Raw genomic sequence first — 110,422 nt, 5'->3', positions numbered from 1 at the left:
AAATTACACAATTTGTGACTGTAGATTTTATTTTCAGGGATTTATCTTGAGAAAAAAGCTTACGGACTTCGAAGGTATTTCTCTGTTTATGGAGGAAGGCATCCAAACCACTGTATGCTAATAAACATGGTTATCGAGGCTTGAGATTCCATTTATTTCAAATAATTAATTGTATGATTTGTTAAACTTATTGATTTTGAAATTTTACGTATCAGAGGTGTGGCAAGATTTAGCCAATTAGTTTTGTTTATTTCTTTTTCAAGGTTTAACGTTGCAAGACTGCATTCATCAAAGTGAGATAACATCAAAACCGGGGAAAAGTATTGAAGTTTTATGAAACCGTGAAAAAAAAAATGAGTTTTACAATTAATTAGACAAAAATGAGATTTTTCAAATTGTAGTTTCTAGACAACATTAGATCTAATTGAAAGGATCAACATTCGATAAATTGTCATGTTAGAATTATATTTGAGGAGTTGTACCTAAAATTCAAGGCATATGAGAGCATGCAGCGTCTTATTTATAGAAAATGATTCTGAAATCACATCCCCTAAATACATAGAATAAATTTCTGTTTGATTGAAGCTTTAACGTTACTCCTTACTATAAGTTGAAAAACTTGTTTTGTATATTAAATCTTAGCCAGCCATGCTACTACTACTGCTATTAACAACTCATCGCAGAACCATGTCACTGTCTCATTTGACACATATGCTGGAATATATTCCCTGGACTCCAAAAAAAATTATTTTTTGTGACTTTATTAAAAAGAGTAGCATCATTGCTCCTTTCATTTTTGCGGATCGATGCTCCTGGAAACTCGTAAAATTATAAACTGGGGGACCTATTAATAACTAGTTGTTTTTCTGACATTACATTCCGGTACCATAATTTCCCATGAAATACATTCGACTTTCACTCTCAACAAAAATTGTAATATTTACAGCATTGGTGGTGCAACAGGGGGTGGCAAAATCTACATTGCCCCCCCCCCGCTCCAATCTGAGAAAAAGCCAAGAACTGGCTGTGAACACCAGATGAATTACTACTCAACCAATGATTAATATATGCAACTTCCTCAACTTTTACAAGTCGAAGGCGAAGCGATATATCGATTGAATCCCTCAATATAGACTCAAATACCAGATAATAACTTTTCAGTACATCCAACTTAGCCAGATTCGCACGATTTTCGAAAAGTAACAATGAAATTCGTTGCATATATTATTTTTCGACAGTAAAGTCTAGCCGATTGCACTAACTATTTCCTCAGGTACATTATCAATCTTTAATCCAGTCTGAACTTCATCCAGACCTCATCCCAATTTGCCTATCCTGTGTCATGTTTCAATATCATCATTGTTTTTCACTATAATCCTTCTCGACTCCTTACCTTAAGTCTCCTATGTTGTAACTCTGAAACGAACTGAAACTCCAAAGTGGTCAGACACATTATTAGTAATGACCCTATGAAAATAGAATGAAGCATTAGAAAAGATATTATCCAAGAGTTTAGCTCTTGGATATTTATTAAGGATGGGGTATTTATACAAAAGGATAGGATATTTATACAAAAATCCGGAAAGGATATTTATACAAAGATGCGACCCATTAGATTAACATCTAGTTATAGATTCAAGACAAGCAGAGCAATATCTACAAGGTCAATATTGAAGTCCTCCATAACAAAACATGCTATAATATTGATCGCAAATTTCATAAATTACGTCGCACGAACAACACCTTGGTTTTGTCCTGTTTTTTTTTTTTTTTTTTTTTTTGTCTTTTGATTTCAGCCTTTTTGCTAGAAAGTAGCGAGGGTTATGGAAAATGTGGATCTTAGGTCAGTTTAATGAATATGACATTGCTTTTTTGAAAGATAAGCATAATCTTGCCAGGGGATAAAAAGGATGGTTTTCGGTAGTAATTGAGGCTGGGTCTACAGTGTGTGAGCTAAAGCAAAGTTTTATAGCCTATGTCGAAAAGAACTATCTAAAACTATGCACCTAATTTTCTTTCCACTGAACCGTGTTTCTGTTTTAGACTAGAAAGGGCCGTTCTAACAGGCAAAGAGGCAAGCATCAGTTTCAAGTCAAAGATAGACTTCTCTTTTAATCTATTTTAATTTCTTTTTTTGGGTTTCATTTATTCTTTGATAGTAATTTTTCGTCGTTTTAACGCTCAAGTCTTAAAGTTACACAACAAATACTTCTAATTCGAATTCAACTAATTAAAATTCAACTTCTAATTGTGATTTAAAATCAATCTTAGAGAATTGTAACAAAAATTCGAACTTTAGCCTAAAAATCGAGGGTTAAAGAAGGGTTATCCAGCCCTTATGTACGAGATAATCTTTGTTTGTTTTCAGTTTTGATGTTGCTCCTCATTTTCAGTTGGAAAAAACTTTTTTTTAATCAATTTCCGATCGTCTCTCAAATTTTGCCTGGAAATACTCCTTTTCTACCCCCCCCCCATCGTGTAATAGGTCGCTCGGAAAATTCTAGCCAGGAACTTTTATCCTCACCGAAAATTCTCCCCATAGAGAATTACCTTCCAAAATATTTCGTATATTTGCCAATAACAAATACTTAATGTGAGCAAATGGCAAAAATAGTAACTTACAGCCATTTTCCCAGGGACGAGGGAGGATGTCACCCCCAAGGATATAGTTATCAGATCTTTCAACTATTCTGAATCAAAATGAATGTCAGAGTTATAATCGGATATCTTCGGGGGAAAAGGAGGCATGGAAGGGGGTCAGTAGCCTCTGACATTTTTGGTCACTTAAAAAAAATTCACCAAAACTTTTGATTTCCGCTCGAGAGCCCTCTCTGAATCTTCTAGGACCGTAGGTAAGATACGATTACCCCTGTGGAAAGCCATAAAAAAAAAAAAAAAAAAAAAAAAAAAAAAAAAAAAAAAAAAAAAAAAAAAAAAAAAAAAAAAAAAAAAAAAAAAAAACAATATACACGAATCCATGATTTTTCTCCTGGGAAAAAAAAAATACAAAATTCCGTATCTGTGTAGATGAGAGCTTGAAAGCTTTGCACTAGGGCTATCTGATATGTTGAACCTGATGGTTTGATTTTAATCAAAATAACTTGACTTTTGTTTTGTTTTTTACATTTTTCAAAAAAAAAGGTTTGACAGGTATCGTTAACTTACACTTAATTAACTTTAACTTTAACGTTAACTTTACATAATTGGAATCAGCATAAGAAGCCAATTCCTTTGATGCATCCATTGTTAGGAAAATTCCTTTTTTTAATCATTCATTATTTTAGGCTGAGTCACTACTTACAATTCGTTACGAAGTGTTTGATTGTTTGAGAACTTTTTTTTGCTCCATTAAGCTTTAAAACGTTTCTATAGGTTTATTTGAAAACTACTTTTTAGAAACTTTTCTTTCCAAAATTTTTGTTTTATAAACAAATGGGTCCTCCATTCCGGGTTTTTTGTAGCTTGTGAGAGATTTGACAATCTTTTTGTTTTTTATGACATTTAGAAGAAGTCCGAAACAGGCAGGTTATTTTCCTCATTACAGTCTCCCTTCAGACATGGACCCACAAACATTTGAAATTGGGCAGTATCCATTTTATAGTTTTTTTTTGCCGGTGTTCCCTGATTTCCTTATTGGTTTATTCTGCATGTTAAATTTAGGCTCAAATAATTGCTTTTGCATAAAGCATTACATATTTGAGTCGTTTTGAAACCAAATCAACTCGAAGCCAAATTATTGTTCAGTAGCCAAAACGATCTAAAGATTAGCACCTTAAGATACCAAATCTTGTTCATTTTTTTAAAGCTGATTCGACTAAATTCATGAAAAAATGCTATCAAGGGCAATTTGCATACAAGAAAAAAAAATTTCCCCACCAAATGATAGGTAATTCATAATATGAAGGAACGGTGCATTCTTCCGTCACTTTTGACAGCCATTCGTTTTATAGTATTAATCGATTTGGCTTCCAAATTGGTCGTGTACTCTCAATTTAAAAAAAAAACAAAACAACAGAGAAGCCCTTCAAAAGCACTTTTATTATTCATAAAAGGGAAGAGTCGACATAATCAAGTAAAACATAAACAACACTCTATACGCAGTTTACTAGTACATATTGCACTTTAAATCTAGGAAGTAAACAAAATCTGGCAAGCAAACTTCACTTAAACACAACTATAAGACGGCAGTTAATTTTTTTAAAGCCACTTGAAAAAGGTTGGAACCTAAGTTCTTATAGTATGAATACAATTACAGCCCATATAAGTTCGATTGAGTAACTTAAATCCAATTATAGATAAAAACATATAGGTTTTTATAACTGTCATTTGAAGAGTCTACGTATAGTAATTTTAAGGTATATACAAGGAGTTGATAAAATACAAATAGTTCCTATAGGAAAAGGACCACTAACTACTTGGATAGGAACAACTTAGTCAGTTTTATTATAACAGTGAGGATTGACAAAAATCAGTTCTTTTATTATACACTGATTATTATGTAAAATTCTTGGGAGTGCATAAGAGAGAGGCTTTGAAATGATAGGGATAGAGGAGGAGCGTACGTGACTGTGTTCGCCTCAGGCGGCTATTTGCTGCAGTGAGTTGTTAGGAGTGGTAGTAGTAGGTCCAAAAAGAGTTCAAAATAAAACCTAAAAAAGTGAATTTACCAAAAAAAAAAAAAAAAAAAAAAAAACAATAAAAAACTCTAAGAAAGGATAATTTAGACAAACATCAGGGGTGATGATTCTCCTCAGCGTCTAACCCTCTTACTGTGTTTGGTAAAATAATTTAGTCATTGTCATAGATGACATTTTTGCATCTTTCGTCCTACTTAAATAATAACTTACACTAATATGCAACCGACGTTTATATAGATACCATAGATTACTTGAATAAACTTCAGTTTAAAAAAAGAAAGATCGTTCTGTGATAAATAATGAAAGTTATTATTATTATGAAATTCAGAAGTCAATTGGTCCCATAGATTATGACGAAAAAATAATCAGTCAACAATATTCAAGGCTAAAGGCACCACAATGTATCGAGGTTCTTCTAGGCACAAATTGAAAGGTACACTTGAAGATCTTTCTATTTTTTATTTTGTAGATATCTCTTTATTTATTATTTAAATAAAAAAAAGAAGGCATGGATAATGAAATGGCAAAAGAGGAAATATATTAGAAAGACAACTAAAAATTCATAAAAATATTAGAAAGACAGCTAAGACTTGGATATCAATACTGAATGTCACCAGGATAAACATCGAACTAATATGCCATCAATAGAGAAAATACAGAAAATAGAAAATGAAAACATTAAAATTTAGCTTAGTAATTGGGCTGTCTTTTGCCAAAACCTGCAAACTACACAAAACCTTTTGAGGATATCACTCAGCCACAACAAGGCGAGTCCAATGGTAGAGTCAGAATTTTTCTTTCTGCTATGCTTTTTGAGATACGACCTAGTATCTATGAGACTAAAAACAGATTAGACCAATCGTCCAAAATCGAAACCAAACAGGGTTACATTTTAACAGAACACGTAGTGGCAAAAATGGAAAGAAGACGTGCTTCGTAAAAACTATTGAAGAAATCGTGCATCTTCATCAATTAGTCTCGTTCCGAAATATTTTCAAAATTTTGACTCTCAAAACTTGAAAAATCCATGTGCTAGCGTTTGGCAGAAGACAGCCGAATTATACTACCAAGAAAACAACCATGCATGTTTATTGATTTGCCAAAATAAACAAAATATGCCTATACTACATAACGTAACTTTGTACTTCTTATGAAAACATTGATTTTACAAAAATACTGCCTATTATTTAATGTGAAGTTACTAAAGAAAAGGAATGTCTTTTAAATCACATAGCAAGTCGATCTAGAAGAGCGAGCTCAACAACTGTTGAGAGAAATCGCCTCTAAGGTTAGATCTACAATTGCAGCTGAAGCAAATAGGGACAAAGACCACACTGCCTTTCCATATCAAACAAACACAACATAGAGACAATAGGGAAACACTGTCTTGAGAAAATTTCCCTATTGTTTCTATGTTGTGTTTCTTTGCAGCTGAGCCTACTTTTTAGGAACCCCTTGAAGAATTTTGACTAGTTTTTAGGATCCTTCTTGCAAAAGCAATATTTTTCTGAAAGGCATTTGATTATGTTAATTGCTAAGACCTCGAAGACTGCCATTTTATACTGATTAATCTGTGAACTACATTCCAACTGATTAATCTGTGAGCTATGTTCATAGTTTTCGAGAGCTTAAACAAGAAGCGTAGCAACAGACATTGGGACAACAGAGTTATTTTTTCAAGTGTTTAAATTCTCTTTGAGATACACAATGGATATAACAATTTCAAACAATGTAACGTATATTATGTGGGATATTTGGAAGTTTCTAAAATTTTGGTTTAAGCTGTCGACATATTGTTTAACTGCCAGTTAATAAATAGAATAAAAAAAAAAGTTAAGCACCACACATGGTTCTTAGCAATATCCGACAATACGACATTTCAGAAAAATGGGGGGGGGGGAAATAATCCATTGTAAATACCAACATTCCGCTTCTACATATGACAGCCAGTTAAACTTTGGCACAGGGTGATTTAACTTCACACTACGCCATTACTTAGAACTAACCTAAAGGAAACCAGGAAAAACTTGTCGCCATTTATTTCTTCTCAGTTATTTCAATTTCTAAACATATTAGAACCATCTTAGGCACATTTTGTTTGACTAATATTTGGCAGAATAAACTATTCATCCATCATTCCTCACTAAGTCGAGATTAAATTTGAACCGGAACAACAAACACGGGTTTTGGCACCATTCTTTATGAAACTATTGCCAGTTTTGGCACCATTCTTTATGTAACTAATAATAATAATAATAATAATAAAAAAAAAAAAAAACTAGCAGGACACACATGAATTACCGAACCGTAAGAACTTATAAATACACACCATTTTAAACGGTTGAGATTAGAAGCACAAACCAATTTTTTTTTTTAATCCAAAGCGCTATTCCAATACTTATATTCCTACAAATACCTAAAAAATAAAAAAAAAATACTTAAAAGAGGGCTCTCTAAGTAGAGTATAGATTTTTACCCAAGACTTTAGTTTACGCATAATGAGTTACACCAGCGGTGTTCTTTTATGGGAAAGCAGAAGCGGAAGTTACTGACCTCTAGGTTTCATTTTTGTTTTCTTTTTTTTAGGCACTTAAAAAAACACTTAGCTGGGTGTAATAACAAGGGAAAAATTATAAACGTTTCATGACTTACATCCTAAGCGTAATGGTTACGATAAGATTGTTACGAGTTTTCAATTGCAATTTCATACGAAAAATCTTCTTATTAGAAGCATGTATCCTTATAAGAAAAACATGTCACGTTAAATCGTTTGCTGAAATGAAAATAGGACAAAAATCGTTTCTCAGACCTTACTTTCTCCAATATTTTAATCAAATTTATATGACAAACCAAAGAAAAGGAATGGTAAGCTTAGCCCCAAGTACTATAACCTTTTGTATCCACAAAGTGACACAGTTTCCATCTCTAATAAAATACCACAGTTTTCATCTCCGTCAAAAACAGAACTAACCCATCTAATTTGACACTACTTGGCGAATAGCTTAACGCCCACCACAGATTAAAATTGCGACACTTCGCACAAATATCCGAAATGCGATTGCAAACAAGATAAGAATTATCTACCCCAAAAAAAGGAATATTAATTCTACTTTACTAACAACCCAGAGCTGCATATAAACGCTTAAGTCCAACACAGCTACTCACGCCTGTATCCCACCCTATTTTATTCAGAGCTGAATAAACTGAATAAATAAAAGACTATACACGTTCAAAGACTCCTTTTTCTAAATAGATATTCTACCAATTATGAAGTTCAGCAAGTCTTCCTAATCTAACGTTGCATCTTTTTTTTTCAATTAGACTTCGACATTCAAAAGTCAGATGATTTCTCATAAGGAAAACAATACTAAGGGAACAACTGTAAAATTTTCAGGCTAAAGGGGAGACGCGAAGAATGTATTAAGCCACAAAGTAGGAAGTTGTTGTTATATTCTTATAGCATCTAAAGCATAGAATTAATACACCCAGCTCTTGCAGAAAGAGTGATCACTTTGAAAGAATGTATTCAAAGTAATACCTTATACTTAATGATTAAAACGTAGAGGAGCGTACAATGTTTGCTTAAAAAAAAGCCTAGTTACTTGCTTAATATATTTCCTATGTTACGACAAATTATTACCTGCCTATCCTGATAATACCTGATAATCACTACAATATCAAAATATTTCAGTTTTAATGTGACTATCAAATAAAGCTCAGAAAGTTCTTTTACTAACATCAACTTTTAAATAGCCTATAAGTTTAAATAACAAAAATTTAAATTTTGTACATATGAGAGTAGTCACTGGAATGCACAAACCGAGATCAAACGGCATCACTTTAGGATAATGTGGCAGGAATGGACATACCCTGAGGAATTTGCACTGTTTCCAGGTCCACTGTTGATGGGCAGTAAGAGATGTTCAGTGGAAATAGATAATTTGAATCAGCGAGAATTTGAGCCTAAAATTAAGCATTCATCATTACAATCCTTATTTAGCACTAAAACATGGCTGCATGTGACAACAATTTCAGACTCACTAAAAAAGGGTATTCCATACCAATGGGTAGCTTTCAAAAGTGGAACGCACGATCATAGGCAACGCAATAACCAGAACATAATTTACACTTTGCTGAAAACAAACGACATTTTAAACCCTTTGTCTTTTTTTAACTTCTATAAATCCAAATTATTCAGACTTTGAGGAATGAATATCAGTATATATGTTACCGTGAATGTCTGAAATCTGGTTAATGTCGACATTCACCATTGAATCTCTGAAATTTCTTTTTCTCTGCTGGGATTCAATAAGCTTTTCGATCCAGCTTTTTAAGTCTTATGTAAGCTATGATAGTTAAAGTTAAGGTTAGGTTAGATTATGATAGTTTAAGTTATGATAGTTAAGTTAGATTAGGTTAAATTTCATTATAAATATCAAAAATAGGTTAAAAGCCCAATCTAACCTAACCCAACCTAATCTAACCTAGCTTGTCATCATCAAACCTTGCATTAAACTGGAAAAGCTGACTAAATCCAAGAAGAAAAAAATAGGTATTTCGGACATTCACCGGTAAGTGTCGACATTCAACAATTTCAGACATTCACGGTAACATATACATTAAACTGTCAATCCACAACCTTTTTTTGTAATATTGGTTGTAATGGTGATTGTTTTTTCTCCTTTCTTTAATATTATGAAAAATCGAAACACATAACTCAAAATTCGGATCATTTCAGTAAAGTGAAAACTATGTTCTGGTCTATAGAAAGCACGGGGGGGGGGGGTGAGCCTTTCTGGTTGTTTTGGGTTTGACTTGGTTATTTATTAAGACTTCTGTTCTTTTTGGATTTGACTTATTTATTGATGAAAATTTCTGGTAATTTTATACTGCAATTATTATTTGAATTTATTTCTGCTCATCTTTGGGTAAATATAGCACTTTGCTTTTTTTTAAAAACTCTTTTTGTGCAAAAAGTTTTGAAAATTAATTTTTCAAAAATAAACAATTACGAAACTTGAAAAAAAATGTCAATAAACACCAAATGATGTATGGCACTGTTATTTATATATATATATATATATATATTTTTACACTTAGTACCAGTTTTCACTCTTATAAGTTGCCCATGCTCTTTGATGCCAGCCTTTAAAAATGATTATTAGGCCTCGAAAAACCTTTCTATTTACTATTTTTGTAAAGTAAAAAAAAGTTCGACTGTTCGTTGTTCTTCAATCCTAATTTCATGTCTAGATATGTCCCTCTTAAAGAAATCTTATCAAATTAGCACATATCAGCATATGTTAAGGGTAGTTTTAAATAATCGAAACGTATTAGAATTTTTGCATCCCGATACTTGAGAATCGCAAATACTAAATAATTTAATAAATACAACAATGATGCTTATTATATAAATTCTATAACGAATGCTCTTGCAATGTCACAACGCAACGTTTTTAAGAAATTAAATAATAAAATTGATAAAAATCGTGGAATTATTGCAAACAATTTTAACGATCAAAGTCCATAAATCTGTCTTTATGGATAGCGATAAGTAAGCAATTAAGGATAAAAGAAATAATTTCCATCGAGAAGTAAATATAAACTACTAATGGACCTTCCACAATCTGTAATTAAAACCAACAATAACCCTTGAGAAGAAGGACTACTACTACTACTACTAACAACTCACCGCAGCACCAAGCTACCCTCTATCCCAATCTATTCGAAGCCACTCTTTAAATCAACCCAGGAAGATCCCATCTCACTTGAATCTTCCTTACGACATCCTCCCAGCCCTTCGGCTATATGTTTGGTACTGGTAGTGTAATTATTTCTAAATTTGAGATAAAAATACATAAAGTAAAGCTATGGGAAAAATATACATTAATGGAAAAGAATCCAACCAGATAAAACTTACGAAAAAAATGTATAGTCTACATAGGTTTAATTAAATCAATTACGTTGGCATTAAGATTTTATTATTTCCCTCTACAGTTGCGTCTGATCTGAAATTTTCGGTTCTAATATTGTTACTTTCATCTCGAAAACACCCACCAAAATGAGAATTTGTGAAATAAGCTACTGATGTAGAGTTTAACCACAAGTATTGAACTTGAAAAATAGGTATCTGGAATTATAAATTAATAATGGTGACTAAACGACTCCGCATATCCAGGTTTCCCCACAACATAGCCCCGGGAAAGCTAATATTGCATATATTTTCCTGTTTAAGCTAAAGGAAAAATGTCAAAATTATAATCACAGCAAATAATCCTGAGTATAAGAAGACTGCTTTCAAGCGAAACATATTGGTATCAAACATATTTTCTTCTTTGATACCCATCAAAATTGGTGCTTCAGGACAATTGAAGTCAGTGCTTAAAGATATAGGGATTAAATAAAAATATGATCGTCTTGAAACAATACACAGTAAATAGCCTAAATGTTTCATAAATATTTTCCAGTGATATCAACTTTGTTAAGAAATTTAATAATATTTGTGGAATGTTGGCTTATCATATTTTTTTTTCGATTTCTATATTGCTATGTTATTCTCAGATTTGCAGTCAACAAGCCCAGAAACTTTTCAATGAAAACCGTAGCGAAGATTGAAATTTATTTGTGAAGATACAAACCAAATACTGTGTTTTTTCTTACGAGGCTCAAATCGCCACTTCTGTCGGACATTTGAAATTAGTGATTTCGAGAACCCTTGGATATCAACATGGACGGACAAAGTCTCCTTAGGGGAACTGTGTGTTGTTTGTCAACAGTCATATAGAAAATATACTTAGAACGGGAGACAAAATATAAATACATCAATAAGCAAAATAAGAGTAAGGAGAGTAATTCAAGAAAACACAGATTCCCCAAAGCCAAAAAATAGCGAAAGTCCGGGTGGCTGCAACGGCACACACTTAATAGACTTTTGTCAACTAAACCGTACCCAAAGACAGAAGAGGAAACTTGATCTCAGAGTAGACTAGGATTTAGGTCCTCCCACTCTGGTTAGCGCTTAAGGGAAAACAATGCCTCTTCACGATGACCTCTCCAGTAACACAGACCCAAGATCTTCCATTAACGATTTGAACAGCGTAGCAACCCTATCCAGATACCGACCTGGCGTTGCCTCTTGTCATCCACACCTTCTAATATCAGGGGGACCCAAAACCACTCATCACGAGGCAGTCAATCTTCACCTATGCACAAAATGTGATTTGAGTAGCCGCATCGATTGCTTGCAATTTTATTGGCCATAAACGACTGTTTTGTTTGTTCACGGATGAAAGCTTCAGTAAACTTGTCAGTCACAAAAGAAGCGCCTAAGACAATTATTCCCAAACCCTTGGATTTTTATTTCGGTCGGGATTTAAAATAAGAGCTCTGAGACACGATATCCTTCTAAATATCAAATTTCGTTAAGATCCGATCACCCATTCGTAAGCTAAAAATACCTCGTTTTTTCTAATTTTTACGAATTAAACGTCCCCCCTCCCGGATGGTCGAATCGGAGAAACGACTATTTCTAATTTAACCTGGTCTGGTCCCTGATACGCCTGCCAAATTTCATCGTCCTAGCTTATCTGGAAGTGCCTAAACTAGCAAAACCGGGACCGACTTACAGATAGGCCGACAGAATTTTCGATCGCTATATGTCACTTGGTAAATACCAAGCGCCATAAAAAACTGGCCTAATATGATTTATTATCAAAATGCCAGTTGCACTCCGCCACCGTCCTGCCTGTTCCCAGAAAAGTGATTTTGAAGCAAAACAGGAACTCCGTGGTCACTTATAAACTCTCAGATGTCTCCCGAGAATGGCAGCTGAGAGTTCGGTATCGACGCTGTTTCATTACTTTTGGCTAATCAGTTGCATTCTATTCAGTGCTTCCTCTATCCCCAAATTTTCGCAGAATTTCTCGGAAATCTCGCAAAATGAAGCGACGAAAACGCTTGAGCCTATAAGCGTCAAAGCTTTAAATCTGGCCCTGAGTGTAAACCTAAAAAAATGGGCATTGGATCATGCCTGAGGACGAGGAATACATGAAAAAAGCTGAGGGGAGATATGTATCTTCACTTCTAAAAAAACAAGCAGTTTGAACTGCACAAAATCAGGATTTTTTGGCTTGGAGGCGTCATCTTTTCAAGTTTCAGACGTTCGTGCCGAAATGAAATTTTAGCCATCTAACTATTTGTTTTGTAAAATATAGGCTTATAATTTCTACCTACCCTGTTTTCCTCAAGAAGAAACACTTTTAATAGAGTAAATACCTCAAATAGCAAGACTTACATCAAATTCTGAAGCAGGCCGAATCCCTTTTAGTTTTCTCTCTACCGCCGGCAGAAATCCTGAAGGCACTTCTTCATAACCCTGAGGTGTAAACAAATGAAGAAGCTTCAATATCTGTGGAGCAGTTAATTCATCTACGGAAGAGACCAAATTGTCGACACCTTCAATTGTTTTCTTTGCTTGAAAGAGTTGCGATGCATTTATGACTGGCTGCAGAGTTTTCAGAATTAAGGCTGCTTTGTCACTTCCCTGAAAAAAAAAGTGGAAAATAGCAAGTCAATGGTGAGCAGCTATTGACTAATAAGGTAAATTACTTGCGCCAATCGCAAAAAATTAATGCAATAAAAACAATTGCAAAAAAAAAAAAACGATAGGAAAGTAAGGCTAATACTTAATAAAGCCCTTCGTTGGTCGATGAACCAAGAACAACGAGTTGAAAACGGCGGAATTAAAAACAAAAAAGAAAAGAAAGAAAATAGATAAATTTAATAAACAAGTTTTACCTTATTAGTGTAGCGTTTTTTCTCGTCTAAAGAAGGTATAGATAATAATGGTGAGAGAAACAATGAGAAAAATTAAGGTTCGAATTTTTTTTTACCCGAAATTCTAAATTTTGTTTTAAACAGACGTTGAAACATCCAAGTCATATTCGAACAGAAATGATTACATAAATTAGAGATATTTTTCTTATAAGACACAGCACTAGTGTTAAAAGCTACTTTTAGAATGTTTGTTCAACCCTACAAATTATCTGAGAATCTATGCCCTTCTAGAAACACCTTTTTAGTATATTACTTAAGTTCACACTGATAAGAGTCCTTGTAGCCCGCGCTATTACAAAGTCAGGTTTACAATCTTTGCATGACTTAAAAATAAAAATAAAAAATATAGATGCAAGCCTAATTTGGTGTAACTGCTACTACTACTACTGCTACTACTAACAGCTCACAGCAGCATCAAGCAGCCCAAGGCCAACACAGCTGCACACGCTCCTCCTCCCTCCCAATCTATTTAATGCTTCCCTCTTTAACCCCCCCCCCAAGAAGTTCAGATTTCCCTTAAATCATTCTTTACGACATTTTCCCACCCAATTCGGGGACGATCTACTTTTCGTTTAGCCATGGAAGGTTGGCCAAAAAGGACGATCTTTGGCAATCTGTCATCTTTCACTTCCAGAACCTGTCTTAGCCATCTCAACCTTTCTCTCATTATGGCCCTATAAAGCAGTATTGGATCACATTTTTCATGGATTTTACTGTTTGAAATACGGCTAGTCCGACGAGTAGCTAAAACAATCCGTAGACAATTCCTCTTGAAAACATCCAAAAAACCCTCTTACGGCTTCCGGAGCGTCTACACTTATCAGGACCATACTTGACCACTGCCATCATTATAGCTTCCAATATTCTAATCTTAGTCTACAGACTTGTCTTCCTATTCCTCCGAAAAAATCGATTGTGAACAAAAGCCTAGGCCTTCGCTATAACTTCGACATCTTCACTGCATTCACCATCTTCACTAAAAATACTACCTAAATAAGTCAATATTCTCGTTACCCAACATCATGTCTTCACCTTCACTTATTCCTAGTTTTACTTCACTAGTTTTACTAGTGAATGTTACCTAGTAAAATATCTAGTAATATTACCTAGTTTTACTTCACTAGTTTTACTTTCCCATTTGATTCCACGCTCTCCCATGGTCTTTGCCATGCTCTTTGGGATAAAGTAAATAATAATCCTCCGTAAAAATGGGGATAGAACCCAATCCTCCTTAAGTAGCTACCAACATCATTTCCTACCTTAACAGAAAAAATGTTATTCTCCTACATAACACTAATAAGTATAATACATGTATCTGGTACCATACAAAGATAGGACCTTTCCTAAAACTGTTTTATTGGCTGAATCAAGTAAAGGTAAAAGGTAAAGAATACGGCGATGGCTATTACAGTCCCTACCGGCGGTGCTGATCTCCGTTTCTTAGCCCTTCAGCCAGGAAGTGTAATGGGGGGTTTGGGGTCAACCATCCTGTGCTTTCACACACCCTTCCTGTTTACTTTCCCCAGATTTCTCCAGTTACCCAGAGCTGGGTCGACTCTGTCTGAGCTTACAGTCACGTCACTGACCCTCATCCCAAACCAAATGATTTGGTACAATAGGATTCAAACCTTCGCCCTCTCGTACAGAAGATCCACAATTCAGCGCACCAATCCACTCGGCACTTAAATCAAGTGTTTGCTCATTATCTACAAAGCTAAGGACTAAAGGGGTCTGATGAGTCAGGTACTTTCCAATTATTAATCTAAGAGTTAAAATTCGGTCGACGCACTCTCAGCAATTGGCCATAAGATCTTCAGCAATTGGCCATAAGTTTCATTCATGGCCTCCATTTCGCACGTCCTTAATTCATATTTTAAAGATTTATCTACTTTCCTTACATTCCTTTTATTTTCATATAATGTATCACTCAAATACTTCTTGTGCAAGCCCATCCCCTTCTCTGCTAAACTTAAAGCATTTTCAATAATATTCCTATCTACGTTTCCAACTTTCCTCACTAAGACACCTTCTGCTACTTCACAAACTATTTTCCTGATATTATTCGAACTATTTCCTACATCCTCCAATTTTACGCTCTTTAGTCTCATATTCAATTATTCTTGGAGTGTTTCTGTTAAATTCTCACCCTTGAGTCTACCGACACCTTAACTTCCTGGAAGGTAGTTAACATTCTTAAATTTCAGCTTCAAATTAACCCTAGACACCGCTTAATGGGGATTCTTACTCTTAAAATGAATAACAGCACTTCTATATACTACAATATCTTGCATCATTCCTGCCAGTATACTGTTTACAATACCATAATCAATAAGGTAATTTTACAATCAAGTGGGTACTAAGCTAACTCATGGGTCATTTTTGACTAAATACTATATTGGTTATAACTAGATTCTTATACCTACAAAATGGCTGCAGTCTAAAATCCGTTGCTATTTTGTTTTTCTGTCACGGATTTACCTATGCTAGGCTATGGGAGTAAAATATCCTCATAAAAATACAATGTTTCTACCTGGATCATGTCTATTTGTTCCTATAGCTGTATTTGAAATTTATTTTGTGTCATAAAATTCCCCACCAGTCGGTGCTACAGCAGCATATACTGATAGCTTACACTTTTCAATCGTAAAATGAGCAACTAGCATCCTATTATTAATACCTTCCCAACCCAAGCAAGACTTAGCAGCTTCCTTATTCATCATGAGCCCAACTCTCAGCCTATGTACACCATCCTGCCTGCCTCAGTAACTAAATTCTATATTACCTAACTGCATGTTAGGTAATATAGTTTTCCTGAAACTGCATATAAGTCTAGTTTAAAACGTCTGAACTCGTCAGTCAAAATATCAATAGAACAGTTGTTTTTTAACGTTGTGACACTCCAAGATACAACTTTCATATTATATAGATAATCGAAATGATTATGGCCCTGGGAAACAGAATGAGTCCCTAACCAGTGCAGGTTGGGGGCCAACAAATCTTCTGAAGTTTACACGAAGCATGTAAGTCGGCTTAGAACCGAACAGCAAGAAGTTCCTGGGATCGTATGAATATATATTTATCTTATGAATTCTCTCGTATGAATAGAGGGCTTTGTACAATCCTGTGCCCATCTTGGTCACAACATGAATTTTCCTCAACTGGTTATGCTCTTCTATCAACAATAGTCGACAAGCAATCCTGCACAAGCAAACTCAAGCCTATTACCTCTGATTCTTTATATATTCATGCATACATATTTTATACTACTATGGGGTGACAACCTTTTATTAATAACTTGGCTATAAAGCGATGTTTCATCCCAAAAAAGCCCACCAAAACAAACCCTGAAGAAATATACATCAATCAGAATCCAATGCAAACGCTGTGTCGTTTACTATAGTACAATTTTCTCGACGGATATAACTTCTACAAAATCACCTGCGCCACCATTAAGGTAGTAACAGCTTTGGTTGAGAAAACTCATGAAAGGTCCATCAGAATTCATTTATAAGACCAAGCAAGCAGGATTTCCTTTTCGGGGATAGGGCCGGAGGAAGGAGCTTATGACGGAACGGAGACATCAAACCATCTGAAAACACTGGAAAACCTCAATATTTTATACCCAGCCTATCTTGGTCGGGGCATTCGTCAGGGTTTTTAGTACAAGACAATTAAATATTACGAGAAATATCACCTCACCTGGGGCACGTTGTCTCTAATCCACTGTTCAAGGGCAGTGATATTGTATCTTATTATAACGCCTGTTGCCCAGTTGCACATGTCTTTACGCAGAAGAAGACTGTTCAAAACCTCTGACGATATGAAGTAGAACAACTAAAAATAATTTTTATATAAGGATGAAAAACCTAAAAGTACAACATGTTCTGAATATCAAAACGATTATGATATAAAGTGTCCCAAAGAGTTTTCCAAAAAACACAGAACTTAAAAACGTCAAGAAAAACGCAAAAATAAATCAATTCTCCATTTTTTTCTGCACTGTTGAGGATATCAAGCCCGAGCAGCATTGCGCATAATGCAACATAGACAAACCGTAATAAGGCCTTTTCTAGCAACCTTGTTGACCAACACTGTTGTTGGATAGTCTCTTCTGGCGAGACACCGTTAATCAACAATCACGTTCTAGCGACAAACAAAGGTTTTATTGGTCCATATTTTTGATGTAAACGACCAACAGTTGAAATCGTTGATTGTCACACTTGATGGTCAAATTAAACGAGAAATTTTAAGGCATGATGCCATGAGAAAAATTTGTCTTTGTTCTTACAATTTTAGAATAGAAAAAAGTTACTTTGCCATAAATGTTGCTATAATTATTGTTAGTTTGAATTCCTATTAAAATATGACATGAGAAGGCACTTCCTTTAAGTTATCTACCAATTTCTCCTCTAAAAGGCACTGTATAAAATTTCGCTGCGTAACACTAAAACTTCTAAAATCCGACCACGGTAAAAAGCCGTAAAAATAGTAAAAAAAAATACAAGATTAAACATGAGTCTAATATAAAATAGTTAAACAATGTTAAATTAATTTTAAGAACGTTGCCGTGTATTTGCAACCCTAAGAAAATTTGCGTTCTTGCGAAATTATTGTTGTTCATGATTGTTGATTAGCAAGTTTGTTCTCACGATTGTTGATGAGCAATGTGTTCACCAGAAAAGCCGATATTACTATCTTATTTGACTAAAGCTTTAGACTATGCATGACAGAAATCAGATAAACAATTAATTTATTAGTGCCTAAGTTTTCTTTTTAAACAATAAGAATACTTGAATCCAGATTCCTGCGGCCTAAGATCCATATAATTGCCCTCTATCTATTTTGACACCTTCCTTTAATAGATTTTCCAACAAGAATTTTGAAACTGACATAGTACAAACGGGAACGCGATTTAAAGAAGGCTTGAAAGACAGAGCAAAAATCTGTCTCGTTTCTACTGAGCCCACCCTTTTCTTAGGTTTTCTTACCACTCCTCTTATGTTAGAATTGACATTAAAATCAAAGGCAACCCGCTAAATCGTGTCTTTGAATCCAGGATTGTAATCACTTATCTAACCTTGCTGTCATTGGGTAAAAATTACTTCTATAGGAACAAGTTTTGTACAGCAGCAGATTCTGTCAAGAGATTTTTAAACCTTTTTGGTTAATTTTAGTAATAAAGTGTACAGTCAGCAGAATAATAATTCGAACAAGCCTTATAATTTTTTGTGAAGACATTTAAAAAGAAAGGATCAATATCGAAAAACAAAATCATTAATGATTTGCTTGAAAAATTGGTTCTTAAAATCAAAGTTGCGCCTCATAAGCGAAGTAAAGCAAATCTGGCTTAAATCAGAAATGGCATATATATTAAACAATAAAAATTCTCATTGCATTACCGAATTGACTAAGTTAAGAAATGTTGACATTATTGTAATATTATTTACAACCATGGAAATAATATTTGGGTTTGAAATTAATGCAGTGTACATTTATGTTTTCTACTTTTGTTACAATTTATAAATTCGAATTCTAAACTTGTGCACTCCTAATGTTTTTTTCTAGTATTTATCTCTGCGTTTGCTCAGTATTCCGTGATTTTTAACATTTGTATTTCCTTTAAACTTAGCTTGTGTTACCCTTTTCTTATTATATTAAATCAGAATAAAATAACTGTTTGAGAAGTACCGACCTTTAGGTTTCCTACCCTGGAGCTTCTAAATTTCCTCTGTATGTTGTGCTCAAGAGCTTGTATGACAACCAGACTCGTTTTTCTCAATCCTTCTGTGTATACATATAATCGAAGGCATATTCTATTACTTAATGTGAATCGAACCCTAATTTAGCCCCTACTTCCTTTTTGCAATTAACAATTTATTTCTCAAAAAAGGAAAAGGGAGAAAAGAATCGGTTCCCTATTTGCATCAAGATCATTATCAAAAATTTTAATGTAACAGTTTCTAGTTTAAAAAAACACAGTACTTGTGGTATTTCAAACTGTTCGTGGTAACGAACTGTAAGTAAGGAGCAACTCGGCCCAATAGCAACCGAAACTTTAAAAAACAGGATTTTGACCGCTTAAAGCACGGATGTCTTCAAGATGTTGCAAATAGGAAATATATTTGCAACTAACAAATATATTTGCTAATTTGCAAATATATTGACTCCCCCATTGTGAATGAGCCGGCTAGAACCTCGAACAGGTTGACTCTAGTTCGGCATTGTGGAGTGACATGCCTGAGAGGTGTAGCACAAGTGGGAGATGATAACAACGGCAATGAAGGGGGAAAAATTAATGCCATGTTTTTCTTCTCACTTAATTGAACTATCTGTCTTGGCTTTTTCTACAATTAGCCATGACTTGACTTACACACAACTATTCCATTTTAATTCAAAAATCAACAGAGTAGATACATCTGAAGAACTTATTTTTTGTGCTGATTCCAAACATACAAGATTCATTGAGTTTGATGCTACCCATCAAAAGCTCCGAACTCGAGAAAATTTTACTGATTTTCGAAAAAGGAGAAAAACCTCACCCAAAAGTCAGGGAATTTCGTTGAAAATTGCACCATCAAATTCAGTTTATCAGAGAACCTACTGTAGAGTTTTCAAGCTCCCATCGTTAGAAATGTGGAATTTTATATTTTTTGCCAGAAGTCACAGATGTGTGTTATTTATTTTATTTTTTTACAGGGATTATTGTATCAAACCAATTGTCCTTGAAGATTTGGCTCATTAGAACGGGAATTAAAACTTCTAGTGCTCTTTTTAAGTGAACAAAAAACTGGTGGACAACTAGCCCCCTCCCATGCCCTTTTCCCCATAAGGTAGTCTGATCAAAATTTCGAGATAGCCATTTGTTTCAGTATAGTTGAAAGGTCCAATAGCTACGTCTTTGGGGATGGCATGACCCCCCAGGGCCCCCGGATGAAGAGTCGCAAGTTACGAAACCTTATTAAGAAGTATACGGGCATTTTTCAGGGAGAATCTTTTGGAGGAAGATTTTCTACGAGAAAAATTTTTCATTGGAATGGAAGTTTCCTGGGTGAACTTGGAAACTTTTAGATTTTAAAAACGTAGAATATTTAACTTCTTATCAAGTTATCGGACAGGTGTATACAAAAGGATTGAAAAGATATTTTGGGAGGGTGCAAAAAAACTATTCTAAGCTCGGTTTTAAATTAATTCATTAAAAGAAAAAGTTCGAGGGACATTAGCAATATTACGTACCATTTTGTTGATCCTATACTAGTATTTGGAAGTATATGTTATCTGTTTTAAAGTACTGTGGAAAATTTGGAAGCGTATTATGAGCCAATTTAAGACACCAATTTGATTTTGCTGTGTTCATAAGTCTGATTATACCTATTTGGCTAGGTAGGAGCTGGCCTTATTTACAATAGCTCTGTAGAGATTATTGCTGCTTCTGCTTATTTATACAAATTTATTTCTGTTGATTCCGTTGAAATATGCCTCACAATAACTGAATGATAAAGCGCCCTTTTTCCGCTTTACCTGAAACCGTACGGTTTTTAGTTGACAACCTTATGAAGTAGTTCACCGCTTAGCACTATAATTTATTAGCTTTATATTCGTCTCAGACAATATTTAAGGATGTAAAAGATTTGCATATGTTGGATTCACCATTTACGACTGTTCTCCTGTTTTCATTTTTCTCATCTTCAACGGTTTTAACATATCAGCTAAAAACGGTAATTTTTCTATCGTTTCTTAGCCAAAATTCCGCTTTATCCACATTCTGAATTACATGTTTGAAATTTTTGTCCATCGTCTTAGGTTGAAAATACATTGGACATTATTAAAAAAGAGCTTTTTTCTTATTTTTTTAGTGCAGGTTTAGGCCCTTATTCGAGAAAAAGTTTAAGCAATACAATAGCTTAGGCTTTGAAATGGATTTACCTGAGACTATTGAATTCGAAAAAATGATTATCTCGTCTTTTCTATGCAGTTGATAGCTGCAGTGTTGTCACAAATGTGCTTGTTTCACGGGAACATATATTTAAAATACTGCACAAAGAACGACGAAAACTGCCTTACAGCGCTTGTCTTTGAAGTTTCAATCAAGGCATTTTCGGTCTTTATATATTGAGCAACTATAATTATAGAAGATTTGTTTTCCAACGCATAACTGAAGTCTTTGCTCAGTGACTCCTTAGAAATTCTCATTAGAACCTTTTATATGGAGTCAATCAAGGCACTCACGACGTGTACAGTTGCATAATTTACTACGTACTATATGCATAGATTCATGGTCAGGAATCATTAGAGTGAAATAGCCTTGGGGTTGACATGACTTTCAGAACTTGAAATTTAAATTCATTTTTTGTTTGTTTTTTAATTATTGTACTTTATCACACATAACTGTTTACAGATCGAAATGACATATATTGCTGGTTTTATACTACCACATTATTTTGATGCTGTTTAAATGGTACTGTTCATGGAGAAAATCATGTTCCCCCAAAAGCTTAAAAGTCGTTTTTTCTTAATAGCTCTTATAGGTTTATAGCATATTGTTTCAGATTTCACAATTTTTGATGAGTTTTTATTTTTCAACAAAAAAAAAAAAAAAAAAAAAAAAAAAAAAAAAAAAAAAAAAAAAAAAAAAAAAAAAAAAAAAAAAAAAAACGCTGACGTTCAGTAGAAAGTTCTAAAAATCGACGTTTATCAATACTTACAATTTTTAAAGGAATTTAAAAGCATATTATATATAATTATAATAATTATAATTATAATATATGATGAGACAAAAATTTCCTGAAAGAAAATAACGACTAAAAAGCAACTCAAGTTGTTGTGATTGGACGGAAATCCGACTTTAATGCAAGCCTAAAGTTTCACTTTACAAACCATTTAAATCGGTTCTGATTTGCAAAAACTTTCAACGGTTAAAATATGGGGTGTTTCCCCTATTTTCTAAAATAAGGCAAATTTTTTCAGGCTCATAACTTTTGATGGGTTAGACTAAACTTGACGAAACCTATATATTTAAAACCAGCATTAAAATGCAATTCTTTTGATGTAACTATTGGTATCAAAATTCCTTTTTTAGAGCTTTGGTTACTATTGAGCCGAGTCGCTTCTTACTACAGTTCGTTACCACGAACTGTTTGAAAAATCTCTCAAAGTTCAATCTTTCAAGGTTCTACGGTAGGCATATAAAAATGTGAAAAATGAAAGATACAAGATCTTAGAGCTCATATGGCACTTGTGACGAGGCAAGATGAGCTAAGAGCCAAGAGCTCATATGGTATGCGCTCTAACAAAATTCTAAGAATCAATAGATTCATTTAAAAGGAAAATCAGAGGCTTAATGCCGGTCAGGATTTAAAATAAGAGCTCTGGGTCACGATGTCCTTCTAAATATCAGAATTCATTAAGATCCGATCACCCACTCGCAAGTTATAAATACCTAATTTTTTCTAATTTTTCCTCTCCCTTTAGCCCCCCAGATGGTCGAATCTGGGAAAATGAATTTATCAAATCAATTTGTGCAGCTCCCTGACACGCCTACCAATTTTCATCGTCCTAGCACGTCCAGAAGCACCAAACTCGCCGAATCACTGAATTCCTCCCCCAACTCCCCCAAAGAGAGCGAATCCGGTACGGTTACGTCAATCACGTATCAAGGACATTTGCTTATTCTATCCATCAAGCTTCATCCCGATTCCTCCACTCCAAGTGTTTTCCAGGATTTCCCCCTCCAACTCCCCCAATGTCAAAAGATCTGGTCGGGATTTGAAATAAGAGCTCTGAGACATGAATTCCTTCTAAATATCAAATTTCACAGGATCTGTGAAATTTCCCAATGTCACAGGATCTGGTCGGAATTTCAAATTAGAGCTTTAAAGCACAAGATCCTTCTAAATATCTAAGATCTGGTCACCCTTTCGTAAGTTACAAATACCTCAATTTTCAAAATTACCCCCCTCCCCCAACTCCACCAAAGAGAGCAGATCTAGTCCAGTTATGACAGTTATGTATCTTAGACAGGTTTCTATTCTCCCATTTCTCCAGTTTCATCCTGATCTCTCCGCTTTAAGTATTTTCTAAGATTTCTGCCCCCCCCCCAATGACGCTGGATCCGGTTGAGTTTTAAAATAAGAGATCTGAGTTACAAGGTCCTTCTAAATATGAAGTTCCTTGAAGATCCGATCACTCCTTCGTAAGTTGAAAATTCGTCATTTTTTCTAATTTTTCAGAACTACCCCCCCCCCCCAATAGAGCGGATCCGTTCCAGTTATGTAAATCACGTATCAAAGATTTCTGCTTATTTTCCCCACCAAGTTTCATCCCGATCCCTCCAATCTAAGTGTTTTCCATGATTTTAGGTTCCCCCGCCCCAAACTCCCCCCAATGTGACCAGATCCGGTCGGGATTTAAAACAAAAGTTTTGAGACACGATATCCTTCTAAATATCAAATTTCATTGAGATCTGATCACCCGTTCGTAAGTTAAAAATACCTCATTTTTTCTAATTTTTCAGAATTGACCCCCCCCCCCCCACTTCCCCAAAGAGAGCGGATCCGTTCCGGTTATGTCAATCATGTATCTAGGACTTGTGTTTATTTTTCCCATCAAGTTTCATCCCGATCCCTCCACACTAAGTGTTTTCCAAGATTTTAGGTTTCCCCCTCCCAAATCCCCCCCCCCCCAATATCACCAGATCCGGTCGGGATTTAAAATAACAGCTCTGAGACACAATATCCTTTTAAACATCAAATTTCATGAAGATCTGATCAACCGTTCGTAAGTTGAAAATACTTCAATTTTCCTATTTTTTCCGAATTAACGGGCCCCCCACTCTCCCCACCCCCCAGATGGTAAAATTGGGAAAAAGACTATTTCTAATTTAATCTGGTCCGGTCCCTGATACGCCTGCCAAATTTCATCGTCCTAGCTTACCTAGAAGTGCCTAAAGTAGCAAAACCGGGCCCGACAGACAGACCGACAGACAGATAGACCGACAGAATTTGCGATTGCTATATGTCACTTGGTTGATACCAAGAGCCATAAAAAATAAGTAAACATACTTGTTTGTATAGTTGTGCTGTAATGTCTGGATCAACTCCGAAAACATTGCAGAGGGATTTCAATTGATTTAGCTTGTCCATCAAAGTGTCCCAAGCTGCTTTGGGATCTATGTATCTTCCAGTGCCTCTTCTATTTGGAGTAAAAGGAGTGCTACTCAAAGACACGGAATCATATAATATAATAGCAGGGTAGATGATTCCAGACAAGCTCTCCTTGACCGTTTTCCAAAATTTCTGAAAGTAACACGACAAATATTAGACCATGTTGTCTTGCTCAATGCTAAAAGGTATGTTTAATTCCTTATCTAAAAATGATATTTATACAGATTTTGAACTGTAAATAAAACGTTTCCAAAAAAAAAAAAAATAACAAGAGTATCCATTTTGCAGAAATAAAAACTAGACTAAAAAAAATCCGAAAAAAACAAACACAAGAAGTACAGTATAAGTATTATATGAACAGAAACAAAAAGTTTCTAAAGAAGTGATACAGATTATAGGACATGGAAAGAGAAAATCTCTTTGCGTCACAGCAATACTTTCATTTGCTAATTAGCATTTGATTAGATTATATTTGTCATTGCGCGTGCGCGAAGGCGGAGTCACGAAGAGAGGTGTCAGTTATTGTGTACTGATTTGAAGTGGATAATTAGAATTATTTTAAATTATTTCATAAGTAGTGCTGACTATATACTGTATATATATTTCTGTTTTGACGACTAAACGAATATTCGGCTTGCCCACTGCCCGTTTTTCAAATAAACTGAATTCAGATGTCTAGACTGATGTGTTAAAAATCTTTAATAGAGAGCATAGGACTTTTCGCTACTGTTCATATATCCTTATACGGTGAGTAAAAGAAACACTGAAAAAGAAATATTAAACAGGAAAAAAAAAATTATACACTCATTAGCTTTCAGACGCTGACTATGCCGATGACCTTGCTCTCGTCTCCGATTCACCGTCGAAGCTCACAGAAGCCCTACAGATCCTTGCTGATGAAGCCTTAAAGATAGGGCTGTCGATTAATTGGCAGAAGACAAAAGTGATGTTTGTTGAGCCCTGTAACTCACTGCATCCCCCGCCAGTCCTAATGGTCGGTGACAAACCAGCTGAGATTGTTGAGGAATTTACATACATTGGCTCTATCCTCTCAAATGACGGATCAATCCTCAAAGATCTAATGCAGCGAATTGCCAAAGCCTCAGCAGTAATGGGAAGACTAAGTGCCCTTTGGAGGAATCCTTCTATCAGTCGTAGGACCAAGATGCGCATATACAATGCTTCGGTGGGATCCGTGCTTCTTTACGGAGCCGAAACCTGGCCAGCCACTCAGTCTGTGCTTAGCACAGTAAATATAGCCCAAACATCAAATCTTCGTCGCATTGAAGGAGTACGTTGGCACGATTTTGTTAGTAACGAGAACCTCCTGGCGTTAACTGCTCAAACGCCCTTCTCAGTCAAACTCGCCCAACGAACACTAAGCTGGTACGGAAATCTCCTTCGCATGTCCCCCGACACTCCTGCACGAATGATTTTTGACTTTGATCCCGTACTACATGGCGGGAAACGCCCAAGAGGTCGTCCCCCAGCCAGATGGAAAGACACGGCAGGTGCCTTCTTAGCCATGGCAAATATTCAGGAGGACGTCCACGGAGGCGCCACGTAGCATCACTCTCGACGCCGGAAGCATTTCGGCAGGAGCATTAAGTCAAGTCAAGTCGTTTACTCTAAGGTCACAAATTCTGTGGATAACTACCTCCATCCTGCTTTTCCATTTATTATAACCGGGAGAAATCTGCTTATGTCTTATACTATGAAAGCCTTGATGTTCTCTGTTTTATTACCCTATCCAGAGCACCGCTTTCTTCAGAGAATTACAAAGTGTGCATATACCAGAAAGAATCCATCTACCTCTTGCTCCTTTTTCAATTTCCAATGACTATTGGCTAATAATATTGGGTTTTAGTTGATAGCTGCAAGTACCGGAATATGACGCTATCAATAATGGTTATTATTTCCGAACCAAGAAACAGAGAAGAGTTGATGAGGGATAGGGTAATATTCGGTTGACGACAAGTCAGTTTTCATTTGGTTTCTTGATTTTCTGGAATCCACTCAAAGAAGATAAGGCGGGTGTTTTCCCAGGCTACATCGCGCTTTCTGCAGCAGGGGGAATGGCAAATGTACCACTTGAAAACATTCACACTAAGTAAGATAGCTCCGTCTTCTAGATGATCACAAAGCATATTTAAATGGAGGGTTCACAAAACTATGACAAAATTTTTTTGCTACAGCTGATGCAACATCCAAAAATTTGAAGTCAAGACATTCCTTGGAAAATACATTTTCCTCACCTTATTTACCATATTATCAGCTTTCTCACTGCATTTGATTCTCTTGTGGCTATGGATATGTAAGAACTCAATGGAATTCCTAGTTGAGTATAAGCAACTTATTGGTTGTCAAGAATGGTTAAAAATCGTGGTTTAACAATTCTACTCGTGAATTTAGGTCAATGGAACGTCGATGATATTAGAAAAATAAGTTCAGATTGTCATATAGAAATTTTTTAAAACCAATGAAACTATAATAGAAGGACTGTGGACAAACTTTTTTATTCATTTTTGGTCCCTTTTCTTTTCTTTGTGCTTCAGCCCTTTTTTCTTTTCTTTATAATAGCAATCTAAACAGAGCCCAGATAAACTGTTTTAAATCTTGCATATTTTTTCTTTGTTTACCAACTTCAATAAAACACCAAGTTCTTGCGAATAATTTGGGCATTTCAGATACAATTTCAAAGTTAGACACAATATATAAGAAACTCTCATGTAGCGCTTGTGTGCGTTTATCCCTTCGCCATAACCTGATCCAATTTTTCCTTCTATTATTCATCTTTCTTTTCCGTTATTTTTTACATTTATTATTATGTCATTTATTTAGCTCCCCCTCCTCGCCCCTTTTACGCCTGCCTAACAGTAATGCTGCTGATAAAAAACAGACATGAGTACTTTTAAGATAAAGTCTAAGATGTTTATAGAGAGCCTGGGCCGCAGAGATGCAATACGGACCCTTAAATCCTTACAACAGAAGCCATTTAAAGGTAAATTGCACGCATATACACAATCCATTATTCCCAGAAAATATGCTCTGAAGTTTACAGCCTGGAAGCTTCTAGGTTAGGATTACGGCGAAACCAGACTCCATACTTCCAGAAATCTATTAGTTCAACATAGAAGGTAATTATCATAATGGCACAGTATACTTCACGTTGGAGGCATAAAGTTGTATCTCTTTCTATACTGGACCAGCAGTGGAAGCATTAAGTCAAGCAAGAGAGTCAGCTGCTGAAGAATAATTCACCAATTTTGGTTAAAAGGCTTCTATGTCGTCTATGTCCCCCAACTACAATGGAGTAGTGCTTCCGACACAAAACAGCAAACATAACTTACAAAGCATTTAGTAACTCGGAACATAAATATTTTGAGTTTTCGGAGCATTTTATTTTAATTAGTTCAGTAACATCACACAAAGAGAGAGAGAGAGAGAGAGAGAGAGAGAGAGAGAGAGAGAGAGAGAGAGAGAGGGGGAAGACCAACTTACTGAGTATATGAAATTCAAAAGATCTTCCAGTGGTTTATTGTAGGATGACATATCGTAATTTCTTAAAGACATTTTTGACTGGTTTTCTGTATTGCTTCTTGTGTAAGTGGAATCAGGATTACAGCCATATTGCCTTATGCAGTGAAGAAACCTACGAAAATTACATATTATCAGAATCATTTATTTCAAAACAGCTTTCGCAAAACTTGACGGCAAACGTCGCAAACTGAATAGCACCACTTTTTACAATCCAAGTCCTAGAGTATTTTATCAAAGGCACTAAAAAATGGAAAAAATGAATTACTAATTGGTTAGTTCGAAAGGTACTGGCACTAATTTGTTCTTCTTCCTGGTGTTAATTACTAAGTCGGTAGCAGGGAATAGAAGGATATCAGTGCTTGGGACTAGCACAGATAAATTGACCAAAACGAATTATCAACAAAAAGCGGTTATCTCTAATTGTTTCAATCTTTAAAGAGCAGACTCGTAATGAACAAATTTTTCTCCAAGGTTGAATTAAACTACTTTTCTGGACTCTTTCAATATCATCACTTAGACATTGAATTCTCTAAACCTGAGGTCCTCATATACGACATACATATTCTAATACGGAGCGTATATATATATTACAGGTACTGCTTTCAGCTGATTTGCCGGAAAGCCCAAGCAGTGTATAGAAATCGAATAATCAAGTGCTTAGTTGGCTTTCTGAACTAGCCCTTGATCATTAAAACTAAAGGAACAATCATAATATAATATAATCATAATCATAATATTTTATATAATGAATATAAAAGCGGCGCAAGATGATGGTCTATATTCTCTGGTGATTTTTCTAGATTTAACAAAAGCTTTTGATTGCGTTGATTTTGACATCCTTCTTGAAACATTAGAAGGATATGGGATAAAGTCGACAGTTCTTGAATGGATTTGGTCATATTTAACAAATAGACGTTGTAAAATACTTGCTAATGGTATCTTATCAGATTCATTCGATGTAACTTGTGGGGTGCCCCAGGGATCAGTTCTTGGACCATTACTTTTTTTAATTTATGTGAATGAAATTTCGGCTGATATCCCCTTTGCATATATAAAAAATTTTGCGGACGACACAGTACTATTTTTAACACATAAAAACCGTGAACAACTAATTAGAAACGCTGAAGTTTGCCTCCAGGCAGCAACTGAGTTCTTTGAAGAGCGGTTGCTTTCCCTTAATACAAAAAAGACCAAGTATATCATTTTTAAACATGGAAATGACCCAGTTTACGACAGTAAGATAAATACGGCAGACCACGAAGAAATTGAACGAGTTGACCACATTAAATATTTAGGTATAATAATTGATGAAAAGCTGGATTGGGCAATCCACGTTAAATTTCTTTGTATGAACCTGTCAAGAGCTGTTGGTATTCTCCATAGACTGAAATTTATTTTTCCCCATAAAATATTACTGATCCTATATTTTAGTCTATTCCACTCATATCTTTTATATGGAATAAGCATTTGGGCTTCAAATTATAAGTCAGAACGGAAGCAAGTTCAAATTCTTCAGAATGAAGCTATACGTGCTATTTGCAAGCTTGAGCCTCGTCAGAGTGTGAAGGCGTTTTTAATAAGACTTAAGATATTAAATGTGGCTCGACTTCGAGAAAAAAAGGTTGCAGAAACTTTATATAAAGTAAGCACAAATACCGCACCTGAGTCGTTTATGTCAGCTTTTCGAAGGAATGATGAAATTCACCAACATAATACTCGGCATGCATCGCAACTAGTTACAGAAACGAGACTTCTCACGTCATCTGGTTTTTCAATTAAATTTACCGAACCGAAAATATGGAATTATTTGCCAAATACTTTGAGAAATGCTAATAGCCTACCAGAGTTCATAAGTAAGATTAAAAGCTTCTTAATGGAAAATATTGAATTAGATCCTAATTTCTTTTACCGATAGTTCTCTATGTTTTGTTTTATTAATTTACGTCTGTTTTCTTTTCTTTTTCCTTCTTCTTCTTTTCTTTTCTTACATTACATTTCTATTCTTGATGATTGAATGAATACTGTCACCCGTTACGGGCAGTGCTCTCTTAGGGTGTAGTTAGTTTATAGTGTGTGATTTGCTTTTTGTTAATAAATGAATTGAATTGAATCAGTCCTGAAATTGAATTTTAGGAGAGCCGCTGATGGAACAAGTGAAACCACAGAAATGAGAAAACAAAATCTCACTTTGGCGGATTAAATCTTACTATTTTAGTCTTGCTTTCGCTGACCAGCTAACTATTTGAACCACTTTCATCTTTGAATTTTGCTAAATGACCCAAGCTGAATCAGGACATTGCTTGGGCTTTACTACTGAGAACTTGAGAAGCGCACATGGATCGTCAATGTATTTGAATTGGGCATCCGTGTTGTCCATAATACAATTAATTGTCACAAGGAAAAGTAGAATGGACAATTCCGTGCCTTGAGGGGACTCACAAGTTATTTCATCCCAGCCCAGAGATCGCAAGTTAAGAGGACATTAACATGCTGGTACGAAGGACGCAGGGAATCAAAATCAAGCATTAATATAGGATTACAGACACCAATTCTTTGAAGAGCCTTTGCAGTTACAAGATACGGTTAACTTTATTATAAAATTTACTTAGTGTCAAACATTATGTAAATCTCCATGAGGTTTAATTTTTATAAAATATAATTTCTTTAAAATCGCTATTTCACAAACAATACTAATTAGACCTTGTTCGGAGCTTTTAATTTATTAAATTTACTGTTTTGGTTGGAATGAACAAGCAACCAAAATGCTCTTGTTCTGAGCTTCACCTAAGCTGATATTCTGATTCCGGTCATAATCTCAAAAGTGCTATTATGCCAACATTAACCTTGAACGATCCTTCTTATACTGCTGTACCGATTTTAGAAGACTTATCGTATCAAACATAACTCTTAAAATCAAGTTGCTGTTGCTTTTAGATAGTAGCTAAGTTACAAAATATAACAGCAAACAAACTCCTAATTAGCTAGTAATTGTGTTGCGAGAGCAACACCATGGTTTTATCGTTTTTATGGCACTTGGTATTAACCAAGTGACATATAGCGATCGCAAATTTTGTCGGTCTGTCTGTCGGTCCCGGTTTTGCTACTTTAGGCACTTCCAGGTAAGCTAGGACGATGACATTTGGCAGGCGTATCAGGGACCGGATTAAATTAGAATTAGTCGTTTTCCCGATTTGACCATCTGGAGGGGGGAAGTGGGGAGCCCGTTAATTCGGAAAAAAATAGAAAAATTGAAGTATTTTCAACTTACGAACGGTTGATCAGATCTTAATGAAATTTGATGTTTGGAAGGATATCGTTTCTTGGAGCTGTTATTTTAAATCCCGACCGGATCTGGTGACATTGGGGGGGGGGAACCTAAAATCTTGGAAAACACTTAGAGTGGAGGGATAGGGATGAAACTTGGTGGGAAAAATAAGCACACGTCATAGATACATGATTGACATAACCGGAACGGATCCAATCTCTTTGGGGTAGTTGGAGGGGGGGGGGGGGAGGGGGGTAATTATCTGAAAAATGAGAAAAAATTAGGTATTTTTAACTTACGAACGGGTGATCGGATCTCAATGAAATTTGATATTTAGAAGGATATCGTGTCTCAAAGCTCTTATTTAAATCCCAAACCGGATCTGGTGACATTGGGGGGGAGTTTGGGGTGGGGGAACCTAAAATCAGGGAAAACACTTAGATTGGAGGGATCGGGGTGAAACTTGGTGGGAAAAATAAGCAGAAGTCTTAGATACGTGATGTACATAATTGTAACGGATCCGCTCTATTGGGGGGGGGTGTTAATTCTGAAAAATTAGAAAAAATGACGTATTTTTAACTTACGAAGGAGTGATCGGATCATCATGTAACTTCATATTAGAAGAACCTCGTAACTCAGATTTCTTATTTAAATCTCAATCAGATCCAGCGTCATTGGGGGGGGGGGAATCTTAGAAATACTTAAAGCGGAGAGATCAGGATGAAACTGAATGGGAAGAATAAAAACCTGTCTAAGATACGTGTCTGACATACCCGGACCGGATCCGCCCTCTTTGGTGAAGTTGGGGGGGGGGTAATTTAAAAAATTGAGGTATTTGTAGCTTACGAACGGGTGACCAGATCTTAATGAAATTTGATATTCAGAAGTATCTTGTGCTTTAAAGCTCTTATTTTAAATTCCGACCAGATCCTGTGACATTAGGGGAAGTTGGAGGGGAAACCGGAATTTTTAAAAAACAGGAAAATTAGGGTATTTTTATCTTATGAAAAGATGATCGGATCTTAATAAAAATTGATATATAGAAGGATCTTATGTCTCAGATTTGGAAGATTTGGAAGGATCTTATGTCTCAGGGTTGGAGGAGGGAAACAGAAATCTTGGAAAACACTTATAGTGGAGAGATCAAGATGAAACTTGATGGGAAGAATAAGCACAAATTCTAGATATGTGATTGACATAATTGGAACGGATCCGTTCTCTTTGGAGGAGCTAGGGGGTGTTAATTTGGAAGAATTAGAAAAATTGAGGCATTTTTAACTTAAGAACGGGTGACCGGATCTGAATGAAATTTGATATTTAGAAGGAATTCATGTCTCAGAGCTTTTATTTCAAATCCCGACCAGATCTGTTGACATTGGGGGGAGTTGGAGGGGGAAATCGGAAATCTTGGACACTAAGTGTGGACGGAAACACTTAGAGTGGAGGAATCGGGAAGAAGCTTGGTGGATAGAATAAGAAAATGTCGTAGATACGTGATTGCCATAACCGTACTGGATTCGCTCTCTTTGGGGGAGTTGGGGGAGGGGTTCAGTGCTTTGGCGAGTTTGGTGTTTCTGGACGTGCTAAGATGATGAAAATTGGTAGGCGTGTCAGGGAGTTGCACAAATTGACTTGATAACGTCGTTTTCCCAGATTCGACCATCTGGGGGGCTAAAGGGAGAGGAAAAATTGGAAAAAAATAGGTATTTATAACTTACGGGTGGGTGATCGGATCTTAATGAATTTTGATATTTAGAAGGACATCGTGACTCAGAGCTCTTATTTTAAATCCCGACCGGCATTAAGCCTCTGTTTAAATCAATCTATTGGTTCTTAGAATTTTGTTAGAGCTCATACCATATGAGCTCTTGGCTCTTAGCTCTTCTTGCCTCGTCACAAGTGCCATATGAGCTCTTAGCTCTTGTTTTCTATCATTTGAATTGAGTTTCAATCTAGGTATCTTTTTCTTTAAACAAACCGTACACCATAAAAATATACCGTACATTAAATTCTTTGCGATTCATGATTTATTAGGGTGCGTTTGACCTTGGGCTTTAGTTGACTATATTTAAACTACAGTCAACATGAAGTGTTTAATATAATGCCGTAATCTCAGTTACTCTAATCATTTTAACCTAGAACTCTGGTCAACTTTTCGTAACTCCTGTCATTGAGTTACAGCCCTATGATTCACCTATTGAGTCACCTATGGATGCTGAGATTTTCGCTCATTGATTTTAGAATTTTCGATAAAGAATGTCATAGGTTGTCTGAAGAGGATTTCATTTAAATTCTTCTCAAAAGGTTTGACTGAGGATCTGAGAATTTCCTGAGAACTGACTTGACTGTAGTCAAGTCAACAACAACCAACTGCCATAGCTCAGTGTCGAAGCACTTAACCTCTTCATTATTTATTTTAAAAATTTTCTTGATTTATCTCTTCAAGATTATGAGCAACACAAGAAAGAAATAGCATACTACAGAAAACTAATATACACAGGAAAGATAAAAAAAAAACAAAAAAAAAAAACAAGATTTGATGGCAGCCTGGTTACCACGTTCTTTACTAAGGAAAAGTACAAATTCAGTGAAACTCCTATTCTTATGAAGTATGGTTGTCTTTAAGAGAGTTCTTGTCAAAATCTGTAGCTTAAAGGTTTTTACAGGTTGTTTTCTAATTGTCACCTTCAAACTATCGAATTGTAATTGATAAAGGAACCAATCTTAAAATATAAAAAAGTAGGATACTAGTTATATATACCTAGCAGTATTTGCCAGCCATAGTACACACAAATCCTGATCCAATTGGTTCTCCTTTACTATTCTCTTAATGTGGTTTAAGGCAGAGTTGCTAATGTTTTTTACTCCGATTTCGTCGGAAGCCATGTCACAATAGCGCAGAGCCATGAAGATTAGATACGCAGCGGTCCCTTGAATGCACTTTCGGGCCACGCTTGGAGTGAACTCTAAGAAAGAAATGAACAGCGTAATTCAAAGCTAAGTTTTTAAAACTTCTGTAAATTTACAATTATAAGAAGTTAAACAGTGACAAGAGACAAAAAATAAAGAGAGAGAGAGAGAGAGAGAGAGAGAGAGAGAGAGAGAGAGAGAGAGAGAGAGAGAGAGAGAGAGAGAGAGAGAGAGAGAGAGAGAGAGAGAGAGAGAGAGAGAGAGAGAGAGAGAGAGAGAGAGAGAGAGAGAGAGAGTGAAAAGAGGAAAAATAGCCTTATCTTAGTTCGTGGTAACAAACAGTAGTAAGGAGTGACCCAGCACAATAGTAACTGAAACTCTAAAAAACAGAATTTTGATACCAATAGCTACGTCAAAAGAATTGCATTTTATGCTGATTTTAAATATATAATTTTATCAAATTTAGTCTTATCTGTCAAAAGTTAAGAGCCTGAGAAAATTTGCTTTTTCTTAGAAAATAGGGGGAAACACCCCCTAGAGTCATATAAAATGAAAGCCAAATCTTAACGAAAATCACACCACCAGGTTCGGCGTATCAGAGAACCCTACTTTAAAAGTTTCAAGCTCCTATCTACAAAAATGTGGAATTTTGTATTTTTTCCCAGAAGACAGTTCAAGGATGCGTGTTTATTTGTTTTTTTTTGTTTTGTTTTTTTTTTTTTCACCAGGGGTGATTGTATCGATCCAGTGGTAATAAAATATCCTAAGAGGGTTAATTTTAACAGAAATTAAAAGTTCTAATGCCCTTTTTAAGTGACCAAAAAATTGGAGGGCACCTAGGCCCCCTCCCACGCTCATTTTTTCACAAAGTCCCCAGATCAAAATTTTGAGATAGCCATTTTGTTCAGCATGGTCGAAAAACCTAATAATTATGTCTTTGGGGACGACTTAATCCCCCACAGTCCCCGGGGAAGGGGCTGCAAGTTACAAACTTTGACCGTTGTTTACATACAGTAATGGTTATTGGGAAGTGTGCAAACATTTTCAGGAGGACTTTTTCTCGTTGGGCGTGGAAGGGGGGTGGTGGTGGTGGTTGTGTCATAACTGGAAGTAAGGAGCAGCATTAAAACTTAAAACGAACAGAAATTATTACATATGCAAGGGCGTTCGTCTCCTCCTCAATACCTCGCTCTTTAAACTAAAGTATTTTTAGTAATTTCAACTATTTATTCTACGGCCTTTGTGATTCATGGGCCATTCTTAAAGAACAGGGACAAAATTAAAGCTTTAATATAAAGAGCGAGGTATTGACGAGGGAGCGAACCCCCTCATATACCTAATAAAAAATATACAAATATAGAAGTTCTTTACGTAACTTAATTCGTAAATTACGTATATTTATTACTAATAAAAACGTTCCTAAAAAAAAATTAAAAAGTTCTAGCTATATTTTTAAGTAGCCCAAAATTCGAGGGCAACTAGGCCTCCTCCCCCACCTTTTTTTTATCATAATCGTCTAATCAACACGATAAAAAAAGAAAGCCATTTAGCCAAAAAAAAAAAAAAAAAAAAAAAAAAAAAAAAAAAAAAAAAAAAAAAAAAAAAAAAATGCAAATTCTGTTTTATTTATTCATCTGCGGTGAGCCAAAATCAAAACATACATTAATTCAAAATGTTCAGAAACTAAATAAATAAACAAGTTTTTTTCAACTGAAAGTAAGGACCGACACCAAAACTTCAACGTCCACCTCAAAACTTTAACCTCAACGTCCCGCTCCTTACGCTAAAGTTTTTTATTGTTTTAAAAAGTGGAACTGTGACAAAGAGTCAAACTTTAGCTTTAAGAGCGGGACGTGGATAAGGGGACAATCCCTTTCATTTACGGAATAATTTCTGTTTGTTTTAAGTTTTAATGTTGCTTCTCACTTTCAGTTGAAAAACTTGTTTTTTGTTTTTTTTTTATTTAATGACAAAACAGAACGATAATATCCATAACACCATAACAGATGAACTTTTAAGAAGGCAAGTCAATTGATAAAACCCTTAGATTCAGACGCCAAATCGAACAAAATTAATAACAAGGAAAATTCCATGAGAATATACATGATTTTTACTCAGCTATTTAGTTTGTGGGAAAAATTCGTCTAAGATGTTTCTTTTTTCTTACATGTTTAAACACAGGGAATACTTTAGAAACTTCATTAAAGACTATCGTATGGAGTGTGTCAAATTGAATTCTACAACAGTCAACAAAAGACAATTGTGGGAGACATTAATCAATGGATTGATCCATAATACGTAAAATTACACAATTAAGACTGAAAACCAATTGTATTAGGATTCAATTTTTTAAACTGTAGAAAAGGAAATATAAAAAATACTGCTGAAACAAAACAACCGGCTTGGCAAGCTCTTATCCACCCTCCATAGTTCTAAAATCAGTCTGCACATACTTTCAGGTTTTAACTTGAATAATTTAGCTCATTTTTCGGTCACAGATTTCAGTGCACACACAAAACGACAAACACATAATTGACTATAAAGGGTGCCTCCAAAAGAAAGCCAATTTTGAATTAATATTAATCAACTATAAATCAACAAATACTAAAATAATAATATTAATATGCAACATTTAAAAGTCAAAATAATCCAAAAAAGCAAACAGAAGCAGCAATTAAAATTAGACAAAATCTGACGTTGCATTTCCCAAGCAAGCTAATTGGCTTCACCAGAATAGCAAATGGAATGATTGTTATCAATTTAGTCACTGATCTAGTAATGTACAATTAGCATTGTTTTTATTTTCTAATGATAGATATTGTTTGAGTGGCTCAATTTTGAAATTAGGATTTTTGACTATTCAATTTTTAATTCCGTAATTTTGGATTTTATCTGATTGTTACTTAGAACGGTTTTCCGCTTTACTTGTTTTTTAGGCTTTTTAATTCTCCCAATTTTGGCTTTTATTTGCTTTTTTCCTGGTTTCTTTCTGCATTGTTTGTTTTCATCCCGTTTGTTTCGTTCAGAAAATGTGAACGATTCTTTCCAACTTTCTCTTATAGTGCTGAAGAAGAAAGGATAGAGCTTGTGAATCTACGGAAGGTCTTAGACAATAAATTAATTTGAATGAAAAGCTTTTTCAAGTCGACTGTCTCTAATTCAAATCGAGGGGCTCATACCTAAATACTCTTGGGAATAGAGGGGCTCACAAGCCATAGCTTTAACATACCTCACACAAAAGTTAAAAGCTACTACTTACGGCAGACAATCCCTTCTGTTAGCTTCGCTGCGTCAAGACTATTATACTTCAATATACCCTGAGACTCAAACCCTTTCTTGACAATTGGAGAACCATGTAACAAGTTTGGTGACAACATTTCAGGTATTTCAGGCATTCTAGTCAAACAAAACTTTTTCTTCAACTTCTCGATATGCGCTAGGGCCTGAAATTAAATGGGTAAGAAATAAGAGATGTTTATAATGACAAGTGATGTCTATTCTTAATGAAAGATCAGAAGGCTATCTGAAAGGGTTAAAAGGTGTAGCACCGACCTGAGTGAAGCAAGGATTGGTAACAAGTGCCAAATGCCCCAGCGAGCGGAGCTTAGATAGTAAGTAGTAAAAGAGACTGCAACAACATTCGAATAATAAAACACTTAAATATTGTATACTGGTTTCGAATGTAACATGTTCCGAAGTGTCATATTTTGGGGCAGAATATATAAATACTAAAAAAAGAGGATGAGCCCACACTTCTTACCAAACACCAGACCACCCCCCCCCCCATACATACAATTTTCACCATGGAGGCTTTGATCTCAAACTGGATATGCCTAATACAGCTGAGCTAGTTATATTATGCAATGCAATGAAATTACGAAATTACGCGATGCTCTTTTTTAAATTTGTCAGTGTAAGGTAAACACCAGGAAAAGATACTTAAAGATGAAACAATTTTAGGCTATACATCTTGCCACGGTGTGCCCAATATATATTTTTTAAATTAACCTGTTTTTCACAAAAGCCTTGGACTACGAAGCAATATGTATAATTATTTTAAATAAAGCTGATATTTCAATTTGGATTCTGGTCAAGTGTAATTTATTTGTTCTTCTGGGTTTTTTTTTATGGGAATATAATCAATCCAGCGAATTGTTGTTCTTATCAGAGTGTTTTCGTAAAAGGGTTTGGTTATGGACTTTTATTTTCAACGTTCCTTTTTGAAACTACTAGTACTACTACTGCTAAAAACTCATTGCATCAACAAGCCGCCTGAGGCCAAACACAGCTATACACGCTCCTCCTCCGTCCCAATCTATCCAAAGCTTCCCTTTTTACACCCTTCCAAGACCTTTTTCAATATGCAAACAAAAACCATCATGATCAATTAATAAGGGCAAAAGGATGCTGAGATAATTTCCCCAGTTCTCTGCCAAAACCAAGTACCAACACGAAGTTTCGATTAAAGGGACAATGTCACCTCTTCAACCCACTTCAATTTCCATTTCAAATACTAACATGTCATTTGCCCTTTATTGATATTTTTTATTCTCAATATATTATAAAATTACAAATTAAATACACTTAATTAAAAATTAAATTAATTAAAAAAATTCAATCAAAAAAGTCTTTTTTCATCATCAGCATATTTGCAACGATCAATTTAGTTTTGTTAGACTAATGTGCATTAAATTCTCGTAAATAATTTCTTCATAGACGTATTCCTTTCAAATATATAAAAATTCTACAGGCTAATATAAATGTCTATTAGGCTCACGATTGGTTTTCAGTAAAGCAAAAATGGATCTTTAGGCTTTTGGGCGGTTTTAGAACACCGAACTTGTTTGTTCTACAAAACAAAAAAATTAGAAAATCTGATTTACTTTTACCTTGTTCTTACTTCTAAATTCATTACTTTCAAACATAAAAAACAAAACAATGGCTAATCAGAATTTTCAATGTGTTTATTTTCAGTTTCAGACTTATTTGTGTTCTTTTTAAATCCATTGTTTCCAAATATGTTGAAACAATGATTGGCTAAACAAAACTTTCAAATTAAGCCCTTTATTGAATTGTGTACCATTTCTAACAAGCCTTTATCGTTGTTACCGTGCTCTGACTTTTAAATTAATTACTTCCAAATAGGTAGAAAGAAGAAACTGGCTAAACAAAACTTTCAACTGAAGTGCTCTATTTAGTTTTCAAGCAAATGACACCCAGTCACCCAGTCTCTATGAGGGACAGCAACAACACCCTAGTTTTCTTTTAAAATTTAAAAATGTAATTCAATTTTATGTTGAATTATAAATGCAATAACTCTTTTTGTTCTTTTAAACATTGTTTTAGTTTTTTTGAGAAAAATAGCCCTCGTCTCGAATTCAAAAGAAAAACAAAATTGGAACAAGGCACTACCACCAAGATATACATTACTGACAACCTTAATATTCCTTTTGCTCCCCTCACATTTAACGTAAGTATAGAATGTACAAAGTAGAAAATACATAAAAAAGCCTTGAAACAGATAGCTACAAAATCAAAACCACATTTCTATTTCACTCAAAACGATTTATACCCAGTCTAAAACCCTTTCTGTGGAACTTTTATATTCAAACTTTCCCAATTCGCTGAAAATTCAAGGACCCCTTGGGTTACTACCCTTACTTTCAATTTAAAATGAGTATTCAATCTGAAGTTGACTTCATTATTTGTTATGCTTTCTGTTTATTTTAGATTTTAAGTTTAAAAAAGACAGGAGCCAGAATAAAAACTAACTAATTTCGGAAGATGTTAGTTTACTAGCCTCCATAGAAAGAAAAAAAATATAAAAGGAAATGACTGAAAATAACCTCCCAGGCAAAGGGCTGCCCTCATAAAAGAATTTCAGCAGAAATTACTTGGAATGAAGAAGTGAAATTTTATTTCTTCATTCATACTAATTTCTGGTCTTCTATGTGCAACATCTTGGTTTTAACTTAAGTTACCAAAGGCACAGTTTTCCAAAAAAAAACGAAATGAAAAGTGGGAATTGATTTTTAACTTGTAGAAAGCAATGCATACAAGAACATAGAGGACTTTAAACATCAATAATACAAATACTTAAAGGCAACTGTTTAATGAATGAGTTATTAGAAGAATTCAGTTCTTTCCATAACCGAATAAACTATGTAGACAAAAATCGACAACAGAAACTTAGGGCAAATGCCCGAAGCCAAAACTGTATTATGAATTTCGTAGGATATTAGCTTATAGACTCCATAGAAGAAAAAAAATACAAGAAGAAGTGCGTTTTTCATTACTCGAGAAAATAGACTTTCAGGCAAAAAAAAAATGCAAAATAACAAACCCGTGACCTCCAAAAAAAGAAAAAAACCCTCCTCAAAGAATTTCAGAAGGTTTTCACCCCCTTAACTTCAGCCGGTCCAAACCAGAACATGCATATTGATGCTAACAGAGAAGTATATCAAGGAACAGAAGTGACAACTTACGCTTTGAAGCTTATCTTTCAAACTAACCCTCTCTTGAAGCAGAAGCACATAATCTTCCTTAATTAGGAATGAATCTTGGTTGTTGGGCATGGACCCTTCGATTTCTCTTTGCTGTCTTGCAATTATATCCCTTAGCCTTTCTTCTTCGTCTTTCCAGTGCTGCTTTTCAACCTTGAAAATTTTAAATTTCACTTTACTGTTACCGTTTGGTAATTACCAGATTAGAGGGGTTCTAAATTGACAATTCAGATTTTCGAAATAATAAACAATTTTAGTTTCTGCGAGCATTCTGACAATCTGTTTTGCCAACTTGCTCAATGACAATACTGTCGGTTCGAGAATAAGCTTGTTGACATAACGGAATTACATAATATTTTTGGGGCAGCAATTCTTCTTCCGTTTAGCTAAATTAAGAGCAATCATTAGACTCATAGCCATTCGATCTTGCGTTGAAAAGAGGAAAACTGAGGGAGTGTGCTATTCTGGGGCCACAAGGAAAAATAGTGGGGCGATTTTAGAAAGGATTTCTAAACCATTATCTTATACGATGCATATTTAAATAGTATTTCAACAAACATTTCATACTCTTTTCCAAAGGGAAAAGGAGGAGGGTCGAGACAGAGCTGTAAACTTAAAAGGGTTCAAAAAGCTAAAAGCTAGAAGATTCAAAAAGCTAGAAGAGAGTGGGAACCACTGCTTTGAAGTGTTGCGAATAATTTCAAAAATCTAGTTGGGTTAATTTATAGTCTAGTCAAGAGTATATGACCAGAATGGGTTATAAGCATTAAGACCTCTTCAGCCTCCGATAGTACTATTGGTTATGAAAACCAGTTAGAAAAAAAGTCAAATAAAAGATTAACGACATTAAAACTTAAAAGGGACAGAAATGACTTCTTATATGAGACGGGCTGGCACCTCTTCAGCCCGCGATAGTGCTATTTTAAAATACGCAGTGCCCTATTCCGATTTATTGCAAGAAAGTGGAAAAGCTTTATCCTTTGGGTTCTTTTTTAGAAAATCGGGAGCTCCGGCTGGATTGGTGAATATGACATTACGTTTTGGAAAGCTGTGTACATTTTATTTTTCTGAACCTTACTGTCTTAAAGTCCTATGTCCTAGCTGTTTTTCCTTGTTTTTTTAAGTTTGTTCATTGTTAATCAGCATGACTTTAGGTTTCATCATTGTTGGATCTTTTAAAGATTAATTGTTGGACCTTTTAAGTTTAATGTCGTTAGATCAGTAAATAGCACAATCACGCTTTTCTTATAATAAATACTTCAACTTTTTTCTTGATTATTGTCGCTTATTTCTCTTGATTCTGTTCTTTCAAATATACGTGGTCTTTATTTTCTTTTTATTAGCTCTAGTTTCGTTTTAAACTTGTCTCTTTCGTTAGCAGTAAGGATGCCTTGCTGCTCTGCACTTTAGTAGTCTAGTTTTCAGTTGATTTTTTCTTACTTTCCAAGTTGTGTCAATACTTAGTTTTTCTTAAACAGAGACAGTAGCAAAACTGCAGAAAGCATAAAATTGCCATGATATAAGCCCTGATTCGTAATCAAGCAGTGATTAACGAGCATTCCATAGTAAAATTAGAAAATGGAAGTAAAACTCGATTTTCTTTTCATTTTTAAAAACAGAAATATGATGGTGAAGTCTTGATTCATAAAAATCCTAGAACTTTTTTTTTAATTCCCGATTCCAAATCCAATTGTTCATCGCACCGTTACTAAAATATTATGCAAAGGATCGGATCCTACGCTAAAATTGCAAAACGATCTCGGCTAATTGACAAAATGCATGCAAATTGACCGTTCAAAGACCAAATGAAAGTCCACCTTTTAAATTGTGAGAGATTTTAGAGCAAAAGCACGTGATTGACCCCTGAATTTGCCCCTTCATGAGGATATTCTTTAAAATATGAAACAAAAAACGAAAACGACCAACTTTTTTACCAGTTGATTGGCATATCAATATCTTAACTAGCTAAATTTACTATTTTCAAGTTCTCGCAATGTTCTTTTATGCACTTAATCAGTCAGGCTTCTGAACAAGCCAATATAGATTAAAACTCTTTTCTTTCTTACTTATTAGAAATTGTTGCGAGCAAATTTTCAAAAGTCAACTTCAAAACATGACTCATGCTAGGAATTCCATAAATAGTTTACCTTGTGATGTTCTTCCATTTGATGCAAAGAAGCTTTTTGTGCCATGTATACCTCTTTCCAGTCATCAGCATCAGACCTGCTTGTACCAGCTGTAGGTTTGGCCAAGTCTCCGTTGCTTAAATCAAGACGTAATTGTAAAACTTCATCACGACGCCTTTCAAGTTCCTCTTGCATAGCAGAAAACTGATTCATTAGGGACTTCAGGCCTTCTTCATTTGATACAGACATAGACTCACGGAGATGTTGAATGTCTTGTAATAGCTTTGAGTTTCTCATTTCAAGATCCTATTCAGACAAAGAGGCCAATTAAAATTGATAATATTATACATATAAAAATTGAATACTCTTTAGAAACTTCTTTTTTTACGACATCCTTTGTGACTCTAGGCCTTTTAAATTCAGATGATACTAGTCGAGGTAGCTCGTCAGAGGGAGAGTAGTTGATGCAAATATAGAAAACAGCCATCTAAACCCCCCAGGAATCTGTGACTTAAAGAGGTGATAATGGTATTCTATTGTTGCTATATCTTACCCTTGAAGCCAAATTTTGAACCCACTAATCATACACCGACAGAATTCCAGGCTCCACCGTTAAAAGAAAGCAATATTAATTGCAAATAAGCTTAATGTAATATCCGTCGAGATAATTCACACAAGGTTCTCTCGTGCGGGAACAAGCTGTTCAACAGAGGCAGATCAGAAGATTCTGATCCCCCATAATCAGTAACGTTACAAAGAAACCATTCCATATGGAAGACGTAATCACCTATAGAATTACGGTTGATTTTTGAGGATTTTTCCATCGACGTAGTCAAGAGAACCTGAGATTTAAACGCTTATCCTGCAATTCGGAGAATTAATTAAAGGCTCCAATGACAGAATTTTTCGGAAGGTTCACCACGATCTAGCTTCCTTGTCCTCACAATTTGCAACATTGAGACAAGGAAAACGGCTTTGAAATCGGCTTTGCTGGTGAATATCAACGCGTGCTCTACCTTCGGTGGTTCTGTCCCAGCTTTCCCAAAGGACTATGTGCCCCTACATGTTACGCCTATTCACAGCATTGGAACCACGTTTCTTTAGGAAGAGTCACGTTACCATCAATTGCTAAATTTCGCAGCACCAACCACATTCAGGATCTTTAGGCGAGGTCACCTGGTTACTAACGTAGCCAATTGAAGCCAACCACAGCGGTATCAAAATTTCCCTTATCCCTATATGAAATGAAACTGTCTAAACTAAAAGCAAAGCTGGACGCTAGGTCGTTTCTGGAGGATTGTCTTATCATTGTTTCGTGCGAATAACACTTGTCTTTGGAGTTGTCTAATTTCCCAACACAAATGAAAAGGAAGAAACAAGTTTATACCCAGGAAACACAGCCACGACTTCTACTCCACAAATATGACCTATATGTTCGCTACTACAAATAAGCTTGCATCCCAAGCCCATTTTTTCGTGTCTACCATTTATCTGTCTTCCAAGTCCATTAGAACAGAAAGGTGGGATAATTGATTTTCCCCGTCATTCTACAGGAGTCTGTCCACCGAGAGAACGGTATTTAATTAGGGTAATGCTTTCAAGAATCAGTCAAGGAACCGTTAAGAGGTTGGTTTTTCGCACCCCTCAATAAAAGATTAAAACATAACGTTTAGTCTAAAAAAAAACTTAAAATACAAGATAAATTCTACCATTGTTGCCGATCGGATATGTGGTGTTTGTAAGCCTGCTTACGCATTGCCATGCTCTTTCTATGTTATTTAGTCTGTATTCAGGTAATAAATCTATGGTTTAAAGAAAAAAAGATGTAGATTGTTTTTAAGATACTGTAACATATTCTGTAGAATTAAAAAGCCGAAAATTGCCTATGCAATAAGTATTACATTATTCTAAGCAACGCTTTTAGGTAAAGAGCAAAACTTAATTTCTGCACTACAAATAGAAGAAAGAAAATTCGCTTTCTTTAAGTTTCTATTGTTTATTGTAAACCACTTGCATTTGCCGAGCATAACACTCTTACTGACACTTTACCACCTGTGATACAACTCATGCAGTAGTTGAAGCTAATGTATAAGTAGAATTCTGTCCTTTTGGGTTAACTCTTAGCGTAGAATTTTTCTTTTTGGGATCGAAATTCAGCATACAAAAATTTATTTTCAGGCCAAAATTTGGACTGAGGGAACCTTCACACTAAAGGTAGGAGGGGGAGGGATCACAAGACAGAGAAGGAAATGCTACACAAAGTGAGAAGAAATACCTGCAACTTCATGCAAACGACATTCTGCTTTGGATCATTTTCAAAAAAACTGTCCAGTTGCTTTCTTAAAATGTCACTTTCCATCTCCAAAAACAGATTTCTTTTGCGAAGGGCCAGTGCAACTTTCGAAATGCTGTCTTTTGAAGCATCTTTCCCAGAACTGACAAAAACACCAGCAGTCGAGGAGGGGGATCCAACTTCTTCCTCTTCTTCTTCAGACCCTGAAATGTATTCAGGTTGATTTAAGTCTGATTAAACTAAGATTATGATCCAAGCTTACTGACTTACCAAATGGAGTCACCTTTTTTAAAACTTATCTGTTGCAACTGAAAAGATATTCCTCCCAGCATATTCGAAATAAATTTGCAGCAGAAAGTTGGGATCTCGATTCATTTGCATATTTTACTAAATCGCTGTATCACCTATTTCATGTAAAGTATGTTGAATATAAGGTGACATTGGGCCTGGTATAGCCTTTAAATTACCTTTTAAAGTCTTACATGGCAAAACGAGTAATAGCTATGTTGGCCAGAAATTCGTAAAATCTTTACACTGGTAATAGATCAGCAGAACTTAAATTATCGGTAAATTAATAAATAAAAATGTGTCAAGTTATAAATTAGGGTAATGCTTGAGTAAAACAACCCACCCCCTCTCTCTCTCTCTCTCTCTTCGTTTCTCTTCCTTCACTTGAGGAAAAGGAATCGCAAAGAGCTATTTAACATATATTATCCTATATCCTTTACAAATTAATATTTTAAAAACAAGTTTTTTTGACGCAAATAAAGAGCGATTTTGACACTTAAAATGAACAAAATATAATATAAAATATAAAATGAAAAATATATCATTTCAAATGAACTGAATCATAACGTCTCCCAATATTTTGAGAATTTAGAAAAACTAGCGCTACTTCTTTTGTAAACCAACAGGAAGTTGAATTCATAGGCACAAAATAAAATAGAGATACCAACTTTACAGTAATCTATGTATTTCGTATGCATTAACAAAAAATCAATGCGTAACATTAATGCTCAATGTCAATACATCAATGTTGAAATGAATACTTAAGTCAAGCTTAAAACTAGCAAAATTACTATAAAGAGTTTGTTATTAGTCCCCTCCCTCATCCCACCAGTATGCCTTCTAAAGGATATTGCGTCATTTGCATTTTGATGAAAACTATACTTATTTTGAACAGTTTGTATTACTTTTTTTTAAATATTGACAAAAAATAAAATAAATCACTATGATAATCAAGATTACTGGAAATAACTGATCAGAATCAGCTGAACGATCAGTGCATAGTGATAACCCAGAAATCTCAGTAATTCAAGATTTTGTTAAACAGTTTTTTCTTTTTCAGTGTTATAATCATGAAAAAAAACTTAAAGATATATTTGGCTTTCAGTAAAGCGCAAATGACACAATAGTCCTTAGAAGACCCATTGGATGGGGGAGGGAGCAGTAGCCAAATTCCTCTTTGTAATTGTTTCTATTCGTTCTAAGTATGACTGGAGTTCTCATCTTAATTTGGTGTCATTTTGACAACCTGGATGAAAATAATGACTTTTGAGTAAGTTGAACATCATCATCAAAACTACCTGAAAATGTAAACTTAATATCCTTACCATTCCTGAAATATTGCACATACGCCATTCTGACAACATTGACACACATGAGGTCTTTGGATTTATTTCATGATATCCCTCAAAATTCCCTTAAAGTTTCAACTTAATACCCCTAGTTTTCTCTTAATGCCATTAGCCGTTCGTGAGATATTGTACACACTATTTTGACAACCTGGATGCACATAGTGTATTTTGATTTAGTTTGTTATCCATTCAACATTCCATGGAAGTTTCAACTTAATACTCTTGGCCGATCTGAGAAATTGCAGATATAACCTTTTGACATCCGGGATGCACAAAGTGTCTTTTGATTTAGATCATCATTCCTCTCAAAATTCTAACTTAATACCCTTAGCCGTCCCAGAGGTATAGCAAAGGCCCTCCGCCCTTTTCCATTATGAGACATATGCTTAGACAATTGCCAATTTATATTGTTTAGGGCCCTTGCCCCAGGCCCTGTGGGGGTAACGTTTTCAAAGGCATATTTATTGGATCTGTTGACCAATTTTAACAAAACGTCAATCCCAAAACTTCATAGGACGCCTTAAGAGGGCAAGGGGATGGTTAGGATTAAGGGACAAAAGCGAGCGATGGTGCCCCTCCAATCCTTTTTCTTTGTAAAAAGGGCACTAGAACATTGAATTTTCAATCAAATGAGCCCTGTTCTAAGTTTCCCCAACCATTCCTTCCATACGAAGTACTATGGATGAACATAGTGTCTTTTATTTACTTCACTCCCACCCCCCCACCACTTAACTTTCCCTAAAAGCTTCAACTTAATATCCTTAGCCGTTTCTGAGATATTACACAAGACCCCTTTTTCATTATAAAATATATGGATCAAAACTATTGACAGGTTACATTGTTTACGGCCCTTGTCCTCGTATCTGTGGGGATAACGATATCCGCAAGGGTATACTTATTGGACCTTTCAACTATTTTTAATAAAATATCAGATTTTTCGTATGTCCTTGGAGTGTACGGGGGCAGGTTGCCCTCCAATTACTTTTGACTCTTAAAAAGGATACTAAAATTTTAATTTCGAATCAAATGAGCCTCCGCTGAAGTTACTAGGACCCCCATTTCCACTTCAAGCTGCTCTAAGGAAAAATAAACCAATGATACGTTGAAGGCTTATACCTCTACTACAAGCAACGCTACGCGTTGCTCTGATATGCACTTTTGGGCGATCTTATTTTTCACACCTAATTGCCATTTTCAATTAACACGATTCGATAAAGAAATAAATACTTTGTACCTTAAAACATTGTTCGATACGCTGTTTTCATCGATACACACTAAAGAAACTTTGCGCCCCCCACCCTCTACCAGAGATTTCAAAAATGCTTGTTTTTTGTATTTTTATTTTCAAAAAAAAGAAGAAATACGTTCTTCCCCCTCCTATACATTTGTGAATTGGTTCCCTTGATAGAAATAGAATTATTATTATTACAATACAAGCTATTCATTTAAATCTTGGCACATTCTAACGGTCAATAAATTTTAAAGCATTTTTCAGAGGATGAAACTGAACAAACACAAACTCATTTCGATCTAGCACTGACTGGAGAATTTTCGGCCAGTGTCGTATGGTGGAGCGTTAGTCTTATTGTAAAGCTAAAATCATTACGTTCAAAAGAAAAGAACAAATACAACTAAAATAGGTAGTAGAATTTAGCGTCTGAGCAATTTTCACACATTGTACCCACCAAGCTCATTTTCCAATCCAAATATGTTTTATGTGCTTACTGCCAGATATCAGCTGCGTAAATGGGGCATTGAGTTTCGAAGCAGGTTTCAAAATATTTCCAAGATTCAAGAACATAGCGACGAAGACCACATTGCCTTTCCATATCAAACAAACACAAAGAAGAAACAATAGGGACATTTTTTTTTCCTTTTCCAATAAAACACTATATCCGAATTACGGATATAGGAATTTTGGGAACACAATAAAGGTTTGAAAGCTGAGCAAAGCCATTTTCCAATATTGGAGGCGGAGGCCTTAATACATGCTACAATAGGTCTTAAGGGAATACCTTGTTTACGTATTTTTGGTAAACCGTAAAGTTTGGGACAGAAACTACCACGGAAAAAAAAATCTATTGTATAATCGTGGCGGGATTTCACCATTCTGTTTGAGCTGCTTTAATTCATTTATAATATCATTAACAAACTGATCAGTAGGATTATGATTGATTTTTTTATATGTAGTCGTGTCATTCAAATGTGAAAGAAATTTGTTGTCATAGTCTGTCGTATCCATGACAACAAGTGAATTGCTGTCTTGGAAAGACAGATATATATATATTTTTTTTTTCTTTCTCGTATTGTGCTGAAGACGGCCCTTGGACAATTAATTCTCACATTTTACTTAAGTTTATAATATATATATATATATATATATATATATATATATATATATATATATATATATATATATATATATATATATATATACTGTTTCTTTCTCGTGTTGTGCTGAAGACGGCCCTTGAACATAGGGCCGAAATATCCACAGAACTGTATTCCACTGTCTTGAAAAAAAAAAGAAAAAAAAACTTTCCTATTGTTTCTACTTTGTGTTTATTAGATTCAAGAACTATTCTTTCTCCACTAAGGTCCACTCAGAATTTGCCTAGTAATGGAGAAATGTAAATATGTTCCTATAATTACTTGAACTTACTTCAGAACGGAAATGTACAAGAGAAGTGTAATACCGTGATTCGTTTCCAAATTTGGTCATTAATTCAACTTTAAATGTTTTTTACTTTACTTTTTAACTTGACACACTATATTTTTTGGTCCTAATTTTATAATATACAAATGTTTTTTGTTTTTTTTTTCTTATTTTGACAAATCGAATTCTTTTTTAGTGACAAGATAAGCAATTTTGGTATTCTGCTTGTGAAAGCCGTTTCGGAAATAAAAATGCAAATTATCTAATTCTATAAAGATTACTGAAATCTATAGAATATACCTTCAGAACTATCAGAGCAAATGAAGCTATTGCGTTCATTCAAAATAGTTTATTTAGACTTTACAAAAGAAATATTAATGTTCGTTTACATTTTTAATTTATGATTTATATTTGTCTAATTTCAGAATCTTTTGGCCCTTATTTTATTTACTATTAAGGCTTTTCATAAACCCACTCGTATAGTTTTAGGCAAACGTCGTCCGAACATTAGATCTCCCTCTTTACCCCAAGGTAAAATTCTGAGTCTAATCCCCTTTCCAATACTGTTATCAGTAAGGCTCTGGCCGGACACATTAACTTAATATCTTTCGAAAGTTTTTTAAATCTAAAAATAAAGAAACAATCTTCAAAAACAATCAGTAAGTGAAGCTGTTTGTTAATACACAAATCTATTTTGATATTTACAAACAAATATTAAGAATTATGAATTGCACTATTCCTTTTTCGATTCATATAAATGTATGTGAAAACTCCAGCAAAATTAGCGTCACCCCTCTAGCTGTCCCCAGCACCACATTTTGAGTCTCATTCCCTTTCATCAGACTGCATTTCCAGGTAGAGCCTTAAGTACACTATGTAATTTAGTCTCTTAAAAAAAAACTGAAATCCCAAAAAAAAAACCTTCTGAGCTGCTAGAATAGACAAAGCCATTTTCCTCAGTCCTTCCATTGACAAAATGTTCTTCGAAGTCCTCTAATCTTTCTCTAAGCAGCTCATTTTCTTGTACTAATTGCTGATACTTGACAGTATCCATAACACGACATGTTTCAATGCACTCTCCTTCAGAGATCTGATTGGTCCTGGGATGCTCCTCATCTTCCTGATTAAAAAAAAACAAAAAAAAAACATTAATCAATGAGCCAGTCAATAGCCGAATTAAACCCCTCCTGGTATGTGCCCTTGTAACAAGAAGTAAAGAGCCTACTTTCCTACAGGGGTGGGATCATGCCTGGCCTAAAAAGCACAAGAGGAAGTAAGAATGGACATTGTCATGTTTTTCTTTTTCAAGAGAAGAAGAGAAAACAAGGCATTCGAAAACAGATCAGAAACAGGTAACAAAGGAACCGAATGTTTTGTTCTGTTTTTTTTTTTCTAAAAAAAAAACTGGTTTGTTGAAAAAAAAAGCTGTTTATAAAGCTGTCTTTTATTTTTCTCACAAATTTAGTGTTGACCAGATTTTTGCGTCTCAAGCAAAATGAGAGCCACTTTTTTAAGAATGTTAACTCCAGTATGAGAATCTATTATATACTTTTTAATGTGAAATTTTGAGGATCAAAGTCCACCTATTTCCAACTTTTTGATATAGTGTACAAGAACTGTGATACATTCTGATCCTTTGGCGGAACAGCAGTCAAAGCTAACATCGACTCTTGCCGTAGCTGGTTGTACTATTTTACCTTAGCCATCTTTTTCAGGCTAACAGAAATCACCTACTGTTAAACTGAGGACGCTTTCAAGCCTCCAGCTAACTTGACTCATGTCAGTCCTGCCATGCACAAATAGTGAAAGTGTATCTTAGAAAGCGGATACATAAATAAGCTTTCAAAGACGAGTTTCCTTCAATCTCTTTACAAGAGAAAAAGATCTTATGTGTGAGGTGCACTATTGCTTTTCCCTTGCGTAGAAGGTCACAGTTTTACTCTGGAATATACTAGGAGCTTGTACATGGAATGGATCACCAACTTAAATGAAAATGAACGATGATACAAATCCCCATACTGTTTTTATGGGGATTCTGGAGCAGTTACATCTCATAGTGGAATTAGCAAACCGTAATTAGCACCGTAAAAATAGCAAAGATTTTTGCCAGGTATAGGAGAAAGATGTTTAGTTTTTCCGTAACAAAACTTAAATTTAATTTATTCCTTTTTTAATGTTAAATAAATTCAAAACAGCAAAAAAAAAGATAAAAACAATAAAGGAATATATGTAGGACAAAGTCTGTTAAGCATCTTTCTATTCCTGGGATATTATCTCTTAAACATGTCGTTAAAGAACATTTGGTTGCCTGAAAGAATTCAGTTAACCCTCAGGCCTAAATGCTTCTGCTCACTATGTTCGGGAGCATAGTCCGCCAGAACATTAGTGCTTCTTACATCCAGACCCCCCCCCTCTCATCCAATTAAAGCGATAATGAAAATGTTTGTTTCCGGCTATATATGCTCTATAAGCAATACACCTTTACGTTCCAAAAGCAGATGCCCTGACTTTGCGGTTAGAGAATATTTATTCAAATCTTTTTGGTTTGATTGGGAAATCTTGTGCATCTAATATTATAATTGTTATTTTGTTTAGGGCGTGTTATAATCAGTTCAGTTCTCATAGCCTGTCATTTCTCCTGAATTGTAGATGTGGCCTGAAGGATGTTACTTTCAAACTGACGAGGAGATCAAAGCAACTTCACAAATCACTTAAAACCATAACGGCGACATTTTATAAAGACTTTATTGCAAACTTGCTTACAGATGTCATTAACGCTTCAATCGGCACGGTGATTTCTTAAAAAAGCAACACCCTTGATTTTTTTTTTTTTTTTCAAAATAATCTTTTTATATTTATCCGGTTGTCCTTTATGGCCAACCAGATATCGAGAAATAACATCCCTGATATATCATTGATAAAATACCAGCCTTAACATTTACACAAACCAGCAAACAAGAAATACTACAAAAGCATCCAGGACCCTTTGACAGTGCTTTTACAATCCCAAGTTTTCACTGATTTCCGTAAAAGAAAAATGATGTCGCGAAAATCAAAGTTAAAAAACTCAAAGATTTTAATGGAATTTCATCAAAACTTCTGGGACTAGTCACAAAAGTTACGCGAATTGGTCGCAATTTCAACAAACTTCGTAGTAAGCATTTGGTAAGAATGGCTTTTACCCATGTTCGTCTGGAGCTCATTTTCATATTTTCAGAATTAAATTGAAAAATCATTTACAAATCTGCACTTGGACCTAATATGAAAAGTCTCGATACATCTAATAGATCCTCTTTACCGAAATATAGAAGGAAATTGGAGTAGTCTATCCCTTGGTTCAATAATGTTTGGCTAATGGAAAAAACTTAGACAGACGCTTATTTCGCATGTGAAGAAATCAGCAAGGTAGTTGTTTTAAAGCCGAATTACGTTTCGTATACCGCTGATTGTGTAAGACACAGGTCCAGTTTTCTTTTTTGGATATGAGAAAAATAAATATTTGTTTTCTTTTTGTCAACAATTTTACAGATTTTCTATACATTTACTAATTACTGATTAATAAAATAAAATTAGTAATTACATTGCAATTTTGATGATTCTGGCTAAGAATATCTCTATATCTTCCTCTCCGACTTTCCACCTAAAATTCGATTTCTCCTTCCTTTGAATAGAGCTCTTTTATTTAAATTATCAAAATTCAAACCAAGAAAATCTTCTTTTGAGCGACCTCCATAACAAAAATATCAGATCCCCCCCTTTCCCCCCGATACCCCAATACCATCAGGTATTGTTTTGGTATTGACTTGCTTACCGATAGTGTTTTTTCTAGTTTGCCAATTTTTTCCACTAAGCTGTCGTTGGTATCAGCCAGATTTTTCTCCCTTTTTTGGGCTTCGCTGAGTGCATTGACGAGATCAACTTCATTCTCTTTTAGGCGTTTTATCTCCTCTTTGAGGCTTTCAATACTCGCTACTTTCTTCTCAAGTTCTTCAATAGTTGCTTCCTTGGTTTTAAGTGTTTTTGATAGTTCATCTGCAACAATGCACTGTGACTTCAGTTTCTAAAATTAAAGAATAAATATTCCTTAAACAATGTTCAATTCTATACGTCTATATGATTTTAATGATTCAACTGGTAGGATATACAATTTATAGAAATAAAATGATATTAAAGCATCAACGTTAGTATCATTATCATTGTACTTTTATTTTGACTGAAGAGTGTTACTGAGGGAGTTGAGTATTGAGTGTAAGTTAGTGCTAGACGGTTACATGATGAGTTATGCTTCGTTTGTGTTTCAAATCCCTTCTAAAAGTTAATATAAATTACTTCTTTCTTTCAGTGAATTTGTTTGATTATCCCTCATCCATATCATGGAGTGGCATATGGAGGGGATTTGGTTGTGTTAAGTTTTATTGTTAACAATTGATCAAAATTAAATTAACAAAAATAAAATACACGGTTGATTTTTATGTATATAGATTTGGTTTTTAGCCTAAAATAACATTACTGTCATTTTTTTTACCCTTTGGTATCTAACAATTACAAAATAATTGCTAACATGACCATTTCAGGGAAGTGAAGAAGTGAATTAAGATGGACAGATAATCACCTGCTTCTCTACCCTCCAAACCCAGCGGCTGATTCATGAGTACACCCCTTTGTCTTAGATGGGGTTAAATTTTTTGAAAATATTTGCATTCATTTAGAGAAACAAACCCAGCAGGAAAAATTATTATCAGAATCTTAGTCAAGGGACACAAATATTATCAGAACCGCAATTCTGTCAAGGGACACAAAGAAATGTAATACTAGGCGTCTACATAACACAAAAAAGCCCACTCGCGAACATGACACGAACAATTGTTAAGCTCAAGATTTGAAATGAAAGTTCAAGCAACCAAAAACGAAGTGCCTGACCGGCGAGCACTTTACTGTTTCGAACATGTTTTACAATTGCCTGCCGACACTCTGGCTCGGATTCTTTATGACTTTGAACAAACCAATAGTGGCTGAAAAAGTCCTAGTGGAATGTCCAAGTCCCGGTGATATGACAGTCCCGGGAAATTCCTGGACCAGGCTGGAATTTTGCTCTGTGAGACAAAGTCCCTGCTGCTGATCGCCCCATGTAGAGAAGGCTAACGACACTCTCAACGCCACACCAGCACGAGGATTAAGTAAGTAAACCTTTGAAATAAGCAATAATTAATTCTAATGGTCAGGTCATAGCATTCTGTATGCGACAAAAGTAGTGTCTGTAAGCACCATCTATATTTCTAAAAGGCAATTCGTTGACTAGCAGTACAATTGTCAGTTCATCTGCATGTCAAATACATGGTCACTTATCATTCACAGTATTAAGAAACAACGCACTAGTATTAATAATCGATACTGCAATAAGTTTTCGCAAATCAGTCAGAATCCCCTGTCATTTATCTGCTACTCAAGCTTTCAATTAGCTTTGCCTGTACTTCAAATTCTAGAAAGAGAGCATTACTTTGTTCACCTTGTTATTCTTTGGTGCTTTCGTACGTATTATTTGAGTTTCGTCAAATCAGTAACAGAAGAACGTTGAAGAATCTAAATTTACAACAGTTCTGGATGAAACTCCACCTCAAACAAATTTCTAGCCAGATTCTCCAAATTACCAAATTGTCATTAGTGCGGGAACGGAATCATCAAATTTTCTAGAAGTAGAGCAGTTGTCACTGCTGAGATTACAATGAATTCTCAACGTAATGTTTACCACCACCCCCCACTCTATGTGCCGTTATAGATATGTCTATAATATAAAGTAGAAAGAATTAGCCATTTCCACAAAGATGGAAAAGAAATAAAACTCACCTTAGTCTCCTCTTCTAACATCCTTAAAGAAGTTACTACTTCCATATTTCTCTTGTCAAGGTCCATCTGAAGTTGCATAACTTTAATTTCCAAGCCTTTGTTTAAATTTTTGACACATTCAATAGAACGAGCCTCTGCTTTAAGTCTTCTAAGCTCACGTTTGGCAAACCAACGCCTGACACAACTTTGAACAGTTATTATGCTCTTTTTGGTGTTTCTGTACTTCTTAACAGCAAGCCACATCCTTACATTTTTCTGAATCACTATTACTTTTTCAGTCTGTTTTCTTTTCAAGACCGCCTGTCTGACTAAAAAGCCACGACCATGGGCTTGCAAACCTATAATCTTAGAGCGGATTCGACTGTACTTTCGGCGAGAGAGCCAGCCACGAACATGGCATTGGATTTTTATTGCAGCATTATTGCGTCGAAGAGCTAGTGCTTTGGCACGGGCAAAATTTCCACGGACCCGAGCTTGAATGAAAATGGTTGTCCTTTTAAGTTGACTATAAAGTTTTCTTTGACTATAACCTCGCCAAGTTTTTTGAATAATAACACTACTTTTCCACAAGAGATCCTTTCGCAATTTCTCTAATTGCGCAATCTTTCCTGCACGAAAAAATACTTTCGTCTGTCCAAACTTACACATATCAGAACCGTCACTGAGATTAAGTAAAACAGTTTCGCATATCTTACGTGGCTCACCCTTGCGGAGACCTATAGCCAGCTGGTAATAGCGATTGACAAACTGATCGTATGACATTCGTGACGGGAATCCAGCTGCGGAAATACGTACTGTCTCAAGAATACCACATGCTCGTAGCTGCTGCACAACTCGATGAGGATCAAACTCAAATGCAACCTTACTATCGTTCGGTTTAATGCATCTAATATAGTGTGGACATGTGCTATTCAAGCTCTGCATCAACTGAGTTAAGGAATCTTTAAATTGTGAACCAACAGTTCGCTTTGTCCTTCGCAGGGTTGATTTGGCTGCAGGTTGTATCTCTTTCAAAATCAAGGGTCCAAGTTTACGCGGAACAGTACCAGCGATTTTTCGAGGTTCGGCACTGGTAAAAACACATTCCTCTTCGAATAGACTAACAAGTAGTGGATTGGACGAGAGCTGCAGAATAGCTACCTGTAAAGACAAATTATTTTTCTTCATAAAAAGTATTTTCCTAGCTCATTAGATAGGACAAAGCAGACCATCGAAAAAAACAACATAAATTATATTCAATGTTTGAATAGTGAATGTAAAAATGAGTATCGTCACAATATGTTTTAGACAGTTCTTAATAGTAAAAAACCCATTAAACGAATAAAATCCTTTTTTTTTATTGATCTACGCACAAATGCTTGGCTTAAAAGGTTTAATTTAATGAGAAGGATTAAAAGATCTTCTTTTTTTGTTATTCTCAATCCATAAACATAAAAAGGTTAACTAGTCTTTGAAACTAAGACAAAATTATTACAAATGAGCAAATCAAAATTGTATTTTTATAGGTTGATCAACAATTCTTGATGAACTGATAAAAGTTTATTATATCACTTTTATTAAACGAAAAAAATTCCTTCATGAGATACACCATGTTGAAAATTCCTATAGGTTGTCACCTTCAAAGCACGTTTTTTATTTTGCAGTTTTTGTTTATTCTAATGGCTAAACAATCCATAATGCTTAGATTTTCACTGATTTTTCTCTAGCCTGTTATGCATCGAGTATGGATACCTCAAAAAGCTTTTCCTTGCAAAAAAACATTTTGGTTCTTAGTTGTTGTTTTTTTAGGTTCCAAATAATATAAATAAAAAATAAAATAAGTAATAAATAATAATAATAAATAAATAAATAAATATATATATATATATATAAATAAACAAATAATAATAAATAAAATAAACATAAGGAAAGAAAACAATCAAAAATGGGGTTTTTATAGGCCAAATGAAAATACTGACGAAAACACAGAAAGCGAATATTTCGAGAGAACAACCGCCTCTCTTCTTAAGTGCGAACAAAATAATAAGATGAAGAAAAAAACAAAAAACCCAAAAACAAGTGCGAAAAGTACGACAAAACCAATGAAAAAAAACCGCCTAAAAAACTAAATAAAATTAAATAACGACAAAAAATTAAAAGAATTAAAATCAAATACCTAACAAACAATAAAGTGAGTTCGAAATATTCTATTTCTGTGTTTTCTGCAGTATTTTCATTTGGCCTTTAAGACCCCATTTTTGATCGTTTTCTTTTGTTTATGTTATGGAAAGCCATTGTGGTTTAAGAAATTAAATAAAATAAATAAAGGAAATTTGGCGTCCGCAGGTCTGAAAAAAAAAGTAAAATTAAATTTAACTAAGACATAAACCAGTATTGGTGGCGGGGGACACTGGGATACCCGACATAGGGATACCAGAAGTTTCTTCAAGCTAGGGAGTGTCTTTTAAATGTGTATTAGGATGGAGATCATCCATCTCTCTTACCCCTTCTCTATGTGCAACTATACCCAGACATAACCTGCTTTTTTTTAGCGCTGTTTACAATGGATATTATGAAAACCTAAGGCCAATTTTTATTCGAAACAAATGCTTCATACTAATCAAATGCAAAACTCCACTGGATGCCAAATATTTGAATATGAATAATTTAATATGAATAATTGCTCTACTATTGTTTGTGCTACTATAAGCGAAATTTACAGGCTACAGTCTGCGATTCTGTTATTGCCACTGCCTATTGCTAAGAAGTTGCGTTGCCAAGTTTGATGAATTTCAATTGCACTCAAGATTTTTTCGTCATTTCTTGTGGGATGCAAGCAAAAGTAAGAAGTAAAACGTAAGAGATAAAACTATAAAACTTTTATCCGACATAAGGGTTACGTAACAGAAAAGAAAAGCTCGTCTGAAGTAGTTCTACAAAAAAATTATTTTAAAACAATCAAGTAAATATTATACAATAGAACTTGTTCTAGGTCCAAAAGTAAACTTATGTCAGAGGTAGGACAATTTTGTTCTGCTTCTTGTTGGTACGAAATTATTTTTCCCCTTTTTTGTGAACTACTGGAAAGCTTCAAGTGCTAAAAAACAAATTAACGGTCCAGAATTAGGGATCGTACACTATGAAAAAGTGTAGAAAACAGAATTATCTCTTCGATTACCCAATATGAAATCTTATGGGATTTTTTCCCAATAATCCAATTTTTTCGCTATTTAGTAAACAAGATAACCATAAAATTATCAGATAGTTTAGTGTATAAAAATAGATTCGGCCCAGGAAGGTCCATTATATCTCACCTGCTCTGGATCAATGGTGTCTCGATTCTTTTCAATGAATCCATTGACTTGATATTCGACATTTCCCGCAAAATGTTGGATGGTGAACGTAGAACACGAACGTTTAGACTTTCCGAAATATTTATTTCCCGAACAATTCTTTTCTAGATTACGTAGCCATGATTCATCGCTGCCTGAAATAGTTCGTTAGTTTATGTTTTCAATAGCCAGCCATAAAGGAACTATTAGGCTTAGTTCATAAAAATACAGCATTGTTTCTGATGCAGTTATGGGTAAGGTCATTTTTCAAAATGAATACATTCCATTTCAGCACTACCGTCAAGGTTTGGGCAAACCTGCTCGAACATGTTTGAAAACGCTATCAAATTCAAAGAAAAAAACAAAACAATAACACATACACAAAAGACTTCATTCATAACATAAGTAACAAAATAAAAACTGTATGCTACAAGAGAATTTAAAAGAGAAAAAAAATACAATATTTACTAAGATAATGGTTGTTTGTAGTCCGATGGAAGGTCAGCCTATCTGTCTTTTGGACAAGGTCTTAAAGATACAACTTCCAAACTGAGGAGGGATCAAGGTTAACATAAAACAAAATTAATATCTTCTCAATATGCTTCTAACAATCTTAATGTTAGCCCCCCTCCCCCTAATACCGATGTAATTTCCCACCTTTTCCTTTCCATTATAAACGGTTGTATAGATTCGAATTTTAATTCAGGTGACAAAATTAAGTTTTATAAGCACAACTTTAAAATTGACCTTTCGTTAACAAAAATGCACTCGTAATTTTGAATAAAGAATACAATTTTACTCAGAAAAATTTGCGATCACTGATGATGGTGAAAATACCGGGGAACTAATCCAAACAAATCAATAAGTGGTGGTAATCTCGATTACGGCTAACTTCTTCTAGAGGGAGGATGATTCTCAGAGGAGTCTGGGGGATTCCTCCTCCCCTATTTCGTTTTGTGCATTGATGCTTCATAAATTATGAATACATTTCAGTTAATCTAAGTCAATTCAAAAGCAGGGAATTTTTGAAATGGAATGGTCGATGATTCATACAAGGCAACTATCCAATTGTTATCCCAAATAACCATGAATACGATTTCCCTAAGAACAAAAAATAAAAGTGAAATCATCAAACAATTATAAAAATCCCTACAGTGAAGAAAAATCCGGGGAAAAAATACCGGGGGAAAAATCCCTACAGTGAAGATGTGCCGAAGTCCCCTCTTCAGTGCTAATAATAACAACAACAAACTAAACTCTTAAAAGAAACCAACCAATTATCGTTTGTCAAGGTTTTTAATACTCCACTCACTCGTCGATAATTGTACATATTTATTATCCTTTTTATTCGTTGTTGATTTTAAAGGTTTGTTTCTTTTATTTGAACTTGAAGCTATTTTATTTTAAACTTTTTCCAGATAGTTGGATATTCAAATGTCTTAGGTTTTAGTTTGACTCTATTTGTGATATTTCGAGTTAACGTAGAAATTTTTATGACGATGGCTATGGCTGTGATTTTATATGTTTAGTGCCTTATCTTTATCATGGCAAGAAATGCCATCGATTGACATGACCCTGTAAGGCGTTTGATAATCAAAGCGTTTGAGCTGAGTTTGAATTAAGACAGTAAAAATAAAAAAAATAAAAAAACAAGATAAAAAAAATTTGAAATCAATATAACTCTTTATTGAAATTGGAAGGGTAGATCCCCCTTTCACTTTCGGTTAAAAAGGCGGCTCATTTTTCCTCTTTTGGTATTATTTCGTCTATGGCTATAAACCCAGATATGTCATATAGGGCAGAATTTAAAGGAAAGTTCATCCTGGCAGCAACGAGAGAAAGCCTCAGTAGATCATTAGGAATTACCACAGGAAAAAATATCATAGGCTTAACAAAATTTGTTGATTAGTATATTACTAAAAGTATAATTGCTAAATAATGTCTAATATATTACTAAATACATTTCTAAAAGTTGTGGGGTTTATTACTAAACTCCAAATGCCAAACCTGAAAATAAATTGACTGATTGCCTAAAATTTATCCTTTGGTGCACTAAAAAGCAAATAAGATTAATTTTACAAATAAAAAATAATGATTCAACAGAGTAAGCGAATAAGAAAGCAAGAAAACAATAAGCACATACCAGCCGAGAATTTGCATTCGTCATCGAGAATATCTAGAATGCCCAATTTTCCCTCGATGAGATCAATACATGGTTGATTGTCTTCGTAATCAATGAATTTCCACTGAAGACCCTCCTGGGCATATTCTTCTTGTTCCAATTTAAAAACGTGGTTGCTAAATTGTTGTTGTAGTTTCTCATTCGAGAAATTGATGCAAAGCTGTTCGAAGCTATTTGAATCGAAGGTTTCAAACCCATAGATGTCTAGAATTCCAATGCACCTATGGATTTCAGTTGAGCTAGCTAAAGACCCATTCAGCTTAGCAACAATCCATCCAAAAAGACGGGCATAAATATGCTTGGCTAAAGCATCACGACGAAATGCAGCCTGAAAAAGGGATTTTAAGTGTGGTATTGACGGGGAGATGTAGAAGTCACATTAGAAAAGCCTAATTGGGTCATAATGATAATTATTAGTATTTTAGCTACTAAGCCCTTGTTTAACCCTTAATTTAGTCACAAGGTTTTTTTCTAAAAAGCAACAAAAATGGCAAAAAAAAATTGTTTGCTGTCAAACACTGAATTTGTTTTTTCTTTCGTTAGAAAAAGAGAGAATTTAATTAGGTCCATACTAACTACTCCTAAGAACATTTCCTACAAAGGCATGTTAGAAAACACTCAAAACACTCTGATCATTTTTTTTTATCAGATGACTGATGCATGACGATCAAAATCTACTTTCTTTCTGTCTTTTCGTTTTATTTTTTAGGGCTTGGACAAATTGACCTCCGAATAGTTTAACAAATAATTCTGTTGAAGCATGTTTTTTTTTTTCTTTTCAGCTACTGTCTTTAGCAGTCTCTCGAAATTCCTAATTCTATTGCACCTGTTAACAATTCCCTGTTCTACAAAAAAAAAGACGGATGATTTCAATGACAAACATTTTGGCTCGCTTTTAGTTGTTTTTTTTTTTTTTTTTTTAGATTTTGTTGCTTGGTTAACTTATCAGCAATTATGTTTTCTTAAGAAAATTTCTTTTTCTCAAAATTTCTTAAAAAGAGGGAAACAACCTTTATATTTCAAATATGTATTTTGGTGATGCCCTACAAAATTCAGCCCATTCAGAATTTAATTCAGTAGAAACTCAAAACTCAGTTAAATTCAACTAAAGAGCTTAATCCAGACAAGCTGCATCATAGCAATATTCAACCCACCAGACTGAATGAACCAAATGAACTAATGAAAAACAAAATTTAAGCCTTTAGAACTTAGTGAAACCTAAGCATAATATAACACTAACTTATTCAGTAGTTCCATTAGGTTTAGTTTAGCATTGACAGAATGGTGATGTTCGTCTCAAATTTGCGTAGACGTTAAATTAAAAAATATGGCACAAAATACCATAATGAAGGGCAAATGTTTGCATACATTGTAGAAAGCATACGAGGAAGTGGCTAAACATTAACAACACTGGAGCTTCTACAGAAAAAACCAGGCATTCGCCAAAGTCAAATGACCAACAGCTGTGTAGTTCCAAACTTGTTTAGCTGACGTTACACCTTTGTGTCTATAAAGAAATAAATCTAGCTCTGATCCTCATCTGCGTCAGAGCAGTATTTTTGTTTTCGTGGGAAAAGCATAAATTTAGTACTAATGAAACTAATCGTCATGAAAGCCTGTATCAGACTGGGAAAAGTGCCACTGAAACTTATTTTTATCAAAAAGAGCGTATAGCAATGAATTCCACTCTCTGCTATGCAAGTTTTTCTAAACTGGAAATATATGGACCTGAGCAAATCAGTAAACTATTAAACAAGTCTCTTAAAGTCTTAATGTTACTTCTCAATTTCATCTAAAGAAACTTTTTATTTTGTGTAATTTCTGATCGTTTTTTTTCCAGATCATGCCCAGATTCAACAAAGATGAAGGGAGATGAGAAATTAATTCCTATTCCCACCCCTCTTTCTATAGTCATCCGAGGGTTCATGGAGTTTGACAATTCGAGCATTGACATACCCTCTTCTAGGCTTATAGCATCCTCGATCGATACGATCATCACTGAAAAAAACAAAACAAAAAAACACGCAATCTCCGATCTTCCTCATAAGGAAAAAATTTAAAATTTCACATTTTTGTAGATAAGAGCTTGAAACCACTTCAATGAGGGTCACTGAGATGCTGAATCTAATGATACGATTTTCGTTAAGATAATTTGTCTTTTTGGAGATGTCTCCTCCTTCTTCAAAAATTGGGTAAATTTTCTAAGGCTCGTAGCTTTTGACGTGTAACTTTAAACTTAATGATATACATACATACATACATACATACATACATATATATATATATATATATATATATATATATATATATATATATATATATATATATATATATATATATATATACATATATATATATATATATATATATATATATATATATATATATATATATATATATATATATATATATATATATATATGTATATATATGTATATATATATATGTATATATATATATGTATATATATATATATATATATATATATATATATATATATATATATATATATATATATATATATATATATATGTATATATATATAAAACATAAAATAATTTCTGTTAATTTTGTTTTAATGTTACTTCTCAATTTAATCTAAAGAAACTTTTTATTTTATTTAATTTCTGATCGTTTTTTTTTTTCAGATCATGCCCAGCCCACATTCAACCAAGATGAAGGGAGATGAAAAATTAATTCCTATCCCCACCCCTCTTTCATATAGTCATCCTATAGTCATATATATATATATATATATATATATATATATATATATATATACGGCTTATAGCATCCTCGATCGATACGATCATCACTGAAAAAAACAAAACAAAAAAACACGCAATCTCCGATCTTCCTCATAAGGAAAAAATTCAAAATTTCACATTTTTGTAGATAAGAGCTTGAAACCACTTCAATGAGGGTCACTGAGATGCTGAATCTAATGATACGATTTTCGTTAAAATAATTTGTCTTTTTGGAGATGTCTCCTCCTTCTTCAAAAATTGGGTAAATTTTCTAAGGCTCGTAGCTTTTGACGTGTAACTTTAAACTTAATGATATACATACATACATACATACATATATATATATATATATATATATATATATATATATATATATATATACATATATATATATATGTATATATATATATATATGTATATATATATTTATATATATATATATATATATATATATATATATATGTATATATATATATATATGTATATATATATATATATATATATATATATATATATATATATATATATATATATATATATATATATATATATATATATATATATATAAAACATAAAATAATTTCTGTTAATTTTATGTTTTAATGTTACTTCTCAATTTAATTTAAAGAAACTTTTTATTTTATTTAATTTCTGATCTTTTTTTTTTCAGATCATGCCCAGCCCAGATTCAACCAAGATGAAGGGAGATGAAAAATTAATTCCTATCCCCACCCCTCTTTCATATAGTCATCCTATAGTCATATATATATATATATATATATATATATATATATATATATATATATATATATATATTAAATGTTAAATCAATGTTAAATGTATTGATGGTTTTATGGACCATCCTTCTTTTACTTGTCCTACTAAACGTAAAAAACGATCGAGAGGACATAGGAAAAATAATAGACAAAATGAATTAGATGTACATATGCTTTCTATAGATCTATGCAAGCTACTTGAATCTAGGGGTATGATTTCTGTAATAAAGTGTCTAAATAATTTATCCAAGAGGAATTTAATCAAACTTTTCTGGATTGTTAAGAATAATACAGCTCTTGATTATAATTTTAATGTAATATGTGATACAATTTGCATTCTAACTAAAACGAAATTTATTTCAAAAAAGAAAAAGTTCGATAAGATTAGTAATAAGGATAACAGATTATATTTACCTATTAATTTTACTTGTAAGCAGATTGAAGATATTAATTTACCAGAAATTTTAAATCAGCGGCATGTGAAACAGGCCCTTCCTAGTAATTTAAATTATAATGATAGTCCACTTTTAACTTATAAATTTCCAAAAACTATTGGGCAAATTATTTTTAATTATAATTTAATACTAAAAAACTAGATAGTGATATAAATTGGAAACCGGTTTGTAATTGTAAGCAACTTGGCCCATTTGTAAATCCTACTTATAAACATGTTATAACAGGGGACTTGTCAATAATAAAGCAAGATGATCTTCAAATTATAATGAATAAAGGGGCTAATTTCCGTCTTTCTCATCATCTGAAACCATCGAGTGTTCTTGATGGCTTGGAAGATGATTTTGATTTATTTATTGATAAGTGGTGTAAGAAAGAGAATAAAAATAAAGAGAGTTTTCAAAGTTGGAAGAATTTAATTATTAGTAGAGTAAGAAATAAAATATATTCTAACTTAAAAAATAGTAACACTAAATCATTATTTTATAATGCGAAGATTAAACAAGCAATTGCTAATCTAAAGAATGAATTTGTAATTGTTCCAGTGGATAAAGCTAATAATAATTTTGCCATAATTTGTCAGAAGCTGTATTGTGATATCTTAAAAAGGGAGTTATGCACAACTAATGTGTACGAAAAGGTAAATATAGAGGATGAGAATTTAATTGAAAAGACTGAAGAAATACTTTTTAAAAATTTTAATATGAAAATAAATGACAATGATAAAAAGTTCCCTTTCCTATATTGGACTGTAAAATTTCATAAGAATCCCCCTAAACCACGGTTTATTGCTGGAGCAGCTAAATGTCCAACCCGCATTGCTGCTACTGACCTCTCTTTAATTTTAAATGAAATTGTAAATAAACTTAAAACCTATTGTTCTGGTATTAAAAATTTTTCAAATTTTAATCCATATTGGAGTGTTAATAATTCACTGTAGGTGATAGATTCTTTAACAATGGTTTCAGCTAAAAGAATTGAGTCTTTCGATTTTGCGACAATGTATACTAATTTATCACTTAATTTAGTGTTTGAAAACTGTTATAAAGAAATCTTTCCTCTTATCTAGTAAAAGGTTCTTAAAATAGACATTTATAATAAAAAAGCTATATGGACAAACTGCTTTAATACTACAGTTAACTTGAGATGTTACAGCTTGGATATGATTTTTGAGTTATTGGAATTTGTTTTATACAATACTTATATAAGATTTGGGGCTGATTTGTACAAGCAAATTCTGGGAATTCCCATGGGGGGGAATGCCAGCCCATTTATAGCTGACTTGTTTTTAAGTCAACTAGAATATAAACATATGATGGATAAGAATAATCCAATTAATTTAAAACATGCTTTGTCAAATAATAAAAGATATTTAGATGATATTTTGGTCTTAAATTGTAAGGATTTCATTGATATTTCTAAAAATATATATCCATCAGAGCTTATTCTTGAGCCTAGTCATGGCGCTGGTCATGAAGATCATTTCTTAGATTTAAATATTAATATTTGTGATAATGATAAATTAAGTTTTTAAATGTATAATAAAACGGATGATTTTGATTTTGAAGTGATTAGTTTCCCATTCCCTGAAAGTAATATACACTCAAATATCACATATTCAGCGTTTTTCTCACAGTTACTTCGTTATGCAAGGATTTGTAGTAATTATATTGATTATAAAAATAGATGTAAAATCTTAAGCCAAAAATTGATATCAAGAGGTTTTTCTGCAAATAAATTGACTTGGCAATTTAAAAAATTTAGTTTTCATTATAACGAACTTTTAAATAAATATCAAAAGAATTATCTAGAAATACTTAAAGAAATTTTTAACTAATTTCGGAGGTTCGAGAAATGTTGTCACAGCGCCATTTATTTTGAATTGTGTTTCTAATTGAGCGGATTTTCTAAAAAAATTAGCCACATGGTAAAGATGAATTCTATAATTGTTTAGTTCATTCAGGTTTTTTGCAATGTGTTAATATTTGTGATTTGGCAAAATTTATAATATTTAGTTTACCTATTGCTGCTAAATGGAGGGATACATTAACAGGATAAGCTTGTTTTGGTTTTACTTGGTTGTTTTACATTTACTGTTTTTTTTTTCATAGGCATGTATTTTGGGGGTGATACCTGACGCGGGGATGCCATGGATATTCTGTGGTAGCCACAACACTGTGCTGGGTAGAGAATTTAGAGTGGCGAAACCCTATATAGGCCAGTGTATTCTCCTGATGAGCCCTTATGTTGGGTGTTGCCTCTGAATTATTTGTCTATATTATTTTTTCTGTTGTTTGGTAAATGACGACTTATACTGATTGACGACATGACTGCCTGTCCATGGATTATTCTTTATGGTTGATTGTGTGTGGCTATGCTGTTTGACCTATGTGATTGTATGGATGAGTAGGGTTAAGGCCTCATTCAAGTGCTGGTCTATATTAATCACTAATTTAGGAAAACAGTCTTCCTTTTCTCCTTCTGTCTCTTTTTTTTTTTTTTTTTTTTTGTGCTGTAGCATTGGTGATTTCTCTTTTCATGATATGTATATATATATATATATATATATATATATATATATATATATATATATATATATATATATATATATATATATATATATATATATATATCCCAATCCGGCTGCATAATTATTCATTTCCTTGTTTTAACAGAACTGATCATTGAAATATATAAGACCACATTTCCTATCTAACGTGATAGTTTACTATTAGGGTACAGTTTTGCTCTTAAAACGAAATTATGTGCTTTTCCTTTTTGAGCATTATAACAAGATCAAGAAAAATGAAAACAAAATCGCTACCAATACAGGTTAGAGTTAACCCCCACTCTTATGCTTACGTCTCTTTTTTAATTTAATTTATAAAACAAATAAGAAAAACAATAGGGGATTTCTAAGACAGTGTGATTCGCTCAAACCTCAACTGAATATTTTAGTCAAGGGCCGTCCTCAGAAAAGACATATAGACAAAATAAGAATTAGAGTAACTAATTACTTCAGCTCAGGTCTACCAGGACCTGACTGAACTTATGTTGAACTTTAGGTTCTGGTAGAACTTCGTTGAAGAAATGATTCTTGGAGTGTTTTAATTTTATTTTTAGTTTCAAAGGTTCCATTTCACTTTATGTCTTCTTTTAGTTATAAATATTTTTCTGAAGACGGTCCTTGGATACAAAATAAGGCCAAAATGTTCATTTGAGGTTTGATCAAGTTTCACTGTCTTCAAAATTCTTTATTGCTTACATGTTGTTTGTTTTTTGTGGAATGGTAGTGCGTTTCTTCCTCGTTATTTAGTTTATTTTAGTTTCTTTAGACAACTAACTGCAATCACTTTCTGTTTCTGCAGAAAATATGCCTCTAATTGAGATAGAATAGCTCATTTCCAAAACTTCAGTTAGTACTCATATATACACTTCAGGCAGAAAACTTGAATTCGGCTACTTATGAAAAACATCATAAGGAAAGATTCAAGCTTACCTCATTGTTTTGAAGTGGTTTGGTGAAAATTTCTTTACCACTTATTATTTGTCTTGAGGTAAGAGATCTCCGAAATCGAGGAGCATGTTCTCGGCTCACTTCAAACTGTTCGAGAGACACATCCAAATGTTTGTCTTTCGCCTGAAAGTTACTCAAGATAATCACATATAAGCAGAAAGTACATCCCGCAAGCACAAAGTAAGGGAAAGAACTAAGAAAACTCGATTCAATCATCATTGCACAAAAATTACTTTATTGATCGAAACTAGTCTATCAGAATTGTAAAACAGGAGCCAAGAGCTCATGTGACACTTGTGACAAGGTCGGAAGAGCCAAGAGCTTCTTTCCACCGAGTTTCATTACGATCTCTCCACTCTAAGCGTTTTCCAAGATTTCCGATTTTCCCCTGAAACTCCCCCAAATGTCACCGGATTCGGTCGGGATTTAAAAAAAGAGCTCTGAGACACAAGTTCAATCTAAATATCAAACTTCATTAAGATCCTATAGCCCGTTCGTAAGTTAAAAATACCTCATTTTTTCTAATTTTTCCGAATTAACCGTCCTTCCACTCCCCCCCCCTCCCCAGATGGTCAAATCCGGGAGGCTAATATTTCTAATTTATTCTCGTCGGGTACCTGATACGCCTGCCAACTTTCAGCGATCACTGTATAGATCACGTATCTAGTTTCGGAACTTCTTCATGTAAAAATTAGGTGGTCCGTGATTCAAACCTGAGAACCCTCGCACCCTAAGCGAGAATCACACCCTTAGACCACAAACCATACTTAAGAAGAACAATCATTTGCTTTATAGACAAATAAAATTCTTCTAAACTATGTTGTTCGCTCGCTCCTCCCCCTCCCTCAGATGGACAAATTAGGGAAGAGACTATTTCTAATTTAATCTAGTCTGGTCCCTGATACCCCTGCCAACTTTCGCCGTCCTAGCTTATCTGGAAGGGCCCAAACTAACAAATACCCCTAACTCCCCCAAAGAGAGCGGATCCGGTCCAGTTATGTCAATAACGTATCAAAGACATGCGTTCTTCTTCCAACCAAGTTTCATCCCAATCTCTACACTCTTTCCCCCTCCAACTCCCCCCCCCCCCCAATGTCACCGGATCCGGTCAGGATTCAAAACAAGAGCTCTGAGACACGAGGTCCTTCTAAACATCAAATTTCATTAAGATCTGATCACCCGTTCGTAAGTTGAAAATATGTCTTTTTTCTAATTTTTCCGAACAACCTCCCCCCCCCAGCTCACCCACAGAGAGCCAATCCGATGTAGTTATGTCAATGACGTATCTAGGACTTGTGTTTATTCTTCCCCCCACGTAGCATCACGATCTCTCCACTCTAACCATTTTTCCAAGATTTCTGGTTTCCTCCTCCAACTCCCCCTAACGTCCTCGGATCCGATCAGAATCTAAATAAGAGCTCTGAGGTACGATGTCTGTCTAAACATCAAATTTAATTAGGATCATATCACCCGTTCGTAAGTTAAAAATACGTCATTTTTCTAATTTTTCCGAATTACCGAATTAAATTCCCCCCAACTCCCCCAAAGAGAGCGGATCCGGTCCGGTTATGTCAATAATGTATCTGGGAATTGTGTCTATTTTACCCACCAAGTTTCATCCCGATCTCTCCACTCTAAGCGTTTTCTAAGATTTCCAGTTCCCCCCCTAACTTCCCCAACGACATTGGATCCGATGGAGATTTAAAATAAGAGGTCTCAGTTAAGAGGTCCTTTTAATTATCAAATTTCATTTAGATCAGATCACTCGTTCGTATGTTAAAAATACCCCACTTTTCCGAATTACCCCCCCCCCCAACTCTCTCAAAGAGAGCGGATTCGTTCCGGTTATGTCAATCATTTATCTAGGACTTGTGCTTATTTTTCCCATCAAGTTGCATCCCGATCCCTCCACTCTAAGCGTTTTCCAGGATTTCAGGTTTCCCTCTCCAACTCCCCCCAATGTCACCGGATCTGGTCGGGATTTATAATAAGAGCTCTGAGACACGATATCCTTCTAAATATCAAATTTCATTAAGATTTGACCATCCGTTCGTAAGTTAAAAATGCCTCATTTTTTCTAATTTTTCCGAATTAACCGCAACCCCTACTCCCCCCCCCGCCCTGATGGTCGAATCGGGGAAACTACCATTTCTAATTTAATCTATTCCCCGATACGCCTGCCAAATTTCATCGTCCTAGCTTATCTAGAAGTTCCCAAACTAGAATAACCGGGACCGACATAAGCTTCACTTATGTTGTGCTATTGATTAAGAAATGTTTTTTTTTTCTAATAAAATTGTTCTACTACTACTACTAGACAGAAACTGCGATCGCTATATGTCACTTGATAAATACCACGTGCCATAATGAGTAGATTAATAACATTATTCCTACATTCAGATCAAAATATCGTATGAAGATTTTTTCACGATTGAGAGAACAGTGACAATGAAAAAGTAAAAATTACCGCATTTAATTGCAAATTTGACTATATCATTAGTTGGATATGATACAAAAAGAAATTTAAAATGAAATTGCCAGTTGTGCATGTTTTGCAGATATACCGCACTCTTAGACAACAACTGTTTGACAGCAAAAATTAGTGATCCTCTAGGTATCAAATTAAGAACTGTCTTAAATGATCAGATGACCCCCCTGTGATAAATCAAGGTATGTACGTAATTCTCACATGGCGGACATAATGGTTTTTGGTGTGTATCTGGTTTTTTTCATTTTTTATACATAAACACCGTATAAAACAAGGTAAGTCTTAAGGGCTTCTGAAATCACCATAGTTGGTATTTTGAACCTTAAACTTCTAGCACTTTCTCTAGGCGCCAATTTAGGCAATAAACAAGACTGAGATACCGGAAAGAGCCAATTTCTTCCGTTTGATAAAAAAAAAAAAAAATGACAGCAACAGAAAGTGAAAATGGTCAAATAAAGCAAAGAGAATAGCAGCAAGTGTAAGAAAACATGCGCCATGCTGTTGTCAAGACTTACAGATATGGCGCACCCTTCATTTTCCGCTTCGAGTAACGCAATGTTTCCGAGATGTAGAATACCAGATAGAGTCTTGAAAATGCAGTTCTGCTCCTCACTTTTCAAGTTTAACGTTGACAGAGCGTTTCTTGTTTGATTGAACTCTTCCAAGTCATTAACACCATCGATCACAGCCTGTTCACCCTGGTTTGTATAATGAAACAATTCCGCAGGTCCTAGAAGAAGAAAACCACATTCGGAGTTACTAGTTGCATTTCTCGACGTAAATTGCAAAAAAAAACATCGAAAACCGGTGCACACAACGGATTTCCAAGGAAAAACCCTCTGATGAAAGAAAAGGAAGAAGCAAGAGAATAGCCGTTGAAAGAATAAGAAAGTCAGAATATGTACATAACAACCATGAAAAAGATGAGACAAAAGATGAGAATAGCAAAGAGCTTATAATTTACTTTTTCGTAAAATAAAATATGAAAGACATAAATACGTGTTATTCTAGAAATAAAGAAGTAGTTTTCCATGGAACATGTTCACTCATTTCTGAAAGACCTTATAAATGGGATTGATTATATAGACATTAGCAATAATCTAACTTTATGCATTTTCAAAAGCAAGGAAGCATTTTCTTACATTCCCAAAGTTGATTTCTAGCTTCTCTAAATACAGAAAATCTACGTCAGCACTAAAAATGCAAAATCAAATGTATATCAGAACTTGTTGGGGGGGGGGGGGGCTTTTTTTGTGAATTCTCATTTTTCAGCTTCAGATACTGGTATTGTCGATTGAACCCTTACCTATATTTAAAATTAATATAGTAAATGCAACCAAGTGAGCGGTTTTTCCTTTTCTTCACATAATACAATAAAGCTCACCACTGAATGCTGAATATCGAAACAGTGAATGTAAAAAGGACTTAGTACAAATAAATTACGAAAGCTAATTATGTATAACTTCAGAAAGACACCCTAAAAAAGACATATAGTCACGATTCCAAAGATTGTTGATCTATAGAAAACATTAAAGAAGAGGAAAAACTGATCTAAAGTCATATCTTTAGTTCTCCCTTAATTTTCAATATTATAAGATGAATACAGAGGTACTTACCTAACTTAAGACCAGACATTTCTGAAAGATTAGCAGCTGCACATAACTGGTAAAAGATGTGGTAGTTTCTTTCTGTGCGAGCCTGATATACAACTCGACTCTTCTCTAGTAGATACGTTTTTATATGTGCTCCCATAATAGTATATGCTGGATCAAATTCAATTTGAATGAATTTTCCGAAGCGCGACGAATTGTCATTTCGAGCAGTCTTTGCATTACCAAACGCCTATAAAGAATTGAAATACGTCAATTGAAAATTAAACACCCAGCCCCATATATTACTAGTGATAGACTTTGAATATGATACGCATTTTTGCTTTGCATTCAGACTAGTCATGTATGCAGGAATTCGCTTCTGAGGACAAAACTTTTAGTTTTTAGGACAAAACTAAAACAACAAAACAATGTTAGATATATCATATGGAAAACACAAGAAACAATAGAGGAAACAACAACTACCCTTTGATTAAGGAGAAAGAATAGAAGAGGTGATACCAAAATTGACGTAAAAAACACGTAAAGTATATTTTTTACAAATTGTGGACGTTTCACACGTAGTTGATTTCAGACTTCAGCAAGAATTTTCATGATATATTAGTGATTTCAAGATGCATGTAAGGAAATTTCAAGATGCATGTAGGGATTGTAAGGATAGATGCATGTACCTTCCAAATGCCTTAATTCCTTCCAAATTGAAATACACCATTCCTTCCAAGTTCACTTTCTAATATAAACATAAAAAAAATCAATTGTCTTGACAAAACCTTCATTTTAAGCAATCTATTAGTTCTCAGTAAAGAAAAAATGACCCTCTAGCCATGGGTTGTGGGGAGAAGGGACTAAAGGGTGACAACAAAGTTATTTGCGGTAATTTCTGTCACTTCTAAGTTTGTCTTCATTTTATTGCAATTTCTGTTAATTTTTTGGATTATTCTCTTTCTTCAGATCAATTTACATGTGCCCTAGGTTATCATATAAGCTACTTCATGCTCATTTTCAGTTTCAAGTCTGCTCTTTACTTTCGAATAAAAGCTGTTTTCAAATTTAATTCTAAAATAAACCTCTCTTTTGTTTACTACATATGTTCCCATTTCTTTGTTATTTCAACTAGCAAAAGACAAATTCGAAATGAACAGTCCCGTGTTCTTTTGGCACCGTTATTCTGGGCTATCCTATGCTAAAAATTAGACGAAAAATCAAAACAACAACCAAATTGAGTAAACAAAGGGTCTAAGTTTTAAAGATGAACAAGTACGAGTTACCCACTAAACTGTTCATGGTAAGCAACAGTAAGCGCCCCTATCGCTAGAAACAAAAATTTAAAAAAGACTATGGTGTACGCCAGAAGTATATATAGTATACATACCAAAACAATTGGGTTTACATGCACATTGTCGATATGGAAAATTCATTAATTTTAGATTTATTAATTAAAATTTATTAGCACAACAGAGCAGTGCATAATCTTAGAAAAAAGAAGGAAATAAAACCCGAGGAGGAATGCAATCTTGTTGAAAAATTACATTATGAAACTTAAAAATAATTGAGAATATCCAAACGGAAGTTATTTGTTTGTTTAAAAAATGCAATATCTCCTATGTTCGCCGAGAAGCAGGGTCAAAGATGTGTGTTTAGTTGTTGTTGTTGCTGTTTTTGTTCTTTTTTTTTTCCTTTTTCAGGGATGATTGTATCACACCAATAGTCATAGAACATTACAAGGAGGCGCAGTCAAACGGAAGCTTAATATTTTTATGCCTCTTCCCAGCAATAATAAAAGATATTCTGCCATAGCAACGCAAACGTCTCTGCCATTTTGAACCGTAAAACAGTTTTGTACATCCGAACAGGCTGAGATGCTTTCGAGCAAAAATTATGAGATCCAAAATCATCTTAATACTATCAAAAAGCTAACTATATAGCCGTCCAGTTTCAGCCATACTACCGTAGTGTCCCAATGGCCCTATGTCGAAACATAAGAAATAAAAAAAAAAAACATAAGAAACGGTGATTACAAACTCAACAATAGTGTGGTAATCTAGTCCCCTGGTGATTAAGTAAAATTCCCTTAATTCCCTTATTTACTATTGGTTCATTTTTCAAAAAGGGAATTAAGATTTTACATAATCACCAGGGGACTAGATTACCTACTGGACATAAAAGAGCTGCTTCAATGTTAGCTAACAAGAGGATTATTTCGCAACAGAACAGTTAACTTAATTTTAATTTTTTTCCCTTTTCCTAATTTTAAATTAGGATGGAGGAGGAGCCTGCGTAGCTGTGTTGGCCTCAGGTGGCTTGGTGCCGCGGTGAGTTGCTATCAATAGCATAAGTAGCAATAAAGCATCAAATAGTTGCACAATAGCTGTTTTGTAAGAGATAGGTGAGCTTTTTGTAGAAAACCAGGGAAGGGGGCTGAAGCATCAAAATAAATTTTTAGGTCGAAATTTTCAAATTGTCTATGACATGCCCTTTAAATATAATAGGAGGGGAGATTTAAGCCATGACCATGATAAACTAAATTTTAACATAGAAACCTTACAACTGAAATAAACAATTTTGACAAAACTCTAATCTTAAATGTCTACTGAATTTTGTAATATGGGTAATGTTAGGGGTGTAAAAACACCTGCTATATTGAAAAACAATAGTTTTAACGTAAAACTTTAGTTTTTAAATATTAGAGCATTATCATAAGCGTGAAGAATGGGAGTTCGATGGGGTAGACAGCCTCCCTCATTTACAGAAAATCTTATTTCAATGAGTCAATTAATGCACCCCATTGAGTTGGTTTTCTCAAATCATTGTTACACAAAAAAAAAATTAAATTAAGCATAAAGAGTGGAGGTGAGGGTTAGGGGTCCCAGCCTTCTCATAATTACTAATACTGCTACTAACAACCCATTGTGACATCAAGCCACCTGAGGCCAACACAGCTACAGATGCTCCTTCGCCACCATCTATTCAAAGCTTTACCCCTTTCATGATGTTCCAGTTTCCTCTAAATCCCTCTTTATGGAACCTCTTTAACCCTTCCGGAAATCCTGTCATATTTAGGACAGCTGTTAATATTACGTTAATAACTACGCAAATTAAACGATAAACAATTTTTTTTCAACATAACGAGCATAAGTGATGTGAGTGGAGCCACTGTTCCCCTCAACCCACACTTTAAGCAACAACGTTTGGAGCTAAAATTGTTTTAAAGGGCAAATTGGTCAATAGGCACTCAAAATTACCAACTGGAGCTCAATAGGAACTCAAAATTACCAAAAAATGACTTCAAACTTCAAGAATTCCTTCAAATTCAAGCATCAAAGTCAAACAACGAAATGCACGAAAGTACCCCTCATATATAGGATCACTTTGTTAATTTAAAACTCTAAAATTGCTCTTTACTTTCATTAGAAACAACATGTTTATTTTATTAAATTTTTATTCGTTTAAGTTTTGTACTGAGGGTTATCCCCAAAGTGAGGGATCTTCCCCCTCCCCTCTTCTCCTCTTTGTGTCGACTTTTGCTGCACATCCAAATACCGGGTTCGTAATTGAACTGGACATTACCACAAGAATTGATTAAGTATCGGTAGAGTACAGCGAAATCAATAAACGGGAAAAAATAAAAAGTAGAGGCCAGGGTTTCCACTTGTAGCACGAAAGTGTTATTTTTGCACTAATTCACAATGTGTAACACTGTAGCACGTGCTCAGGATTTCCATCTGTAGCACGAAAGTGTTATTTTATTACCATTTTGCCATGTTTACAGTCAATTTTCTGACTATAGCACCAAAAATCGCTGTGTAGCACGCAAATTAGGGCAATTATAGATGGCAACACTGGTAGAGAAGGAATTCTTACCAAATATTTATTCTACATAAAATCATTAAATAGGTTTGCATATGCAACATGAAAAAAGAAATAGGTTTGCGTCACATAAGGACGTTATGTGAAACTTTCCTAAACCTTACATTCACAATTCAAATAAATTCAAATGAAAAAGATTTTCACATGTTTCTGGTATCCTGAGAACTAATGTTTTGCAACTTCAAATCTTTTGAGTTACAGATGGTACAGTGGTTCTATGGATTACGAACAGGGTCTTGATCCTACGAATAGAGAAGGATACTCGAAGTGTTCTTAGTACTGGACTATTACTAAAATGTCAAAGTTATTAGTACTCTGTATAGAAATAGCAACATTAAGGATTAATATTGAGCTTAAATCTAGTCTCTCGAGGAATCTGGATTGAAACAGGGTCAGACAAGCATTTAGGGCTGTGAGGCAGTAAAATATTCCTGTACCTTTTCATTGTTTCGATTTTTTTTTAGCAAAGGACACTAAAACTAAAGTTCGTCATAAGTTTTTAAATACGTTAAGACCCAACAAGAGATGGTGGGAAGTTGCATATCTAACACTTGGGCTTGAAAATGACCATACACGTGTTCCAACTATTTTGTGTCTTAGAATTTAACTTTAAACTTCTAGAAACTATATAATACGCTATTTCCTACTGAAAAGCCAGGACGAAAGGCAAGCAACGATTTTACAATACTTTCTTGTTTTCACGAATAAGTTTTTAAATCATAAAACTAACCACTACTCGAAAGTGGTTTGTCACTTCCGAAAAAAATTGGCAGCAAAAAAATCGTTCTCTCGTTCTATGTTTTTAACCGCTTTAAGGATTAAAAGCATTCCTATCTCAAGGGTTCCAATGGGGTCAAACCAAGATTCTTCACAATCCAAATCATTAATTACAACATGGCTTTAAATTAGAATTACATTGACGTATGTACACTAAAAAAAAACTTTTATGGTATAGAATATAATAAGAACGCAAAATAGATTTATATAAAATTTTAGATGTGAATTCAAGGTAAGAATAACCTTCCTCTATGCTGAAAAGGCCCAAAACCGATTTACAGATGATAATATTTAAAGCGTTAAACAATTAAAGGGTAGATGTCTAGGTCATCGCGTGCATAACTCACAAGGAAAATCAACTTTTGCAGAAGTTACAGAGAGGTTTAGCTACCTGAAATCAAAAGATATTAATCCAGAGTCTCTTTACAGTTTCCAGATGCGGTTTATTTTAATTTCCTTTCTTTAGATAATTTAGTTCCCTGGATAGAATTTCTTTATTAGATTAAAAACTGCTCACACTTTTTTCTTTAATTAAACAGTAGCCTAAACCATTTTAGATCTTTGAATATTTTAAACACTTCTTTCCCAATATTTATTTTTCTTTTTTTTTAATAGCTGAGTTTCAAACTTGTAAGGCCATGCTGTTCTTGCTTAATTGGTCAAGCACGTCGAGTAAAACAATATTTTAAAATTTCAACCTGATTTCTTTTCAAAGCCAATTGAGCACATCCCTAAAACATACTTGAGTACATCCCTAAAGTATTTAGAAATTTATTGGTAATTGAAAGGCCTCAATTATGTAGTTAGATTGCTCAAATTTAAAAAAAAAACAGATACTTCATAAAGGTTACACTTAATTGACTCACGCAATTTGATTAAATACTAAATTATTGTAATACTTTAATTACAAGTATTTGAAACACCACAAGACGGTTACGTCACTTTCATTTTCAATCGCCAACATTTTTTTTTCACACTAGCATTTATCTAGGCATATTAAAGCAACTTTCCACAAATACTTCATCATATGAAGTTAATTTACATAAATTCAACTGATAAAGCGACGTTTAGAGGACCTGGAGAAGCATAGAACAAAAGATTTACCTCCATAACAGGACTTGAAATAAGTACTTTCTTTTCTATTTGTGTTTCAGCTGAAGAGCCTCCAGCAGTGGCAAAATATCTCATTGTATATTTGGCAGATACAGTTTTTCCTGCACCAGATTCACCAGACACTATGATGCTCTGGTCCTGAGAGTCTCTGGAAAGAGATTGCCCTTTTTCAGTAACCAATTTTATGTCTTAAATTCATCAAACGATGTTACATTCGCAATTCAAAAATATAACAACAAAGATTAGGAATGATCCAGTTACTTTTTAAAGAAGTTAATAGATTAACCCAATTATCAGCTGATTCATCAGACAAATGCCGCTAGAACAATGGTATGAGCACTTTACTTCCGTATTTTTGTTTATTCCACCATCAAGTGAATTGAGTTATCATGAAATGTTACATAAACATTTTTTTTAGTTGAACCCATATAAAAGCCTAGTTTGTTTACATCTTGCGTTTCGATTCAAAATAGATTGCCAAAATATGAGAAATCACCACGTCCAGATGGTTTCTTATCAGAGAACCTTTCCTTTTGTACGGTGCTTCTAAACTACCAGAGCATTTTGCGCTGTTATGTCAAATAATAGTAACCTAGCATTATGTCCCTTCTTTGATGGGAGAAGATAAAGTAATATGTATACGTAAGAATGGCAAAGATCCTGCACAATGTTAAAAATATAGATCTATAACACTTTGTTCTGTTTACTCCCATATTTGTCAACAAAATGTAATGTGGGGGCCATCAGTTGGGTTTCTGAAGTGGTGTAGGGGGTTCAAAATGCACATTGGTCCCGTTATATCCTCAACGCAATTAGAACAACCACACAGTACCTACCCACATATGTGATAGACGGCATCGACATTAGCCACTTGTCGTATACTGATGATATTTTGTTGTTTTTGGACAATTTAGTATCGATTCAGAACGCAAAAAATATATTACAGTCACATCTACGGGAGGTAGGAAATTGGAGACTTAACCCAAAAAAACAGAGTTTATAATGGTAAATAATAATAATGATCTCCAGTGTCATTCAATTAGCGGGATCAGGGAAAATTTTAATAAAGAATCCATTAAATACCTTGGGTTGCCTTTCGGCCCGAAATTTAAAGCGACGCGCGAGTTGTTATTATCGTCTGTATTGGAAAAACTTATGACCTGATGGTCAGGGTAAACGGTCGTTTTGATAAGCCAACACTTGCTACAATTTACATTTCAATGTTTGCGGCTCATGTATTTTTCATCATACAATTTTCGAAAATTGTAATGAAAAGTTATAGAAAGCGTATCCGCGTGTAATTTTTTCAGTTTTGTAAATGTTGTCTTGGAATGCCGCTAGGGTTCAGAAACAGGTACATTATCTGAAAATATGGGATGCTAGATATAACCACACAAATAGATCACCACTATGATAGATTTCTTAACCGATCTAGAGAAAATAGAATTGACTTTCCCTTCAACTGTTTGATGGATAAAGAGGTTTGTCGCCATAGCCTTAATAAAACTGAACTATTTATTATGAGTGCTAAGGAGCTATTTATTATCGACCTATTAGATAAATAATAAACAAGCTCTTCTAACTGAAAGTAAGGAGCGACATTAAGACTTAAAACGAACAGAAATTATTCTGTATATGAAAGGGACTGTCCCCGCCTCACCACCCCTCTCTTTATGCGTCAGTTTTTATTGTTTTAAAAAGTAGAGTTATGACAAAGAGTCGAATTCTAGCGTTAAGAGCGGGTTGTTAGGGAGGGGACAGCATCTTTCATATACAGAATAATTTCTGTTCGTTTTAAATTTTATTGTCACTCCTTACTTTCAGTAAAAAAAAAAAAAAAAAAAAAAAACTTGTTTTTATTATTTAATTTCTGAACGATTATTGAATTAATGCAGGTTTTGAATTTGGCTCACCGTACATGAATAATTAATACGAAATTTGCATATTAATTTTACTTTTTTAACTAATAAAATACTTATAATAAACTAAGTTTGATTTTTGTTCCAGCTATTTAAGAATGACTATTATTTAAGAACATCGTATTAAGTTTTAATGTTACTATATTATTCTGTATATGAAAGGGACTGTCCCCGCCTCACCACCCCTCTCTTTATGCGTCAGTTTTTATTGTTTTAAAAAGTAGAGTTATGACAAAGAGTCGAATTCTAGCGTTAAGAGCGGGTTGTTAGGGAGGGGACAGCATCTTTCATATACAGAATAATTTCTGTTCGTTTTAAATTTTATTGTCACTCCTTACTTTCAGTAAAAAAAAAAAAAAAAAAAAAAAACTTGTTTTTATTATTTAATTTCTGAACGATTATTGAATTAATGCAGGTTTTGAATTTGGCTCACCGTACATGAATAATTAATACGAAATTTGCATATTAATTTTACTTTTTTAACTAATAAAATACTTATAATAAACTAAGTTTGATTTTTGTTCCAGCTATTTAAGAATGACTATTATTTAAGAACATCGTATTAAGTTTTAATGTTACTCTTTACTTTAAATTGAAAAAAATATTTTTTTATTTAATTGCTGATCGTTTTTTAAATGATATTGGGAAATCCAGTTCCCCTCGGTGGAAAATTCCCTTCCCGAACGAGAAATTTCGGCATGGAAAGGTTCTCCCACGTAACTTAAATTAGCGATGTTTGCAGAACAAACTTTGTAAGGCATAGTAACAGAACAACCAAAGAGGTCGAAACTATTTTCATAAAATGAGAGTCACAAGTTGACCAATTCTCAAAAGACTGAAATGAATGAAAGAAAATATCTTCAAAAGATATACGCATTAATTTATGTTCGTTTTAAGTTTTAATGTTATTCCTTACTTTCAGTTGGGAAAAACTTGTTTTTATTTAATAACAACCACAAGCCGAACACATAAAATATCTTTGGATGATTATGACATAAAATCATAGTTATGAAGCTGCTTAAGGTAAAATTAAATGCTAAGATTGGTCGGAAAATAACACAAACAAATTATTGCTTATATCGGCCATTATTTAACAAAATTGGAGCTTTAGCGTAAAGAGTGAGGTATTGACGAGGGGACGACCTTCCTCATATATGTAATATGAGGGGGTTCGCCCCTTTATCAATACCTAACTCTTTACACTAAATTTCGAATTCCGTTCCAATTCTTTAAGAATGAACCCTGAATCACAAAGGCCGTTTAATTAGAATAAATAGCTCTTTTGAAATTACTAAAAATACTTTAGCGTAAACAGCGAGGTATTGACGAGGGGACGAACACCCTCATATATGTAATAATTTCTGTTTGTCTGTAAGTTTTAATGTTATTCCTTACTTTCAGTTGAAAAAAACCTTTCTTTCATTTAATTTCTGATCCTTTTTTAAATAATGCTGGGATATCCATCACCCCCTTCATAGAAATTATCTTCCCCCATGGCAAATTCCTCCCACGTCACCCAATCCCCCCGTCCCCCACCAGAAAAAATCCCCCCTGAAAACGTCTGTATACTTACCAATACCAAAGATGTATACTTACCAATACCAAAGACAATACGTAAACGATTGGCAAAGTTTACAAATTGCAGCCCTTCCCCGGGAACTGTGGGGGATTAAGTCGTCCTCAAAGACATAGTTATTAGGTATTTCGACTATACTATACAAAATGGCTATCTAAAAATTTTGATCCGGTGACTTTGGGTAAAAATTAGTGTCGGAGGGGGCCTAGTTGCCCTCCAATTTTTTCGTTACTTAAAAAGGTCACTAGAACTTTTAATTTTAGTTTTAATGATTCCTCTCGCGAAATTCTAGGACCACTGGATCAATACAATCACCCCTGGAAAAAAAAAAACAACAAAAAAACAAACAAACACGCATCCATGATCTTTCTTCTGGCAAAAAGATACAAAACTTCCCGTTTGTTCAGATAGGAGCTTGAAACCTCTACAGTAAGGTTCTCGAATACACTAAATCTGAAGATGTGACTTTCATTAAGATTCTATGACTTTTAGGGGGTGTTTCCCCCTTAAATCAAAAATAAGGCAATTTTTCTCAGGCTCGTGACTTTTGATGGGTTGGATTAAACTTGATGAAACTTATATATTTAAAATCAGCATAAAAATCCGATTCTTTTGATGTATCTATTGGTATCAAAATTCCGTTTTTTTTTAGTTTCGGTTACTATTGAGCCGGGTTGCTCCTTGCTTAAAGTTCGTTACCACGAACTGTTTGATTTAATATTTATTCATGAGTTATTATGAGTATTATAAGCTATTTATTATCGTCCTTTTCCTGAGAGGAAAAGTGTTACTTTGTAGTTTTCAGTTTTCTTTTTGTTTATTTCCTATACTCCTCTGTATATATTCATGTATGTAAGAGGCATAAAGAAATTATTATAATTAATTATTAAACTGAACGTCAATTTTAAGAAATACAACTTTTTTCAAAACGTGAGCCTTTTAAATGGATAGCTCTTGAAAAAATACTGATAATAAAAAAAAGACTTTGCTCACAATATCTTGTTATAAATTCTAATATTTGACTTATTATATATTGGCATTTGACGTCAGTCAACCTATTTTTATGTGTCCAGGATTAAGAGAAATGAAGTACTATACTACATTTCATTTTATAGTTTTAATAAAAAAAAAAAGGAAAGAGTTTAGTTTAAATCAACAGTTATGGTCTTTTTGGAAGTAATAGAAAAATAGCGAAATCCAGCAGTTTAGGCTATTGGTACATAAACATTAAAATAGAGGGTTCTCTCTCTCTCTCTCTCTCTCTCTCTCTCTCTCTCTCTCTCTCTCTCTCTCTCTCTCTCTCTCTCTCTCTCTCTCTCTCTCTCTCTCTCTCCTTTCTCCACATACCTTTCGAGTTGCGTGTAGGCTTCTTTGGCCACAGAATATACATGGGGGTCAAGATTTCTGTCCTGATTTTCATCATGGTGGTAGGCCTGAATCGTGTAGTCGTCGTAAATGCCCAAATCTCTATAGGGATTTACTGCGACCAAAATTATACCTAAAAACACATTCCACTAGAAAAGCGTCAGAATCAATAGTTTACTCAAGAAATTAATAAACAAACTAAACTGGAACGAGACTCAGTTATTATGGAGGGAAAAAAATTGATTAAACTAGAAATGTTCCAAGTTAAAAGTCTGAAACTTTACATAGCCCCATTTTTATCCAAAAAAGTTCCATTGTCTTTCCATTGCAACTTTTTACACCGAGTTCGAAAATAGAATCTTCACTTTTCCATTGCCAAAATTTTTGCGCCATAATTTGAAAGTTTTATTTCTGTACAATTGTGGTGTTTTGGCTTGTTCAAAACCAAAATAGGTATAAGCCTAGATAACTCACTGGACATTAGGAAACATATTAAGAAAATTAAGTAAAAAAAAACAAGTTTTTTAAATGAAAGTAAGGAGAGACATTAAAACTTAAAACGAACAGAAATTACTCCGTATATGAAAGGGGCTTTTCCTTCTCAACGCCCCGCTCTTTACGCTAAAGTTTAACTTTTTCTCTTAACTCTACATTTTAAAACAGTAAAAAACTGTAAAAGGAGGAGGTGAGGCCCTCATATGGGTAATAATTTCTGTTCGTATTAAGTTTTAATGCTGCTGCTTACTTCCAGCTGAAAAAAAACTTTTTCATATTTATTTTTTCATTTTTTTTTTAAGTAATGCTAGTAAATCCTGCGCCCCCTTCATGGAAATTTTCTTCCCCCAAGACAAATTCCTCGATGGAAAGTTCCCCCAGCATATCCCACTCTTCTCAACCCCTGCCTCCAACCAAAAAATCCTCCTGAAAACGCCTGTACACTTCCCAATAATAATTACTATATGTAAGCACTGGTCGAAGTTTTGAACTTGTAACCCCTCCCACGGAGACTGTGGGGGAGTAAGTCGTCCCCAAAGACATAGTTATAAGGTTTTTCGACTACGCTGAATAAAATGGCTATCTCAGAATTTTGATCCGTTGACTTTGTTAAAATAATTAGCGTGGGAGGGGGCCTAGGTGCCCTCCAATTTTTTTGGTCACTTAAAACGGGCACTAGAACTTTTCATTTCCGTTTTTGATGTAGCTATTGGTACCAAAATTCCATTTTTTAGAGTTTTGGTTACTATGAAGCCGGGTCGCTCCTTACTACAGTTCGTTACCACGAACTGTTTGACAATTCTTACTTCATAATATGCAGAATAATCATAGTTAACATATTTTTCATTGGGATAACCTATATCTTCACTGATTTCATTGTTTTACACTTTTTCTACTAAATTTCAAAAAAAAGCATGGATTCGATAAGAATTTTCAAAACTAAACATAGACTAAGAGAATAGACACAAAAAATTGAGAATTTTGGTTTTTAAAAAATCCCCCTGCAAAATTCGTTAACTATGATAATTCCTTATATTATGAAGTAAGACTTATTTTCTTAACATGTTTTCTTATTTCTAGTGAGCTATTTAGCCCTTTACCTAAGAATATTTTGAAGGGTAATCTCCGAGTGGAAATTTTATGCTGACATCAAAAATGTCGTCTCCATAATTTTTAATAATGAAATTTTGAAGTTCATTGGAGTTCAAGGCATTCCAGCGTAAAACTTTAAGCATTCCATTAAAATACTTTTAAAAATTATGGGGGGGGGGAAACATCATAAAAAGTTAAACTAGGATCGCATGGTTTTATGTGCAGGACAGAAAAAAAAGTTTCAAATTGCTGCACAGAGTTAAACAAAAGGCGCACGACCAAGTTAGTACCTATCTTCCACTTGTATTGAAATTATATAAAACAAGTTTTTCCAGTAGAAAAAAAAAGCGAAGTTAAGGCTGAAAACTAATAGAAACTGTCTTGTAAATAAGGAAAGGAATCACTTCCATGAACATCCCTTCCAGTCACTTTTCCACTTTAAGATACATTCTAACAAGTAATTCGTAGAAAGCTTATTAAAATAGGAAAAAGGAAAGTAATCATGAAAAAAGTCAAACTTTGGCATAAAAAGTTCGAAATTGAAAGGGCAGTAACCCCCTCATGTGCAGGATAATTTATGTTCGTTGAACAAGTTTTTGACACAACTCTTTAATCACAGATTATCTATTGGGTTTCAATAATTGAATTTTATGCATCAATAATTTGTTATAATTTTATTGGAAAAGAACCTGATTTTATTTATGCATTTATTTATGTTTGTGCTTACTACAATATATATGGTACCCTAGAAATAATGGAGAATGTCGTTACATCAAGTTTGAAGTTTTATTAGAGTGCATGGCCTTCACAAAACTTGCTTTCTATGCAACAAAAATAAGATATAGGGAAGGCTAAATTTGATCATCATTTTGTTCTGAAGGACTTCCAACGGAAAATTCGGACACTAAACTTCACCATTTGTTGCTTCTATACCCCCTCGCTCCAACAGGATCCGATGACTTGTCCATTAATATTTAAAATACAACTGTGCAATACCCTCTCACTGTTCTTAACACATGAACGGCCCATACCCCCCCCCCTGCAGCTACCAAACAACAGCGAATATGATCACAAAAAAAAACACCTATATTAAGTCCCATTGTAAGAGATGGACAGTATTTCCAACTCCATTCTGAAAACAAAATTATCTGTTAGTTTTTGATAAGAGTCTTCTTGTGATTCATATCACGGCTAATTATCAGCATGATGAAAAGACTTGACGATAACTCATCATTACAAAGGCTACTCAAAAAAGTGGCTAAACTTGGATCAAGAAACAATATAAAGTATTTGCAATAACCTCCCGGTTCGCTGACAACAATAAGACTGACAGCATAAAGTATGAAAATGTTCTTCATTTTTGGCAAGTTTTCATCGAAATCAATTATAGACGTGCATTGGGGCCAAACAAAAAGCAGGTGACCCTCAAAAGGGGTGAGAGGGGGTCACAAGGAAGGACTTAAAGGGATACTGGAAATTCTTGAGAGGCTGTAAGGAAGGAGGCTTTGAATAGATTGAGATGTAGGAGGATCGTGCGTAGCTGTGCTGGCCTTAGGCTCCATGATCCTGCAGTTAGTTGTTAATAGTTATAGTAGTAGTACACTCTAATTTTACATATTACGTTAAAAGCATAACACAGTAGAGAAGAAAAGAATAGGCTACACAAGATGAGAGATTAAGACAGGCTTCTAAGTAATTCCTACGAACTATGGTTCCTATATGTTCTTAGTAGCGTCTTATTTCACTAATTAATCAAGCATTTACAATATAATAAAACCTCAACGAATTAAATTATTTGCAGGAATTTATATTACAGAAATATTATATTCAGAGAAATGACAATAATAGCTAATATAGTAGCTTATTATAATAGCACTAATAGTTAAACATATAGACATTGAGCTATCTTATTATTCTGAATTTTTTCAATATTCTCGTTAAATATAGAAAAATATCTTGGTTTTTAGAAAATAAAAAACATCACAAAAATTCAAAGGTTAAGAGCCGTTTCAAAACTATCAATAAGCTAGGTAGGTCACGAGTCAGGGCCATGTCATATGCCAAAATTATCTATAACCTAAGCAGGTCATATGGTTAGGTCACAGCCATGCGTCTGGAGAGCTAGCGGTTAAACAAATTCCTAAAAGAACAACTGGATTCCAGATGCCAGGCGGGCTGAAAGACGCCCGATCCTGCTTCAAGTACAAGTAAATAGGTATGGCTAAGCTAGTCAGTAGCGTTGGCTACAAGCAAGTGAGTCACAGATTAAATAATCAAGTAAGGAAAACATGTTCCGGGAAAAAAGCTGAAGGAAATAAGGAATTTAGGTTGACAAAAGGAGTTGAAATTTTGAATTATAAAGACAACGGGTATATTGCTATATATACCCGTATATAATACGGGTATATATATATATATAGCTATATATATATATATATATATATATATATATATATATAGCTATATATATATAGCTATATATATAGCTATAGCTATATATATATATATATATAGCTATATATATATAGCTATATATATATATAGCTATATATATATAGCTATATATATATATATAGCTATATATATATATATAGCTATAGCTATATATATAGCTATATATATATATATATATATATATATATATATATATATATATATATATATATATATATATATATATATATATAGACAACGGGTATATATATATATATAGCTATATATAATTGCTATATTATACTTTCACTTAAAGACACAACAATAGTTCTATAATAAATGAGATATAGGTCCAAAATGGTACCTTATAAAGAATCAAGCTTCATACTCAGTAAGTAGCGTTCATACCTAACTGTAGCTGTACCAATTGTTTACCCTTTTGTATCCCAGGTATATCGGCTTACACATTTTTTCAAGGTATCAGTTTTAAGCTTGGATAAAAGTTTAAGCTTGGATACCTATTTCCAGTTTTTTTTTCTCAATAAAAAATAGGAAGAAAACACTTTACTGTCCATGGAATTGAAAGAAAAAAAAAGATCCAAAAAATAAAGACTACTTTTGCATAGTTATATCGTTATTTAAAAGAATAAATGAATTTAATTTCATAAATACGCTTAAGATACTTACCACACCTAGTATAAATGATATTATCATTTATGAATCGCTGTTTTAGGGAGTTAAGAATCGCTGGCTCGTGGAGGTAGGAGAGTCCAGTAAGATCGTTTGTACCAACAAGAAAGTCAGGGTTACAAAGAAACGGCAGCTCTTTAACATCTTTCACATGTATTTCTTGTACCTAAAAGATTTGGGCTACTAATACGAAACCTTATAGAAAAAATCAGTCACATTATTTGACGGTCTTTACCGAGTTACTTTCAATTGAGAAATCTTGTTTTTTTATTATTTAATTCCTATTCGTTCTTTACAGTATACCCGTTTCATCATATAATAATAAAAAAGAATTACACAAAACAAGTTTTTAAAAGAAAAGTAAAGAGCTCCATTAAGCCAAAAATGAGTGGACATAGTCAAATAGTCTCCCAAGCGTATAACTGCCTAAAATCACTATCAATAAATAAATGAAATTCAAAACGAACAGAAATTACGATAAATAGCCGAGTCAAACTCAAAAATAGCAAAAATTAACATTAGTACGGCTGAGAACCCCCATGCCTTCTCAAGACCAAAACAAAATTTTCGTTTTACTGAAAACAAAATACGTTTGAAATGTTTTCAATTTTCTTACTTTCATGAATAAAAAATAATCAGAACTGTAAGGATTAAATATCAGTATATGTCAATTAAACTGGGAATCCGCGGTCATTGTTTTTTAGTTTGTGTTGTTGTTTTTTTTTCAGTAGAGTGCAGATCCTGTTCTGGTCCTGAGAAGGTAAGGGGGTTATCAGACCTACTCATGTTAATTATTGCTCGTTTTGAGTTTGAGTCGGCTATTTATTGTAATCTCCGTTCCTTTTGAGTTCCGTTTATTTATTGATAGCGATTTGTGGTAGCTTTACGCTTGGAAGATTATTTGACTTTATTTTTGCTCATTCTTGGCTTAATGGAGCTCTTTATTTTTCTTTGAAATATTAACCAAGTGACATATAGCAATCGCCAATTCTGTCGGTCTGTCTGTCTGTCGGTCCCGGTTTTACTACTTTAGGCACTTCCAGGTGAGCTAGGACGATGAAATTTGGCAAGCGTATCAGGGACCGGACCAGATTAAATTAGAAAAAGTCTTTTCCCGATTTGACCATCTGGGGGAGGAGTGGTGGGCCGGTTAATTCGGAAAAATAGAAAAAATGAAGTATTTTTAACTTACGAACGGTTGATCAGATCTTAATGAAATTCGATGTTTGGAAGGATATCGTGTCTCAGAGCTCTTATTTTAAATCCCGACTGGATCTGGTAACATGGGGGGTGGGTGGGAGAGGGGAACCTAAAATCTTGGAAAACACTTAGAGTGGAGGGATCGGTATGAAACTTGGTGGGAAAAATAAGCACAAGTCCTAGATACATGATTGACATAACCGGCACGGATCCGCTCTCTTTGGGGTAGATGGGGGGGGGTTCATTCTGATAAAATATAAAAAATGAAGTATTTTTAACTTACGAACGGGTGATCAGACCGTAATGAAATTTGATATTTAGAAGGATCTTGTGCTTTAAGGCTCTTATTTTAAATTCCAACCAGATCCTGTGACATTGGGGGGAGTTCGAGGGGGAAACCGGAATTCTTGGAAAAATGTGAAAATTTGGGTATTTTTATCTTACGAACAGGTAATCAGATCTTAATAAAACTTGATATATAGAAGGATCTTATGTCTCAGATGCTCCAGTTTCGACTCGAATTGGATCCGGGGACACAGGGGGCTGGAGGGGGGAAACAGAAATCTGAAAAAACGCTTAGAGTGGAGAGATCGGGATGAAACTTGATGGGAAGAATAAGCACAAGTTCTAGATACGTCATTGAAATAATTGGAACGGATCCGTTCTCTTTGGAAGAGCTGGGAGGGGGGTGTTAATTTGGAAAAATTAGAAAAATTGAGGTAATTTTGAACTTAAGAACGGGTGACCGGATCTTAATGAAATTTGATATGTAGAAGGAATCCATGTCTTAGAGCTCTAATTTCAAATCCCGACCAGATCTGTTGACATTGGGGGGAGTTGGAGGGGGAGATCGGAAATCTCTAAAACGCTTAGAGTGGAGGCATCCGGATGAAGCTTGGTGGATAAAATAAGCAAATTTCGTAGATATGTGATTGACGTAACCTTACTGAATTTGCCCTCTTTGGGGGAGTTGGGGGAGGGGTTCAGTCTTTGGTAGAAATTTGTAGGCGTGTCAGGGAGCTGCACAAATCGACTTGATAAAGTCGTTTTCTCAGTTTCGACCATCTGGGGAGCTAAAGGGAAAGGAAAAATTAGAAAAAATGAGGTATTATAACTTACGAGTGGGTGATCGGATCTTAATGAATTTTGATATTTAGAAGGACATCGTGACTCAGAGCTTTTATTTTAAATCCCGACCGGCATTGAGCTTCTGATTTTCCTTTTAAATTTATCTATTGATTCTTATAATTTTGTTAGAGCTCATACCATATGAGCTCTTGGCTCTTAACTCTTCTTGGCTCACCCGTTCGTAAGTTACAAATACCTCATATTTTCTAATTTTTCCGAATTATTCCCCCCTCCCCAAATCCACAAAAGAAAGCGGATCCGGTCCGGTTATGTCAGTCACGTATCTTGGACTTGTTTTTATTCTTCCCACCCAGTTTCATCTTGATCTCCCCACTCTAAGTATTTTCCAAGATTTCCAGATCCCTCCCCAGCTGCCCCCCAATGACTGGATCCGGTAGGGATTCAAAATAAGAGATCTGAGTTACGAGGTCCTTCTAAATATGAAGTTTCATAAAGATTCGGTCACTCCTTTTTAAATTAAAAATACGTCATTTTTTAAATTTTTCAGAATTAGCCCTCTCCCCCCCCCCCAACTCCCCCAAATAGAGCGGATTCGTTCTGATTATTTCAATCATGTATCTAGGACTTGTGCTTATTTTCCCCACCAAGTTTCACCAAGATCCCTCCAATCTAAGCGTTTTCCAATATTTTAGGTCCCCCCCCCAAATACCCCCAAAGTCACGAGATCCGCTCGCGATTTAAAATAAGAACTCTGAGATATGATATCCTTCCAAACTTCAAATTCCATTAAGATCCTATCACTCCTTCGTAACTTAAAAATACCTCATTTTTTCTAATTTTCAGAATTAACCCTCCCACCCCCCTACTCCCCCAAACTGAGCAGATCCATTCCGGTTTTGTCAATCACGTATCTAGGACTTCTGCTTATTTTTCCCCACCAAGTTTCATCTCGATCCCTCAACTCTAAGCGTTTTCAATGATTTTAGGTTCCCCCCTCCTCAAACTCTCCCCAATGTCACCAGATCCGGTCAGGATTTATAATAAGAGCTTTGAGCCACGATATCCTTCTAAATATCAAATTTCATTGAGATCCGACCACCCGTTCGTAAGTTAAAAATACCTCATTTTTTTTTAATTTTTCAGTAATCCCCCCCCCCAACTACACCAAAGAGAGCAGATCCGTTCCATTTATGTCAATCATCTATCTAGGACTTGTATTTATTTTTCCCACCATGTTTCATCCCGATCCCTCCACTCTAAGTGTTTTCCGAGTTTTAGGTTTCCCCCTCCCAGCTCCCCGCCCCCGTCACCAGATCCGGTCGGGATTTAAAATAAGAGCTCTAAGACACGATATCCTTCTAAACATCAAATTTCATTGAGATCCGATCACCCGTTCGTAAGTTGAAAATACCTCATTTTTTCTAATTTTTAAGAATTACCCCCCCCCCCCCAACTACCCCAAAGAGAGCGAATCAGTTCCGATTATGTCAATCATGTATCTGGGACTTGCGCTTATTTTTCCCATCAAGTTTCATCCCGATCCCTCCACTCTAAGTGTTTTCCAAGATTTTAGGTTTCTCCCCTCCAACTCCCTCCAATCTCATCAGATCCGGTCGGGATTTAAAATAAGAGCTCTGAGACACAATATCGTTCCAAACATCAAATTTCATCAAGATCCAATCACCCGCTCAGAAGTTAAAAATACTTCATTATTTCTATTTTTTTGCGAATTAACCACCCCCCCCCACTCCCCCCCCCCCAGATGGTCAAATCGGGAAAACGGCTATTTCTAATTTAATCTGGTCCGGTCCCTGATACGCTTGCCAAATTTCATCGTCCTAGCTTACCTGGAAGTGCCTAAAGTAGCAAAACCGGGACCGACAGACAGACAGACCGACAGAATTGGCGATTGCTATATGTCACTTGGTTAATACCAAGTGCCATAAAAACTAAGCAAAATTCCGTACCTATCATAAATCTTACGGCAATAATACCGTAGACCCTGATTTTGGAACACAGAACTTCCAAGTATTTTTTACTTTTCTTTTCAAATTTTATACATAAATACTTTCAGGAAAAATGAAAAGAAACTCGAGTACACTTATTCAAGTAAATATTTGAACAAGAAATAACTATCTCGATACCGTGAAAGTTAACAATAAATGGGGGACCTCTTTTTCTTACTGAGTGGTGATATAAAACATTTTTTAATTAGAAAAAAAAATTATAGATATCAGTGATCATCAGGACGTGAAACACACACCCCGTGCTAAACACACGAAACACATTTAGATATGAAGATGTACAGTTTTGAGAATATTTTAAATCAAGAATTTTTGAATCTTTTAATTGTCTCTACGGACTTCAACTAGTCAATCGAATTATTTAAACTTTTCAAAGTCTTAACATTGAGCAGAATTGAAAATAACATGTTATTGTACAAAAAAAAATATAAATAGCGTTACAAATTTACTTCTTATTAAACTTACCTTGCCAGATTCACTTTTTACTAGCAATTCTTTCCCATTGGACTCTTCAATAATGGTCGCTTTTTGCCATACATTGGTTGGGCAGCTAAGCCAAACCAGCGTACCCTAAAAGTTAAATATAAGAGTTATCTGAGAGAATAGTTATTTATTGCAAAATACGCCTTATTAAGAAAAATATGGCGATTAGTCCAACTAAATCGAGCCTTATTGTCTTTCTAAGAGAAAAGAACAATTCTATTAATAGTAAAATACTAAATAAACTAAAATAATTAAACTAAACTAAAATAATATTAATTAAACTAAAATAGTAAATATTAAAATAGTTAAGTATTAATTGTAAAGGATATAGTAAACGCTGTGACTGTATATGATAAAAGCACCTCATAGGTGAGGCATGTTGTCAGCAGCCCGAAATTTCTCATGAAGCCTTGTCTCATGGTATTTTTGCTAGCTCAGTCAAAAGCCAGATTTTACTGTTATTAAATAGCAAAAACAGTTCGTTTCAAAAAACTTGAAACGAACAGAAATAATTCTGTGTGTAAAGTGGGCTGACCGTTTTTTCTACCCCTTGCTCTAAACACAATCAAATGGGTATTGTGTTTTAGGAGATGTTCTTTAAGAATTCGGACAAAAAGTCAAACTACAGCGGACAAAGCAAGGTATTGAGGAGGGGGCAGCCCCACTCATGTACAGGATAATTTCTTTTCTTTTTCACTTTTAATGTTGTTCCTTACTTCTAGTTGATAAACATTTGTTGTTGTTTTTTTATTTAATTTCTGATGGTTATCAATCATCCAGGAATCCTCCCTCCGTGAACTTTTTTTCCGGAAATACCCCAAGCGGAAATTTTCTAAGAAAAAAAATCCCGAAGGGGAATTTTTACCGCAAAAAAACCCATCCCCCGCGCGTAAATCCCTCAGGCAATTTCAACCCCACTGAAAATTTCCCCTTATGGGAAGTTATAGCCTTGGTAGACACCAAGATGAATTTGAGAGAAACTTTCCATGAACACTTTAATACTAAACTGGAGAGTCTAAAATTTGACAATGTAGAAGATGGATAGAATAGTTTTAAGAAAACAGTATATGAAGTCTCTGATAATGTATTAAGGAAGAAAGTCAGAAACGCAGCTAGGAATGTTAATAAAAAGATTTATGTTTAATAGAAACGAGAAGGGGATTGTATAACGACTATTGGAGTGAAAGATCATATGAAAATAAGAGGAATAAAAAGAAAGTGGATAAACCATTAAAATATGAATCAAGGAAGTTTGAAGTGTAATATCTGGAAGATGCAGTTAAATGGCATAATGGTAAAATATTTTACTGGCACATTAATAAACTGAGAGGGACTAGTCAATCTGGATTCGGCCGAAGTTAAATATAGGTGAAGTTAGTAGTGAGAGTGGCGGGAAAATGCTCAACTCCAGTGCAATCTTTATTGGGACTAAAGCAGGGTTGTGTGCTGTCACCGAAATTGTTTAGCCTTTATTTAAATGATGCCAATGAATTTTTCGTTAAGAACAATGCACCAATGATATCGATAGATTTGCGTAAACTGTGCTTACTACTATTTGCTGACGACATCGTATTACTGGCTGAAACAAAGGAGAAACTGCAACAATTATTAGAGATTACGGAGGTTTATTTGGAAGAGAAGAAGTTAATCCTGAACACATCGAAGTCAGTGGTGATGGTATTTGGTCGTAAAGCCATGGAAAGTGAAGATGTGATTTTTTTTTTCTTTAAAGGTGAAACTATACCAGTGAATAATGAATTTGTTTATCTTGGGGTAAAGTTTACTAGTAATGGGAAATTCAGTGGGCATCTGGATCTAGCGAATGCAAGGGGGAGGAAAATTAGCAGTGAAATAGCGAGGAATAGTCTTAGACGGGTGAGAGACATTAGAGTAAATGAGAGGATTTGGACAAGTAAGATAGTACCGGCGATGCATTATGGAGCAGAGATCTGGCTATCGGAAAGGTCCAAAACTTGAGGTGGTTATGATGAGATATTATAAGAGGATGTTAGGACTATGGGATTCGTTTAGTAATTTGATAATCCAGGGGGATTTAGGGCTAGTATCGCTGCGATCTATGAGGCTAGTAACCATGGTGAGATATTGGGTTAGGATACTGGGTATGCAGAGATTTACGGTAGCAAAGGCAGCATACTCAGAGGCGTTGAGACAGAATAGTAAAACAGGGTGGCCGGCGGAGATTAAGGATATCTTAGATAAGTGTGGATTAGGGGATTGGTGGAATGAAGGAAAGGGGATTATGGGTATGGAGGAATAGTAATAAGGGAGGTACAAGAGAGGTTGAAGAACCAAGAAATACAGATATGGTGGGCAAGTCTGGATCGTTCAGGGTCGTTAAAATTGTATAAACAGATAAAGGGTAGTTGGGGGGAGGAGGTATTTTGGAAGGCTGGGTTAAATAGAGAGGATTTGAAGGCTTATTTGGATTGGAGGGGAAATGGATTTTTGATTGGGGAGAAAAGGAAGTATCAAGGGAGAAGAGGGGAGAAGGTAGAATCTTTTGCTTGTCTTATGTGTGGATCTCAGGATGAAAGTTTAATACATTTTTTGTGTGAATGTGTGGAATTGAATGATTGGAGGCGAGAGATAAATTTAGTTAATTTGTTGTTTGTTTTTTTTATGTAAATTTCCTATGGCCCACGGGCTTTTTCTGGAATAAATTATTATTATTATTATAATGGGGTTTCAATTAGTGATAAGGAAAGAGTTAAAAAGAGATGGGCAGAACATTGTGAAGATGTGCTAAACCATAATAGGGTTACAGGAAAAGATTAAAAAAGTTTGTGACAATTTGCAGGTGAAGGAAGATTTATTTTGAGAGGATGAATTAGTGACAGCGTTAAAAAGATTCAAGAATAATAATCATCAATGCGCTGAAAGTGTGGTAAATGAGTTTCTTAAATATAGTTGCTCTGAGGTTAGAATGAGCAACTGATGATTATGAATAAGATTTTTGGAAATGGGGAAAGTACCTAGCCATTTTAGGAAAACTAATTAAACCCATCTATAGGAAAGATGATAGGAGTGAGTTCCCTCTAACCGAAATATTCAATAAAAGATCAGATTCACACGTATCTGCGTAACTCTGGTAACACAAAAATTAATTTCCATGTTCATATTTTTAAACTTAGAAAATGTACAGATGTAGATGTAGAGAATTTTTTTTATTAAGTCTAGTCTTGCCCACGAAATTTACGAGCCTGAGAAAACTCTCTTGATTTTCAAAAAAGGGGGATAACCTCCCTAAAATTCGCAAAACCTTAATGAAAATTGCACCATCGGATCCAGCATATCATAGAACTCTATTGTATAGGTTTCAAGCTTTTATCTGCAAAAATGTGGAATTTTCGACTTTTTGCTAGAAGAAAGATCGCATCACGGATGCGTGTTTTTTTTTCAGGGATAATCGTATGGACCTAGTGGGCCTAGAACGACAGGAAAGGTCTCATTTTAGCGGAAATTAAATGTTCTAGAGTCCTTTTTAAGCTACCAAAAAACTTGAAGGGCAATAAGGCCCCCTGCCACGCCATTTTTTCCCAAAATCATCCGATTAGAATTCTGAGATTGGTAATTGGTTCAGCATAGTTGAAAGGCCAAATAACTATATCTTTGGAGAAAAAACTACCCTCGGCAGCCCCTGGGGAAAGGTTTTTAAGTTATAAAATTTGCCCATTGTTTACGGATAATATTTGTTATTGGGTCGCATGTATGTACTTTTTGGGTGGGGGGGACGATTTTCTGCAGGGGGGACTTTGCAGGTGGAAAATTTTCCATGGAGAGGGAATTTTCCAGGGGGTGAACTTTTCAGGGGAAATTATGTAATGGCAAAATTTGCCAGAATTTCTATTCGATCTTTCTTTATATGTTTTACTTTCTCTTTACGAACTCAATTTTACGCGAGGAGGTGTTAAGGGTAATTGTCCGAGATAAATTTTCACTAGGGTTGAATTGTCCAGAAGATATTTCCTTGGGGAGGAAGATTTTTCCGTGTAGGTGAAGGCAGATTTCCGTGCTTTATTTGAATTGAATAAAAAAAAAACAAGTTCTTTCGACTGAAAGTAAGGAGCGACATCAAAGTTCTTAAAACGAACAGAAATTACTTCGTATATGAAAGGGGCTGCTTCCTCAACAACGCCCCGCTCTTTACGCTAAAGTTTGACTCTTTCTCTCAACTGCTTTTCAAAACATCGAAAACTTTAGCGTAAAGAGCGGGGCGTTGATGAGGAAGCAGCCCCTTTCATATACGAAGTAATTTCTGTTCGTTTTAAGTTTTAATGTCGCTCCTTACTTTCAGTTGAAAAAACTTGTTTTTTTTTTATTTAATTTCTGAACGTTTTTGAATCAATGTATGTTTTGATTTTGGCTCTCCGCAGAGGAATAATTAAAACGAAATTTGCATATTTATTCATTATTTTTTTGGCTAAATGGCTTTCTCATAATTTTGATCGAATGATTTTGAGAAAAAAAGAGCGGGGGAGGAAGCCTAGTTGCCCGCCAATTTTTTGGTTAATTAAAAAGGCAACTACAGCTTTTAATTTTTTACGAATCTTTTTATTAGTAAAAGATATACGTAACTTATAAATTAGCTTACGTAAATAATTTTTTATTCTCATGTTTTTATTACACATATGAGAGGGTTCGCCCCCTCGTCAGTACCTCTCTCTTTACACTAAATCTTAAATTTTGTCCCAATTCATTAAGAATGACCCCATAATCACAAAAGCCGTAGAATAAATAGTTGACATTACTAAAAATACTTTAGCGTAAAGAGCGAGGTATTAGGAGGAGGTGAGCCCCTCATATGGGTAATAATTTTTGTTCGTTTTAAGTTTTAATTCTGCTCCTTACTTCCAGCTGGAAAAAAAACTTTTTCATATTTATTTTTTCATTGTTTTTTTTTTTAAATATGCTAGTAAATCCTGTGCTCCCTTCATGGAAATTTTCTTCCCCCATGATGAATTCTTCGATGGAAAGTTCCCCCAGTATATCCCCCTCTTCTCAACCCCTCCCCCCAACCAAAAAATCCTCCTAAAAACGCCTGTACACTTCCCAATAACCCTTACTATATGTAAGCACTGGTCAAAGTTTGTAACTTGTAGCCCCTCCCACGGGGACTTTGGAGGAGTAAGTCGTCTCCAAAGGCATAGTTATAAGGTTTTTCGACTACGCTGAATAAAATGGCTATCTCAAAATTTTGATCAGTTGACTTTGGGAAAATAATTAGCGTGGGAGGGGGGCTAGGTGCCTTCCAGTTTTTTTGGTCACTTAAAAAGGGCATTAGAAATTTTCATTTCCGTTAGAATGAGCCCTCTCGCAACATTCTAGGACAACTGGGTCGATATGATCACCCCTGGAAAAACAAAAAACAAACAAATAAACACGCATCCGTGATCTGCCTTCTGGCAAAAAACACAAAATTCCACATTTTTGTAGATAGGAGCTTGAAACTTCTACAGTAGTGTTCTCTGATACGCTGAATCTGATGGTGTAATTTTCGTTAAGATTCTATGACTTGTAGGGGGGTGTTTCCCCCTATTTTCTAAAATAACGCAAATTTTCTCTCCATTTTTTAGAGTTTTGGTTTCTATTGAGCCGGGTCGCTCCTTACTACAGTTCGTTACCACGAACTGTTTGAAAACGATCAAAAATCAAATAAGAAAAACAAGTTTTTTTCAATTGAAAGTAAGGAGCAATATGAAAACTTAAAACGAACAGAAATTATTACGAATATGAGGGGTGTTTCCCCCTCCTCAACACCTCTCTCTTTACGCTAAAGTTTAAATTTCGTCCCATTTTGTTAAAACGACTCCTGAAACATAAGGGTCGTTTAATTAGAACAATAAGTAACTTTTTTGAAAACACCGAAAAACTTTAGCGTAAAGAGCGAGGTGTTGAGGAGAAGGAAACCCCCTTCATATACGTGATAATTTCTGTTCGTTTTAAGTTTTAATATTGTTTCTTACTTTCAGCTGAAAAAAGCTTGTTTTTTTTATTTAATTTTTTAAGACAAGAATTGGGGAGAGGACGAATTGACGAATCAACCAAATTTTTAAAAACATCACCATCATTTTATTTATAACCCATATATGTAACCCATACAAAAATCTGGGTAGAAAGCCCAGAAAAAACAAGAGCTAAGAGCTCATATGGCACTTGTGACGAGGTTGGAAGAGCCAAGAGCCAACAGCTCATATGGTATGAGCTCTTGCAAAATTCTAAGAATCAATAGATTGCTTTGAAGGAAAATCAGAGGTTTAATGCTGGTCGGGATTTAAAATAAGAGCTCTGAGTCAAGAGGTCCTTCTAAATATTGAAATTCATTAAGATCCGATCACCCACTCGTAAGTTAAAAATACCTCAATTTTTCTAATTTTTCCTCTCCCTTCAGCCCCCCAGATGGTTGAATCGGGGAAAACGGCTTTATCAAGTTAATTTGCGCAGCTCCCTAACACGCCTACCAATTTTCATCGTCCTAGCACGTCCAGAAGCACCAAACTCACCAAAGCACTGAACCCCACCAAGGAGAGCGGATCCAGTCCGGTTACGTCCATCACGTATCTACGACATTTATAAGCGTTCTCCAAGATTTCGGGTTTCCCCCTCCAACTACCCCCAATGTCAAAAGACCTGGTCGGGATTTGAAATAAGAGCTTTGAGACATAACTTCCTTCTAAATATCAAATTTCTTTAAGATATGATCACACGTTCGAAAGGTACAAATACCTCATTTTTTCAAATTTTTCCGAATTACCCTCCCCCCCCCCGACTCCATCAAAGAGAGCGGATCCGGTTCGGTTATGTCAGTCACCTATCTTGGACTTGTGATTATTCTTTCCACCAAGTTTCATCCTGATCTATCTGCTTTAAGCGTTTTCCAAAATTGCCGCCCTCCCCCACCCCTGATGACACTAGATCCGGTCGGGATTTAAAATAAGAGATCTGACTTTCGAGGTCCTTCTACATATGAAATTTCATTAAGGTACGACCACTCTTTCGTAAGTCGAAAATACATGATTTTTTCTAATTTTTTAGAATCAACGCTCCCCTCAACTCCCCCAAAGTGAGCAGATCCGTTCCGGTTATGTCAATCCCTTAGCTAGGACTTACGAAGTCCTTCTAAATATGAAGTTTCATGGAGATCCGATCACTCCTTCGTAAGCTAAAAATACGTCAGTTTTTCTAATTTCAGAATCAACCCCTTCTCTTCCTCCCTGAACTATCCCAAATAGAGCGGATCCGTTCCCAATTATGTCAATCACTTATCTAAGACTTCTGAAAATAGCGACGAAGACCACACTGCCTTTCCATAACAAACAAATACAACGTAGAGACAATAGGGAAAATTTCAAGACAGTGGAAATTATTTCTGTAGATATTTCGGCCCTATGTCCAAGGGCCGTCTTCAGCACAATACAAGAATAAGAGAGAAACTATATATATATATAAAAGAACTTACATCAAATTGTGAGGATTAAAAACTAAATAATTAAAAACACTTTTTAAAACTTTTTTTTATATAAAAAATATAGCCCTAGCATCCTTACTTCAACGAAGTTCAACCAGGACTGGCGAAAAGAATGAAATGAAAATATAAGCTCATTCAAACTGAAGAGAATAAAATGATTAGATGCAATTTCTTAAAGCTAATCTTGCTTGTTTAGCAGCCTGTCTCAAAGGCCTTTTCGTTGTTGGTTCAGTACCATTGTAAATCGGTTTAGTAAAATATTTTGTTAGATCATTTTTAATTAAATTTGAGTATAAAGAATTTAGTGAGTATTCCCCCAAGTCCCTGTTCAAAGAAATATTTTTATTTATTTTGAGATTAATTTCGATTGATTCTCGAACCACCTGTTTTATTCCCAAATCATTACTAATGAGTGAAGAGTTTTCAAAATGTATAATGTGGGATGGATTATTAAATATATGCCAACCTAAAGCAGAATCAAAGGAGTTGTTGGAACTACTTGATATTAAGGCCTTGTCTATGTCATTTTTATGCTGTTGTAACCGTTTATCTAGATTCTGATGGGTCCTGCCGACATAGTATTTTCCGCAATCACATGGTATTTGATAGACCCCTCTTTGGCGAGTAACTGGGGTCTTATCTTTACCCGAATTTAAGAAATTGATGATTTTAAAATTATTAGTAAAAACTACGTACAGATTATTTTTTGTGCAAATATTTTTTAATTTTGTTGTGATCTTTGGGATATACGGAAGATAGACAATATTTGAGGGCTTATCAGTAGCCTCACATTGTGAAGTATCTTCTTCGATTTTACAAGAATGTCTTTTTATTCTACGGTTAATTATTTTGTTGACAAAAGGAATTTTCCCTATTGTCTCTACGTTGTATTTGTTTGCTAAGACTTCTGCTTATTGTTCCTACCAAGTTTCATCACGATCCATCCACTCTAAGTGTTTTCCATGATTTTAGGTCCCCCCAATGTCACCAGATCCGGTCGGGATTTAAAATAAAAGCTGAGACACAATATCCTTCTGAATATCAAATTTCATTGAGATCCGATCACCCGTTCGTAAGTTAAAAATGCCTTTTTTCAAATTTTTCAGAATTAACCCTCTCTCCCCCCCCCCCCCGAACTACCCCAAAGAGAGCGGATCCGTTCCAATTATGTCAATCACATATCTAAGACTTCTGCTTGTTTTTCCCACCAAGTTTCGGTCCCTCCACTCTAAGTGTTTTCCAAGATTTTAGGTTTCCCCCTCCCAACTCTCCCCAATGTCGCCAGAACCGGTCGGGATTCAAAATAAGAGCTCTGAGACACGATATCCTTCCAAACATCAAATTTCATTAAGATCTGATCAACCGTTCGTAAGTTAAAAATACTTTTTTCTATTTGTTCCGAATTAACGGGCCCCCCACTTCCCCCCCCCCCAGATGGTCAAATCGGGAAAACGACTATTTCTAATTTAATCTGGTCCGATCCCTGATATGCCTGCCAAATTTCATCATCCTAGCTTACCTGGAGGTGCCTAAAGTAGCAAAACCGGGACCAACAGACACACCGACAGAATTTGCGATTGCTATATGTCACTTGATTAATAGCAAGTGCCATAACAAATAAACAGACATCCGTGATCGGTCTTCTGGCAAATCCTTCCAAACATCAAATTTCATTAAAATCTGGTTGGAATTTAAAATAAGAGCTTTAAAGCACAAGATACTTCTAAATATCAAATTTCATTGAGATCTGGTCACCCGTTCGTAAGCTACAAATACCTCAATTTTTTAAATTACCCCCCCCCCCAACTCCACCAAAGAGGGCGGATCCGGTCCGGGTATGTCAGTCACGTATCTTAGACAGGTTTTTATTCTTCCCATTCAGTTTCATCCTGATCTCTCCGCTTTAAGTATTTTCTAAGATTCCCCCCCCCCCCAATGACGCTGGATCTGATTGAGATTTAAAATAAGAGCTTTGAGACACGATATCCTTCTAAACATCAAATTTCATTGAGATTCGATCACCCGTTCGTAAGTTAAAAATACTTCAATTTTTCTATTTTTTTCGAATTAACAGGCCCCCCACTCTCCCTCCCCAGATAGTCAAATCGGAAAAACGACTATTTCTAATTTAATCTGGCCCGGTCCCTAATACGCCTGCCAAATTTCATCATCCTAGCTTACCTGGAAGTGCCTAAAGTAGCAAAACCAGGACCGACAGACCAACAGAATTTGTGATTGCTATACATTATTTGGTTAATAGCAAGTGCCATAAAAATATTCTGCCTTAACATCAGATGTTCAATTTTCAAGAATAAGCTATACAACTGACTAACCAGAGACTGTTTTTTCTTCTTTTTTTTTGCTATGCTTCTATAGTAAAAGTGTAAGACTAAAATCGAGGGAAATGCATTACTCATGAGCCTTGGCTATTTTATATACATATGTGACTACAGTGTGGCCTGGCCTAACCCGTGTGATTTTTATGGCACTTGGTTATTAACCAAGTGACATATAGCAATTGCAAATTCTGTCAGTCTGTCGGTCCCGGTTTTGCTACTTTAGGCACTTCCAGGTAAGCTAGGACGATGAAATTTGGCAGGCGTATCAGGGACCAGACCAGATTAAATTAGAAATAGTCATTTTCCCGATTTGACCATCTGGGGGGAAGTGGGGGGCCCATTAATTCGGAAAAAATAGAACAATTGCAGTATTTTTAACTTACGAACGGGTGATCGAATCCAAATGAAATTTGATATTTAGTAGGATATCGTGTCTCAAAGCTCTTATTTTAAGTCCCGACCGGATCTGGTGACTTTGGGGGGAGTTTGGGGTGGAGGAACCTAAAATCATGGAAAACGCTTAGATTGGAGGGATCAGGATGAAACTTGGTGGGAAAAATAAGCATAAGTCTTAGATACGTGATTTACAAAATTGGAACGGATCCGCTCTATTGGGGGGGGAGTTAATTCTGAAAAATTTGAAAAAATGACGTATTTTTAACTTAGAAATGAGTGATCGGATCTTCATGAAACTTCATATTTAGAAGGACCTCGTAACTAAGATCTCTTATTTTAAATCTCAACCGCATCCAGCGTAATTGGGGGGGGGGCAGTTGGGGGGAACCGGAAATCTTAGAAAATACTTAAAGCGGTGAGATCAGGATGAAGCTGGATGGAAAGAATAAAAACATGTCAAAGACACGTGACTGACATAATCGGAACGGATCTGCTCTCTTTGGTGAAGTTGGAGGGGGGGGTAATTTTGAAAATTGAGGTATTTGTAACTTACAAAAGGGTGGTCAGATCTTGATGAAATTTGATATTTAGATGGGTCTTGTGCTTTAAACTCTAATTTTAAATTCCGACCAGATCCTGTGACATTGGGGGGAGTTTGAGGTGGAAACCATAATTCTTGGAAAACGTGAAAATTGGGGTATTTTTAATTTATGAATAGGTGATCGGATCTTAGTGAAATTTGATATTTAGAAGGAATTCATGTCTCAGAGCTCTTATTTCAAATCCCTACCAGATCTTTTGACATTGGGGCGAGTTGGAGGGGGAAATCTTGGAAAACACTTGGAGTGGAGTAATTGGGATGAAGCTTGTTGGATAGAATAAGCAAATGTCCTTGATACATGATTGACTGAACCGTACTAGATTTGCTCTCTTTGGGGGAGTTGGGGGGAGGGGTTCAGTGATTTGGCGAGTTTGGTGCTTCTGGACGTGCTAGGACGATGAAAATTGGTAGGCGTGTCAGGGAGCTGCACAAATTGACTTGATAAAGTCGTTTTCCGTGATTCGACCATCTGGAGGGGGCTAAAGGAAGAGAAAAAATTGGAAAAAATTAGGTATTTATAACATACGAGTGGGTGATTGGATCTTATGAATTTTGATATTTAGAAGGACATTGTGACTCAGAGCTCTTATTTTAAATCCTGACCTGCATTAAGCCTCTTGATTTCCTTCTTATTGCCTTATTACCTTATTACTTATTATCTTATAAATCTTATTACCCTTTATACTAATGACTCAAAACTAGTTGGAAAAGCAGCTACTCCCTCTGACTAGCAATCAATTCAAACAAATCTTGACAGTCTTGGAAGATTGGCTAACATGTGGCTTCTTGCTTTTAATGTTGACAAATGCCATGTCAATTATTTTGGCAAACACAACAAGCATCATAAGTATTTCCTTCAAGAAAACTTCTTTTCTGCTGTTTCTGATGAAAGAGATCTTGGGATTATTGCTGATCACAAGTTAAAGTTTAGCAGCCATGCTAAATCTGTTTTATCTTCTGCAAATAAATCTCTCAGTATCATAAAAGGAACCATTCCTAGCCAACACCCAATAGTTTTTATGAAGTTATATAAGGCACTTGTACAACCACATCTGGAGGCCAGAGTGTCATTGGCCATCCCTTAAAAAAAAAAATAAGAAGTTGCTTGAGGATGTCCAGTGTCATGGCACTAAAAATGGTTAGAAGGATAAACAAATTCCCATATGAAGAAAGATTACATTGTTTGGACCTGCCAACACTGATATACCAGAGAAAAAGGAGTGATATGATTTTAACAAAAAAAAATCCTTTCTAAAAACACCCTTCCTAGTCTCTGCACAGCCCTTGCATTCTGGTACTAGAGGACATTCAATGAAGCTTCCCATGAAGCATTCCATAAGTAGACATAGAAATCATTTCTTTAGCCAGAGTCATCAATCTGTGGAAACAATTTCTACAACTTAAACCAACACATTCAAGTCCCATCTTGATAAGGAATGGCTCTGCCAGGAGTTCCTTTACAATTGGGAAGCTTGATCTAGACTCTGCATGAGTCTAGATCAACAACTATATCCCATACCAAACAAATTTTTTTCATCACAAGGATGGAAAATCCTTATATTGCTCTAAGCTGTGATTTAAGATAATTATATATAGAAAGAGCATAATGGAAAGATCAAATGGTTTGGTTCACTTTGGTTTTACTTTTTAGCTTACCTTATAAGCCTACTTGAGTTGGGAGGAGGATGATGTAGTTAATTTTTCTCTGGGCACCACCAGTTCTAAGAACAGCTCTGGGCCTACACTATGTTTCACCAGTAGGCTAAAATTCTAGTTTAGCTACTCTTGGCTAATCTTGGTTAAAAACTCTTGGCTAAAAAGCAACTTCTTGCTATCTTGGAAAGGGGTTAGGTTGTGAAAATGAAACTTTCAGAGATGGGTCTAAAGGCTAAAGTATGTCCCAGGAAGATATTTTGAAGTACCTACCTCCACTCCTTCTCCCTCTAGAGGGCCCTGAAATTTGCCTACATGACAATTTGAGTTGTCATGAGGAACAGCTCTGGGCCTAGGCTATGTTGCCTACAAATTTTACCCTATCTTGAAAAGGGATTTGGTTAGGAAAAAGAAACTTTCAGTAATGAATAGGGTCAAAAACATACTCTGGGAAGGTATTGCTAAGCTTCTAGGCTATGTTAACTCTCTTCTAATTTCTAAGTCCTAGAAATTTGCTTAGGCCTACTTGACAGGTAGGCTACCTAGCCTATTGAAATTCTGACTAAACAAAAATTTTACCTTGACTCTAGCCAGGCTATCAATTTCTTTTTCTCTGGTTTTAGTTCTGAAAATACCATTCCTGATATTTGGGTAAAATTTCAAAATTTAGAAAACGTATTTGCAGATCTTTGAAACGTCTCTAGGATATTAATCCAAACCTCAAAAATTTACCCTATTGAATCTTGACCAAACTAGGTCAGTGTCCTAGGCCAGTTTTCAACTTCATTCCTGATCTAGACAGTAGGTTATCTTACTCTTACCTTGGTATATAGCTGCCACGAAGTCATTTACTTTTGAGCTTCACAATTCGAAAGCTTGATCCAAACTAAGAAACTGATCAGGCATAAATGATAGCATTCAATGAAATGAAAGAATTGAGCAGAATTAATGAAATTCTTGGTAGCACTGCCAAATGAACGGCACAAAATAATACACCTGTAAGAGCCAATATTTCGGTATTTTCTATTTTCGGTATTTTCTTTTTTCGAGTGAAGTTTAGCTCCTGACGACAAAAACGATACAAAATTTAGGGTTTTGTAAGCCCAGGAATACATATATATATATATATATATATATATATATATATATATATATATATATATATATATATATATATATATATATATATATATATATATATATATATATATATATATATATATATATATATATATATATATATATATATATATATATATATATATGTATATGAAAGCTATCTCAAAATTTTTATCGGATTCATTTTGGAACAATGTGGTTTGGGGGAGGGGGGAAATAGTTACCCTCCGAACACTTTACAGTCTTAAAAAAAAGCCATAAAACCTTTTGATTTCCAATTGAATGATTTCCCTCTGAAGTAAGTACCACTACCCCTTCTTCATGAAGTGCTTCTGGGAAAAAGAATAGCAATTCTTCGAAACTTTACGGCTCTTTACTGTAGGCAAAGCTATTGCTTTACCTCTGGTTAATTAAGAAAACAATTTAAAGAAAATTAATGAGCCACAACTAAGACGAGCAATAAAAAAGTCAAATAGTAATTTAAGCGTAAAAAAAACTTAAATCGCCATCAGCAAATAAGAGAAACCCAAAAAAACAGAAATAATCACGATAAAATAAAAACACCTATAACCACGATAATATATGTAGGTTATAAAAAATAACCTATGCCCTGTAAAGATCAAAACATAACTTAAGTTTTACTGAAAAAAGCTTTTATTTGCATTTTTTTTGTCACAACAAAACTAAAAATAATTCTTTTTATTTTCATTTGCGCTTTATTTACTGAAAATAAAGCGCAAATGACACTTTGGTTTCTAGAAGGCGTAATGGGAGTTATCCCTTATATTATATGTTGTAGATTTTGTTCGTTTTAAGTTTAACTTGATTATTTATTGTCATTCAGATGAAAATTTACTAGATATTTCCTAGGGTAATTGCCTACGGATTGTATTGGGGACCTACGGATTGTTCTGGGTATCCGGCTGACTGACCGTAGTAGATTGAAAGAGTATTGTGGTATAATCCCGCTATCTAGGGCTATAATGAAAGAAAGGTTGAGATGGCTAGGCCACGTTTTGCGAATGAAGGATGACAGATTGCCGAAGATTGTCCTTTTTGGCAAACCGTCTGGGGCTACACGGAAAGCAGGTTGTCCTTGTCTAGGTTGGGAGGATGTCATAAATAAAGATTTAAAGGAAATGGGAACTTCCTGGGAGGATGTAAAGAGGCAAGCCTTGAATAGGTTAGGTTGGAGGATGAGCTTGCATAGCTGTGTTGGCCTCAGGCGGCTTGGTGCTGCAGTAAGTTGTTAGTAGTAGTAGTATGTGTTGTAATTTCTGCTTGTTTTTTGTCTTCTTTAGTATTAATAAGGATATACGTTTGTTTTAGGCTAGAATTACTATTTGACTTCATTTTATCTTATCTTCATTTTAATACTGTTCTTTATTTTTCTTTGAAAAATTTTTCGTGAAAAGATTTTTTTAATTGATTTCTTTTCGCTTTAATTGATATAGATTTTTATTGTCTTAAAGAAGAATTATTAATAAATTTTTTTTTTGTTTTTTCCAACAGTTCGTTTAATGAACTATAGTAAAGAGCGACCCGGCTCAATAGTAACCGAAACTCTAAAAAATGGAATTTTCATATCAATAGTTACATCAAAAGAATTGCATTATAATATTGATTTTAAATATATAAGTTTCATCAAGTTTAGTCTTACCCATCAAAAGTTACGAGTCTGAGAAAATTTGTCTTATTTTAGAAAATAGGAGGAAACGTCCCTAAAAGTCATACAATCTGAACGAAAATCACACCATCACATTCAGCGCATCAGAGAACCCGAGTGTAGAGATTTTAAGCTCCTATATACAAATATGTGGATATTCGTATTTTTTGTCAGAAGACCAATCATGGATGTGTGTTTATTTACTTGTTTTTCTTTGTTTTGTTTTTATTTCTTTTTCCCAGGGTTTATTTTACCGAACCAAAAGTCCTAGAATCTTGCAAGAGGGCACATCTAACAGAAATTAAAAGTTCTAGTGCCCTTTATAAGGGCACCTAGGCTTCTTCCCACGCTAAGTTTTTTTCGAAAGTCACCGGATCAAATTTTGAGATAGCCATTTTATTTACCATAGTCGAAAAATTTAATAACTATGTCTTTGGGGAAGACTTACTCCCCCACAGTTCCCGTGGGAGGGGCTGCAAGTTACAAACTTTGACGAGTGTTTACATATAGTAATGGTTATTGGGAAGTGTACGGACGTTCTCAGGGGGATTTTTTACGTTTGGGGGGAGTTGAGGGGGTTACGTGGAGGGATCTTTCCATGGATGAATTTGTCATGGGGGAAGAGAATTTCAATGAAAGGGGTGCAGGTTTTTCTAGCATTATTTAAAAAAAAACAATGAAAAAATAAATATGATAAGTTTTTCCAACAGAAAGTAAGGAGCAGAATTAAATCTTAAATCGAACAAAAATTATTACACGTATGAGAGGCTCACCTCCTATTAATACCTCGCTCTTTACGCTGAAGTAATTTAAGTAATTTCAACTATTTATTCTACAGCGTTTGTGATTCAGGGGTCATTCTTAAGGAATTGGGACAAAACTTAAGCTTTAGTGTAAAGAGCAAGGTATTGACGAGGTAAGTAACATTTATTTTTACTAATAGAAATGTTCGGAAAAAATTAAAAGTTCTAGCTGCCTTTTTGAGTAATCAAAAAAAATAGAGGGCTACCAGGCCTCCTTCCCCGCTCCTTTTTCTCAAAATCTTCCGATTAAAACCATGAGAAAGCCATTTAGCTAAAAATAATTAATATGCAAATTTAATTTTAATTTTTTATGTGCAGAGAGCAAAAATCAAAACATGCATTAATTCAAAAACGTTCAGAAATTAAATAAAAAAGTGCTTTTAACTGAAAGTAAGGAACGACATTAAAATTTAAAACGAACAGAAATTACTCCGTATATGAAATAGGCTTTTCTTCCTCAACGTCTCACTCTTTGCGCTAAAGTCCTTTACTATTTTAAAAAGTAGAGAAAGAGTCAAACTTTAGCGTGAAGAGTGGGGAGTTGAGGAGGAAAAGCCTATTTCGCATACGAAGTAATTTGTGTTCGTTTTAAGTTCTAATCTCACTCCTTATTTTCAGTTAAAAACACTTTTTTTTTAAATTTAATTTTCCTTAAAAATCAAGATTTTGGCTTGCTATATTTATTTTGAAAAAAAAATTAACAATATTGATCCCAGCTTTAGGACTTTGCATGAATGAATACGTGGAATATTTTTCAAATACGTAGATCGAAGGCATACATAATTTTTAGATACCTTTATGATTGAAGCAATTTTTTTTACCACTACCATCTTACAACGCTGAATTTAAATAAATGTTAATCCACCACCCTCGTCACTACACCCAAAAATTCTCTAGGAAGTTTCTTATATATCACAGATAAGTAGTTTTGATTATTTAAATTACATAAAGTGTTTTAACTTGATAAATATAGCCATTCCTTAAATTTTGAAGATATGCCCATCGACAACTTTTGATGCATGTACTTTATTTCAACATTCCTCTCAGTGTTCTAAGAAAGCCTTAACTTAATACCCTTAGCCGTTTCTAAAATATTGCAACTACGCCCTTTAGATCATATGGATGAACGTATTCCCTTTTGACTCGGCTCAACATGCCCTGAGTATTTCAGCTTAATACTCGTATACGTTCTTAAAATGTTGCAGGTACGCCTTCTTGGCAACTTGCATGCACTTAATGTCTTTTTATTTAGTTATACATATCCACTGAAAGTTCCTAAGTAATACCCTTAGCTATCCCTGGGGTATTATAAAGACGCTCTTTTGATAATCTAAATATAAATAGTGCCTTTGGTTAGATTTTCCATCCCCCTATATTTTCCTGAAAGATTCAGCTTAATACTTTACTTTGTTACTTAGATATGTATGAGCAATTGTGAAAACTTGAATGCCTTTGAATTCTTTTGACGTAATATTAGGTGTAGCAGTAGCAGTACCAATAGAAGTCACAGGTGCAGTTTCATATAGTTGCACTTGCGGTTGTAAATATTGACAGTCATAAATTTTTACAGTTGAACGCAACAGCAGCAGTAACCGCAGTTATGTTTAATTGCAGTTGCAAGTAATTGCTATCACAGCTAGTCACAGGACAATTTAACGAAATCACAAATAGATGCATTTAAAGTCGCAAGTAGTTGCAGTCGCACTCACAGTCATAAGTAAGTTACAAATACAAGTTCTCACATTCA

The 110,422-nt window shown here is 34.6% G+C and overlaps 1 protein-coding gene across 2 annotated transcripts; it reads right to left on the bottom strand.

Annotated features, from left to right (window-relative positions):
- Positions 1 to 7,012: 7,012 nt before the first annotated feature.
- On the bottom strand, positions 7,013 to 106,057 carry LOC136039107 (unconventional myosin-Vb-like). Of its 2 annotated transcripts, XM_065722592.1 has the most exons (23): positions 105,909 to 106,057; positions 92,595 to 92,699; positions 87,814 to 87,982; positions 83,089 to 83,239; positions 78,238 to 78,394; positions 72,496 to 72,721; positions 71,395 to 71,609; positions 68,374 to 68,514; positions 60,860 to 61,226; positions 58,699 to 58,871; positions 55,406 to 56,545; positions 53,373 to 53,621; positions 50,483 to 50,681; positions 45,251 to 45,471; positions 42,997 to 43,281; positions 40,832 to 41,002; positions 37,606 to 37,789; positions 34,198 to 34,402; positions 28,133 to 28,283; positions 24,530 to 24,763; positions 17,172 to 17,306; positions 12,931 to 13,179; positions 7,013 to 8,600 (listed from the first exon to the last, which is right to left on the bottom strand). In XM_065722592.1, the coding sequence occupies exons 1-23, from the start codon at positions 105,933 to 105,935 to the stop codon at positions 8,478 to 8,480; spliced, it is 5,277 nt and encodes a 1,758-aa protein (XP_065578664.1). In that variant the 5' UTR covers positions 105,936 to 106,057; the 3' UTR covers positions 7,013 to 8,477. The 2 variants fall into 2 exon arrangements, with proteins under 2 accessions (XP_065578664.1, XP_065578668.1); XM_065722596.1 differs by lacking the exons at positions 42,997 to 43,281; positions 45,251 to 45,471; positions 50,483 to 50,681 and having other exon boundaries at positions 8,323 to 8,600.
- Positions 106,058 to 110,422: the final 4,365 nt, after the last annotated feature.

The sequence above is a fragment of the Artemia franciscana genome, chromosome 2, assembly GCF_032884065.1.
Source record: "Artemia franciscana chromosome 2, ASM3288406v1, whole genome shotgun sequence".
Taxonomy (NCBI): domain Eukaryota; kingdom Metazoa; phylum Arthropoda; class Branchiopoda; order Anostraca; family Artemiidae; genus Artemia; species Artemia franciscana.
Note: the sequence above shows the minus strand (reverse complement) of the source record. Positions and strands in the feature narration are given on the sequence as shown.

What these genes read in the sequence shown, in the direction of transcription:
- LOC136039107 (XM_065722592.1), bottom strand. Translation starts at nt 105,935, where the DNA reads ATGACTTCGTGGCAGCTATATACCAAG. An exon ending in AATGTCTGGTCTTAAGTTAG is followed by an intron (nt 71,610 to 72,495) that starts GTAAGTACCTCT and finishes TTCTTCTTCTAG; the next exon opens with GACCTGCGGAATTGTTTCAT. An exon ending in TGTTAGAAGAGGAGACTAAG is followed by an intron (nt 53,622 to 55,405) that starts GTGAGTTTTATT and finishes CTTTAATTTTAG; the next exon opens with AAACTGAAGTCACAGTGCAT.